The sequence below is a fragment of the Anguilla anguilla genome, chromosome 7 (assembly GCF_013347855.1).
Source record: "Anguilla anguilla isolate fAngAng1 chromosome 7, fAngAng1.pri, whole genome shotgun sequence".
Classification (NCBI taxonomy): domain Eukaryota; kingdom Metazoa; phylum Chordata; class Actinopteri; order Anguilliformes; family Anguillidae; genus Anguilla; species Anguilla anguilla.
In genome coordinates, this window is record NC_049207.1 from 53,242,455 (window position 1) to 53,376,072 (window position 133,618).

At 46.0% G+C, this 133,618-nt stretch overlaps 11 protein-coding genes across 31 annotated transcripts; 8 read left to right on the plus strand and 3 right to left on the minus strand.

Annotated features, from left to right (window-relative positions):
- Positions 1–2,401: 2,401 nt before the first annotated feature.
- pdlim3b (PDZ and LIM domain 3b) lies at positions 2,402–13,276 on the plus strand. Of its 2 annotated transcripts, XM_035424394.1 has the most exons (8): positions 2,402–2,596; positions 6,640–6,791; positions 7,241–7,328; positions 8,641–8,708; positions 9,420–9,635; positions 10,247–10,383; positions 10,721–10,832; positions 12,072–13,276. In XM_035424394.1, the coding sequence occupies exons 1-8, from the start codon at positions 2,504–2,506 to the stop codon at positions 12,259–12,261; spliced, it is 1,056 nt and encodes a 351-aa protein (XP_035280285.1). In that variant the 5' UTR covers positions 2,402–2,503; the 3' UTR covers positions 12,262–13,276. The 2 variants fall into 2 exon arrangements, with proteins under 2 accessions (XP_035280285.1, XP_035280286.1); XM_035424395.1 differs by lacking the exons at positions 8,641–8,708; positions 9,420–9,635 and adding an exon at positions 8,168–8,355.
- Positions 13,277–15,178: 1,902 nt separating this feature from the next.
- On the minus strand, positions 15,179–19,516 carry c7h4orf47 (chromosome 7 C4orf47 homolog). Of its 2 annotated transcripts, none has more exons than XM_035425811.1 (8): positions 19,315–19,516; positions 18,774–18,934; positions 18,280–18,499; positions 17,491–17,628; positions 17,321–17,396; positions 17,037–17,216; positions 16,331–16,503; positions 15,179–16,022 (listed from the first exon to the last, which is right to left on the minus strand). In XM_035425811.1, the coding sequence occupies exons 2-8, from the start codon at positions 18,868–18,870 to the stop codon at positions 15,971–15,973; spliced, it is 936 nt and encodes a 311-aa protein (XP_035281702.1). In that variant the 5' UTR covers positions 18,871–18,934; positions 19,315–19,516; the 3' UTR covers positions 15,179–15,970. The 2 variants fall into 2 exon arrangements, with proteins under 2 accessions (XP_035281702.1, XP_035281701.1); XM_035425810.1 differs by lacking the exon at positions 19,315–19,516 and adding an exon at positions 19,070–19,218.
- Positions 19,517–20,167: 651 nt separating this feature from the next.
- lrp2bp (LRP2 binding protein) lies at positions 20,168–26,148 on the plus strand. Of its 3 annotated transcripts, none has more exons than XM_035425812.1 (9): positions 20,168–20,255; positions 20,393–20,508; positions 21,152–21,288; positions 21,944–22,057; positions 22,490–22,632; positions 22,982–23,087; positions 23,537–23,760; positions 25,004–25,175; positions 25,640–26,148. In XM_035425812.1, the coding sequence occupies exons 2-9, from the start codon at positions 20,406–20,408 to the stop codon at positions 25,703–25,705; spliced, it is 1,065 nt and encodes a 354-aa protein (XP_035281703.1). In that variant the 5' UTR covers positions 20,168–20,255; positions 20,393–20,405; the 3' UTR covers positions 25,706–26,148. The 3 variants fall into 3 exon arrangements, with proteins under 3 accessions (XP_035281703.1, XP_035281705.1, XP_035281706.1); XM_035425814.1 differs by having other exon boundaries at positions 21,179–21,288; XM_035425815.1 differs by having other exon boundaries at positions 21,182–21,288.
- A 2-nt stretch (positions 26,149–26,150) lies between these two features.
- snx25 (sorting nexin 25) lies at positions 26,151–65,008 on the minus strand. Of its 3 annotated transcripts, XM_035425803.1 has the most exons (20): positions 64,774–64,993; positions 64,039–64,138; positions 62,282–62,366; positions 53,468–53,684; positions 50,744–50,916; positions 48,126–48,312; positions 42,132–42,202; positions 39,309–39,502; positions 37,978–38,109; positions 37,456–37,722; positions 37,068–37,226; positions 36,415–36,546; positions 34,830–34,970; positions 34,394–34,507; positions 31,901–32,062; positions 31,313–31,430; positions 30,162–30,228; positions 28,621–28,802; positions 27,393–27,493; positions 26,151–26,875 (listed from the first exon to the last, which is right to left on the minus strand). In XM_035425803.1, exons 2-20 carry the CDS (start codon positions 64,078–64,080, stop codon positions 26,810–26,812), a joined length of 2,610 nt encoding a protein of 869 aa, XP_035281694.1. In that variant the 5' UTR covers positions 64,081–64,138; positions 64,774–64,993; the 3' UTR covers positions 26,151–26,809. The 3 variants fall into 3 exon arrangements, with proteins under 3 accessions (XP_035281694.1, XP_035281693.1, XP_035281696.1); XM_035425802.1 differs by having other exon boundaries at positions 64,039–65,008; XM_035425805.1 differs by lacking the exon at positions 64,039–64,138 and having other exon boundaries at positions 64,774–64,989.
- Positions 65,009–65,418: 410 nt separating this feature from the next.
- cfap97 (cilia and flagella associated protein 97) lies at positions 65,419–70,841 on the plus strand. Of its 4 annotated transcripts, none has more exons than XM_035425807.1 (5): positions 65,419–65,553; positions 67,209–68,072; positions 68,862–69,124; positions 69,705–69,852; positions 70,054–70,841. In XM_035425807.1, exons 2-5 carry the CDS (start codon positions 67,241–67,243, stop codon positions 70,155–70,157), a joined length of 1,347 nt encoding a protein of 448 aa, XP_035281698.1. In that variant the 5' UTR covers positions 65,419–65,553; positions 67,209–67,240; the 3' UTR covers positions 70,158–70,841. The 4 variants fall into 4 exon arrangements, with proteins under 4 accessions (XP_035281698.1, XP_035281697.1, XP_035281699.1 ...); XM_035425806.1 differs by lacking the exon at positions 65,419–65,553 and adding an exon at positions 65,978–66,248; XM_035425808.1 differs by lacking the exon at positions 65,419–65,553 and adding an exon at positions 66,314–66,598.
- A 346-nt stretch (positions 70,842–71,187) lies between these two features.
- LOC118231405 (E3 ubiquitin-protein ligase TRIM39-like) lies at positions 71,188–75,784 on the minus strand. Of its 2 annotated transcripts, none has more exons than XM_035425171.1 (8): positions 75,610–75,784; positions 74,967–75,056; positions 74,115–74,698; positions 73,460–73,555; positions 72,849–73,082; positions 72,613–72,760; positions 72,393–72,419; positions 71,188–72,297 (listed from the first exon to the last, which is right to left on the minus strand). In XM_035425171.1, exons 3-8 carry the CDS (start codon positions 74,694–74,696, stop codon positions 71,741–71,743), a joined length of 1,644 nt encoding a protein of 547 aa, XP_035281062.1. In that variant the 5' UTR covers positions 74,697–74,698; positions 74,967–75,056; positions 75,610–75,784; the 3' UTR covers positions 71,188–71,740. The 2 variants fall into 2 exon arrangements, with proteins under 2 accessions (XP_035281062.1, XP_035281060.1); XM_035425169.1 differs by lacking the exon at positions 75,610–75,784 and adding an exon at positions 75,309–75,427.
- A 4,419-nt stretch (positions 75,785–80,203) lies between these two features.
- Positions 80,204–101,800, plus strand: LOC118231809 (long-chain-fatty-acid--CoA ligase 1-like). Of its 4 annotated transcripts, none has more exons than XM_035426070.1 (22): positions 80,204–80,332; positions 89,365–89,580; positions 90,905–91,019; positions 91,388–91,452; positions 92,020–92,121; positions 92,602–92,701; positions 93,138–93,313; positions 93,461–93,493; positions 93,880–93,931; positions 94,162–94,235; positions 95,206–95,283; positions 95,355–95,432; positions 95,822–95,956; positions 96,088–96,222; positions 96,688–96,783; positions 97,443–97,515; positions 98,031–98,119; positions 98,483–98,599; positions 98,858–99,001; positions 99,308–99,409; positions 99,613–99,684; positions 99,980–101,800. In XM_035426070.1, the coding sequence occupies exons 1-22, from the start codon at positions 80,300–80,302 to the stop codon at positions 100,118–100,120; spliced, it is 2,226 nt and encodes a 741-aa protein (XP_035281961.1). In that variant the 5' UTR covers positions 80,204–80,299; the 3' UTR covers positions 100,121–101,800. The 4 variants fall into 4 exon arrangements, with proteins under 4 accessions (XP_035281961.1, XP_035281964.1, XP_035281963.1 ...); XM_035426071.1 differs by lacking the exon at positions 80,204–80,332 and adding an exon at positions 81,783–81,992; XM_035426073.1 differs by lacking the exon at positions 95,355–95,432.
- Positions 101,801–102,213: 413 nt separating this feature from the next.
- Positions 102,214–108,482, plus strand: cenpu (centromere protein U). Of its 5 annotated transcripts, none has more exons than XM_035424567.1 (15): positions 102,214–102,306; positions 102,910–102,940; positions 103,234–103,288; positions 103,529–103,649; positions 103,966–104,215; positions 104,330–104,450; positions 104,733–104,873; positions 105,053–105,199; positions 105,387–105,501; positions 105,730–105,838; positions 106,002–106,080; positions 106,229–106,276; positions 106,631–106,692; positions 107,178–107,334; positions 107,578–108,482. In XM_035424567.1, exons 2-15 carry the CDS (start codon positions 102,936–102,938, stop codon positions 107,698–107,700), a joined length of 1,533 nt encoding a protein of 510 aa, XP_035280458.1. In that variant the 5' UTR covers positions 102,214–102,306; positions 102,910–102,935; the 3' UTR covers positions 107,701–108,482. The 5 variants fall into 5 exon arrangements, with proteins under 5 accessions (XP_035280458.1, XP_035280460.1, XP_035280456.1 ...); XM_035424569.1 differs by lacking the exon at positions 102,214–102,306 and adding an exon at positions 102,395–102,419; XM_035424565.1 differs by lacking the exon at positions 102,214–102,306 and adding an exon at positions 102,483–102,559.
- A 424-nt stretch (positions 108,483–108,906) lies between these two features.
- On the plus strand, positions 108,907–112,454 carry LOC118231090 (caspase-3-like). The gene is made up of 6 exons (XM_035424571.1): positions 108,907–108,997; positions 109,792–109,916; positions 110,161–110,289; positions 110,580–110,758; positions 111,410–111,518; positions 111,973–112,454. Coding segments are annotated over exons 1-6 (774 nt in total). The 5' UTR covers positions 108,907–108,995; the 3' UTR covers positions 112,203–112,454.
- A 747-nt stretch (positions 112,455–113,201) lies between these two features.
- Positions 113,202–116,956, plus strand: LOC118231433 (caspase-3-like). The gene is made up of 6 exons (XM_035425232.1): positions 113,202–113,806; positions 114,656–114,744; positions 115,343–115,471; positions 115,567–115,742; positions 116,141–116,261; positions 116,375–116,956. Exons 1-6 carry the CDS (start codon positions 113,772–113,774, stop codon positions 116,599–116,601), a joined length of 777 nt encoding a protein of 258 aa, XP_035281123.1. The 5' UTR covers positions 113,202–113,771; the 3' UTR covers positions 116,602–116,956.
- Positions 116,957–117,939: 983 nt separating this feature from the next.
- Positions 117,940–129,871, plus strand: irf2 (interferon regulatory factor 2). 4 transcript variants are annotated; one of them, XM_035427444.1, is made up of 9 exons: positions 117,940–118,230; positions 121,151–121,243; positions 123,009–123,108; positions 123,544–123,720; positions 124,471–124,505; positions 124,921–125,002; positions 126,812–126,976; positions 127,736–127,779; positions 128,302–129,871. In XM_035427444.1, the coding sequence occupies exons 2-9, from the start codon at positions 121,157–121,159 to the stop codon at positions 128,596–128,598; spliced, it is 987 nt and encodes a 328-aa protein (XP_035283335.1). In that variant the 5' UTR covers positions 117,940–118,230; positions 121,151–121,156; the 3' UTR covers positions 128,599–129,871. The 4 variants fall into 4 exon arrangements, with proteins under 4 accessions (XP_035283335.1, XP_035283334.1, XP_035283337.1 ...); XM_035427443.1 differs by lacking the exon at positions 117,940–118,230 and adding an exon at positions 118,236–118,361; XM_035427446.1 differs by lacking the exon at positions 117,940–118,230 and adding an exon at positions 118,236–118,361 and having other exon boundaries at positions 128,336–128,497.
- Positions 129,872–133,618: the final 3,747 nt, after the last annotated feature.

Here is a 133,618-nt window from a genome sequence, read left to right on the forward strand (position 1 = left end):
AAAAAAAAAAACTCCCAGTGGGGGGAGAAAACCCTCAAACGGTGGTGAGAAAAAACTCCCCAATGGGAAGAAATCTCAAGAGGAACCCGGCTATAGAGGGGGAGCCCATCCTCCACTGGCCAGCCTGGTGTAAAATAGCAGCAGATGGAATGTAGCAGAAATGCTACGAGGGATCTGATGTGAAGTCTACCTTTGACACAGACGCCATTTTGTGGACCTACAGTGTCTCACACACAGTGTCTCACATGCAGGAGCCTGCCGTTTTCACGTAGACTGAACACAGACTGCGTGCGGCTTCGCTGTGAGGTCTCCACTGCTCTCTGTGGGCTCGGTCCGAATGGCCCAGCAGCCCACAGCCATCCCTCACCACCTGGAGCTCTTTTCGTGATAAACTATCTGACTATCCGAAGCAATGCGGTGACAGTCTCTCTATCAACGTTTTCTATGTTTGGGTTTTTTTTTGTTTTTTTTGCGGAATTGTATGTCTAATAAATACTGCCTGATATACTGCTATTTCATTTTGTTTTACTCTTCTTTAATCGCAACAGTCCTTTCCTGGAGTATTTATTCTGACCTCAAAACAAAATTTTTTCTTGTGGCTAGAGCAAGTAAGGGAATAATAATGGTAAGGCCAGCCTCTACCACTTCTAGGTCCTGTATATCCCAAACAATACTTTAATCCATTTGCGGATAAAGTTGTGTCACCCCTTGAATTAAATTCTAAACTGTAGTAAATAGTTATGATGGCCTATTCTAAACATTTTTTATTTATTATTTTCTGAATCCAGCCCTACGGAACAGTGTGGACGGTCCCTTCCACATATCACTGTTGTGTGCAGAGCAACAGTAACCACGGTGATATCCAACCTCTGCAGAGCTCGGTGACGGTGTATCTCCTCTGTCTGTACTATAAACAGCCGCACAGGGTCTTCTGCCTGTCCCACACAGAACCATGGCAACCTAGTAAATAAACCTAGGCCCTGGCTAAGGTCAGCTTTGTCTCGCTCAGGAAGAAGCTTATCACGTGCATTGATGAACACTCATGTTAAAAGCAAGGAAGAATCAAAGCCCTTTTCATCGTAAAAAAAAAAAAGCTCATGAAAACGTTTGTTTTGAGGCAAGGTGCTCCAAGGCAGAATTAACTGGAATTATCTTTCAGTATATTGTTCACATGTGTGTGTTGCTTGATGTTAGAAAACTTGACTTGTTTTGTGGCAGATTGATGTACAGTAGGGAGTGGAAACCAGGAAGGATAACAGCTCTTCACCAGTTGGCAAGGCCAGGCTTTTTTCAGCTGCTAAAAAAGACCCGGGCTCATTCCAAATCAATAGGTCAGGAATGCTCCTGCACAAACTCAGTTGCCCGATCGAGCCTTAACTTCAAACCAAATAAGGGCAGGAGTTTCATCAAACTCTGCAGCGCAGCCCGAGCGAGGGATCTTAAGAGGGAGAGAAGGATCCAGCGCTAAGGAGATGACTGGAGCGCGCTAGCGGATGAGCGATGACAGGAAACAAAGGGATCTTTCTCCTCCGCCGCGCATCCCGCTAATGACGTCTCGTTAGCGCCCGCGCTAACGCTAGCGCTAGCTTCCCGCGTGTGATGCGGGTAGCGTATCCGCCGTGCCGCGCGGCTACCGTGAGAGACGGCAGGCTAACGCTCTGTTGTGGCTAAGCTGCCCGGGGGGGCAACTACGGTCGGGGACGTGACATACCCCAGGAGGGTCAGCCCCAAAACAGTGTGACTTCAGAACTGTTCAGGTACGACGAGACATTGTGCACAAGCTCCGTTGTGTTTTGGGAAGAGGAGCCAGGAGTTTCTGACGTGTTCCTCCCCCCGCCCCCCCCCCCCCCTTTCTGAATGTGAGCCAAGTCTTTCACACGCATCACACGAGAAGTAGTGGTTTAAAAACAAAAGGGCCTGTCTGTGCAGCAAACAAGACAAATTAGTTCTAAAAACGCACCCAGCTGAGATTTCAAACCACTTGGTTTACATTCTTTACACAAGGGGATTATAAACAAAAATCCCCCCCCCCCTCCCCCTCCCCCTCCCCCTCCCCCTCCCCCCCAGCCTAGCTCCACTGCTGTTGTGACAGTCTGCACTGGAGTGTTAGGTGCAGGTCTGTTATCAGCCCACGGAACTCCAGCACTGGTCCTGTCAATCATCCTGTGGGTGTGGCCTGGATCTGCTGATTGACAGCGGGACTGGGTTTTTACTAGGAAGGTGATCACAGGTGTCTGGCCAAGTGGATATGGAACGGTCCAGAGGGTCCCGGGCAGAGCACTGGCTTGTGCTGCCTCAGGTCCCCAGTCTGTCCGATGACCTCACTCAGGGAGGGGGGAGGGGAGGGGGGGGGGGGGGGGCGGGGCTGCAGGCGGGCTGGCTTAAAGGGCCCTCCTCTGGGCAGAAGCTGCTGTGGAAGAGTCATTGTGTCTGGGGAAAGGGAGGAATATATACCACCGAAGAGCCTTCACCACAGCGCCGGGGGGGGAAAAAAAGTCCCAGAATGCCGCAGAACATAGTCCTGCAGGGACCGGGGCCTTGGGGATTTCGGCTCGTCGGGGGCAAGGACTTCAACCAGCCTCTCACGATCTCCAGGGTGGGTGACTACAGTTTCTCTGTGCTTGGTGCAGCGGGTGACAGAAGCAGGGCACTTTGTGGAAGTGTTTTTCGAGTATGGAACGGTTGTGCTCTGTGCTTTATAGTGTCTTGAGTATTTATGATGATTTTATAGTGTCTTGAGTATTGATGGTCCTCCGATAAGAAGTTGTTTTCACTGAGAATGAGCACAGTAACATTTCATCTGAGAACAATAGACATTGGTGGAGAATGCACATTGAACAGATAAAGCTCAAAGGCTGTCTGATCATGTGTACATTTTATAGTGACCAGATTTCCCCAAGTGTTTTTTAACATGTAAAGGAAGTGGCGCCTTGACAAATGGTTCGGTTTGGCTTATTTCCTAGTCCCATGTCTACATGAAAATCGCTGCCAACCCTTTGCTTTCGTTGGCAATCGTATGAATTAATTTTTATCCATTCACAGTGACATTTTCACGCCCGAGAGGCATATCTGTGAATGTGCTCTTTAGAATGGCAGGCAGCACAGTCATTCTACTTTTGGGAGAAAGTTTGAATAGGTGGGAGGAAATATTCCATAAGACATATATAGAGGCAATAATTTTATTCTAGGGCAGGCTAATCATAGTATTTATTAACCCTAGACATTCCGATGTTCAAAAATGAAATTGAATTAGATCAAAATGCCATTTTATTATTGTTCAGTTTATATTTATTTCCTGCTTATCAGAATCATTATTGGCTGTATTATTTATTATTTGTATTTTCAATGTATTTATATACCGTGAACTATGAGATCATTAAACATCGTTACAATAGTCATTGCCAAATTTATCACCCGGAGGTATGCGGACAGGGCTACCCTGTCATGGTAGTGGTCATTGTTGTCTTATTGAGTGTGTGGTGATACCCTTACAGGAATGCACCAGCGATGGACGTGGGGGTGTTCTGAAGCTGAGGATTAGCTTTAAATAGCGGTCTGCATCATAAACAATCGAAAACAAACGCGGTCACACACTCATTTTAAAACGAGAGAGACGTGGGGAGCACGTTGCACTCCATTCAGTCACAGGAATAGAAGTGGCGCAAGAGCAGAGGGGTCAATTTCATTTTACTTCAGTCAATCCAGGAAATGAATTGAAATTCAATTCATTAGTTGAAAATGAGCACATTGAGCATTAAGGGAATTTGTCAATTTGTGAATTTAATTTAATTCCATGAATGGACTGAACTGAAATGGCAAGTGTTGTTCCTCCCTCATTCATTCACATGAAGGGATGTTCCCTGTGCGTGAAGAATTACTTGAATTAAATTTTTTAAATCAGAGGTAAACATGGCACATTGCAGGCCCAGCCAGTTACCCCTCACCCATGTTTCCCTCATATCTCTGCTGATTTCTGAATATGGGGTCGATCTCTATCTCGCGTGGACAAATATAGGCGTTTGTAACGCCCATTATTAAAAGCGCTGAGATTTCTGGATGTGTGGAATCGCTCGGGCATCTAAAGTGAAGCTCTGCGGGATATTTACACCTGTCGGGCCAGCAGATGTCTGCACCCCCCTCCCCCCTTGCCCCCCCAGGCCAGAGCAGCTGGGGCAGGCCTGGCATTGCGGGGGAGGTGGATTTCGGGGAAACACGCCCTTCAGCCTAAAAAAAGGAACCAGTACTCCCCATGGTATAAACGCAGGCTATCTGGAGGTAGGAAGCAGGGAGAAGGAGTACATCATGGGTAAAGAGGACCCAGTCTAGTCCAGAGAGGTCTGAACATAGTCGATATCATTAAAAACCCAGAATGCTCCCTTTAGAAGGTGTTTGTATGGACTAGCAGGGCCATCGCAACCCCTGATACGTCCAATTAAATCTGGTCAGGAGCGATTCGCTTTAATGCGAACATGCCGTGTGATTTGGTGATTCAGTCCAGTGAGGTTGTTGCACTTTCCTGCCTTTTGGTTTTTGAGTTACCTAGTCAGGGAAGCTACCTGTATGATTCCTCTATCATCAACAGGAATTTCAAATGAAACAATAACGATACGGTAGGGCGGGCAGGCCTGACATGTGGCGTTTAAAATTACCCATAATAACACGGAGGAATGATGAAGGCTAGGCTGGGTTTCTTCAAAATGGCTGTCATTAGCTGCAGAGGAACAGAGGGGCGATCCTAGGCCGTGCGAGGGGGCCTCCACTCCGGAGGGGAGAACTCAGGGCAGCTCTGGGGAGCAAGCGGTCAGTCGATCCAGAGCAGCCTCGGCGGCAACCACTCCCGTTCGCTTAATGTCCCCCCGAAAAACTCCCTTCATAGCTTATTTATAGGCCCATGACTTCACAACAACTCGAAATAACGATACTTGGGGGAGCCATGCTAGACCTTTAAATTCAACCACTGCTGTAACACAATATTGGTATTGACAGTGGTGCCCTTTTGAATGACTGCGCCCCCCACTTGCGTTTGGGGTGGGGAAATCAAGCACCCGGTTCGATACCAAAGGTCAATGGGTGCATGAGGGGTCGGTATTCGTTCTAATTACATGTAGTCAAGCCAGTAGTCTAATTACATCACATTTTGCAGCAGTTTGCTGGTACACAAATTCAAATTTGTGTAGTGGATGTAGTAGTTAATTACTTTTTTTGTGATTTTGAGATGAACTACAGCAACGATCAACTACTTCTGCCCCCGACACTGTGTGCCTTCACGCTGTGTTTGTTTTGGTGTCGCTGGAGAGCCAGAGAGCCCCATAACGTGGTGACTGTCAGCCTTCAAATTCGGCGGGGCTTCCACGTTAGCATGGCGCTCACCGGCTCCTTCACCGCCGTCCTCTCCGAATCTGACCTGCCGCTACCTCTGCTCCAGGACAATGGCGCTCTGTTCACCCGCTAATGTAATGTAATGTGTGTGTGTGTGTGAGAGAGACCCGTCCTGGGAAACAGGTCCACCTTTATTGTGTTTTAATCTGGTGGGATGGGGAGGGGGGGGGATGTGGGGGGGGGGGTTATTTAATTCCTAATTACCTTTATGGGAGTCTCACCGAATGATGTCATAGGTCTGTTGTGAGTAAAAAATAGTGTATGGGGCTAATAAGCAAAAGCCATGAATGGGGACTTGCTTGGCATTAATACTGCATGAAAGAGTAGTAGTGGTTGTAGCAGTAGTATAAGAAGTACTGGTAATGTATCTGTAGTAGTAGTGTGGTAGTAGTAGTGATAGTAGTTGTAGTAATGCTACTCTTTTGAACGTACACAATTTTAAAGAACTTCAGGATCAACCAGTTAGATTTTCGAAATATGAGGATATGCAGTAATTGTTAATGTCCTCTTAAACCGTGTACGGTGTAGTATGCTCCCTTAATCCAACTGAATGTAGAACAAAAGAGCAGGAAAAAAAAAACCTGAGCAATAAAAATAACTGTTAGGTGACCTAACCGCAAATAAATCAGACAGAGAAGACAGAAAAGCGAGCGTGTGCTGCGTGAGCGGGCCTAGCGGGGAGGCACTACGGGGGAGCAGGTGGCGTCGATCCACGCGCACGGTGATGCGATGAGATAAGGAGCTGGAGGGATAGAGGGATGAATACCTCGGGAATGAGACAGTGAGAGGAATAGAAACGAAGGATGAGGTCAGACTCTGGTAGCGGGAAGGGGGGGGGGGGGGGTGGGGGGGTGTACCGGGGGCGGGGTGTGGGGGGTGGCAGCTGGGGCGCCGCTGTGATCCAAAACACATCACATACCTGAGCAATTAGATCAGAGGACTGCCAATAAACGATGTGCGTCCCTGCTCTGCAGTGTGACACCGCAGTAACGACAGCCCCGTCCAAACTCCGCAGCTATTTATAGCGCAATAATGTAAAACACAGGGCCTTCCCCTCCCCCACAAAATCACTTTCGTTTGTAGAAGATGAACATCTTATCATGTGATATTTTCATGGGATCTCATGCTTTAGCCTTTAGCTGCGTGTAGGCTACAGTACATCCCACAGAGGCGTAACGCATACTGGAAAAACCGATGCGTTACGTATAGTAGCTTGCCTTCAGACGATGTGTTCATTAAAGCGACGGCGATCGTCCGCAGATCACGCCGGGCAGCAAGGCGTCGCTGGTGAACCTCTGTCCCGGCGACATCATCCTGGCGATCGACGGGGAGGCGGCCGAGGGAATGACGCACGGCGAGGCGCAGAACAAGATCAAGGACTCCAGCAGCCAGCTCACCCTCAAGATCGAGAGGTACGGGGCGAAACGCCAGAGCACTAACAACCCCCAAAAAAAGTAGTGCCTTCAGCAAGAACACAGGATTAACAAGGGATATCGAACGATGGTCAGACATCGGAGGTTTGCAGATTATACCATTTGTGATGATGATGATGTACTCGTAGCGTGGTTGTCAGGATTACAACTTGTTAGACCTCGGCAGATCTGTAACAAATGTACGAAACTTGGCCCGGGGAGCTTGATACACGTTCCTGGTCTTTGATTCACGTCCCTCGTGAAATAAAGACAGAGGATCCTGGCATTGGATGCTTGTTCTGTTCTATGTAAGTTGTGGCTGTACGGAGGCCACCATGGGAACGAAACGGGAAGAGCCATGTTGCCCTTTTTGCCATTCGAACTGTACTTATTATTCCATCAGGGATGAGCGTGCTCTATCAGTATTGAATATCACTGTTCTGTTGCAGACCGGAAACCAAACTGTGGTCGCCCCAGGTTGCAGAAGAAGGCAAACCCAGCAACCCCTTCAAAATCAATCTGGAGGCAGAGCAGCAAGTAAGTCCCAGGGAACTTTTAAGAACTACAGTTATTTTTAGCATTTTGTTTAAAACTGCTGTTCGAGGCCAAGTTCCAGATAAAATAACCCATAAAAGGAGATCAGAACTGAACAGCTTGTTTATCCTTTTACATTGGACAACTTAAGCATTGAAACTAGAGTGTCAGAACGTCAGTAGTTCTGTTCTTCCAGAAGAATATGTCTCTTACATGTGCAAAATCCTTCAAGGCTCTTCAAATTTGAATGTCCATACAATGCACATTAGTTTTAGGCTGGATCCTGTTGATGAATTAGGTAGATGGGGAAAAGCCAATATTTCTCCAGACTCAGAAGTACAATAGCTCAATCTGATGTGAGCTACCAAGACTTGCGTGACTAAGACTTGTGAACAACAAGTCTGACATATATTTGCCTTCCAGCTGATTCCATGTTCAGAAACATTTGTTAATAATTTTGTTTTGCGTGACTACCACTCCCCAAAGGAGGACCTCTGAGTTCAGCTTCTTAACTGATAGGCTAAATAATCCTTCCACACATTCTGGAATCATGGATACTCAAATCTGGACCTTGAATCCAAATCCGGTCCTGGTTTTCTTTTCCCCCAGGTAATTAACTGAACCATTAAGTGCTACTAATTGGCCAGACTGCCATCTCACTTTTGACTCCCAGGTAAAGGGAGGGTTGGAAAACCAGCAGTTCCTGGACCTCGAAAGGCCGTGATTTGAGTAGCAGGGCTATATATGGAGACCACATGCTTGGCACCCCACCTGAACACCTTTGTTCTCAGAGACACACTGAGCACGAAAGTCTGTCTTTCTGTTCCGGCTCCACGATGCAGGAGGTTAAGCCAATCGGCACGGGGCATAACAGGAAAGCCCAGCCGTTTGTCGCCGCCGCCAACCTCGACGACCACAGGCAGGTGGTGAGCGCGACCTACAACACCCCCATAGGCCTCTACTCCGCAGGCAACATCCAGGACGCCATGGAGGGGCAGATCCGGGGCCTCGTCCATGACAAGCCCGAGGGGTGAGTGGCGGGCTTGGCTCCTCCTCCTCCCCCTGTCCGGCCGCCGCCACGGCAACCCACGTCCTCCTCCTCCTCCTCTTTCAGTGTCGTCCATCCCCTGTTCTCTCTCACCCTTTCAGCCTTTTTTTTTTCGAACGCAGGCAAAAAAAAAAAAACAACAAACCCCAACCATCAACCTCCGCGCGACTACTCGCCTTCCGCTCCTCCGCTCCTCCGCTTCCTCTGTCCTCTAATCTCTCCGTCTCCTTGACTAACCCCTGCCTCACCTCTTTTGTGTCTTTGCAGGATCTCGGCTACTTCGAACACAAGTTTAATGTCAGGCCAAAGCCCTTCACTCTGGCAGGCCAAAGCAGGTTATTAGATACAGAAACTCCTCGCATGCGCTAACCTCTGAGTCTGTGATTCACCCTTTGTTTGTACAGATACTAATTTTGTGCATGACTAAATATTAATTTAGAATTACACCAGGAATTATATATTTTAAAATGTGCTTATCTTTTTCATTCGATGTGGAGTAGACCAGGGGTTTCTTTCCCTGGTTCCCATTGGGCTATAGTCCAGGAAATATCCCAACCTGAGAACATAAGTCATTGGCAACCTTATTTAAACCAATTTACTCAGCCTTCTCAGTTCGTAATTATTGGGTCAAAATATCAACATTGGATACTCCTGATTTGGGGAAATTCCATCTTCCCATTCAGTCTGAAATCATGAGTATCGCTGTACATTGAAACGTGTCAAACTAACAAGGCATGTACAAGGCATACACTACACTATATAGAAAGATCTGGAATGCTTAATATTGTGCCTAATGTAATGTTTTATAATAGTGAAGCCCGGATAACTGTGGCTCTCTCACTTTTCTCTTTCTATGCATTAAACATGTCTGCTGCTCCAGGAGGCCTCATCCCTCATCTCTAACTTCTTTTCCCGCTCTCTCATTGTCTGTTTCTTCACGGTCATTCCTTGTCCCATTCCCCCCGTGTATATTTGTGGTGTCGTCTGGTCAAACCCCCTGCTTTTGGTGCTTGCGGCATTGCTATCACACGATGCGGCCTAAAAAGCACCTGCAAGCCTCAGGCCCCGGTGGTGAAAGCTCCCCAGGCGCCAGGCACCATTCCCCCCCCCGACTCACAGCCGGCCCCTAGCGCCTGCCCCGGGGAGGCCTGGGTCCCCAGTGCTCAGTATAACTCGCCCGTAAGGCTGTACTCGGAGGGCAATGTCGCGAACGCACAGCAGCAGGCTCAGATGTCCGCTGTTAACCAAGAGCTCCCACACAGGTAACACCCCAGCGACTGGCATGGCGCTGCCATCCTAACCAATTTAAAAACCAATTTTAAAATTTCCATCCTCCACTGCTTCAGCTTTCTAGCCGTTTAAAATGGGTAGATACAAGAAAATTTCCTGATGAAACCAAAAGTCTTCAGAGTATACATGAAAACATTTAGGAAATGTTATCTCCTCTCCGTGTCAACTTGAGACAGAACAATCTCCCTGATAACCTTCCAGGGCCCGATTCAGTCAGAAACTACATTTGCAATAATTTCCCGTGCTAGTCACACGGCCGTGATGAATCTAAAAACCATGCCATTTTCTACACCCGACTTAGAATAATGTGCAAACATAGCCTTAAGCCCTTGCAGCAAGTAAAACAAAACACAGCTGGCTTTTTGAATTGCTTCGAACTACAGGACACAGCTGCTTCGTGCACATCCGTTCGGTACGTTTGCACCATAGCACACAGGTGGAAGGATTCCTCACACAAAAGCTCACTTCACGTGCGGCAGCCATGAGTACCTTTTCGTAGCGTAGCGGTAGTTTGGGTCACGTGTCACGTGTCACGTGGAGGCTGTGTGAGAGCGGCGGCTCACGCTGGCGTCTGTCCCGACAGCGGCGGCGACACGGGCACCCTGGCCTCCATCGAGGAGTCCCACGTGTACAAGATGCTCCAGGACAACCCGGAGGCCCCACACGAACCCAGACAGTCTGGCTCCTTCAAGGCCCTGCAGGAGTACGTGGAGAGTGACGGTGAGCTCCGACGTTACATTACAGTACATTACATGTGTGCACCTTTAGACAGGATATTTTGAGACCTTAGAATTATAGGCTTTAATATGCAGATAGCATATACTTTTAAATCAAGCTGGAATTTTCTTGTCCCATATGAAAACATTTTTTTTTGTATTGCATCTATGTTCATTTTAACATATTTTTTTTAGAAACCTACAAGGTGTTTTTAGGTGTTTGATCCATTGTTTACCAAAAATGCACAACCCAGAGTGGATGAACCTAATAATTCTAAACCCTAAATTAGTTTTATGACAGCGCCATGATCCTCTCTCTTTTTTTTCTCTTTTTTCCGCAGGAACTCGGCCCATAGTCACCCGAAGCGTGAAAGCCCCGGTGACTAAAACTCCAGCGGCCGGCACCACTCTGCAGAAACTGCCCCTGTGCGACAAGTGTGGGAAAGGCATTGTGTGAGTACTGCCGGGGGCCCTAAAAGTATCGCTGGGGGGCCTATGAGTGCTTCCAGGGGGCCTACAAGTATCGCTGGGGGGCCTACGAGTGCTGCCGGGGGGGCTACAAGTATTGCTGGGGGGACTACGAGTACCACTGGGGGCCCTATTAGTGCTGCCAGGGGACCTACAAGTATTGTTGGGGGGACTACGAGTGCTGCCAGGGGCCCTACAAGTATCCCTGGGGGCCCTAAAGGACCACTGGGGCCCTATGAGTGCCACCAGGGGCCCTACAAATGCTGCGGGGGGGCCTTGGCTTCGAAGTACAGTCTCCCAGTCTCAGCACCCCAGTTCTTAGCAGCAGGCCTGTTTTTCAGGGGTTTACTGTAAACACTGCACACATTAATACACCTCTGCATGTACCGCAAGCACACAGCAACGTTCAGTAACCCGACACCCCGGATGTCTCCGGCAATGAATCAGGGGGGCATTAGGAATGGCAGCCTCTCCCTTCTGATCTTCCGTTTTGATCTCTGTGGAATGAAAAAGTGAGATTTCCATCCGATAGGAAGTAAGGGGATACCTGCCTGCGACACTTTTGATGTGGCGAGGCATGCCTGTGCCTCGGTGAAGCTCCGAGGCCTTTGAAAGGGGGGGGGGGGGGGGCGGGGCGTGTGGTTTTACTGGAGCATAAATCTGCTCCTTCCGGGCATGGGGGGGGTTCTGAAAGCCACACCCGGGCCCTCGCGGCAGGGGGCTGAAAGGCAAGCTCGCCCCCCCCCGCTAGCGCCCTCTTCAAAAGCGGAAGAGCGTTGCGTCATTGCGGAATGTCGTGTGATGCGCTCGACCCACCTGCTCTGAAATTACGCAGCACAGCCGCCGCACTCTGCCCACACATCTCTGAGACAAACGGGCATCCCAACCCAGCCCACACGTCCACAATCTCCAATGGGCCTCTGAATACCAAATATGAATACTACTACATTTTAAATATTAAATATGACCTTGTGTAATGAGGGTCAACAGGTCACAGAGCACATTTGAAGCCGAGCTTCACAGGGGAGGGGCGATTTAAAGATGGAGGAGGGGCAGGATGACAGCTGATTGTTTCATCTTCTGTGCTGCTTGTCATCCATCTTGTAGGGAAGGGAGTGTCTAAAACTCAGTGTAGAAGGTCTCTGAAGAACTACTGGGGTGACTCATTGAGGGTGACGAACCTGTCCCCACTGTTTTTTGGGGGTTTTTTTTGTTTTTTTGCAGGGGGACGGTGGTGAAGGCGCGGGACAAGTTCCGCCACCCCGGCTGTTTCGTCTGCTCCGACTGCGACATGAACCTCAAGCAGAAGGGCTACTTTTTCGTGGAGGGACAGCTGTACTGCGAAAACCACGCCCGCGCCAGGACAAGACCCCCCGAGGGACACGACATGGTCACCGTCTACCCCACCGCCTAAAACGACACGCACGGGGAAGGGGGGCTTACCGTGCACCCCTCAAACTGACAGGCCAGACGACCCCTTTCATCCTGTCAGAAATTATATCTTTCACATAAAACTGTGAGTTTGAGCATTAAAAAAAAACACAGGTGCGTGTATGATGGGTTGCAGGTTGCTTTCTCTTTTCGTGCTAAAGGAAAGTTGTGCGTACGCGATTTCATGCCAGTACTTTTAAAGTAGGGGGGAGGTTACGGTCACAGTGAGGAGAGCGACACTGCTCGCAAGTATGACTTGTGATACGGCAGTTTGCGTCACAAAGTTACACCAGGATAATTTTACTAAGACGGTAATTAGCTTTTTCAGAAAGCATTACAGACTCAGAGGCATTTTTACTAAGTAACCTCATGGGTAAATGAGAAAGGAGGTTAAATTCATTTTGAGTGGCATTATGCTGTAAACCATCGTGATTTTCTGCAGTTAAAACGTTCTGTTATCATCAACAGAATATTGAGGGAAATTACTGCTTAATATTATTGTATTATATGCTGGGTTTATCACAGGGCTGAACTTGAATATCTTCATCAAGCAACACGCAGTAAAATATTTGTCTTGCTAGCCGAGGTGTTTTGGCTCAGTGGAAAATATTTTATAATGGATGGCTATTTTTTTTTTTGTAGACAGCACGACATTGTCCATTTAGGATGAAATTTAAAATAAGATTTTTTTTTAACTAAAAAAAAAAACTTTCTGTAGAGTGTAATTTTCCCTTTGTGATTTATATATCTTGGATTATGCAAACTTGTGATTCACTTCCTTCAAAAGCACAAAAAAGTTGACTATAGCAATTGCAGAGCTATTTTTAATAATACCAAATAAAACAAGAGTTACAGCTGCCAGACTGATCTTATTGTTTAACATTATTTATTATTTTAACAGTGCTGTCTTTAAATATTATTTTAATCCTTAAACTGTCTACAAGGTCAAACTGCAATGATGTAATATCTGCTGTTTCTGTAATAAAGCTTGCTTTTTGCCAAAAAATTTAAGACAACTTTTTTCCTTGCGTTATATTATAACCCATTTTGTCTTTGCATAACAATAATGACTCATTACAGAATGACCTAATGATACATATGTGGCTCTTTTTATTGGGAGATGAGAAAATAATTACCTTTGAGGATTTTAAATGCCTCCCCTGTCAGCAACACAATTCACACTGAAGATACTGAGAGCTTTATCTTTGCCCCACAGATGGTCATGATACAGCTCTGAGCGCTTAAGTAATCGTAAACTTCAGAATATCGGTTTAATGCAGGGGTGTCTAGTCTTACCAAACAATTGCTGGTGTGAGTGCAGCTTTTTGTTTCAGCCGTCTGATTCCACTTATCAACGTCTCGACTGAAGACCAATTAGTTGAACCAGGTGTTGTAGTGCTGGACTTAAACAAAGATACACTTCATTGAACCAGATGGGGGTCATTAGCTCTCTGCATTTAACTCGTCCTTAGGAGCAGTGGGCCACCACAGTGCAGTCACCAGGGCCAAATAAGTATCAACATCAAGGACAGTCTAAGCCCTTAGACCCGATCCATGTAGAACAAGATGACATTACAGACAAATTGAAATTCAAATGACAAAAACACCCACATTAATGGCCTATAACGTATAGTGGAATATAGTGTTTAATAATTTTGTGAATTGTAAAATGCACTACTACAGGTTTAGTTTCTGCGTCTGTGAGCCACCAAGTGTCACCTGGTGCCAAATAAAACAGAGCATTTAACAAATAATACATATTCGTCTTCAAAATCTCCAATGAATGTACTTCTTAAGGCATTATAAGGAGAGAAATTAACTTCGTCGAGTCTACATACTGACACCAGGTGTGAACCCTTACAAAAATGAGCCGTGCCCTTTTTAGCAGCCAAAGGCTATAACTGCCCCAGCCTCGTAGCCCATAAAGAGTGCACCATTACAGTGAAAGATAACTGCCCACAACTGCAGCCTACTTTCCATATCCTCCCCTGCACGTCGGATGCTCTCGTTTTGAGCGGATGCCAGATTTCTTCCTCCTCAAAAAACATGGCCGGATCCCGTGTCAAAGGGAGTCCAAGATGTCTGCGGTTAGTTTGTCAATAGGGCAAAGGGTGACTCTATTTGTGACGGACGACCTTGGCAACGCCCATTAATAATTGAAGCCCATTAAAGATTAATGGGACTGGCACACGGTCATCAAGCTGATCTTGGGTTGGGCTTTCGCAGCCCCTGAGGGTGCTACAATACTGTATAGAGGGCTAACGGCTAGAAGAGTCAGACTGCTAATCGTCTTAGCAATAGCAGTGCTCTTAAGAAGCCACAGCTGCAGTTGAACAGAACTAAAACAAGATAACCGCCATTGCTGTTCATAAAGGCATCTCTCCCAGGCGGACAAACGAGATGCAGGCGAGATGCCTCAAGAAAGCATTTGAAGGTCCCTTTTAGGCACAGTTCATTTTGTCAAAGTGCTAAAATTCACACTTCAGCCAATTCAACTTCAAATCCGAATAATGGTTTTATAATGATACATGAATGCGTTCTGAGTTGTGTAGTTGCTGAACTATATTACATTTGTAAATGCATCTGTTGCATGGTTACACTGACTTTACATTTTATTGTATGGGACAGTAAGACAGCAGAGTACTTAGTTACCCACACACACACACACACACGCACACACACGCCTGCACTCACACACACACACACACACACACGTACGCACACACGCATGTACTCACACACACGCGCGCACGTACGCACACACACGCATGCACTCACACACACGCACGTGCACTCACACACGCACACAAACACGCACACACACTCATGCGCACCCACATGCGCACACACACACACACAGCACAGATTGCATAGTACATACAGCATAGCAATACAGTACATATTGTGCTAGTTTGTTTATTTCCAGCCTGCACTGTAAGTAGGTAGCCACCATTAATCAATAATCTGAATAATTCATTATTTTTCCTTACTGCACACAGTGGTGTTCTTCTTTCTCAAAAAAGCTTTTCTCAAAAATGTCCCATGCAGAATTTCAAACACAAACACATTGCTTGTATGTATACCACAACAAAGTGTAACAAAAAGGAGGAGTGCATTGAAACAAAGAACATTTTAGTTCTCTAGCATTGTTCACAATATTTTCAAGTTACATTGTGGATTCAATGTATTTGCTTTGAATAAATGAAAGATTTTATAAGTAACATCCTGAACTGATGATATAATATTGACAAGCTTTCAAAAGTTAAGGTAAAATTAAGTGCATATGCCAAATGTTTAGCTATGTGTGGCACAAATCTGATGTAAATACTTCAATGTTGACTCACTTCCCACTGGTTTTAAGAACTGCATTTTTCAAAAGAGGTGTCATCTCATAATCACTTCTCTTTACTAAAAATAGCCACATTGAAGAGGCATTATTTTCATTTATCAGTGTTTCATAAGTTTCATTAATGAGATGACAGTATTTTTCAATTGAAGACATCCTTACTCTATCTATCTAAAGCCACATCAGGTTTTCCATGTCCTTGGGAGCCCATGATATTTCAGGAACAAGTTCCCTGTGCAGAGAAGGGTGAGCTTGTGTGTTTGGCCACAGTGAGCTGAACAGAATTGCTCTGGGGGAAATGCAACGATGAACATGCCTGTGTCTGTTCTCCAGGCAAGTTTGGTTGTTAGTATGCCATCACAGATGGTGCCGCCGTGTAGTTTGCAGAATTGATCACTCTGAAATTCAAAAAGAACAAAGAAATCAGACAACGGGCTATTCACGCAACAGATGTCAACAGTACTTTTTTCATAAAAATTTCTAAACTGAAAATGTTCTTTAAAAAAAAAAAACAACAACAAAAAAATGGCTAGTGTGGTGCCAAGCAAGAAGGCAAGGTTGTAAAAATGGCTTTTCTTTTACCAGAGACATGACAATCTACACTGGATTCTCTTCACGTAAACTGAAAAAAAAAATTCACTGGATTTGTGGCATTGGACCACCTCCTAACTACGGGATGGTGCGGTTGCCGGGATACAGGTCTTACTTTCTGACATTCATGTTGAGGATGCTCGTCACGGGCATGCTCTTTGGCCCAGGAGACGGGTGGAATATCTTTCCATCCTTGCTGGTGCTGACGGACTTGGAGCGCCTGGGGACGTAGGGGTCTGCAGAATGGGAAGGGTACGTTCCGAAGGTCCCAGCCTTCATGCCCCCAATCTGGAATAAAGAGAACACAAGAGGCTTCAAGGGCGGCACGGTGACGCAGTGGGTAGCACTGTCGCACTACAAGAAGGTCCTGGGTTCGAATCCCAGGTTGGGCCCGGGCCATCCCCTTTCTGTGTGGAGTTTGCATGCTCTCCCCGTGACTGTGTGGGTTTTTGTCTCTGGGTACTCCAGGTTCCTCCCACAGTCCAAAGTCCACATGCAGGTAGGATAATCGGAGAATCTAAATTGCCTATAGGTGTGAGTGAATGGTGAGTGAATAGTGCGTGCGCCCTCCGATAGACTGGCGACCTGTCCAGGGTGTATTCCCGCCTCTCGCCCAATGCACGCTGGGATTGGCTCCAGCACCCCCCCCGCGACCCTGCCCAGAAATAAGCAGGTCCAGATAATGGGTGGAAGATGCTTCAAGCATAGCTAATTCCTTCATGGCTTAAACTTCGTTACAAACGATCACTAGGTCACTACAAAGGACATCCCAGAAACCAGCAGAGAGTGTAACCTTTGACCCATTCGCAGGAAGCGCTCACCTTTTTGCTGGGCGAGCTCGGTTTGAACGGAACCACATGGTCCTTCTTTCCCTCGGACTGCTTCACAGGAGGCAAGGCCTTCTCCAGCCTGTAAGGATTGTTGTCGAAACAGTCCTTGGGGTGGAGATTCAAACGAAAGGGCCCTCCTTTCATCCTGGTCCTGTCTGAGACTATCTCCTTCTGAAAAACAATGGTCCCCACCCGGTTAAAATCAATAGCGACCGCAAACGAACTGCGATATAGAGTGATAACTATGAGGGATTGTTCCAGAAACTCAAGCTTACCTTCATCATCTCTCTTGCTCTGTCATAGGGCTCTGAGGAGTATGAATCAATTTTCGACAGGGTAACATTCGGATATCTGACATTTAAAGAAAATAATGTAAACAAATGCTCTCAGTCAAAAATGAAAACGCAGCACACTGTAACAAAGAAAATAAGTACATATAACATACCCATATCCGCTTCCTTTTTTAGGGGGGCTAGTTAGGATATTTTTTCCAGGTGATGTGTAAGGTTTCTTTGGAAGCTTTAGTGTGCTCATGGCCTGCACAGGTCCACCCAGGGTCCCATAGTAGCTGCCAATGCCTGACCTTCAACACACAGAGTCAAGCAGCTGTAGCATATCTCAAGAGCTGGAAAGCTGCATAATATCATGCTTCTATTTTCTTATGCCTGTTCACTTTAACTAATAACAGAAAGCACTCCTATTTCTTGGCAGCCATAGGTGAGTCTCAAAAAGCCTGGAACTGTTAATAGGATTACAAAGTCTTGGCAGACGTCTTATTCAGGAGGATCGGATCATATCGCTGGAAACTTGTGGTAACACGGAAACTGTTCTAATAGTTCATTTTATGTTCCTTTATTCAAATACAACATCTAACCACACTGATATCATATTTCAAATGCACTATGTTGCCTTGTATGTGTGTGGCCATGCATTCATCTGTTCTCTGTGGATAAAAAAGCATTGGTTCAGATGACAGACTTGCATGCATGTCTGCCAAACTCACAGGCTGCACCATTGCCCATTATATCTGCATTGTTACTGAAACTGAATCCAGTTGCTCATTTCCACGTCAACAAAGGTTGCTACACGTCCAATATGATAATCACACGCACACGATGATCTCACAGACACATATCGAAAGTAACTTTCGCAACCTCACTAGCTGAACTCTCAGATAGGCCGGTTCCCACAAACGGCTGCGCGTTTTGTGAGAGGTCGCGGGGTACAGTCTTACGGTTTCTTTTCACCGTTGGTGGGCAGAAAGGCCTTCCCGATGTTCTTTTGGGCCTGTTGCATCCGGTACTGCCTGCGGAGCTTGATGGGGTCCGTGCTGGCCTCCTTCTCAAAGATCCTTTTGAACTGAGCGTCAAAGTAGCCCACCTGCAGTCCCGACTTCTTCTTCGGACTGCTGACAATCATCTGTTTGCTTTTATGAGCCGATTCATTGAAAGGTCCTTAAAAATACATTGTAAATAAAAATAGCTGTGAAATCTTCAGGTCATTTTCAAGTGTCTATGCTCAGAATATCATTTTAAAGGAGTCTTGATCTTTTAACCCTATAATGCACGTGTAGGCTATAGATTATGGTCATACTGGACTGTTCTATTTTTCTCTACTGGATGTTCTACAGATCACCCTCACACATTGAATCATTTATATTTGATTTACATATACAGATAACGTATACGGCTGTCTTCTCTTTGGCTATTTAATCATAAATGAACATACTGGAAGTATTCGTGGTGTACTTGTCCCCGATGGTGATGTAGCCCATCTCTTTAAATAGACCCACGCGGTCCATATCAGTCTTCCCTTCCGGAGGCATATTTATCAGACCGATGATACTACTGAACACGGAAACAAAAAGATTCTTAGCTCCGCTGGTATTTCTACAGAAAAAGAAAGCAGAAAAACAACGCTCAATTAATTCCTACATGCTTGCTTACCCTACTTCAAAAATTTGTTTTATTTATACTGTGAAATATGCTTGGGATAATATTTCACATAAAATGTTACATGTTTACCTCCTTGAATAAAATTGAAAATACACAACAGAAAAATACGAAGCATCTTCATTGCGCTTTAGTTTTATATAAATATTATATAAAAATAAAAGTTTCAATTGCAAAATGAACATTTATCTTTGTTTCATCTCCATCATTTTCATTGCTTTAAAAATGCAGAGATTACTTTGAGATTACTTTGCTTGAATTTGCTTAAATTACAGCCTAATTTCTAGACTGGAAACATTCTAAGTTAGTGTACTTACCAGCTACGTGCTGATAAGAGTAGGACCCATTCGGGAATTGTATACAGCGTGTTACCTTGGATTCCGGCATGGTGATCAGCTGACGTCAAAGGGGCGGTGGAAATGTAGTCGCACACGAAATCGTAGTGCAAAGCCCATTACTGTTTCTGACAGGAAAACAAAACATTTCAAAATGTACAGCCGAGATCGAACTTGGAAAGATACAAGTCTGAAATAGCGGGTTTTTTACATCAGCATAACGTAGGCTAACGTACTCCCTGTGAATCATAATAACGCTGTCTCGGATGTCGGTTCGTAGTGCATTGTGGAAGTTGTAGTTCTTAATGGTTTCTTTATTTTTGAGTGACAGTATTACTGTAGGCCTATGTAGGCTATTGTAATATTTTGGGTTGCTATGCTGCACATTCAAGCTCAGACCTTCAACTATATATCCTCAGCGAACAGACTATTGCAGCAAAAAGTTTTTTCAGCATTTGCTGTCATTTGCCGGATTCTCCTGCCAATAATTACAATTTATCTACAACGCTGCATGCAAGCCACATAATGCTAGCTTTATAGTATTTCTTACAATCTGGCGAGAGTACAGACATGCAGCACTCATTGAACTGGGACAGATTCAGATGCTTTTTCGTAGGGATGTGCGCATTAGACTAACTTATTTTCTGCCACCATTTTACTTAATTATATAAACAAGAGACAACAAAATACTATACAACCAAGGCAATGGACAAGGACAAATAAATTACCATTTGCGAATGTAGAATGATCAAATTTACGCCAGTGCGTACGATGCACGGTTGCCATTGTGTGAACGATTGTTTGTGGTTGTCATGGAAAAACTCACCAGGCAACGGCGGACGCGTTTGTGAGTGCAACGCTTGTGCAAGGGCATGACAGATTACCAAGGGATGTTCAACAGGCAAAAATTGTATTCATGAGAGGTAGCTATGAAAACTAAGAAATCTAACGTATACATTTTTATTTGGATTACATTGTCCTGCCAACACATTGAGACGACTGGATTTAGCGTGTCATACTCAAGTTCGTTGTCTCACGTTGTTTTGCCGTCCTTTTCTAGGTTCTGAAAAGGAATGGAATCGGATTTTGAAACCAATTCAAGAGAGAATCTTAAATCAGGACGGTTGATTAATGCCATCTCAAATGTCTACGGGGATGTAACACTCGGTGACACAGGTACAAAGCAACACATTTATCAAAATAGAAAGCTAACTTGGCACCTGAAAGTAAATATAACTGGATAACTACGGTAATGACTTCAGAAAGCAGTCATGTAGCCAGGTAACTTTGGGTCTATCACTATACCCTCTGTTCGTAATTTAGTGAGTTTGCGGACAGCTATAATTTAAGTGCGTAACTTTAGCCAATTCTCTGAATGGCCTGCAGATGTCCCTGTTCTGATACTTATGGAGGCGCTGGGTTTATGCGTCTTTTCTACGATATTTTGGGCTTGTGATCATAAGATTCCCCGACCCACTTTAGTTACGTATCCTAAGCAACGCGCAAGTGTTACAAGATCCTACATGTGACGAACCACATCATTCAAAGATTATTTAGAGATGATAACGTTAGAGTTGCTTATTAGATTATTGAAGCTGATACATGGGACTCATCATTACATTAAAATATACACACACAGCTCCTTCACAGTTATTTTATACGGCTTATGTTCAATAACTTCAGACACCTTTACTCTTAACATAGCAGCCACTCCGGAGTGCCGAGCTGTTCACGGATCATTTACAATTGAGAGTGGCACGCACGTGATCGAACAGGCCTGAAATTGACACTGACGAAGCAGATAATGTGTACTCGATAGTGATTATAAATACCGTTGATGCTGAAGCAGCGGACAGCGGCAGCTTGGTGGGGAAGGCGGAGATCTTCTTGAAGAGCAGGGCTGACCGCGGAGATGAGCAGGCCGTTTTTCTCCTGGGACAGCTCTACTACGAGGAGGTAAAAACTGCCGTTCCCTCGCCCCTGCTGCTTTTACTGGCCTAATTTGCAGATCTGAAGGACGGCGAGGTCACAAATACGCCGACGGAGCACTGTATACCAAGTCCCAAATCACATCAGTATACCAAACGCTGCCCAAAAACACTCTATTCATCCATCTGTATTCATGAGTGTATGGCCCAGGATACTAAAACAGGGGAAAAACTTTCTGGGTGTTTGATTAAATCTTTCTGGCATCAGTTTGATTCATTTATTATTCATGGCTGCCTAGGATACATGCCAGGAATCAGTAGCTGTGATAGATAGACAGATAGAAGTGGGGAAAAAATGTCAGAATGAACCACTATGTCACTAATATCAAGAAAACCAAGATTGTGATATTGTCTGACATGGCAACAAAGTGGTTAGACTTCTAAGCTGGTTAATCCCTGTCGCCACAAGAATCAATATCCAATGATGGCAGCTTCACGTAAATACAGTAATTTATAAAAGTTGTGCACTGCCAATACAGTGATATCAGCATATTTGCTTTATATGCCATTATGTGAAACCACTTGGCACCTTTCAGATTCAGTAACTTCATGCAAATGGTAGTGTTGCATTGGAATTCTCTCGAACACTGGCACATTTTTTTAACCTTCCTTTTCTGCTCCAGTGTCAGTACGCAAAAGCCGAAGAAATATTTGACAGCATTAAAGACACGGACTCCAAGGCCCTCTACCAGCTTGCAGTGATGTACTTTGATGGCCTGGGCACCAGTGTGGACCTGGTGAGTACTGTGCGTTCGGCCGTTTGCTTGTCACAGTTAATACATGCGCACAGAAGCCACGGGCTTCTCCCTCAGTACAAATACCAACCCCCCTCGCAGCTTACAACAAATCCCTTACATCTTCTCTGTCAAAACGACTCATTGGGGGAATGATGTTTTCCTGAAAATAAGCAACAGTGGATGTGAAATACAGGGAATAACCTGCAGCATGCATAAATTGTGACCTGGAGTGTACAAAAAAAAATGACAATGAGATAATAACCGTCTATCTGCAACATCTATGACACTATGGTGTCTTCACCTACCATAGAAACAAACTCTGTACACAGGCTTTTGAGATTATGGTTTTCGGTAATGAGATTTTCTTTGTCACGCTGTTTTGGGGCCGCAAATTAGATGACATTTGTCACGTCTTGTTTTTGGCCTGGACAGTCGAAGGCAGTGGAGTACATGAAGCGGGTTGCCAGTAGCAACGACCCTGAGGCGACCTCCGTGAAACAGTGCGCGCTGTTCAACCTCGGGGCGGCGTACCTGGAGGGGTACGGGGTCCGCCCCTCCCGGGAGGAGGCCGAGAGGTACGTACCTGTACCTGTACCCGTTCGGGGAAAACGTCGGCGGTGCTCCTCTTCGCAGTGCTGTGTGTAAACCACGGTGGAAATGCCAGCTCCCAGCTTAAGATGGAATCTCACGGCAACCGGCTTCTGCTCCAGCTGAATACCGTCTGGGATTTGGTGGATGGTCCCTTGTCTGTACCTAGCTGGCCCACCGGCTGGACATGGTCTTGCCAGCACGGCTGATATCTCAGCCATCTTGATGCCAGCTTGACCATCTCCCAAAAACGCTTTAAAACCAGGCTGGGGCCAAGCTGGAATTCCCTCCAATCGCACGCTTGCGTTTGTGTGACTCCGCCCACCTCCTCCCCAGGTATTGGCTCCTTGCTGCAGAGGACGGAAGCCCCAGTGGCAGCGTGAAAGCTCAGAGCTCCCTCGGCCTCTTCTACTCCCACCCGGACACGCCGGATCTCAAAAAGGTGCGTTTGCCGGTCAGCAAATTGTAAAGAACCTCTTTTTTTTGTTTGTTTGATAAAGACGTGGATTAATCCTGCCTGTATACAGCTGCGGTCAAGACACGGCACCTTTAAGCCTTGATGAAGATCATGAAGCCATGAACGTGATTTGTATTTTTAAATAATTTCCTACGAAACAGAACAAGAAAGGCTGTCTGGTGTAGGCTACCAATAAAAACGAACCTCTATATTTATTTAAATAGTCAAAGTCAAACCGAGGATGTTTGAAGAAAAATAAGCAACAAATCTTTACATTCTTAGGCTATTATTTATAATTTAAACATGTTCACACTAGCCTGCTATACAGCTTTTATGTTTTAATTTTTTAACAAGGCTGAACCTGATTTACATTTAAAAATAATAAGAGCGGTACGGTTTTGTTGGGCGGTACCGAGCGTTTTTTTTGGCTCCAGGCGTTCTTCTGGCACTCCGAGGCTTGTGGGAACGGCAGCCTGGAGTCGCAGGGCGCGCTGGGGGTCATGTACCTGTACGGGCTCGGCATTCAGAAGGACCACCAGTCCGCCCTGCTCTGCCTGAAGGAGGCGTCGGAGAGGGGCAACGTCTACGCCACGGGCCACCTGGTGGCCTTCTACTACAGCCGCAAACTCTACTCCAACGCCACGGCCCTCGCCAAGAGGTACAGCACCGGGCAGGCCCCAATCATCACGTGTTACCCGTCCCAGAATGCTACTGTGGCGTAGAGGAGGCTACAAACCTGCTCTCACCCCAGATGAATGAAATAGGACAGGAAGGAAATGCTGGGTTGGTTTTCAGTACATATTGACCTCGCTGGAAGTGTAATAATCACTGTGATGTCATACTGCAAAGCGTCGTCAACAACTCACACAATCTGCTCCTCACACACAGTTCAGTTCCCTAGTTGCCCACGGCGACGCCTCGGCAGCACCACACTAGCGCGTGCGGCGAAAAACAGCGGCACGCCAATCAAACGCGCCCAACCGCAGAGAGGGGGCGCTGGAGAGGAGGCTGTTCGCTCGGAACGCGACAGAAAAGGCCACGCCCAGGAAAACAGCGTTTAGAGCCCCCCCCCCCCCCCCCCCCACACCCCCCTGGTCCGGCCAACGGTTCCCACCCGCCGCAGCGTAAACACACGCTGTCCCTGCTAGTGAAGCGGCGTTGTGTGTGAAGCGCTGAGGGTACATGACACTCATTAACGGTTCAGACGCTAACACCGTCATAGCCGTCGTGTGTGCCGTGAGTCATCACGCATCCCCCCCCGTTAATGAGATTAATTAGCTGTGGCACGTTAATTGCTTTGCCGAGTGCCGGTTTTGGCGAGTCGTGTTTGGAAGTGACTCACTTTCTGTGATTACTGTGGTTATCTGGACATAATCGAGGCCTGAAACCTTCTATTGGATACATAATGCATGTGGAAGTTCTTTTTTTTTTTTTTTTTTTTTTTGTTCAGTGGAAATGGAAATTTAAATTTGGCTGAAACAGGGGGGCTGGTTACATATTTAGAAGCAGAGCAATTCCAGGAAAATGAGACGGCTATAAATATGCACGATCTGTTTTGAAAATATAGTGTAATAATAATATAATACTCACTCGGAGATAAATGCCTATGGATGCTGCACACGCACACACACACACACACACACACTGACATTGGTGTACATGCACATAATGTATGCATGAACTGCTCTCTCTCTCTAAAGACACTGGGCATAAATGGTTTCACACAGTGTTCATTTCAGAATATCAAACAGTGTTGCCACAAGTAAGGCGAACACGTTGTGCACCAAAAAGCCACACTGTCAGTGCTGATAGGGCGACACAACCATCAACTAATACCACAACGCAGCCAATCCCGGAGTCTTAGGACCTAGTGGACTCACAGAGTCTTATGTTGGAAACAGGATTTCCGAATACGGCCCGGAGGACATCGGTGCAATGGCGAGGAACATCGAGTGCCTGCCCGAGTACATCAGTAAGGGCATCGCCATGGCGATGTTCTACTACGCGCGCTGCCTGCAGCTGGGGAAGGGGGCCCAGCAGGACATGGAGGAGGCCAAGCGCTACTTCTCAAAGGTGAGCCCTCACACCCGTCACACACCTGGGACACACCTGTCCCACGCTACGAACCGCGCCGCCAACCCGGAAACGGCTACCTGCGACGAGCTCAGCTTCGCTGCTGTTAGCTGGGAGCAGCCTGGACTCAGTTTTACATCAGGTGTGCTATACAGGGTGCGTGGGGTTTGGGTGTTCGGACCAGAGAACTGCAGGTACTCTGCAAGTCAGTGGTATGAGGGTGGGCGGGGCTACGGTGGGCGGGGCTACAGGCAGACTCCACCAGCCTGAGTCGGCTTCATGTATTCGAAGCGCAACACATTCGACGGCCTTCACAATTGTGAGCACGCACGTCAAAAGGAATCCTGGGAGTAGCGGGGTCCAGTTCCGCGACCCCGCGCAGTCAGATTTCCGCGGCGCTGAGGGTAACTGAATCACACACGGGTGTAATCTCGCCTCTCACCTCTCGCTACGACTCCTCACAGGCGGCTCAGATCAACCACGAAGTGTGCAAGGAGCTACAGACGGACGTCACCTACGAGAGGATGTAGACGAGGACGCCGTCTTCGGGAAGATTTAAATGTATGACACGCTACATCTACATTTATTGTGCCATGTCATTCCTAAACTGAATGTAGCCTTACTCTGCCAAATGAGGTCAGGTTAATATGTGACAAAGACGATACCTTTTTAGGGTTATAGTTGTGTATATTATCTAAGCTACAATACCAATTTGAAAGCCTTTCATAATTTTTCTTGTATTAATGCTGCACTGTAAACTTGTGTACCTCTGTCCTGACCATATGCTGCAATGGTATGCTAACGACATATGAATAGTCCTATTTTAATGTACAGTATGAGGTGTCGGGTCTTTTTATTTTTATTTTTTGTATAAGCGTTGTGCTGATAAGATCTTTGTGATATAAACATTCCCTGATTGTACCATTTTATATTAATAAAAAATGTGTCCATAAATAAAAATGAACAAAATGGAGATACGCTTTGGCAATTTATTGCTTATAAATTCTCTAAACTATCTTTGGTAAAAATAAAAATCTATTCCTATTCAACAATAAAATAGTCACAATGACTTTACATGACGTATTGCACAATAAAGCCTTTTAATGGACACCAAAAAAAAAAAAAAAAGTTTAAGGAATGTTCAGAGGTCTGTGGACATCTTTCACTTACAACATTCATAATTCCACAACTATTCACAATAAATAAAGACCCACCCAGGCCCGAAAACAAAAAACTGGCACTCCGCAACAGACATTGGCAGTTAAATCTGTTTTCCAGCAAATGAACCAGAGGACCTTTCAAATGAAGTCGTAAGCCCATTGCCCCAGATTCTGAGAGTTACATCATCAAGTGCGTTCAGATAGTGGTGTATCCGTGGGGGGATGGGGGGGGGGGGGGTTAAAGAAACTCGCTGATTTCTCTATACAGTAAGACCACACCCAGGACCACATTCATCAGACATAGTCAGAGCAGGAGTGCTGATCTAGGATCGTTTTTGGCCGGATGAAGTCGGGGAGGTGTTGAGGGGAAAACCTGGATCCTGGAGCAGCACTCCTAATGCGATGAGCTGGATTGAGTTATACGGGCCCAGACTGTGCAGTGTCTGTCGGGAGAACGGACGTGGAACGGGCCGCTCAGGTCTGCTCCAGCTCTGCACCGAGTTCAGGACACAGCTCTCTGAGGAACATCTCCAGGAGGATCTGAAATGAAGCCGGGACAGAATGATGTGCTTTTTATATACGGCTCACAATGCCTTACATACTGTTCACAGGAACAGGAAGTCTGCTAATGACAGGGAAAGGATGACAAGAAAGCCCATTATAGACAAAAAAAGTATTTAAGTATTATCTTACAATATAATTGTGCTGGTGTTAAAGCAGAGAAATATATTGCCAGATCTTTTTTGATTGGTTAACAATGCCTAACGATTTATGGCAGTGGTTCCCAACCCTGTTCCAGGAGATCTGCCTTCCTGTAGGTTTTCATTTCTAACAAGGCACACTTACAACAGCTAGAGATCCTAATGAGCTGCTAAGGGTTGCTTAGGGTTGAAATGAAAACCTATAGGACAGTAGATCTTCAGGAACAGTGTTGGGAACCATTGGTGTATGACTATTCACATAATTCCTGGTGGCGTATCAATTTATATTGATGATTTAGTTTTATAACGACATTAGCGAGCCAGCTAACAAGACAGCATTAGCGATGCACACTCACATAGAGGAGATGCTTGTTGGCACTGACTTCCTGTAGAGCGTTGAACACCTTGATGATGCCGTATCGACCATTCTGGTGTCCAACGAGGTTCTGTAGTGCATCTGACAGAAGGACATGTGCCCATCTTAAACCTCCACATCTCCACACCAGGATTCAGAATGTGGAGCACATTTCAATGGAACACAGCATTAAAACACCGCTAAGGAAAGCCAGCTTTGACTGCCTTCATTATGTGTTTTCACACATCTTGGCTGTCCGCTCCATTATAGAAATGGAATATACTGAATATACAGTGAAATATATTAACAAGATGTTGTAACTGGACAGTCAGCATGGACCCACGCATCGTCAATAAAAACTTACCTGAATGTAGTGACAAATACATTTCACAGCAGTATAATATATTGCAATAGCTGAAAGATTTGAATGTTTGCCCATTTATCATGATTCAGATACTGCATTATATTTATACTGCTGTGAAATGTATCTGTGAATGCCTTCAGGAAGGTTCTCATTGACAATGCGTGGGTCCATGCTGACTGTACAGTATTGGAAGCAGTTGAAAGCATCGATGGAGGGGAACACGATGAGCAGCATACCTAATTACTCTCTCTTGTTGTGCTGTCAACCCCACTCCAATTTCCCCCCAATTAGTTCTGAGGGTAATTAGTTTTAATTAAAGCGGAAGGCCAACGGCGGAACGACGCGTCCGTCGTTCAACATTAAAACGGCTCCCGGCGCACCTCGTTCTCTCTCCCACGCAGGTCGTCGCTTCGCGGGATCGGCGAAGATCCGCGAAGCGCCGCGTTTTTAAATTCGGCACAGACAGCGAGGCGGGCGGACGGCGAGAGTGGAAGATCCAGGTGTGGACAGAGAGGGCGTTAGAAGAAGAAGATATACTTTTATTGAACCCCGTGGGGTAATTTGTCCTCTGCATTTGACCCATCCTAGTTACTTAGGAGCAGTGGGCAGCTGCCTCTCTTGTGCTGCGCCCGGGGACCAACTCCAGTTCTGAGGCCAGTGCCTTGGTCAAGGGTACCCGCAGGAACGCACCTAGCATGCATGTCTTTGAGTGTGGGAGGAAACCGGAGTACCCGGAGTAAACCCACGCGAACACGGGGAGAACACGCAAACTCCGCACAGAAAGGCCCCAAGCCGAGATTCGAACCCACGACCTTCTTGCTGCGAGGCGACAGTGCTAACCACTATGCCACCGTGTCCGCCGTACCTGGGACGTTGTCCAGCAGCTTCTGTTGCGCCCGCTCCTTGGTCTCCTGGCGCTCGGCCTCCGACCGCGCGGCGGCGGCCGGCGCCAGCTTCCCGCCGGGCCAGAAGGCGTCGCGGAAAACGTTGATGTAGTACACCAGCATCTGCTCGCTGAAGATCCAGTGCACCGTGTCCCGAATCTGCCTGAGGACGGGGAACAGGGCTCTGAGATGAGACCGCAACACAAGCGCAGTGCGGTGCAGAGGTGCAAAATCCAGGGTCAGAAAGTAAATTAGCAGCTCAACGAAATTCCTAGCTGTTGAATAAGGTGTGCTTTGTTAGAGTTGGAATGAATGCGTATTTTGTTCCAGTCACCTGGATTTGCCAATCAGCACTATTTTTCAGCCAGAAGGTAGAACTAATTAGTGAATTCAGCTGGCTGAGTTTATGGGTGGAAGAAACACCTGGCATGACTTCTGACCCCTGAACTGTGCAGCTCTGCTGCAGTGGATGCTCAATAGATGACATTATACATCAGGATAAAACTCCACATTAGTATTCCTGATGAAAAACAGATTCTGGTTACCCGCGCGCAAAATAAACACAGCCAGACAGAGCAGCGTCTGAGATCCTTTGCTCTGTTCGGCGACAAAGGTTGACAGGTCGCGTAACGAACAAGCGGTAGAAACGGAAGGAGCGTCACCGTGAAAACACGATTACTCCAAAGGCCGCAATAAGCTTTTAACATCCCAGAGCAAAATCCTTTGCAAAGAGGCCATCAGTAACTGTAAACAACGGGGCAAGCTATCATCATCCAGTGATAAATGCTAATCACAGGGCGGAGAAATTAGCGTGCGTCTGAGGCGTCGGAACAAGCCGTTACAGTGCCACAGTTCTTGCGGCAATGACCTCTGGTCGAGTCTCTTTTTCTCAAGACTCTGTTCCAGAGGGAGAAAGACGCCGTAGACCTTGGCGTGGTGCCCGGAGGCGACAACAATTAACATGCATCACGTAAACGAGACAGCGTTAAAAACAAAGAGCGCTGGAGCCATTTACGAACACGCTCTTTTCCATTCACACGGATTTGATTGATTGATTTGCGGCACTCGACATGGAAATTTCAGCACAGAAAACAGGGTCCCCAGCCAGGTTAAATAAAGGGGAAATGTACTAAAATAATGAACTGGATGTTCCCTCTTCATAATGGCTGAAGTCTTCATGAAGACTGCAACTAGAATCGATCAATCCAGGGATTCAATTTCAACTCGATTAAATTTTATTTGTATAGCGCCTTTTACAGAGCCCGGACCGTCACAAAGACGCTTTACAGAGTAGCAAGGGAAAAGACAGAGCAAAAAGAACAGACAGAGCAAACACCAGGCCTCAACCCTCAGATAGCAGGTACATAAGGTAAAAAACTTGCAGTGGGGAGAAAACCCTCAAACGGTGGCGAGAAAAAACTCCCCAATAGGACCCCAACCTGCACTGACGGAGGGCTTTGGCGTAGAAACTCAAAACAGCATCTTTACTCCAAACCACGCCCTCAGGGACGGTGATGCTTACTTGTTTATGGTCCGTCCGAACGTGACCTGGACTAGTGCAATCAGCGTCTTCCTCACCCACTTGAACACTGAGACGGAGGGACACAAAGAGGCACAAGTCAGTCAGTCAGTCAGTGGAATCCTCTCACGATGAATCCCATCTGCGGGTTTATTTCAATACAAAAAGCCTAAAAAACAGCTGATAGTGAAGCTACAAAAACACAGTACAAACATTTATAAAGTGAGCCAGTCTCTGCCTCAGGCAATTAGGCCTTCAGCACTCGAAAGCGCAGCCACTGCTCGATTTAATACATTTTCCTCTGTTGCCTTCCCAGTCTTTTACTGCAATAAAAGATTTATTTTATTTTCTTATCTTGCACTGCACACAGTTCGGCTGATGTAATTTGGCGAAGGGCAGCTTTTTTGACGGGGTGGATTTATCTAAACGCGAGCGGCTGGGAAACGCGCTGCCTCGTTGTCGTACACCATCTCCACCGGGTCGTTAGCACAGACATTAGCGCCAGGAGTCGCGCGTCACATGACCGCTCCCGGCAGGCAGGAAGTCAAACGGAGAGGATTAATCCTGTTACACTGGGGGGGGAGCCGGGGGAACAGGGGCTTACTACAGAGACATCAGAACATGGTGATAAAGCCCAGAGAAACGACCCAAATGAAACAAAAGAACAAAGGGGGGGGGCTTAATTGGGCCTTCCCTGTCCCCGCTGTCTGACGAACAAGGAAGACGTATTGATACACTCGCTAATCCAGCTCCCTTTCATTCACACGCTAAATAAATCTGGCAGCAAAATCGTTAAGCATACGTACAGTGATATAATATAGCTGCTAACACTGAGAGACAGTTTTCTGTTGGCAGTGTTTTTAGGTGGATTTTAGGTACATAGATTAAGTTGACCACTTCTACAAACAACATCTAGGCCTTGTGTTCATAAAGCATCTCAGATGTGCGATCATATTTGCCTTTTAGTTTGTAATGGAAAAGTTAGTATATGGACATGCCTAATCACTAGCCCTGAACCTGTACCGAGCTTTCTGTAGCTCCTGAACGCTACCAGGGACCTTTTCCACAAGTCGGAAAGGTCGCTGAAATGTGTTAATGAAACACAAGCAGGCCTGGTGAACACTGTGAGGACCCGTGCGGAGGCCTGTACTCACTGCCCCTCAGCTCGAAGATCTCCCCGATGAGCATGAAGCAGGGCTCGGCCAGGGCGTCCCTCTTCCCGTCCGCCTCCTCGCCATAGTCGGACAGGTCGCTGTCGTCCTCCCCCTCCTCCTGCGGTGGGCGGGGACAGAGAGCACAGAGGAGGAGTCCAGCTGTGCAGCTTAACGCACACGTTCTCCCACAATGCACCAGCACATCATACTGCTGCCTCCCTGGGTGTCTCTCTCTCACACACACACACACACACACACACACAAACAAACACATACACACAAACATGCACACCTCCAATACAGTATATACACACATACACGTACAGTACTTGCACTCGCACATGCACACGCACACCATCCACCTGCTCCAGGAAAGCTTGCTGTATGTTTTTGTCTCATACCGTTTGTGTGTAAACATGTTTGTATTCTGCGTGTGCACATTCTCTGTGTCTAAATGTTGGTATATGTATGCGCTCTCTCTGAAAGTGGGTGTTGTCTGACTGAGTGAACGCTTGTAGCAGTGTCAGTGTGTGTACTCTGTCTTTAAGATAGTCAGTGTTCCAGAGAGACCCATCTCCTGCTCCTCACCTCCTGGTGAGAGAAGAAGTCTCCGGGCAGCCTCTCCAGGAAGGAGGCCAGGGAGAAGGAGGACTTCTTCTGGATGTCCATGACCTTGAGGTGCTCGGGGGAGGGGCTGAGGAAGGCGTAGAGAGCCTCGCTTTGGCACATTCGATCGTCCTTCAGCATTTTCTGAAACGGGAGAAAAAAACGAGCGCTGACCAATCAGAGACCCGTACTGCCTTCCCACGATTCCACCTGCAGAGAACATCTTTCTGCCAACGTGCAGCCGAAGTGGCCTTCGGTCGAATGGCTTTCTCTTCAGTCTTGAGCCACAGAGATGTGCAGAGAGACAATATTCAGAATTCAATATTCATTTAGGAAATGAGTGTTCAGCCTGAGTGCAGCTTCTGGCACTAAACCTGGAATGGGCTACTGTGTATGCAGAATATGCACCGTACTTGGGTACTGTGCGTGTGAGTGTGTGTGTGTGTGGCTGTATGCTTGTGGCAGTGTGAGTCACTCTGCATGTGTGTGCGACTGTGTGTGTGTGTGTGAGTGTGTGTGTTTGTGTGTGTGTGTGGCTGTATGCTTGTGGTAGTGTGAGTCACTATGCGTGTGTGTGTGACTGTGTGTGTGTGTGTGTGTGTGTGGCTGTATGCTTGTGGCAGTGTGAGTCACTCTGCGTGTGTGTGTGACTGTGTGTGTGTGTGTGGCTGTATGCTTGTGGCAGTGTGAGTCACTCTGCGTGTGTGTGACTGTGTGTGTGCGTGTGGCTGTATGCTTGTGGCAGTGTGACTCACTCTGCGTGTGTGTGACTGTGTGTGCGTGTGTGCACGTGCGTCTGAAAGGAGGGGACGTGTGAGCGTGCACGTCGCCTCGGCAGCTGTTCTGGCAGGAGCGCGGCGGCAGTGACGGGCAGTGACAGGGAAAGGGGGCCGTGCTCTGCTGCAGGATTAGCACTCTCCTAACTGACAGCAGAGCGCCTGAGGACAGCCGGCAGTATCAGGAGCAGACATCATCCGCTCCCCACTGGCAGGCAGCCCAACGCCTTCGCCGTGAGCGGGTCTGCAGGCCAGCTGTGTGTCTGTACCTGGCTGGGTCAGTGGATCTGCAGGTTAGCTATGCGCCTGTGCCTGGCAGGGTCCCAGCTATGCGTCTGTGCCTGGCTGGGTCAGTGGATGTGCAGGCCAGCTATGCATCTGTGCCTGGCTGGGTCCCCGGTGGTCTGTGCTCTCTGGAGGGTTCGGCTAATCCCCTCCAGCCCTCATTACGGGCTGACAGGACTGGCCCGGGCCGCAGCCCAAACCGCCGGCAGCCACGGCCTCAGGCAGATGAAGGGGTGACCCCTAAACCGCGACGGTCCCCTCCGCTCAGCCCATAACAGGCCCGGGCCGTACCCCTGGCAGGTGCACATGCTCGATGGTGCCAGTGGTGCTAATCGAGCGCTTGGAAAAAGCTCCAGCCACCCGTCTCTGGTGGTCATGACAACCCCACCGGAAGAGACCCTACTCCTGTAAAATCTCGGCAGGCGTATCCAATGGTGCAAAAACTGTCAATCGGTTATCAGCTGATGGCTAGACATAAAGGCTAATTTAATATGAGAGGAAATTTCATCTGTGAAACCTGAAATCCTTTCTGAATGTGCTTTATTAATCCCCCCGTGGGGAAATATCCATAATTCATAATTTCAGGAGGCAGAGAAATGTTCAGCGGCAAGTCCCCGAGGACAGGCTCTCCACTGCAGGAGCTTTATTCTAATCAATACTCTTTTGCACACCTCCTTGTGTCTTCACACCTTTCATAAAGCTTCTTCAACAAATTTATTTATTTTTCACAATCCTCACATTTTCAGCCACATCTGTTCTCAGAGGTGTTGTTGGGGAGGATGTAAACCAGGCAAATTCTTATTAGGCTCTTTAATTAAGAACTCTTAATTCCACAGAGAAGATTTTTTAAAATTTATTTCTTTCTCCTTTTACACGACTGAACACATTACATTACATTACAGCATTTAGCAGACGCTCTTATCCAGAGCGACTTACATTGTATCCAATTATACAGCTGGATATATACTGGAGCAATGCAGGTTAAGTACCTTGCTCAAGGGTACAACGGCAGTGTCCTACCGGGGAATCGAACCGGCGACCTTTAGGTTACAAAACCAACTCCTTAGTCGTTCTGACTGAACACTCCCCCGATTTGTGGGCCGGGTTTGTCTGCTGTCGGTTGAGTCAAACTCAGTCACTCTGAGTGACATTTAAATAGGCCGCCCACAGTCGACGTCATTAAACTAATTGCTATGGACGCATATGTCATTAGTGTCTCAAAATACACCGTTGGATGAATCGACTCCTCAGGGTGAATCAGTACACTACACCACGTCAAGGTAAATTGGCTTTGGTTAACAACATGAAAGGCTTCATTTCAGCTATAAAATAATTAAACACAGAGCAGAGAAGCTGAATTAAGCATCTCCGCCATACCACTGATCACCATGATCATTATGGGTGAGTGTCTCACCTGTAGGAAGGTGTTGAGCTGGTTTTTGGACTTCTCCAGAAATTTCTGGTCCACGGACTTGAACGGCAGTTTGCTGATGGAGGGCAGCTGGACCTTTTTCAAGGAGGGGAAGCACTGCACAGACCAAAAAAAAGACAGACGGAGACAGAAAGAGGACCAAAAAAAAAAATAAGAGGGAGCACAGCTTCAAAGAACGTGGCAGGTAACACTCCTGTTTTCAATTAGTATTCACGGTAACATATGGTGAGCACGGTGACTCAGTCCCATCTCCATGGCGACACAACCTCTGGGCTGGCTTCGTTGTTACGGCGACTGATAAACGCCGGCGGCCTTTTGAAGCGGCAGCGCTCGAACGCTGATTAGAACAGTCCGGAAGCGGAGGTGGACGGGCTTTGCAGCCGCGGACCCGCGGGCGGTGCGCTGGCGAATCGCTTACCTCCGTCAGCTTCCTGTGCAGCGCCTGGAACTCGCTCAGCTTCCTGCTGACCGTCCAGCGGTTGCTGTCCGAATCGTCGCCCCCCAGCAGGGTCACGGTCACCGCGTAGCACGCCATCTGCTCCCCGTTCTCCTCGGCGGCCTGTGGAACGCAGTCACACTCAGCCCGCGCAGCGCCCCCCGCTAGCTCCCCGTTTCAGTCACATGACCCTCGTGAGCGGTGACTGCTTTTTGACAGGCAGGCAAATTAATGAGAAATCAAATTAAATTTATGTCCGTTTCTCCAGCCTGTCCAGCGGAGGTGGAAAGTCCAGGGGTCAGAAAGTAAAAGTCCTGCCGTGTGTCGCTTCCACCCACGAATTGGCTCACACATCACAGATGCCAATTCGTACTATAAAAAAAGAAAAATGGCACACATCTCTCTCTCTCTCTCTCTCTCTGTCTCATTGCACGCCAGGCCAGGGCTGCCCAACCCTGCTCCTGGAGATCTACCATCCTGTAGGGTCCGATTCAAACCTCAACAAAGCACACCTCATTCAACAGCTAGAGATCTCGTTGAGCTGTTAATTGGTAGAGTCAGGTGTGCCAAATTAGGGTTGGAGTGAAAACATACAGGATGGCAGATCTCCAGGAGTAGGGCTGGGCAGCCCAGCTCCAGATCCATCTCAGGATTTCCGGTTTTCCTCCGAGCCCTTCCTGAAGGCCGATGTTTTTCCTCTCGCCCTGAAACTAATTCCCTGCCCTCACACTGTGCCGCCAGACGGAAAAAGTGCGGAAGGAGTCATCTGTTCATTTCCTCCGCCTCTCACCGGTTTCACAGAGACGGGGCGTAAAAGGCCAATCGTGCCCGAGAGATTTAGAGAACTTCTCGTCTCATTAACATCTGCCACTGTGACAGAAGAAAGGTAATGATTCCAAAGAATCTGCTGGAGGGGAGGGTTTGAGTAGCATGTCACCCTCATCAAACATGATGGCCTTATGGTGACTGCCCTACTCAGAGCTAGACAAAATCCCCAACACAGCCTACTGAAGCCTACTGAAACCACAGCCTACTGAAGCCTACTGAAATCACAGCCTACTGAAACCACGGTCCCCGAGGGCCGAGTATTGCTCGTTTTCCACCCTCCCTTTACCTGGGAGTCAGGTGTAAATACAGTCTGGCCAAGCAGTTGCACCAATTGTTCAGTTGATTACCTGGGAGAAAATAAAACCAGGGCTGGATTTTTGGATTCGACAGACAGATTTGAGTATCCATGGTCCACAGCAGCGCTGCCCAACCCTGTTCCTGGAGATCTACCATCCTGTAGGTTTTCAATCCAACCCTGACAAAGCACAACTCGTTCAACTGTTAGAGATCTCACTGAGCTGCTCATCAGTAGAATCGGGTCAGCCAAATTAGGGTTGAAATGCAACCCTACAAGACGCTATATCTTCATGAACAGGGTTAAGCGGCTCTGGTCTACAGTGTAGCCCGCGGCTACACCGGCTCCCGTGGCGTTTAGCCTGCGATGAGGAGCGATGAGGAACGTTGACCCTCTCTCAGGACGGGGAAGCCCACGGGCCAAGGCCCTGGCGGACAGACCCACCTCCGTGCCGCTGATGGCGGCCCTCCAGACGCCCAGGTTCTCGCACCACCAGTCCGTGCGCGAGATGTGCTCCTGCAGATCGCTGTGCTCCCTCTCCATCGCCGCGATCTCCTCCTTCAGCTGGGACACGATCTGCAAGACGAGACGCGTGCGCTTTAAAAGCAGGGACTCCGCCTCCCGCTCGTAAACGTCGGAAAACATCAGGAAGCATCGGCTATCGGGATTTTCAGGAATCAGAGTGAAAGATCAAATCAGCGATGCCCAGTGACCTACGATATGCGACTGCTTAATGGTACCTTGTCAGTACATAGACAGTATTAATATTAAAAAGGTGCTTTACCTGAGGGTGAATGTTAATAGTGTCAGTAGGGTTTCAGTACACTACACACTTCCTGTACTGAATACAAAGAGGAGCTATGAAGGAATGGACAACAAGAAAAACAACCTTGGGGACGAATCTTAGAAAGACTTCTCCACTGAACTGCATGTTCACCCCAATGAAACAGGCCACACGAGAGACACGCAGACACAGAGGAACAGAGATGCACCATGTATGAAACACAAATACAAATATGCCATCAGCGATGTGTTCTGTATGCTAACAGCTAAAAGGGGGTCGGGGGGGGGGGGGGACACAGGGGCACAGACTGTACCTTTTTGTCAGGTTTGGGGGCGTTCTGTATGGAGCCCAGGGCGTTGCGCTTGTACTCCAGTTTGTCGTACAGCTGGTGCAGCTTGTTGGCGGCGTAGCTGGCCTGCTCGTTAATGGCTGTGCTTCCCTCGTCCAGAACCTCCTCCCTGCCCTCGACGGCCTGGCGCTCAGAGAGGGGGAGAGCGAATGAGATCACCCCATAGCTCTGCTGTGGTAAAGCCCAATGACTCTCCACAGACAGTATGCATCAATAATACCAAAGACCTGATTTTAAACAAGAGATCACCCCATAGCAATGCTGTGGCAAAGCCCAATGACTCTCAGGAGTCCGTACGCCAATGAGACCACAGTGCATTGTGGGTGTGCCGTCAGACCTCAGCCGGGCTCACCATCTCGTCCTTGTCCTCCCCGCTGGACTGCCGCAGCTCCTCCCGCTTCACGAGCCTCTCGTACAGGTCGCTCACCAAGAAGGACGGGTAGTAGCGCTCCTTCATGGTCTCGTACACCTCCGCCTGGATCTTCAGGAACACGTCCGTGCCCTTGTTCCCCACCAGGGTCTGCTGGATCTCCTTGTACAGGGCCTTCTCCACCGGGATCTCCCGGCTCTCCACAAAGAACTTCTGGTAGATCTCCCCCACCAGCTGGGGCACTTCGTTCTATGGAAGGAGATTCAACTTGAGAAGTTCACATGTGGTGCTCTGCCATCTCATTAAAAGACCAGCTACCCTTTGGCTCAAAACATCCTGCATTCGATTTTCAAAATTATTCATGTTCTCCAAGAGCACTAATGCTATAAAACAACAACAGAGCGTTCTGGTCGAGGTCCTGTGAGAATTCGTCTGATGTTTATTGATCAGGCACGCGGCGAGACACCCGAAGGCAGTTGGGAGAGGTCCTGACAGGGACCGTACCTTGTTAGCGCTCTTCAACATGTCCACCAGCTCCCAGAAGCTGAGCAGGGCCCTCTTGTCCACCCGCTCCATATAGATACGGAAATGCCCTCGGAAGGTGGAGTTCGACATAATCTCCTCAAATTGAATGATCTGCAGGGGGCAGAAAACAGGAGCTAGAAAAGGGGCGATCGCCAAAGATGACCCAAATCCAGCTGTGTCGCTGTGCTCAAACTAAACGCCGCCCTCGGATGTGCAAGTAAGATAACAGATCTCTTCTGGCAAGCGGTTGACAAAATCCATCTAGTGCATTAAAAAAAAGTATGGAGGAATTGATAGGCATGCCAGCACAGTTGAAATATCCCTACGGACATGAATATGGATTTTTCTTACATTCACATTATCCTTTAAATGACCGTGGAGGCATCTAAAGTACACAGATACATTCAGCGGCACTTGAAGGCAGAAGTGTCTAGTCCTAGTCAGAGAAGTTTTCCTCTTGGCTCGTAAAAAAGGGCCACGTCATTAGGCCAGGTTCATTAGTTTGATTCGGTGTAGGAGACTATTTGGCTGTGTGGATCTGAGGAGACGACGGAACTAAGAAATCAGAGGACATGGTGGGCGGGGGGTCGAACAGGGGGGGTTGGGGGGGGGGGGGGTCGGGAGATGTACAGAACAGGACGAGCGGGCCCTGAAAATGTCACCAGCTCCGCGGGGAATCCATCCATCGATAGAAAGCGAAACCTCAGAACCTCAAGTCCTCGCCGCACGCCGCCCCAGATCTAATAAAAAAATGGGTCAATGGGCCAACTTAATATGGAAAGTATGGCGATGTCTGCTTACGGTAAAGGAGGCCGAAACACTCGGGCAATTAGAGTAATGGCTTGTAAATGTAATAAAGCAGACAGGCCCGGCAGGGAGAGGTCCGTGAGCTCTCACAGACAGGACTGCGGTGCAGTGCGGGTTCCTCTCCTGCGAAACGGGAGGGGCGGTCGGAAGGGGAGGGTGCAGCGGCTTCGATACAGCGAAGGGTTTCCCAAATCTGCTGGCTCATTAGAGCAAATGGAGCCTGGTAAAGTGGACTTTCAATGGACGTGTGCCTATCTGGACAGATTAAGGAACAAATTGGGAGACCTCTTCCTATATTTGGGCCTCTTAAGTTCCTTATGCCTTCTTTAACTACACAAAATGAATAAGAAATGAGCAATGAAAAGAAAAAAAACACACAGAGAGGTCTCTGAAGCTTCATCGTGTCCATATACCCTCTCTCTCTCTTGCTCGGAATCCCCAGCATGTCTAATACAGAGACGCCAAATCTGAAGCCAGAACACGTTTAACACAGAGACCCTCACCCTCTGGCTCTGAGGGTCCTCCCCCTCCACCTCTGTGGCCCCCTCCTCCTGCTGCTCGTATTTGGGGCCCCCCAGCTGCCGGATCCTCTTCTCGCACTGCTTCTTGGCCACGGTCAGCTGGTTGATGTAGCGCTTCATGTTGCGCGCGCGCAGCAGGTCCGCCTTCATGGCCGCCGTCTCCTTCCCTTTGCCCTCTGTGGACAACACAGGGAGGGGGGGATTAACCACCACTGTGCAAACTAAGCTAAGGGTCATTCAGAACAACCCTGGATCCAAATTAAGCTTAGAGTCATTCAGCACAACCCCCTGCCCAAACTAAGCTTAGAGTCATTCAGCACAACCCCCTGCCCAAACTAAGCTTAGAGTCATTCAGAACAACCCCCTGCCCAAACTAAGCTTAGAGTCATTTAAAACAACCCTGGATACAAACTAAGCTTAAAGTCTTTCTGCACAACCACCCTTCCCAAATGAAGCTTAGAGACGTTCTGCACAACCACGGGTCCATCGAAAAAATAAAACGGCATATTGCGCAGCCTTTGAGGCTGTGGTGCCTGATTCATTTAAATTTTCTTTAAAGGATCTGGGCTTTAAAAAAAAGGTAGCTTTTTTCAGTCTGGCAGTCCTACTGCTTTGATGTTGATGAAACTCACATTTATCTGTAGCATCTCATTTTTCATCTTAAAATTCACCAGTAATGAGTAAGCCATTTCACCCCACAGTTCAGTCTGTACAGGGGTGAACAGGATGATGCAACATTAAGGCCAATTAACATTCAATTAAGGCAGCTCTGAATATAAAACCCTGCTCGAGACCAAAGTGGTTTTTTATAGAAAACTGAAATGAAAAGCCTCAATCAAGCCTAAAACTATGCGGCATGAATAGCAATTTACTATTTATTCTTTCATTTATTTTAGTAATTTTCTCATCTTGATAGCATCCATTTTAAAGGGCAACTTCTGAAGAACGGACACCGACCGCTGCGAGCTTTTGGTTCTTTTTTACGGTTCAGCCGAGGCACCATCGTGCGTTTCGTCTGCAAGATAAAAAGATCGGAAGGAGGCAGGAACGTTGGCGGGCGAGCCGACCGGCCGCGACATCGACTTTTTCTCCGTGATAGAAAAACGCCGCTCCGGCGGCCCGTCCTGGGGATTTATGGGATTGTTTTTGATCCCTTGTTATGAGACACGGGGTGGGGTGGGGGGGGGGGGGGGGGGGCAGATGAATGAAGCGCTCGCTCTGGTTCAGGGGAATGGGAGTGAAACTCGCCCCCCCCCCGCCACCCGCCACCCCCCCCGACAGCAACACTTCAGCCTGCCATCCATCATTCCTCTTCACAGAGTGATTGAAAGAAATAAAGGAAAGAATAAAAGTTTGGGGAGGAGAGAGAGCATCATACCACCTCTCACACTGCAGTAGGCGAGCTGTGTGAAAGCCGGGTAGCCATGATAACTCTGAGGCACAGAAACAGTAAAGCTTTTATTGGAAAATGTTTCAAGGCCCCAGACTCACTGACGGGAGGGGACGCAACGTTTAGTCTGTTGTCTGAGGAAGGATTTAGACCAGAGTTTATATCTTGGAAATGTTTCACATAAAACACCAGCAGCGCAATTTTTGAATGTTTGTTTTTCTTTCTAAATATTAAGTCATTGATCTAGAACTCCACTGCTTTCAGTTACCAGTAGCGGTTGTTACATCGGCATTAGAATGTTCAGTCAAGAACATTCTAATCACATGTTTGCAACCTTGCACCTTAAAGGGTTAAAAGCCATCGCTGCAGCGCAATGGGAAGGATGTTCCTCGCTGTCTGACTCAGGTAAGGGGTTATTAGACTCTGCTGTGCAGTAAACGGCTGATTGGATGGCTCTCTGATGGAGGCGCCGATGACTCAGGGCTGCAGCCTGTGTTGTCTGAGCTATGATGTCACGAAGAGCCATACTGGGAAAGCCTCCTACACAAAGGAACACGGCTTCTGTCTAAAATAACCCAGTCTACAACACGGACTACATCTGTTATATTTCGTTTTTAATTAAAGCGGGTAGATTTTAGACCCTGGGGCAGAGGTGTTACACTTAAATAATGAGTAGCGTCCAGGCGTTTAGTGTTCCATTAGTGGCTAGGTGTTAAATGGACCTTACATTTTTTCATAGTTTTACACTAAACTCTACAAATCACTGCTGTGCTTTTCCCCGACCTTAATATCTTTTTTTTTTTTACCGTGCATTAGGTTCACTGGACCTCGGCAGGAAGAAACCAGCCGATATGAGACGAGAAGCACTCTCGTTCCAGAGCGCAGGCACGGATTCTGCAGGAGGATTTCCCACCTGAACCGTGCGCCGCAGAACGACAGCCACAGCTACAGCAGTTCAGGCCCCTGTCGGTCACGCTAGCCAGACCACGGAGCGGCTCGCGGTATGAATATTAAAAAACGCTGAGCGCTCATTGCGGCTCCTGCCCGTCTGCGTGAGCTCTGGTCTCCAGTGGGACTCAGAGGCCTGGTTGCGCGTGTAGCAGCGAGCCAGAGGCCTCGCCTCACAGGCACAGCGAAATCACCGCATGACTGATGAGGTCCAGGAAAGGCAGAGGGAGCCAGACACCCACAGATCGAAAAAAAAAGGAGAAAGGCCACCCCTTCATGACGGGACGGCGAACGGCTCAGTTTTCACTCTGCTCTTCCCGCATTGTGTCTCCAGAAGCTCTTGAAGAACCAGGTAAATTTGGCTCCAGATGACTGCTGTCTGTGGACTGTTATGTAGGCTAAAGGAGTGAAGCTAAAGTGGGTGGGACGTGTAGAGGCCGAGCTGGGCTGGGCTGGGCTGGGCTGACCTTTCTGCTTCTTCAGCTGAGGGAGACTGCTGATGGTGGTCGCCTGGATGATCTCCACCACTATCTGGTACCTGTGGGAAAAAAACATAACATTACAACAATTCAGCTGCTGCCCTAATCCACAGAAATTTACAACAGAGGACAACATAAAGGCATTGATGTGCATTGCAAAGTGACCAGACCCAGCTAACAACATTCCCAGACCAGCATAATATGCAATTATCAATGCATGTAACTAACCGCAACAACCATCGCTAATAGCCATTGACATTGGCCTAAAGAGCTGCTAATCTCATCCACAGCACTGCACATACACTCCTGGTGATACACTGTCCTCTAAGCTTCACAAGCAAAGCCTTTTATAAAACAGAGAAACTAATAAACCAGTGTGACTGGAATACAGAACTGAACAATGAGCCTAGATTGACTAAAGAGCCTGCTCTCGTTATCAAATATTAAACATGCTTAAGATTTCACTGTATGAAGCCACAATAGGAGAGGAAAAGGGACTGCAGGTTTGGCATACTTCTACGGACTCCTTCCAAAGTCCTTCTACAGCTACACAATTTCTAAAGCCAGTGTAGAGGCACTTTGGTCACGCAGGATCGAATTGTTTCCTAAGGAGGAAAAGTAAATGAAAACCTCAAAACAATGTCTAATCTCTGGTCTCAGCGCTATGCATTTTTAATGCTCTCTGAGCGCTATGTACTTGAGCAGTCTCTCAGTTCGCCATGCACAAATAATAAAGAGAAAAGGGTAATGGATTTAGCCAGCTGAATGCTCAGACGTCAAATAAGATAACCCAAGAAATCTAATCCTGAGACGTGCTAAATATTCAATACGGAACACAAATCTAAATGTCACTTAAAAGTTCAGGAACAAGGACCAGTCAGTTACCGATGGAACACATAAGGACCGAATCGTTTAACCGTCACACTGCCGCTCGCGGTTCTGCGCAAAGGCGCAACTCATCGGCGTGCTGCGCCTAAGCAGACCATCGCAACGAAAGCATATTCTCTGGAGCAGCTTTGCATGCGCCCGGTTTTTGAGGGCACGTGAATTTTGTAACTGGACTGTCGCGTGTGTAAAATCTTGATGGTTGTATTTAACCAATATTAACTCGCTGAGATGGAGACTAACGGTATTTGGGTGCGGACTCATTTACTGGATCACCAACCGAACGTAACAAGCAGCACGTGCACGCGCAACACAAGGGAAAGCTATACTTAAAAAGACCAGCAGGGGGAGCTCAGACTAACGAATAATACACTAGTAGCGGAATCATGTCCAATACATTACAGCTTGGGTACTGCTCTGCCCTTGTCAATGGAACTGCTCAGTGTAAGCGACATGTGTAAGAGACTGTAGGGGTGGATGGGTAGGGACTACTGTGGAGGATTTAGTGCAGTGGCCAACTTTGCTGCCCTGGAATAAAGAGTTATCACCAACCATCGATCAGGAACAGAGGTGTAAAGTCCAGGGGTCGGAAGGTAAAAAAAACCTGCCATGTGTGTCTTCCACCCGTGAACCCAGCTGGCTGAATTCACTAATTAGATCTACCTCCCAGCTGAAGAATTATGCCAATTAGCAAAATCCAGGCGACTGGAACAAAATACTGGGGGGAGGACTTTTACTTTCTGAACCTGGATTTTCTTTTCCACCTCTGATCAGAAACTATTCATCTTGTCACTCACGGAAAAGGGGGAGGTGTCAGTGGTATTCAAATGCAGCTGGATTCCTTTTTATTTTTCCTCCACGAGGTTCAAAGCAGGCTGTGCTCAGGATGCGCCTTGCACATGCCTGCGAGCCTGATGAGCTATTTATTACACTGCAGGAAAAGAGGGCAACCGTTGCCATGAGAACACATTCCATTCTATTACGACAACCATAATGGACTAAAGTCACCCTAATTTAAAGAGCGTATTATTCAAGACGTTCGATTTGATTACAGTGTGTTGTGCATTTAAAAAATGTAAAAAAATAAAAAAAAAATATTATTTGTGCAGCTTACATACGTTCACAGTCCAGCCGATTTCATATCCTGACGAGCATTGCACAGTTCTTTTTTTGGCTCTAGCACACATGAAGTGTCTCATTTTGTCTGTTGCCATTGGTAATCCTTCAGAAGCTTGGTGTTGCCATGGAAATGATGGGAGACATATCTATTGTGATACAAGTTGAATAAGGGCCAGACATGTTTGTTTCAGTCTGTGATTTACTGATACATGCAGTTCTTTTTCTGTTTCTTTGCCTGAGCTGCCAGATCGGTAAAATATGTGTGACAAAATTGCAATTGGAAAAATCTTGCAAGCTCAATTCTTCCACAGACAAAAGCGGAGGCCATAAATTATATGATTAAATTACCAATGCTTCATCATTCCAGTTTGTGGCTTAATGGATATGCAGCCCTGATTATTTTTTTATTGTTTGTTTATTTATTTGCTTCCTGCTTCAGGGCCATTAGTCCTAATTATTTAAGTTCCTTCAGCATTCCTCCTGGTGTAGCATGAATCAGAGCAGCAGCCTGAATTCAGCTCATAACACACACACACACACACAACACACACACACACACACACATACACACACACAACATACACACACACACAACACACACACACACACACACATACACACACACAACATACACACACACACACACACACACACACACAACACACACACAACACACACACACACATACACACACACACACACAACACACATACACACACACAACACACACACAACACACACACACACACACACACACACACACACACACACACACACACACACCCAACACACACACACACACACACCCAACACACACACACACACACACACACACACACACACACACACAACACACACACACACACACACACACACACCCAACACACACACACACACACACACACACACCCAACACACACACCCAACACACACACACACACACACACACACACAACACACACACACACACACACACACACACACACCCAACACACACACACACACACACACACACCCAACACACACACACACACACACACACACACACACACACACACACACACACACACCCAACACACACACACACACACACACACACACACACACACACACACACACACACACACACACACACACACACACACACACACAGTTCCTCATTTCCTTCAGCACTTCAAACACTGCACAGTTAGGCATTTCAGTGGCCTAATTGCGTACATTTCGGCAACATGCAGCAGAAAATGGAACACTGCTGGTCACACGGGGGCCAATCCGCTGCCTCCGTAATAGCTTGTAGCTTGTTAGCGCAAGGCTAGGGACCCAACCTAACCGGTCCGTTTATACTCTTGTTTTTTCTTTTCTTTTTCGGAACAAACGAAAACGCTAAGTGACGGGAACCAAAAGGACCGTTTTCTCCGTGCGGTGAAATGCCAAACACTCAGCAAAGGTCTCTCTCGGCAGTTTCATGGAGACAGCGATTTAATCTGGAGACTTGCTTCAGCGGGAAAAGGACAGCACAATCGCAAAAGCTGCCTGCTGTATCACACAGCTATTTAAAAGTCTGAATAAACCCCAACAGTCCCTCAGAGTTCCTCCTTATTTCCACAGTGTGTGGGTCGCACCGCCAATCTAGTGTGGAAAGAACCCAGGAATGCAGTGCATTGCCAACTGACTTTATTCTTTAGCAACACATTCCCTGGCTGCCATTTCCAGTGCAAACCCAACAAAAGCTTCCGCTGGAGAATTTACTCAGCGAAACAGAAACACAGAATGTATCATTCAGCAAATGCGCTGCATGGAAAATTATTCATGTTTCTATGAACTACCCCCAGAAATTACAGCGTGTTCTAAAATCCTTTCCTTGTTATCCTATTACACTGTACATAAACAGAACATCCGCAATATCCCCATTATTTGCACAATTCATGTTCCAGATTTATCAGATTAAAAATAGACTCTCCCCGTTGTATAAAATAACTCCTTTCAGGAACACAGCAGACATGCGATCTGAAAGATATGGCCAGAGTCAGTCTTTAGGGTCACAAGAACAGTCTCTGATTTATGGCTTTTTAACTCCGTATAAATCAACAGAGCCACAATGACCTTGTAACGGTTTTTTCTCTGGTAGTGTATGTATAACTATTGTACACGTTGCCCTGTGGAGTTACCGGCCAAAGTCTGCACTGGCACGGTCCGGACTCGATTACACACACAAATGTGTACCTGCACACAAATTTGTACACACGCAATCACTCACATGCGCACAAACGCAGCACAACGACACCCTTTAAAAGACTCAGTATAAAAACAAGAGAAGCTAATCATAAATCCTGCCAGAGGCACTTCAGTGAGCACCCAGTACGCTAACTGATGAGCCATATCAGCCAACCAAATGAATGCTTCTCTCAGCCTGGCTCTAAGTCACAGGCTGCAACGAGGTCATGTGACCTTCAGGCAGTATCCCAAGCCGATGGGGGTGTGGGTGGTGGGTGGGGGGGGGGGGGGGGGAGTGACTCAGCAAGTCCAGCCGAGCCAGCTCTCGACCTGCCTATCAATCAAAGCCCGCCAACACGCGCAGGATGCCAGACACCCGCTGACCCGCTGAGGCGCGGATCAGAGGTGCCTGTGAGGAGGGGGGTGGGGGTGGGGGGGCGATCGAACACACAGACGAGTCATCCAGCTGATTCACAGACTCAAAGCCCAGACTTCAGGCAGCGCGAGTCCCAGAGGTCCCAGAGTCACCGAGCAGCTCCGTTATTATTCAGCGCTGACCTATTCTTCAGAAAGAGGGAGAACGCAGGGCCACGGCCCCAGCTGCAGAGCAAAGCAGAGCACAGAGGACTTCTTTTTAACGTTTCCAGTCACGCAGAACGGCGGGCGAAGGCAGGAGCCCCTCGATAAGAGCATCACGGCCACCTTGCGGCAGCTGGGCTTCCTTTGGGGGGGGGGGGCGGGCTTTCTGAACCAATACTGCACGCAGCCCGCCACTTACACAAGAGACGTGCTGGAGACGCGGGTTTCCAAAGACACGTCTGGAGAGGGCTGTCTGCTGGTGTGAACCCCCCAACCCCCTCCTCCCACCCTCCACCCCCCCAAACCGCCCCCCCCACCCGTTCGCCACGGAGCAGCAGACGTGCTGCACTGCACGGGGTAACGAATGACGGTGGCTTGACGCACATTTCCAAAACCCTTCTTCATGGAGCCCCGGGCTCATTCATATTCCATTACATTATTCCGCTCGAGAGCCGGTTCCTGCCCCCCCCCCCCCCGCCCCCCCGTTCTCTCAGAGCAAAAACAGCACCGCCGTCATAAAAAAAAAGTGCCTGTTCCTGACAGCCGCCATAGAACATGTCCTTGTGTGCTTCGGCGAGACGCAAGAGAAGGACATTAGATGAGGCAGAAAACCGCTTGGGATGCCGAGACTACCCTCTGTCACGTTACGTGAATGTGAGAAGAACGGCAGGTTCGACTGATGGTACTGACGATCGCCCCCGGCGACAAAATCCTTTTATATCGCTCCGGGGTTCGGCACGGAAAACACACAGACGAGGAACCAGGAAGCACGCTGCTCGCCCTGTCCCGTCACTAGAGCCAATGGGAGCCCGGGACACATACTCATGAAATATTGCTGATCTGGGACTAGTTTTGTCTTCTAGCTCATAACGGACAAGGTTCGGCTGTGTACCAGGGAAAACTGATCCTAGGTCACCGCTAGGGTTTTACGAATATGGCCCCAGGACCTGTAACCAAGCATCTCGGGGGGGGGGGGGAGAGTTGATGTAAGGCTAGTGGAGTGTGGGCGTGGCTCGGCGGCAGTGGAGGGGGAGGGGCTAGTGGAGTGTGGGCGTGGCTGGGCGGCGGCTGTGGAGGGGGAGGGGCTAGCGGAGTGTTGGCATGGCTGGGTGGCGGCGGAAGGGGAGGGGCTAGCGGAGTGTGGGCGGGGCTGAGAGGCGGCTGCGGCGTGATGGGCGGTCTCACCTCAGCTGCTTGAGGAAGTGCACGTCGGCGCTGCCGCTGATGAGCTTGATGAACTCCTCGTAGGACGGCGCGTAGGTGTAGGCCTTCCGGTGGTGCTCGCTCACCTGCTCGCGGTGCTCCAGCTGGGCCAGCAGCGTGCGGTTGATGTAGTCGGGGTCGCTGAGCACCTCCACCAGGGGCTTCAGCACTGCGGGGAACAGAGGCTTCTGTTTACAGACCCGCTCACAGCACTGAGCGCGCACACACACACAAGCGCGCATACACGCGCACACACACACCCACGAGCACACATGCACATGCGCAAACACACACGTATTCACACACAAACTTACACACTCACGCACACACAAACATCCTCACATGTACACTAACGCACACACACATGCACAAACACACACTGCCCATAAAATTGCTCTCTCACTTTTATAAGATGACATAATGCTTTTATGTGGCCTTAGAATCAATGAGGCAATAATGGAGGGTGGTTGATATAAGTGGGACAGCAGGTCCTTTGGAGAAAAGAAATGATTTTAACGACTAAAATGTATGTGCAGTACATGATGTATATTTGTGATACAACGTGTATTATAGATATATATATGCATCTTTTTTAATTAACTGCGTATTTGAGTGATAATAAAGAGCCCACACAAACCATAAGATGGAGAGGAACCATGAGCTACCAGTGAGATTAAACCCTGATCTTAAGAGTGTTGTTCCCTGAAGAGCATCTCTTCCGTCTTTATTTCCTTTCATTGTGGAAACTACAGCTGGCCATAGCTGTGCGATATCCCCACACAAACTCTTACCAACTGTCATTATACGTGATAAGAATTGCAACACTTATTCAAGTAGCACGCGGGTTCGCATTTGCAGTTCTAAGCAACGTGCAGTTCGCTAAGGCTAAAGCGCTCCGCTTTGAATCTCGACAGAGTTCACAGAGTCAGAGTGACTCGGTTTTGCCGGCGACTTGGGAGACTGAACGCTGACCGTCCGTTTCCTCAGGCGCCACGACTCATTAAAAAAGAGATGGGGATTCGCAATCGCCCGGCAGATAATGTGCGCAAATTGGAAATGAGCGAGCTAATTAAGCCCAGTGTCCAGCGGGGGCCCGGGGGGGAGTAGCGGAGTTTAATAGACTCCCCGACTCCCACGCGCGGCTCTGCAGCCTAAGCGCGCTCGGAGGCTAACGCTCGGGGGCTAACACTCGAGGGCTAACGCTCGGAGCCTAGCGCTCGAAGGCTAGCATTCGGGGGCTAACGCTTGGCGGCTAACACTCGAGGGCTAACACTCGGAGGCTAGCACTCGGGGGCTAATGCTTGGCGGCTAACACTCGAGGGCTAACAGTCGGAGGCTAGCACCCGGGGGCTAACGCTCGGCGGCTAATGCGCGCGGTAAACAAAGGAGAGCCACTAGGCTCTGCGGCCTAAGCGCTCTCAGGGATAATGCTCGGAAGATAACGCTCGGAGGCTAACGCGCGTGGTAAACAAAGGAAAGCCGCTCCGAACGCGGGGCTCAACGGACGCCTTCCGCGGATTACGTTACAGAGCCCGATAAAAGCCGCCGTAAATCTCGATCGAAGCGCAGAGGCCCCAGGCCCCCCGGGGGTCCCAGCTCTGCCCGAGGCGGGGGTTTTAAAGCCAAACGGCTCGTCTCCACGCACAGAATCTACAAACGAGGAGAAAAAACCTGTGGTTCAAGGTTCAAACAGGCCAAACAGAATGCTTTCAAACACAGATATTCAAACCTCTTGATGTGCAGTCATAACCACAACACAACAGTGAGATTATTCATCTACCAAACGAAAGGGCCAGATGGTGGATTTGCTGCAACTGGTTACCTGGATGGGAGAGGTTGCTAAGTAACAACAGCAATAAAGATTTTGTTAAGGGCCGTTAATGAGGAGATTTTTCTTCTCACCTAATTCCCGTCTGGCAGATAAACAAGTCCTGTGTGCACACCCCCGCCCCCCCCCGCCCGTTAATCCATCTACGTTTCCGCTCACACGTGTGGGGGTGCAGACTCCAGCGGTTCGGATGGTCCATCCATCTCTCACACACTCACTCCACCCTCACCTCCATCACTGAACATTATTACCTCAGCACCCCCATGGACTGTGTGCAATGCCCGGTAGCAAAGCCTTCAGAGCCCAGACACTACACTACGTGTGGTTCAGGCCTGCTCCTGTGGGGGTCTAGGCCGGGGTTGCCTGTGGAGCGTACTGCAACAATTGCTTTTTTGAAATGCGCTATATAAATAAATTTTGATTTGATATGGTTTGATTCCCAAATAACCAAAAACTCACTTTAAAATGCACCAAGGCATGATCAACAAACGTTGCTGATGAAGACCCTAGCAGGGGACAAAACACTCATCACGCAGCGGCACACTTAAGAAATAAGCCCTGGGATAGTTTGGAGGTACTAATGTAGTGAGTGGGCTCTGCTGCTCTTCATCACGTTCTGCACCCGTGTCGCTGGTTTGGGCGTAGCCATATCGGGACACACCCAAACCAGCGCGTACTGCAGCGGTTGGGGTTGGTAGGCGACAGAGGGGAGGGCCCAGGGAAGGGCACCGATTGGCCCCAGGCGGTTTGGGTGGGGGGGGGTCGAGCGCACCTTGGGTGGCGATGATCTCCACCAGCACCGCACGCAGGCTGTGGGAGCGGGCATCGCGGGGGGGCAGCAGGCAGAGCGCCAGCAGGCGGGCGCAGCTGCGCAGGAAGCGAAGCTCCGCCTCCGCGCTGCGCAGGCACGGGTGCAGGGGGAAGGGCCGGGGCGGGTCCTCCTGTCTGCGGGAGGAAACAGAGAGGGGTGGGGGGACCAGACAGGGGGGAGGGGAGGGGCCAGGGGATGGACCATGCAGTGAGAGAGGGGGAGGGGACAGGCAGGGAGGAGGAGGGGCCAGGAGAGGGAGGGGCCAGGCAGTGAGGGGGAGGGTAGATGGAGGAAGGGGGAGGGGCCAGACAGGGAGTGGAAATTAGGGTGAGGGAAGAGCCAGGGGAAGGACAGTGGAGATCCATAGGTAGACAGCAGGGTATGGGAGGGGCCAGGGGAGTGGCCAGACAGGGAGAAGGCAGGGCCAGAGGAGAGAGCAAGCATTACTCACAAATTGAATCCACAGAACAGGACAGGTAAAAGCCAAAAACTCTACTCTGGAGCCTGGAAGCAAACTTTCTATTTTGGCAGGGGAGCAATTCCTAAAAAAGTACCGAGTCAGCACTGTGAGAAGCAAACAATTTCTGCAAAGTCAAACATTTCTATTCTGTTTCGCTTGTCATAGATCCTGCCTGTGCTCTGTCTGGAATGTTCTTCTTGAAAAGAGACATACCTCTCGTGAAAATAGCAAGAGACGAAAGTCACGCTGAGTGGCTAAACTAATTTACTGGAATGTGTAAATGTATGAAATGTACGCGTGACACGTGAGAGCAACGTTTCACTGACAGCGTGAGCCGAGCAGTAGAGTTAGGTGGACAGACTGTCATGCCCACACTTCACTAAAATTACTTCACCGAACTAAACTGTACCCTGATCCTTTCCTTCATCGATCAACTGTTCAGCAAACTATTGATTTTCTGTTTGTGTTTGCAAAGCTAATTGCTCCAGCTTTTGCAAAACGATGACATCTGGATTTCAGAGAAAAGCTGCACAGCGCGGTCTGTCTATACCGCTCAACACATTACTGAGAGGCCTCTGCAAAGATTAAAAAATTTTTTTTTTTTTTTTTTTTTTTAAAGAGACAAATAACAGGTAGAAAGGCCATCTCCTTGGAGGATGTCTCTCTCACGGTGCAGATGAATCTGAATGGAATCATTAACCTCTCCAAGATGATGGATGTCCACGCACCGACAGTCTTCGAACCTGAAGAGTCTTGCAGGGGAATGGCATTCAGCAAAAGAGGCACTGATCATTCAGGCCCTCGTTCTACCGGCTAAGAGTGGGCGATTGCTACAGGGCAATCCAGAGGTGACTGGGGCGGCATCCCATATGAACACACAATGAAAGATGAAACTACAAACAAGCGAAAGCAAACGGCCATAGTCTCCACCTCTGCACCAAACGTATCCAGATATTCATAAACCCAAATTCACTACCAATGTCCCAAGTGGGTACTAATCCCTGCAGCTTTAAAACAGATGCACTTTTAGTTTTTTTTAGCCGTTAATACTTAAAGTCCTAAAACGTTACCAATAAAAGAACAGCACTTCCCTGCGGCCAGAATTAACAGAAAAATCTCAGTTGCTGAAAGTAATTTGCTTCTTATTCACAGCACGCTCTTCCAAATAAATTCCACATACAAATGAACTTGCTCTCTAATAAGACTACTGTGTGCTGCTCCACAGAAAAGCATCTTCAGCCACTTACAAACCTAATATCTATCATGTCATCTGTGACTGGCTCATTATTAGTAAGCCAAACATCATTACTGGTGTCAATCGCAATTTAATAATAATTTTAAGGATAAACAGGCCCTGCACCAAGCTATATATCAAAATCATCAAATTCCTGTGGCCTAGGTTCTGTCTTCTGTCCTTTCTTTGATTGAAAATTATTCAGTAGGGGACACTTCCAGTGTAAATGGAAGGTCACTCACAGAATCACGCCCGCTGTTTGGGTGGCGAGATTCCAAATGAAATACCACGGTCAAAAACAGCCTGAAGTTGCCACGGGTGACCGAACAGAAATTTACATTTGGAGCTCTACCCATAATTCTGCTCAGCTGCCAAAGTGCTGTATGCATTTTCACTTCAGCGATAGAAATGTGTGCAGAATGCCAAAAACAGTAATGTGAAATTAAAATATTTTCATTTGAAAAACAAACGCGCACATACACACACACACACACACACAAATCCTTTTTCACCAGGAAATGAACTCGCAAAAATGATCAGGCTAATTGAATTATTCTGCATATAATACTCAATTACAAGAACACGAGTGTTAAGAGCTTCTGGATTCAGCATTACAGGGTTTGAAATGGATGGCCAGATTTATGTCACCTTTGCTTACGAATTATAACAGCCCATTTACAAAATAAATACACGTACACTGTAAAACTAGGCAGAACCACACTGACTCAGCACCTTCCATGGAAATCATTTCTCTGGGTGGCTTTAAAAACTGATGTTGATGGAGGACCACCTGTTATCTCCTAACCAGACATCTGCTGTGTTAAAACAACCCACCCACCCACCCCTCACCCCACCCCACCCATGCTGGCTCAAACCTGGCATTGGCAGCCTTGAGGTTGCAGAAGTGCGTGTGCAGGGTCTTGACGATGTCGTTACAGACTACATTAACCACCCCCCAACCCGCCCGCCCCCCACCCATGCTGGCTCAAACCTGGTGTTGGCAGCTTTGAGGTTGCAGAAGTGCGTGTGCAGAGTCTTGACGATGTCGTTGCAGACTACATTAACCACGTCCACGGCAGCCAGGCGGCTCCTCAGCTGCCTGACCATCTCCCAGAAGTCCTCAGACAGCATCTGGTACAGCTGGCCTTCGTCCCGGCTCAGGGGCATGTACCAGGGACGGACATAGTCCCTGTAGCTGTAGTCAAATACTGAGGGGGGGGGGGGGGGAGAGGGGGAGAGAATGAGAGAGAGAGGGTGAGAGGGAGGGGGGAGAGACAGGGCGACAGAGAGGGAGAGAGAGAGGGGGAGAGGGGGGGAGAGAGCAAGAGAGAAAGAGAAAGAGAGAGAAAGAGATGGAGAGGGGGGACAAGATGAAGGACATCAGCAGAACATACGTAAACATGACCGGGATTAAAACCCTGTGAGTTATTCATACAGAAGACAGCGTGTTGAGCTGGGTAGTGGTTGCCATGCCCACTGTATGTGCCCCTGGCTGCAGGAATCACACCCTCATTTGATTTCACGCCCTCAAGTCACACTTTGGAAGAGGTGACCTCCCACGGTGCAAACATAATTTCCTCTCAGAAAGCCATATCACAGCGATTCACCTCCAATATCATGTCTCCATTTCCATCTCCTTGTTTCTCCTTCACACACCATCCTTACTCTCGCATTAGGCCTTCTGTTAAAGTCGGAGAAGGAGGTGAAATGAAGGCCAATTACGTGCCGGCTTTCAGCTTGCTTTCGCATCACGGTCTGATAAATTACCCAAGTGCACAGAGAAGCGCTGCAGCCGAGCGGTAATTGGGCCTAAAAAGGGGCCCACAGTTAGGATGCCCGGTTTTTAATGAATGCAGAATAATTAACCACAGCAGCGCCCTCAGAAGATCTGCAGAGGCCAGGCCAGGCCAAGCTCTTTAAAATAAGAATGTAGCCTCCTTCATAGCACTCCTCCAGTGTATTAACAACTCAAAGTATCACTTGATTCATTAGCTATAATTGTTCAGTTCAATCAATCAGCTGTAGTCTGTGCCAATGCCAAATCTGAAATTGCTCAAAAACTGCGCTAACATTTCTATTTGAATATATAGCTATAATCCATGCCAACTGTCATTTTTTATTGATGTATGTAGGTGCATATTTACAAATTATCAAGGGGTGATACTGGCTTTATGAATGGGTTTGCTGAGAAGCAGTACACTTTTACTTTATAAACTTGTGAAAACAAATGTGCGTGCTATTTGTGCATGTCAGTAGAATGTTCAGAACTCTGAGCCAATCAGAACCACTGTTGCTAGGCAATATGTCTTCTGTCCAATCAGGCTAGAACAGCTATTTGCAGTTATTTCAGCAGAGTGATGCGATACATTCACAATATTATGTGCATGAGATGTGATTTGTAATGGCATGTACATATAGCTACATGACAAAGAAAATGAAGTTGAACAGGAAATGGATCAGATACAGTTTATTGCCTTCATAAAAATAACGAAAATAAATGTACTCTGGATATGAAATGCACTGAAGCTGCTGTAAATATTCCTTCCAGCATTTCTCCCTGGCCTCTCACCAGACGATGAAACGCCTGTCACTGCCACAGCACTGGATAAGTGGTGTGAACGCTTCCCTGGCGAAAGTTTCAATCAAATGTCAAGAAGGGTTGCCAGGTGACAGAAGGCCTGGGGTCCAGGAAAAAGCTTCCAGACGAACAGCTCCAGCAGAGACACTCTGTCATGTCATTGGTCTGCCCCCCCACCCCAAACTTAAAATAGACCTGATGAGCTTTAATAAATTGCATCACGGCCCTGCATTACGGTGTGAGGAGGAAGGTCCACGTTCACATTGTTGCTCAGCACCGTCTTCTCCTGAGATTCTGCTCCTTAGAGCTGCCTTCATCGTCGCGACGATGACTCATGCCCGGTGTAGAAACGGCCGTTCCCCCCCAGTCTCGGCCATGGCAATTTGTACAGCGCCCGGGAGCAGTGCTTCCGCGGTGCAAGGGGAACTAATTCAGACACAGACAGGCATCCTCCACCCACAGCTCTGCCAACTCATTACAGCCCCCTTTCCCCCGTACGGCTCACTTTCTGCACAGCTATGTCCCTCAAGGGGGGGGGGGGGGCTCGGGGCCTGGGGTGTTTGGAATTAATTAATACAGGGAATGAGAGGCTGAACCCGAGCTATGAGTCATGTTACATCCTTTCGAGAGCCAGCGTCTGAGCCCGTTTCGCTGGTCACCGCGGTGGGGAAACGAAGGTGGACACGCACACTGGGACGTGACCGCTGGTTTCACACACATCGACTGCATGCTAGGACCTCACATTTCTCCATCACCCACGAACACATCTTCAGTCTTACGACAAGAACACTTTGTACTCCTTAGATACGCAGGAAACGGCAACAGGTTCCAGCCAGAATCATAGGAACATAGATCCATAACAGGCTGTGATTCAGACTACATTCAAGCTAATCGCTTGAAGAAATACAAAAAAAAAAAAAAACAACTTTGTATTGAATGGAAATCGGTGGAATTTCAAGAGAAAACATTGATAACGCTTGGCTGTGTGATAGTAAATATTACATGGAGAAAGTGCATTTTCAATACATTATTAAAGAACGGTGCACCATGGGAGAAGAATACTGAGCACGGAACTCCACCAATCGTCCTTCTTTGCAACTCCGCTCCTGTGTGTTCCAATATGTATGACATCACAGTAGCTTCACTGAGGAGCTGCAGCAGTGCACAATGACGAAGCAAACGAGCCAAGCGGCAGCTGACCTCAGACGGCCAATCAAATGTCAAATGTAAAGGGAAACGCCAAATCACAGGCCAGATTTCAGTTATCAGTCCGTGTGATGTGTCTGGGACCCACAATCCAATTAACGGCGTGTCAGCGCACTACAGAAACTCCCTCGCCGCTAAACTCCAAACTAATGTGGACCTTTCCGATGACCCCTGTGGAACAGGGAGATAAACACGGAAGGAAAAAAATAAAATCTAAATAATGACATTACCTCAGTGGGTAAACCGATTATGCATTCATATCTGGAGGGGTGCAGCTGCAATATGTTAGGCAGGCAGCTGCAGGGGGAGCCACACGAGGAAATTAAAAATTTCATCTTATTTTAGACTTGACAGGGAGACCTTCGTTTAATTTGGCATTTTCTCATGGCGGGTGAGGAAGGTCACACAATTGTGCTTTCACATTAATTTCGCACGCTGACCCCTGGGGTGCTTTTCAGACAAGAACGTCCACAGGGTTTTGGGAGAAAACCCAGAGGCTGTGGTAAGACTGACGTGTAAGGGTATGGGGGGTGTAGGGGTGCGGGTGGGGGGGGTGTGGATGAGTCAGCATGGGACTGTAGCCTGCGGCTCCCACCGGGGAGTGGGGGGGGCGGGGGGGGGGGCCCGTGCTCTTCAAAGCCTTTCCCCATGCCGTTCTCATGTCATACTCGGTGTGCATGCGCTGTAACCCCGCTGTGCATCGTGCGGAGCCATGTTCGGATCAGGAAAATAATGCCGGTATGTGTTCCCTGCCTGGCGGACGGCGGTGATGACATCACTGCATCAGCTGATCCTCAGCACTCTGCTTCCCTCAGGCCCTGAACTTTACACACACACACACACACACACCCAGAACGGTTTTCTACACGGCAAGTGAGGACCGAAACCGGCCTCAATCGAAAGCGTTGCGCACCATTATCTCCGAACGGACAGAAAATCGCTTATTTCATCAGGAAATCTTCAATAATTCCATTGACTGCCGAATAAAAAATAATTAATTAGTTACATAAAAGCAGAGCAGAAGAAAAAAAAAGTCTAATTAGCCAAACATTTTTCTACCGGAAAACAACTGGCAAACTCATCACACTCTATAGACCCCAGGTGGACAAAAAAGTGAAATAAGTTTTTTAATTTGTGGAAACTTGAAAGTCAGCCAGTGTAAGTAAGCCTACAGAGATGTTCTTATTGACATAGATTCTCTGCTACACTGCTGAAGGCTGACAAAAAGCCCACTGTTACTTGTGTGTGGAGAATGAAGTCAAGATCCAAAACAGCCCAATTATCAGCTTGAGTGTAGTGAGCAGTCACATATGTCTGAGCTCCAAAACAAACAGTAAACAACACATAAACAAGTCCATAGTGTGGAAGACACAGACGGGGTCAACGCCCGTAAATTGGCTCATTAAGATAACCAACTACCTACTTTCTTCCCAAAATACACAACAATCCAACACAGGGGAGGGGAAAGTAATGGAGATTAATGAAAATTTACAAGAAAAACATGGCTTCCTCCCAACAACACTGTTTTAGTTATTAACTCAAAACCCACAGTACCAAAAGGACAACTTTTGCTACAGAAAATCGACACAATCAAGAGTTCCTCAAAAGCCCCCCAACTCCCATTTACAGTAACTACATACTGTAGCTTCTTCATATTTCACTCCTTATTAAAGGAAAAATCCAGGCTAAAACATTTATATTGTTAGAAAATGTGTAGCACAATGTGAAGTTCATTCCAGGGTTTATATTATATGATACTTGTAATATATTTTACTTTATGGCCAATTCCAATTTTTCAGTTGCTACCCTGTCAGGCTTCTTCTGAGTCAGCTCCAGTTCGTTATTTTCCTACATTACCCAGAACAACTTTAGCCACCCCCTTAGTGACAGCGTTAGCTAAAAGCTAAGTTGGAGATAGAGGGCCACACCACAATTCCCCATGAAGCCATTCTATTGCATTCTGGACTATTGAGGAAGCTAGCAAAATCTGTTGCACTGGAAACACAGACATTGCACTTTTTCACCTCAATGGGTTTTCTTAATTAAGCATACCCTATCAGGCATTCATGAGATGTACAGAATCACCTACCCAGCACCCAGCAGCCATTAGTCTAACACTGCATTTTTATTGGTCAATCTGGAGCCTGTGGAGGAACTGTCGCATGCAAGCACCGACATTTCAATTAAACCAAAGTCTATTGTTTTCTGAGCTGATTTAACTGAAATAAAGACTGCTTTTATCTGTGTTCTCTAAAACGCAGAGCCTATTATTATGCTGATCAGCCCAGCATTTAAAACCATATCTCAAGTGAGGGACAAGGTCACATCTGTGATGCAGACAGGGAAAGGGATGGCTTGTCAAAATGGTTCCAACTGCACTGAAAAGTCTCAATAGCTCAGCCAGCTTGTGTTCGTCTTTTACAAGGCTTTACAAGTCCAGGCTCTACTACAGACTGTCAGCAAGTGGGATCAAGGTGAGTTTACCATATGCAATTAGATTTATCTCAAAAGCACAATTTTACACCACAGCTTAAATTCCACCAAAATACAAGACCTGCCTCTCTTTTGCCAACCGGAAATCTTTAGAAAACTTACCTGGCAAAATAAAAGACTTGTTCTAAATGCAGGGGTCTGCAAAGTTACACATTTTAAGAAAGACTTCTGCGTGGAGAAAACGGAAGAGAAGAGAAAGAGAAGAATGATTTTACACCATTCGATGGCTGACAGCAGGTGCTGTGCTCTATACAAGCAGTCATTGGTCCGTGCTGTAATGAACTGCGCCCAATCAGGAAGAGGGAAAAAGCCAGCATGACCTCCACAGAGGCCACGCCCTTCTGCCTTGCTTCCACATAAACACACAAAGCAGAGTCAGTGGAGATGTCACTCTTCCACATCTTCGAAATGCACTGTGACAGGCAGACCCCAGGGAGTGCCCACGCTGTGTCGACAGGGCCCCTCAGACCCCCACTGAGCCGTCTGTACAGATGCCTGACAGGTCATTACCATAAAACACCTGCCCATCTAAGCCCTGCATCTCTGCGTCAAATTCAGACACACTTCTCCCTCTCTTCCTACCAAATCTCTGCAATTTATAGCATATATATGCAATATAATTCAACAAAAAAACACACCGTTCACAAATTGCGTTAGCAAATCGGAAATATGAACTGAGAATTTGTACCAAACCGCAATGAAATTGTAATTACACCTTATCAGTGACTTACCTCTTTATATCACCGATGCCAAAAGGCCAACATTAAAATGAAATGAGTCACACTTTCCAGTGATTAAAAAAAAGAAATGCTATCAAAATGAGACAAAGAAGCATGCCTTGGCACTACTGCTAAAGAACACAATGTGGGAAAATCAACAGTGTTTCACATAAAGAAGGGTGAGGAAAAACAAATTAAGAAGCACACAAAAGAGGCCAACAATTGCAAGCCACCGTAAAAGTAGTTGCCAAAAAAACATGCCTGAACATTCTTATGAGATCCTGCTAATGAGATCTTAATTACCATTGGTTAACTGCTCAAGATGAGTCCTAAACAAAGCCCCACTCAAATATCGTGGCCAAAAGTCGATTTTGTGCCAGCTTATTTTGTGCTCATACTGTGTTCAAATTGAGCCTAGATTCAATAAGATTTGGCACTGAATTTCCCTACCAAATAAGGCAAGTCTTAATTTTCGTTTTTTTACCTGACAAGTTCAGTCAACACCAGAATTAGCCAAACTTGTGCATGTTTGTGTAAAAAAGAATAACATTTGCATTTATTTTAAAGTAAATATTGTTGATGAATGTTGACTGAATCGAGCCCTCTATTTCACAACACTGTCACAGCTGACATCGCTAAAGCCGGGCACCCACCGCACGCGTATCGGCCGCGAGCGCACTACGCGCGTATTACGCGCGTAACTGAAGCGTAGTTGAAGTACTGTTATTACAATGGCAGCGGGCGACGTCGTCTCCACCAGATGCGAACGCGTCGCGTACCGGCTGCGAAGCTCGCGCGACACAAGCGAACTGAAGCGTAGTTTTTCGCTTCAGTTCTATTTTTTCGGCTTGTCGCGCGTCACGGTGGCCTGTTTATACACAGAAATATGCTCTAAAATGCTAGGTATACATGCTCTGATTTATATTTCATCCTTATATTACTGGGGGTGTGTCCCTAGTTACCTCCCAGATATTTTATAAGCAGCAAAAAAAAAAAAAAATACAAGCCTTTTCGTTTTGTAAAAATAAATAAATAAATAACTGGAACCTGGGGAAAAGGCAAACTTAGTTTCGCTGTCTTATTTTGCGGAGGGGGTGGGGTAAATTTGAAAATACACCACAGATAATCGTAGCCTATTGAATGACGTAGAAGTGAATGCACCGAGCAGCGGTTTGTTAGCTCGAATGTTGGAAGGTAGTTTTTAACCAACCATTGCTCAGCCTATTTGACTTCTCCGATGTCTTCGTTCGCCGTGCTTTCAAAAAGGGCTTGTTAATAAAAATCAGATAATCCACAGAGCTTTAAAAAAATCAGATTATTTAGTGGTCTTGCCGATGAAAATGCACCTATTTTATAAATGAAGTTGTAAGCAAGCCTTTTTTGCACTTGTACTTCAAAGCTTCCGGTGTTCATGACGTTGTGGTGTTCATATCCCTTCAAGTTTAAACTGTTATCTTTTTGACGATGAACTGATTTTACTAAATATGATCATATAAATGTTTTGACGTGAATAACAAGACGACACGGGAATTCCCAATGGTTGATTATGGATTATTATTATTATTATTATTATTATGATCATTACATATTCTTCACAAAGTTGGCACGCTTGTTAACCAAGCAAATAAATTAATACCGTTGTTAGATTGTTATGCAGGCTAAAAAATATTAAGAAATATTACCAAATTAACAGAATGAAAAAGGTCTCTCACCAAGTATTCACTTAACCCATAATCAAAAGTCCTGAACAAACGTGAAATACACGATGTAAGCCCACTGCAGACTGCGAGAGCTACTGGGAATATATAGCTTTTACGCAAGCCTTTGCGCGACACAAACGGAACCAGTGGAGACACCCTACGCGTCGCGTCGTGCTGCTTCGCCCTGCTGTTTACGCGACGCTTACGCGACGCGTGCGGTGGGTGCCCGGCGTAAGAGACTGGAGAAAATGGAGCAGCGTTTCTTCAGAGCAATAGGAGCCTACCTGCCACTCAGAGAACAGCAATCACTTATCCGCACCAAGCTCTCGCGGTAAAAAAAAAAAATAAAATAAATAAATAAAATAAAAAAGACCGCTAAAATTCACACCCCAGCTCCCGCGGACGCCTCATCCCGACTTTGCGCCTCAGAAATTCTCCAGACCATTAGCGCCGCGTGAGCACACAACCGCGGGTTCAGGCGACAGCGCCGTGTGCTCGCGGATAAGACTCTTTTTTATTTGTTTTTCAATAATGCGCCACGCTTGAGTGACTGTGTAGAAGCACCCCCGCTGTTATAAAACTGAAATCCCCCAGTGCCCTGTTGTTATGGGAAACTCGACAAAAAAAATATGAGCAGTCTTCCACAGAGAGCTTAATGTTCAGTCACAACCTCAATATTAACATCCCCCCACAGCAACCAAATGACAGGATATGTTGTCCAATCATCTCAAATGGCTGTTTCTGAGTGACATTAAAATCTCAAGCCAAACTGTAGGTAATTGCACAGTGTGAATGATATAGGCAATGTAATCTGATTAAGAGTTTTGGCCACAGAAAGAACCAGTGTCTACCAGGGCTGCAGTGCCTACTCCTTGGTGATGCATTTCAGCACTTGGGTGATTAAATTAGGTCACTGGTTGGCAAAGGAGTCCACCGGCGTCCTGTCCAACCCCCCCGCCTTGGCCACCGTTTGAAACGAAACCTGCAGACGCCGCGGTGCTCCAGTCAGGGTGTTCGATCGACCCCCCCCCCCCCCCCCCCCCCCCCCGCCGAAGAAGTGCGTTGAGGAAAGTAAATGGCGAAATCCCCGCTCCAGAGGGGAGACTCACCTTCTTTGAGGGCTTTGTCCACGTTGTGAGACACCAGCACTCTTCTGACAGACAGGGACTCTGGCGGCGAGCCTGGATACCGGCCCTGCAGGGGAGAACAACCCACACCTCGCTGAGGGGGACACGTCACGCTCCCCCAGTGACAGGAAGAGAAGAAAATAACAGCGCAAGTGTCACCTAAGAAATGTGAAAGTGGGGACTAGCTCTTTTTTTTTTTAAATGCACTTATTTGACAGGGACACTACACAGTAAATATGTTGCACCAGATTTAGCTAAAAGCTCATTTCCCTGGTGTCCCTGGGCAGTAGGTAGGTTACAGCATTAAAAGCAAACACAAATCATACAAATTATAAATACCAAAGTGTCTGTGCTTGGACCATCACAGAATCAACAATTCATAAATTAATTTCAGAAACATAAATTCACAGGTTACAGCATTAAGGACAGGTGAAAAATCATAGACAGCAACACAACACAAATTGCAAACACCAAAGTCACGGTGCCTAAATCATCACAGAATCACAAACTCCCTTCAAGCCCCACAGCCCACCTTTAGCCCTCCAAACCGACAAAAAACAGCTACACGTCATGGCTACAAGGCTGATCATCAAATAAACAGGCTTAAGAGTGAATCAGTGTTTTCACCCTAAATAAACAGTTAAGTGTATAAAGAAAGTTTCCAAACAACAGAAAGTCCACAGTACTGGAGTTTAACACCTGTGGTCAAGACCAAGGCTGCATGGATGAGCATCTGAGGCTGCAACATAGCACCCGCTGAGCAGTCAACTCGACTCACTGGAGGAGCCCAGGAGCAGAAGCAGTTATCTTCTTCTCAACTCTGACCAGCGTGAGGCCATACACAGGAAACAGGCAGGTACACAGCAGGCATGGGACCAGAAACCTGCCTGCTAAAAACCTGCGCATTAAAGCCCAACACCTCTTACACTGCTGAAGGTAACGCTCTCTTCAGACCTGTGGGAGGTCTGTAACTGAAAGGAAGAAGTCACTGGCCGAATCTCAGGGTTCATTCAACACACATAAGGTTATGAATGCTCTATCGAACAGAAAGTTCACCCTGAATGGTTTTCTACTTGCTACATTTTTGCAGTACGCTTGATCAGATGTCTTGTGTCTGGGGAACATTAGCTAGGCTAGATTGGTGGTGGGGTAATATATAACACTGAATTCACACTGGCCTTATTGCCTTATACACACATTAAGAACCATAATCCAGCACATCAATATGCGCTTCACCTGCTATGATGTGCACATGACAGAATTGATAACTGTAACGAGTTCCGACAAACGAAAGGTGACGTGCATCGGCTGCGTTCGAGGAACGAGTCCATGTTCTGCTTGTTTATCATAGAATAGCAAGGTGGTCTTCCTCGAGTCCCAGTTAGAAAAAACACAACTGTCAACTACGATAACTTCTTTCTACCTAAGAGGAAGTTGCATTATGAATAAACACAGATTACTCTTGAATTTGTGATAAACGTTTTGCTTCAGCTCTATTTAACCATTCGAGTCTCAAATAAATAAACCACGAAATCAATGGATTTTTATAACAGGTTCAACTCAGTTTAACATGCAATATACACGAGAAAATATGGCATTAGTCTATGTCTAATTTGGCGAAAGGAACAAAAATAAAGCGTGCATCTGTACAATACTTTTATGATAACTTGCAGGAAAATAAAGCTGCGATTCCAGCGATAATCGAAAGGAGCTAACTGGCAGCTGACTTCCGTACTTACCATCAGCTTATTTAATAAGTCCGACAAGTGCGTTGACCTCATCTTCAAAGTGTCAAATCTGCTGCTTTTTGGGGGGCTTTTCTTCACCAAGAGCCCAACGCTTCCCAATGAAAAACAGAGCAATGGGAATGACACGTAGATAAAAAGCTTGAGAAAAAAGGATGTTACTGTGAATTCCCCATTCCCAAACTGGAAGAGTACCGCGGCTGCTATTCCGATGGTGACGGCGTGTAAAAACCAAGATGAAGACCGGTTGGAAACGGCGCTAGACATGGGGACATTGACGGTGATGCTCTGAGTCCTGCTGCCATCAAGATGCATTCTGCTGGGATTGACATTTCCTCAATACCGACTAGACAGACTTTACCCTTCTTGCCTTTCACTGATCTCCACTCAGAACAATGCAATGTCCCATTAGCTAGCAAACTAGCTAGGTAGTTTTCTAAGAACACGTCGACAGCGACGTGTGGTGAAATTGACGACCGTGCAAAAATAATGTCATTGTTACAGTTACTGCGAGCTATCTAGCTACTTGGCTGCAGCAAGCTAACTACTGAAATTGCTGATCAAAGCATGTGGCATGCTAGCTAACTTACAAACCGCATTATTCCGATGTCTAGGTCTGCAGCGCCTAAATCTCGGCAACTGAACAAACGGAAATTACCTAGCTAGCTTTCTTATTATCAGCAGACAGCTGATAATAATAACAGGACGCTAGCCAGTCCGTTAGCTTACCAGATTGTCTTTTTCAATTCATTGTATCTTTCGGTATGCGGTTCACACCACCGTTTTCTCCAATTAAAAACATAACGAATCAAGCGCACTCGCGGTTAAGACCTCTGTTGTTCCTCCGATCATGTGCTTCTTCTCCATTTCTCAATCGCAATCATTCCGAAAGGGAAGAAATCTGTGCGCAAGCGAAAGTGTTGTGCAATCGCCGCGAAGAGAAACCGCACAATTCACATCAGGGGTTACTGTCAAGACCACTATATAGATAAGTGCATCTTGTCAATTAACGTCGTTAGTTGTATGTTTACTAACTTTGCGACGATAGATACTCAGCAAACTCACGTCCGAATTTCTGAACCACTCCGAATGAACCCTGTTACCGTAACCAGCTGTGTTGGCAAGGTAGCGAACCCATACCTGCTTTTTCAATGAATGAAATGTGTGCCTGACTGGGACAGTCCTTGAAATGAATCGAATAAAACCAACATTATTGGTTTATTTTACAGCTAAACTTTGCAAAACTGTTTGTTTTGAAGCTACATAGATAACAACAACAATTATTATTATTAGGAGGAAATTAAAAGCAATCATTATAAACCATGTGTTCGGACTTTCTTATTAAAATTTAGGGATGACTACTCTGATGCATCGCTCTGATCTGTTCGGACATTCCACAGTGTAGATGCATTAAAACAAAATGAAGACTCCCACTTTTCGTGCAATGTCCATTTGGAACATCAAGAAAGCAGATTTAAGGAAGCGTTGGTGCTGGTGTCTTACAAAAAGGTCAGCTATACATTTTGTACTTGATCAATGATTTAAGTAACTTTACCTTAAAATCGATTCTAACATTCAGAAGGAACTAATGTAATGATGCATTGGCGTGATGTGTGCCGGTTAGGAGTGAAAATTGACGGACGATGAGCATAGTATTTCGAGCGAACCAAAAATGAACGTGAATACAATAGTAATCACCGCTATAGCAGGCATCCAATTAAATATAAAATGAGAATTCGTTACTGAAAATACAGGAATAGAAACTAGATAGAATAGGATGCAATCGTTGGTTAGAAGAAAATGCTTGGAAAAATATAAAAAATATAACTCCACCGAAACGAAAATAAAAAACAAATAACCAAGGCTATGATTAATATGGTTATACCCCCATCTGCTGGAAAGTCTGCGAGTGGTATTTTGTAGCTGGTCGCGTGGGTGTCCGGAAGTGACGTTGCCTAGTTACAGTAGTTTTTCCGCATATATTTTTATTAAGCTAAGTAGTAGGCTTGTCTTTGGTAACTTGAATACCTATCTGTCTGATCTAAATATTTGTATAGATAACAATTTGTGCACATTCGTGTGCTGTTTCAGTATCACTAAAAGTAAAAGTCAAATGTCTGAATCCGTAGTTAGCTTGAAGTTAACGTGCTAAGGTCAGCTGTCTGGCAGGGTATTCGGCTTAGACACTGGTGAACGCCTGCCTGGTAAGATTCACAGATGGTCTTATTAGATGTCGCTAGTCTAATAAGGTTGTCTTGTGCAACGTAATGTTAGTTTTACACTACCTTGTGTCTGAAGCATGAAAGGCAACGTAACTTTAGTGCTAAATGTGTGGGTGTTTGGTGTTTTACTAGGTGTTAACAGTAGTCAAACCATCGTCACGCTACAAAATAGCAAACGATACAGTAGCTACGGTTGCAACTACCTAGCTAACGGTACTGAACCGAGACTAACGGGATAATACGAGCTATGCTAGCTAAATGGATTAGCTAGCCAACAATATGCAGGCAATTCGTTGAGAAACCGAGGTGTGGTGATCGTACCGCTACTACAAGTAGGAGCAAATTTAAGTCTAATCCTAACCTGTACGCGTGATAAACTGAAACAGTGCGTCGTTGTCCATGCGGAGCTGTAGTTTTGATTTGATTTGATCTGATCAAACACAGGCTGTGTTTAGCGACATTAAACCTTAGTGACGTTTGACTAATTGCCCAACTTTATCAATCTGGAGGTTCAATTATTTGCTTAGGTTAGCTAGGTGGTTAACTCAAGTTTATTGGATTTCCTTTAAACTGACGCCCATTCCTTTTTGTATCTAACGTTAGCCAGCAAACGTTAGCTGTATTACATAAAGCCCTTGGTGTTTTCGTGACGTCCCCCGTGGTTGCGTGCTGTGTTCTTACATATTCTCTGATTAGTGCGTAGGCGTTGCTGGCTAAGGCTCTCAGCCTAAGATGTTTTAATATTAGCCAACAAATGTTTATCCATTGCCACCATAGTGTCCTTAGGTGGTTAGATAACGTTAGATAGTTACGATATTTAACGTCAGCATGTCTATCACTAGCTAAATAATTTTATTATGATTATTATTTTTATTAATAATAATATTTTAGCAAAAAGGTGTTTTGAAATTTTAACTTGACAATTGTCATTTCGCTTTGCAGCTTTCTCGGGGTGGAAAAATAGTCTGGCGGAGATGTATAGCCCTAAGGAGCTTGAAGGAGAAGTAGATCATTCTTTCTTTGACAGTGATTGTGAGGAACACGGAAAAGAAGACAGGGGAGATAGCACGGCTGTCAGTGGTGGGAACTCCGAAGGCCACGAGCAGATGGAGCCTGCAGTGTCAGGAGAGGGAAACTCCCCTCTGCCGAAAGAAGACAAGGGTAACGGCTCCGTGGACGAGAACCGTAGCCGACCATCAAGCGCCTCTTCACTCCTTTCTTTTGAAGAGAAATCTGAAGCAGACGGCGAGCTGGACAAGAATCCCAGCACCCATTTTCAGATCACCGCCAAAATCCCCACCGGCCTTTCGGCTGAGGAGAACGGGAAGGACAACCATGAGGATGACGACGAAGACGGTTACAAAAGGAGCGAAGAAGACACCGAAGAGGAGTCGGATCAGAAACCAACCAAGAGTAAAGCTGCAACCCACTGCCTATCGAAGAAGTCCAGCGGGAAGTTTAGGAGCGGAAAACACAGCCCCGTTTCCTCGTCTAAATCGGACAGTTCATATAGCAGCACAGAGGACAGCTCCGCTTCCGAGGCATCTCCCCAGCGGATCCCTGCGTGCTCCCCTCCGTACCGAGCCAAACTGGGCGCGCTCGCGCGCAGAGAAAAGCTCAGGCTCCCTCCGGAGGAATCGGAGGACACGGTGACGGATGTGACCCCGCTGTCCACCCCGGACATAAGCCCCGTCCAGTCCTTTGAGCTCGCACTGAGAAAGGACGGCGAGAGGGAGCGAGTGATCGTCAGGCAGCAGAATGTTCTCGGCGGACTTGCCGCAGATGACGTGGGCTCTATCTCAGAAGGTGAGAAAAGAGAGGCGGGGCGCGGGCCACGAGTCGTGTGAGGCAATAGAATGAGCGATCGGGACTGCGAGTTTTTAATTATGACGTTGTAGGTCGCTGTCTGTGACACAACTGTACACTCCCTCACGTTACTAAATACCTTTGATTTCATGTCTACTTGGAAGCCCTACAACATCCTATCTCATGACAGGTAAGTTAATTTTTTGGAGAGTGAACTTTAAACTGAGTCCTTCCATCAGTTTTACATTGGGTAAGAAGCCATAACCTGTGTGAAAAGCTTCTCAGTTAGTACTCAGATCACAGGAAGAACTGTAGGTTTTGGGGTTCACTGTCAATGATTTGATCTTCTAACTGGAATTCCTTCCTGTTAAAATAGGCCTAATGGTTACATAACAACAAGTATGACATAACAGGCTCTCACTTTCCACTGTGGCATTCCCTAATTACCCATCCCTGATCTCCACCCAGCTATGCAGCAGTGTTTTTTTGGTACAATGTTACTGGAAAGTGACAATGCTTGTAGCTGATGGCTTTACATTTAAGTGAGCAGCATTGTACTTTTAGAAGCAGAAGTGTGTGTGACTCGCTGTTATAAAATCATTTGTGCATTGCACATTCTGCATAAGATATGGATCCTGCATTTTTCACTGCATTCCTTTTCTTTGTATATTCACAATATCCATATGCTGTGTGGAGACACATAAAAGGCTATTTTATCACTGCTGTACTGTAAGTGTGCATGTGGTACAATCCCAGTCGCACTGACCCGCATTCTGTCCTCCCCTGAAGCTTTTATGAAAGTGAACAAGCGGCTGGAGAGTGAGCTGGTGATAGAGAGTTCCGGAAGGAGGCCGCGTAAGAACTACTCGTTCAGCAACGACGACGTGGTGCGCATCGACCGGGAGAACCAGCGGCTCCTGCGGGAGCTCACCCGCCGCAGCCCCCGGCCCAAGAGCGGCGCCACGAAGAAGCCCGGCAGCCCGCCGGTGCGGCCGTGCCACAGCGCCCTCAACAGGCAGCGCGAGCAGCAGCGCATCGAGCGCGAGAACATGGTGAGGCCGTCCAGCCGCCAGTCATAGACCGGACCCGAGTTTTTTAACAAAATTTTTTTTTTAAATATGCTAATATTGACAAATATGTTTTTCACGTGATTTAAATTAATATGGAATTCAGTCATTTTGATGTACCCTACCCTTTTAAAAATACTTGTAGTTCCCAAATGTTGCGGTATTGCGATGAGTTCGGAAGCCAGCAGGGGGCGCCCTTGTTGCTCTGCCAACCCTGTCAGACACACCCCCTACTGAGTAATATAACACATTCAGCCTGTTAGTTTGCAAGCTGCCTGTGGCAGTCCCTAACCCCAGAACCGATATATCTGTTTAAATAAACCTGCCATTGAGCATGATAAGTGTAGAACACCTGTGGCAGCCATGTGAGGCAGTAAATGCAAAATAAAACAAAGGGCCTGGACGTTTCTAATCTTTCGCTCGCGCGTTTGCATAGCGCCATAGAGAAAGCCTTAATGTGGAAAAGCCATGCGATTGTGGTCCACGTGTCTGTTACTGCGTTCATATTGTGAAATAAACCGTACAACCGGGCTGCGTTTTTTATGACACAAGCGGTTTCTTCCAGGCTTTCCTGAAGAGGCTGGAGACGGCCAAGGCCACCCCTGGCATGAAGAGGTCCGAGCAGCTGTCCGACTACCAGCGCCAGACCAGGTACCTGGGAGCTGCTTCCCCTTCCAAATCCGAGCGCTCCCCCTCCAGCAGGAGCTCAGCAGGTACGTTCCCCTCTACCCACAATGCACTGGGCGCACTTTCGAAGCTGTATCAGATCATCTCCTCTGTGTGTGAAAGGATTCTGACTTGGGTTTTCCAAAATTAACCCATGGAGAAGACCCTCTGGTTTTTTAGCAGAAAAACAAGGGGGAAAAAATCTACATGTAAACAAATGTTAGGCTGTGTCTCTTTGCGTTTCACAGGTAAGAGCAGCAGGCTTTCCAGTGCCTCCAGTGTGCACAGAGCAAGACCAGCATCCAGCGTGTCCACTGCCGTTTCCAAGACCAGCAGGACTGCCTGGCCTTGAGGGTGTGTATGTGCACGCTTGTGTGCGTGCGTGCGTGCGTTTGTGCACGTGCGCGTGCGTGCTTGTCTGTGTGTGTGTGCACGCTTGTGTGTGTGTGTGTGTGTGTGTGTGTGTATGAGGCAAGATCCATGTGCTGACTCGTGTACAGTTTTGGGGTACATTCAAACTGCAGCTGTTCCTCAGTCCTCATCCTGGAGGGTGGTAGGGTCTGTAGAGCCTCATTGCCCCCTGCGACCCACTGACCGCGCCCTTTACAGAATGAGAGTAACTATTCGCCCTCTACAGAGGACAGTGAGAGGGCGTGACTACAGCATTCCAGGCCCAGAATCAGGGACCCTCCTGAAGCCATGTATATTGTGAGGTCAATACGGTGCTTCTGTAATGTGGATTGAACAGTGTCTTTAAGAAATTGCTTAGGCATTGAAAGCTGAACTTATTAAGCTGAGTGGCAGGTGTTCCAACGTGCTGCTGAAGTAATTGCTGCATTTTTTGTTGCATCAATAAGCCAGTGAAACCTGTCAATGTTGCTGTCTCATGGACTATATACTTTGGATCTTATTTACGTCAGAACATTGAGAGATTTACATTTATTTAAAGATTAAAATATTTATATATACATATATATTTGATATTGTGGCTCGTGCATTGCTATGTTTGCCAATAAAGCTTCTTGTTACAAAACTCTGTTGTGTGCTGAAAGAACAGTGCAGTAGCTGTGTGAGTGGGAGAGCTGGCATTTCTCGCCTGCCAGTATCGCCGCTGAGACACGCTATCAGCTCTGAACATTATCGGATGCATGAAACTGTTTCCTCTTTGAAGGGTTTTTAGGGAAGGCCTGGTTTTCTCTTTGAGGACACAGGTGCCATGTTTTCTGTTGTTGCTAACCTATCAGCATTAGTGATATATTATCTCCAAATTTGAAGCCCTCTCCATGACCTGCCTGGGTACCAACCCTCTCATTTTCTCAATCAGAGTAAAGTTGTTTTAAAATCACAAAAGTCTGAAAAAAGCATAAGAAGTCAGTTTTTTGTTATTTTTTTAAGGTGGGTTTATTAATTATATAAATATCTTGTGCAGCAGTCGGAAACAATTGAAATAACATGTAGAACTATAGCAACAGTAACAGGTGCTGGAAGGTTTAAGTTAAAACCTGCTTTTCCCAGACGTTGAAAAGCAAGCGCAATTACCTTTGCCGCAAGGGCCACCAGCCACAATAAATCATCTGTAGCAGGTACAACGCATAAATTTCCATTCTCTCCTTTGACATTTTTGCGGTCCAAAACAGAATGCCCTAAAATACATATGCATTAACCCAAACACCCTAGCAGTTATAACACATTTATAATATCTTTATAATGAGTCTTTGTTTTATCCCATTTTATTATATTAATATGGAAGTAGCTATGGTATATATATATTTCCAATGAATGCAGTAGAACCATTGCAAAGCAATGTAAATTCAGACTTAAGTTCTCGAACACGGAGCCCTCAAAATTGTTTGGTATATGCCATTTTCATACCAAAACTTCTTAAAACATGCTCCACCACTTCATTTCCATGCCCCCCTCCATGCCACACTCTTATCAGTCAGCGGTACCGATCTCAATCCCAATCGGGGAGATGACCAGCGGGGTGGAGTTGCGTGCCCTGTCACTCAGATAGGGGCTGAGAAAGGGGTAGAGCGTTCCGCTGAAGGTCCCGTGGAAAGTGTACACGTGGGACCTGGCGTCCACGTTGTAGAAGGAGATCTGGCCCGCCTCGTAGTCCACATACACGCCCACGGTCCGCAGCCTCGCCGGCGGGGCCAGGGTGAAGGAGCGGTTGGCGCAGGCGCTGTACTCCGTCCCGTCTCTGAGGCACATGGTCCAGTAGCCTTCCTCCGGGCTCACCTCGATGTCCCCCTTCCTGTTGGCGGACTGGCTCGCCACGCCCAGGTCCCAGTCCGTCTTGTCCCCCACCTGCACCTCCCAGTAGCGCCTCCCGGAGGAGAAGCCTTCTTTCCCCAGCACGCAGGCGCAGTCGCTGAACCTCTCCGGGCCGTCTGGGACGTCCTGTTCCCCGTCCCCCTCTCTCACCTGCTTCCCGTCCTCGGACACAATCAGCCAGCGGTTCGCCGTTTTCGGATCCAGAGTGACGTCAACTGCGGAGCGAGTAGAACAGCAAGCCATCAAAACGATGCCGATGTCAGAGTAAGGACAGGTGTGGAAGAGTAGGCGTGGCCTACTAGATACTTACCTGCGCTCTGCTGTACTTTTCTCAGCTCTGTAAGGCAGGAAACCAAGATAGGAAGATGTGAAACAAACGTACACAAAATCATATCATAAAATCAAAAGGATGTATTCAAGTTTAGCACTTGAGAGAAGGTTAACAAATTCAGTGTTTATGACAGCATCATTTTGCATGAGAATATATATCTGAACGGAATATTGAATGTTGAATATCACACAGTACTTACCACTTTCAGACAAGTTCTGCAGTAATTTTTTAAGCGTTTTCTCAATTTGTGACATGGCTGTCCTTGTGGTGTCCACACACAGATCAGCGTGGACAGCGATGTCTGACCAGTCCTTCATGTGTGGCAGGGCGCTCAGCGACGAGAAACCCTACAACGGGAAAAGAGGCTAGCCGTTAGCGTGTGCGAACGCACTGCAGCCTGCCTGTGCAGTGCTCTTAGTAGCAGCGCATGCTCGCCTGCAGGAAGTGGATGCAGTCCTTGGTGTGTAGGAGCTGATCCAGGTCAGCGTTCCTGCTCTTCAGGTCGCAGATTTCGCGATTCAGATCGCCGACGAGGCCCTCGGCGCGTCTGCACGCGGCCCTCTGCTGCTCCTCGATCGCCTCGGTCAGCCGCGACCGGACGGCGGCGACGGAGCTCATCAGCTCGCCGATGACCTGCGCGCCGGCGGCGGCCTCTCTCTCCACACTCGCCTGGCGGTCAGGGAACTCTCATCAGTCTCAAAAAACTGCACCCTCAAAAAAAGGGTGTGTTAGGACCCACTGCACTCACCACACTCTTTATGCTACCACTTTTTTGTTAGGGTCAACGCATTTTAGTGTCAAACACCCTACGTTTGTTTTACAAATATACAATTTGTGCATGTTTTACAAAGTCACTTTTCTAAAAACACAGTCTGTGCTGAAAGTAACGCAAAATGTTTTCTTTACTTATACATACAGGTGTGTTTATTGCATGTTGCTGAATAAGTAAAGCCTTGTGATGTCAATGCCTGATGCAGTTTATTAACTGGTGACTTAAAGTTGACAAAACTAAGTCATTGCATTTTAAGACTTGAGTTAGTACTCACTTTACTGAGCTCAACAGACTGCCCAATCTCCTCCACTTTCCTCACTCTCTCATGGATCATATGATGCACCTCTGTCACAGATTTCCTCAGCAGAGTCTATGGACAAACCAGGGAATGTCATCACTCCAGAATAGTTCCCATTCAGATGATTCTGGGATTGTCTCTGCCTACAGTATCTCACACAATGATTTGGTTACTGCCTTTAGGCACCTTAACATGGTGATTCAGCAATTATATTTGAATACCTCACATAGTGATTTGGAATTTGTTTCTCTGGACCAGACATGTAAATTTGTAAAATAAGAAGTCATTTTTAAGAGAGCTATAAACTGACTGACATTACATTACAGGCATTTAGCAGACGCTCTTATCCAGAGCGACTTACACAACTTTTTTTTTTTTTACATAGCATCTTACATTGTATCCATTTATACAGCTGGATATATACTGAAGCAATGCAGGTTAAGTACCTTGCTCAAGGGTACAACGGCAGTGTCCTTACCTGGGAATCGAACCTGCGACCTTTTGGTTATAAGCCCAGTTCCTTACCCACTGTGCTACACTCCGTCCTACTGACCTATTGTACTAATACCTGTGTGCAGCACAGTGCGGTACGGAAAAACAACATTTTCCACAAAGGTGCTAGGCGGCTCACCTTAAACTCTTGGACCGCGTCCTCCACGGAGACGACAGTGTGCCCCCTGTGGTCGGGCTTGGCGCACTGCACGCAGACGCACGTCCGCTCGCTCTTGCAGAACAGGTCCAGGGGCCTCTGGTGCTTGGGGCACATCCGGTCCTCCAGGTTGGGCAGGGGGTCCACCAGCAGGTGCTTGGAGAAGCGGGCGCTGTGAGCCGCCAGGTGCCCCTCGCAGTACGACGCCAGGCACACCAGGCAGGAGCGCGCGGCCCGGAGCCTGGGACCCGTGCAGACGTCGCAGGCCACCTGCCCCGGCTTGGCGCACGGCTGCTCGGGCCCGCTCGCCCCGCCCTTCTTCTTCTTCTTCTTGAAAAACTCGGCGAATTCGGAAAGGCTCCGGTTGATTCGAAGCTTCGGCCTTTCCTGGAAAGACTCCTTGCAGAGGGGACACAGGCAGAGGTCGGTGCTGTCCCAGTACCCCCCTATGCAGGCCTGGCAGAAGCTGTGGCCGCACGGGAGGGACACCGGGTTGGAGAAGACGTCCAGGCATATGGAGCATTCAAACTGCACCTCCGACATGAGATCGCTGTCCAGACTCATCTCTGTAACAAAACGGCAATTAAAAAAGACCTTTACCACACACAAGACACAAGTGTGCGGACCAAAAACCTTATTATTATTATTTAAAAATACATTTCCTTAAACTTTCAACTTACTTGAAAGTAAGCATTGTTATTATTTGCATTGTTCAAAACAAATAATTTCATTATTTCAAAACCCTGGTTCCTAAGAATTGCACTAGTTTTTGTTGTCACTGACCATGTAATGTATCGATTTACAGCAACCGTTTCCACTATTCACTAGTCTCACCTGACTTCTTGACTTGGTTGTTGATTTTAAGGTGAAAAAACTAAACCAGCGAACGTTGTGGCTTCCAGGACTAAGGTTGGTCAGCTTTGCCTTAAGGGAAAAATAAAGTGTAAATGCCCCAGCAGTACACATTATTATCCTTCTACACACACACACACCTACACACACACACACACATGCACTCTCACATACAGACACACACACAGAGAACCTGAAAGTTCAGAGACATTTGCACATGTTGAATATGACTTGAAAGCTATAAAATTTGCATGTAACTGGAACACTCCTACTTGTAGGCACACACACATATCATACTTGTAATTTTTATTTTGTTAAACTTACTTTGAAGCCGTGCAGAAGCTTGGTTTTTCAACAGTCTCTATAAACAATATACCAGCTCAATATTTACAACAGTAGCATCCAGCCTCGTGCTATTCAATCCACTTTGGTTCATCTGTGACTGTTTTTTGCCCACTATGCAATGGTAACACACCAGTTCCTGTATCAAGTTCCTGTTCAAATAAAGGAACAGCCTCATAGACTGTTCCTGTTCTGTGTTGAAGCTCCAGAAGACAAAAGAAAAAGCTGTCCTTGCTCTCAATTTACTCATAAAAAAAGCTCTCTTTACTCATTCTTTACTCACCTGAGCTTCTCTATGGACTCTGCCCTCCCATTTCAGTAGATGTATCCTGAATCCTACAGCTCCACCGTGAAGCAGGGACACCCTCGCCAGCACCACGTTACCAGTTACTAGCTGATTACCAGTGTAGAGAGCACAACTCCTATACACTGTGGTGGGCTCTCCCTCCCTCTCTAATGGTGTACTGTATGCCTGGGACTTCTCCTCCTCTGCTCTTGAAGAAACAGAATTACCATTTAATCTGCAAAGCTGTCATTCTGCCCATCTCCTCCTTGCTGTGTCAGTCCTTTACTGGGCACTCTTTCACTCTGTGAGATAGAGAGAGATAGAGAGAGAGGAGGGGGGGGGGGGGTACTCTAGTCATGGGATGTGAACTAGGCTCCTGAGTCCACACATAGCTGGAAAGACCTGTTATTGCCCCCAGGATGTCTCCCTTTGTGCTGGGCTCATAACAATTATGGAAATAATTACAGCATCAGAACTGTGAAAGAAGGCTCTCTTAGCAACACTAATATGACTGACTTAGGTCATGTGTGGACAGTGCACCAACATTACTCCTTATTTATATACATATGCTTGTTATATATACATTTTCATCAACAACATCCTTTTCCCTGATCACCCAAACCACAATTTGTCTAGCTAGCAGATACTTTCATGGCTATTAAAGTATGCTTAAGACTGATTAATAGACCCCCTTGCATTCAGATTTTGGCAACAGAATGTTGGAAAGACAGCTGTTTGACCACGCAAAGCAGCATATCGGGCAAATTATCTTCATAAACTCACACTACCAACCGGAGAAAATATTCCAGATCCTTACTGTATAACCGACTGGGGTGTGGCTGGATGACGTTTACTGGGGCACGACGAGTAGCAATGTTCTAACATGAGATGGGTTCATAGAATACTGGATTAATGGGACCAAGTGTGAGAATACCAGAAACAGACCATGAGCCAACGGTGGCCTTGTCAGTTCATTACAGGCATTTAGCAGACGCTCTTATCCAGAGCGACTTACACAACTTTTTACAATATAACATAACATTTTATTGATGTTTTTTCAGGAAAGCCATGCTACTGCCACTTCTTACAGCCAATAGTGAGTTATCTTGCTAGGTATGCAGCTCATAAACTTGTGAGCTGTTGCAAATACCAGAAGAAAAGTAAAACAGGAAAAAGCAGAGGCAGTTATGGTAGGAACAGAATACAAACTTAAACTCTTGGATTCCCGTGTTTATGGCATTTTATGGAAAAGCAGCTGGTGAGGGGAAATTGTGAAGTATTCTACTATCAATCGAAGAAACTATACACCACATATACTCAAATTCTGACCCTCACAAAAAGGAGTATTGTTGTTTTATTTTCTTTTTTTTTTTTTTTTCTTCTACCTGATTGTTTGTTGATTGATTGATGTCACGGCTTGGTCAGAGATTCCAATCACTTGCCCCAGGTCTAAATCAGTCCCTGGTTACAGTGGAAGAATGCAAACAGCAGTATTACTCGCCTCAAGGGCTAAAATTTGAGTATCCCTGTCCTAGATCTTGGGGCCACATATACATATACAGTATACACAAATAACATCAAGGGCACATACAAATAGGTAGGGGCGATTCCAGAATTTTTTTAATGAGGTGGCACAGGGGGGACCAAGAACCATCTGGGGGGGGGGGGGGGGCATCAGAAAATTCTATCATAAATAAATACAGCGTTGAAAATTGGCTTAGAAAACATTGGGCACAATTTTCAGGCTCTTGTGCAGTTCCCTGTGCCCTAATACAGGTGGTATTACATGAATCAGGCAGCGATTGACAGCGCTCTGATCCAATGGCGTTGGGCATTGTCAAATTGACAGTACTCTAGCCCAATGGCATTGGTGGGGCACCAGAGGGGGCCAATCATATTTCAGGGGGGAGCGGTGCCACCCCGTGCCACCCCTTTAGACACGCCCCTGCAAATAGGTCAGACTAGTGCCGCCTGAAGAACTTCTGTTCGAGGTAATGTTGGAAAGATATTCCTCATACTGTTTAGCCTTTCCGTTATGTCATTTCCATCACGTCACTCACTGGCTGAATGTCAGTTATGGCTGAAGTTTGCCTAAAATGGCTGTGTTATGGTGTAACCAAGGGCAGCAACGCTGCTCCCTCACCATCCGTGTCCTCTGGGCGTGTATTTTTCACAGAATGGACTTCTAGCCTTCCGCCCCTGGTACATGCTTGAACTACACTGGCAAAACATTGCACTATTTACATTACGATCAGTTTATGAAATGCTGACAGGCAACATTATCAAAAAAATAATAATAATAATTCTGCATGAAATGCAGGGAATTCATTTTCCACCGAGTGCAAGTTTTCACAATGCCACATCATTCCATGACAGCAGATGTGATTGTTTAGTGAATCACAAAGCTAATAGACAACTAGAATGTACTGAACTTGATATTATTTTTTCCATTGATTTTGGATTGTAGTCCTAGACATGGATAATATTTTTATCATACAGTATGTTGTACCATATGACAAGATGACAAGTGAAACACTACAAGTCCGACCCATAGACAGTAAACAGTAAAGTAAAAATGGTCCGACCACTAGATGGTAATATTGTCATAGTTCAGCAACGGCTCTGAATCATAGACTGTATAAACATTGTCACTACAAATCCGACCACTAGATAGTGATATTTTCATAGTTCAGCAGCGTCCTGAATATATGAGACCATAACTTGAGAAGTATAACAGGTTACGCATCACAGGATCTATAGTTTGAAACAGACAATAAGTAAATTGTACCAGATATAATATGCTGTTGGCTCTGATGCAGAAATTACTTTCTGCGCATTACAGGCAAGTTAAGTCTTTATCCTTTGAGCTGAAACATGAATCAAGAACCATATAGACACATCAACCAATATCACAGGCATACACACTAATATGTTCAGTGTTAAACTCAACTACTATTGGACACATAGATACTTTGTCATGGTTCAATTAACACTGGACTTTTTACTGTATACATTTAAATGTACACTGCAGTGCATTTAAATATAAACAATGGAGGCTGTGTCACAACTGAACTTAAATCGCTCATGACCTAATTCATACGTAATAAGTAACCTACCAGCATATAAATCTCCTTTGGCAGAACACAGTGAATTGAATACCATTTTGTGTGATCTGTAAAGATAGGGAAAAAAAGGTTTGGCAATCTGATTCATAGAAATATATTGAAACTGCATTTGGGTTCAGTCAGGAGTGCTAACTCCTAAACAACATTGTGACACAATGGTAGTAATAGCGAAAATAGCTACAAGGCAAAAACTCAGTCATTTGATATATGAACACAATAGGCTTTAGAATATCATTTCGCTGTGGCTATATCGCCATGCCTAGATTATGTAATGAATTATTAAGTACTGATGAAAAGGAAATGATATTATTGTATATATTTCTGGAGATAATATTTCTGGAGAGGATATATAACTAGAGAAAAAATAAATATATTGTGTAATAATGCTTTTTTGGAATATTTTAAAAATGTAAGCTAATGTTCAAAATGAAATGGCAATAGTTTAGGCATTGATTTCTTCAATCCCAAAAGCATCATTTGTCCAGCTACCTTGTCTTTGCTTTGGGCTAGAGGTAATATTTCTAAACTTACACAACAAAAATATGTACGTAGTGCATAGTACAGTCAAATTAACCAACAAACATCTATAAAATCATGAACAATATTTAGTGCTAATTTTATGTATTTATTTAATATATTTATGCATATTTAGTGTTACAAAACACTGTGGATGGGCTGTCATTCAAAATATTTTTACTGTAATTATTTATACTTCAAAATGATAGCACAGACATTAGGAAAACATGTTTTTAAACATACATACGTTTAAAAAGTTGAAAAACCTGAATCAACAATTAGGCTGTATTTTTCCATCTCAATCGGTTTTCATTGTGTGTCGTCTTCAGTTGCATCGCTTCTTCTCAGATTATATCATACCACACACATAATCACGAATCTCAAAATAATTTATAATTATATAAAATTAGTTTTGCGTGAATACGTCTTACAACACTAAAATTCACGATTTTATTTCATGTACTCTTCTAACTTTTAGTGATTCAGCTATAGGCTAATGTAGGGTTTTCCACCTACAAATATCAGAGGACGCACATTAATTAGAAAACATATAGAAGATCATAAACATGTGTCCACTTACAACAGTGATATTGAGTGTGCGTGTGTGTGAGTGCATGTGTGTGTGTTCACGCGTGTCTATTTCTCTTGTATACTTGTCGAGGAACAGTACTCAGGGTGACCTTCAGAACACGACAACCCCTTATCACGTGTGGTTTTAGCTCAATGTATGGAAATCAATTTATATAATATCTATTGTCATGACAAAAACGTGTTATAGTTATTCACATATAACCATATTGAATGGGTCGCACACATAATATATGTGTATCACCTTACGATCGCAGTGTTAGAACTATGTGCACAATACATGTCCAAAATGTATGTATAAAGGTCACACATGTTCGCCAATGTAAATGAGAACAAATTTAAACCAATGGTAAGTCTCGTTACAGGATTACAAGTTAAAACACATTTTACAGCGTTTACGATTGGATAAGACACCGGCACACCAACAGAAAAGACCCTGTTGTCCCCCTGAGAACCGCATGGTCTTTCGGAGCTGCAGTGTTCTTGAACAGGTGGGTAATACACGAGCACCAACGTTACCAACTCGCAAATGCTTATTTATAATGCATGTTTCAATACATATATTCCGTAAACTATATGGTTGTCTTTTGGATTTTAGTGCAATTGAATGTTTGCGATTGAGATTTCTACATAACCAATGAGACCGAGTGAATGAACTCGCCAACTTCGTTCTAATACTATTAGCCCTAACGTACTATTTCGCCCTTATTGTTGAAAGCTAAGCCGTATTACCGTTTCATTAATTATCTCTTAATTAACATTCATTAATGTTTTCTAACAGTTCGTTAATGAAATATTCATATATTACAAATGACCTGTTTGTTTACAAATTTGCTTTCTTCATAAGAATACATCATCTGTTGTTATGTGATTAAATGTAGCTATTTAGCTATCTCAGATTATCTGATCTGTTTAACTGTGGGGAAGGTGTCTCTTTTGGGTCTATGTGAGACAGTCGTCTCTTTCCTAGAAGAGAACAATTCGAGTGTGATGTTGCTGTATATTCAAAGTTATTACAGTAAGGACGGCGTTGTGTCTTCACCTACCAGCGAAATCTTGCTTTCTAGCTATATCGACCGTTATCTATTGTTGCTATCACTTCCTGCAATGACTTTTAATATTGTAGAGATTCAACTTTTGTAAATTTTAATATTGTTCAAATTCAGTTTTGTAAATGTTGTTCATGCGCGCTCACGTGTTTTCTGATCCTCGGTAAAGAACATAGGCCTACGTCTATGCAAGTGTCCGTCTGGCGTTTAATTGTATATATTTTTTCAATGCAATACTAGTACAGATATTCATCACGAAAATAATACATTTTACATGCATAATAATAAATCGGTGGGCTACATCGTCTCAGTTTTACAGGAGTATGAATGCGATTAATGCATAATAGAACTTATTCTTATTGGAGTAGACGAGGCCAGAGTGGTCTGAAAACTGCATTAGACCTTCGACCCAGTGGTGTGTGCTTCGTGTCTATCTCCGTTGCTGCTTGCATGCTTGCTTGCTTGCTTGTTCATTCCGTGAACCATATCAGCCGTAGGCTATTCATAAATATCTGGCTCTACGCCGGTCTGTTTTTTTACGCGCGTGCCAGTGTACATTGTGAATGGGTGCACGTTTGGAATGGGTAATGAAGTGTTGGTAATCAAAGATAAAAGGTTTGAGATTAGTCTCTGGTCCTCCTGTTTATCTCTTCTTCTTCTTCTTCTTCTTCTTAAAACAGAACTTTGTGCAGTGAATGGCAAATTGTTCTTTATTGCAAGAGTTGAGGGAAATGCATCATTGACACAGCGTTGCTAGAGAAATCCTCTGGGGTTTTCTCTACCTCGATTAGTGCAGCCCACATGGGGCACAGTTGCTCTTCAGGGAAAAGGTGGCTTGTTCTCATTGGTGTTCGGCCGCACCACCCTGTTATCACCTGGCAATGGTATTCCTCCTAACACAGTCTCCCTGTGCAAAAGTACAAAAAATTCTGGAAACCTTCTGGCTCAACCATAGGCTGGGAGTGGCGTTTTACTGCTATAACTGTGCCCTTCTGCTAAAAAAAAAAAAGAGAACTAATTTAAAATTCTTCCTTAAGCCAAAGCAGAAGACATTTGGAAGCCATTAAATAGCCAAGCTCATGACATTCAGTTCCATGAAAACGTAAGTTTGCCTTGCACACAGAACTAGGTGAACGTGAGTATGTTTTCTTTGACTTGTGAAATTGACCGCAGTGTTTTTACTGAAAGGATGCTGCAGCATTGAGTAGGGATGCAGGCTCAATTCCCAGGTAGGACACCGCCATTGCACCTTTCAGCAAGGTACTTAACCTGCATTGCTTCAGTATATATCCAGCAGTATAAATTGATGCAATGTAAACGCTATGTAAAAAGTTGTGTAAGTTGCTCTCGATAAGTGTCTGCTAAATGCTTGTAATGTAATGTCTTTTAGGAACCTAATGGCCAGTTGTAGTGACCTTTGTCATTTTGACAAATTAATTTGTATTTCGAACTGGACTAGATATTCCAGTTAGTGTTTGAATATTACTACTTGATTAGCCAAGTCGACCTGTGGCTTCAAAATGATCTTTAAACCACTGGTGAGACTGTTGCAGGTGTCCTGTTGCGTCCATTTATTCTGTCCGATAAAAAGTTGTGCAAGTCGCTCTGGGTAAGAGCGTCTGCAAAATGCCTGTCATGTAATGTAATGTACGCTGGAACAGGGTAGCTCGCGGGCACTTCCCCAGTTTCGTCAACTCTGGGGCGAACTCGCTGAGTAAGATGCCTGTCTGCGGCTCAGCCTTGACTTTTGCATTTCATGCACATGGGAAAAGGGGAAATGAGACAGAAACGCCACTAGCAGCTAGCGGTCAATGAGATGTGTGAACTCCATTAGCTGACATCACACATAAAGGAGAGGTACCCCTCCAAAACAGGTCCTTAATGAGGTATTTATCGCTCTTCATACTGGCAGTAGGCCAGGAGGACATGGTTTGTTAAAATGACCGGCATTTTTTTTCCATAGTGTCTTTCACAGTAGGCATGGTCTTCTCTGGGCAGGCGGGTGACACAGAGTGAGGAACATCGTCGCGCTACGAACACATCATTTAGGGAAGCTCACGTCTAGCCCTGCTAGATTTACAGTGAGCTTTTTTGCAGCGTTAGCTTTAGCATCTCTCGTACGCTAACCACTATTGTGACCAGTGAAATCAGCGGAAATATCGCTTTTGCCAGACATAGCTGCCTGTTGCCCATGCAATAACCGTTTGTAAATCTGACCTCAAGTGCCAGGAGAAGGGGCAGGAGAACTGTCCCAGTAAAAACGCTAGATAGCTGTCGAGAGGCCTTTTTTCCGTTGTTGTGTCCGGCACGTGTAGGTGAACCAGCAGTAGTCTCAACCGACTCGGACGTGGGCCAGCTCACTCCGTGACCTGTGGGGGGGGGGAGGGGGGGGTGAGGGTGAGGGGAGAGAGGGGCACGGTGACACGGGCGAACCCATCGTGCGGCAGGAGGCCCCGCCCCCTTAGCAACAGCCGACGGCCAACTCCCATGTTTGGGTTACTGCAGGGCAGGCCCCCCGGGGGCTGTGTGTTTACAGCTGACTCACTCCTCTGTGTTCTGCGGGGGCATAGCTGCTCAGCTGATCCGGCACACCGGATAGCGGCTCAACAGCACAGGGCAATTAGCCCTTTGAGGCGTGAGGTCACAAATGTGCGATCACAGTGTTCTTATCCTGATGTAACGGTCACTGTTGACAACCGAAGGCAGTGGAGTTCTAGAACGCTGACTTAGAATGTTGAAGAAAAAAATTTCCACAAAACCTGCTCTTGAGTCATCTTGAGCCAGCTCTAACATTTGCCCATTTGAGCTAATTGGACATTCATACTCACTGTGGAAAATAGAGTAAGATTCAGTGTGAGTGGCTGAATTCTGTGAATCACCCTGGAGCAGAGGTGACCTTTCCTCTAGTTTACAGGCGGCTGCAGTAGGGTCATGTGATCATTCTGTCTATGCCCTTTGCACCGGTCACCTGGTTTTTTTCCCCTGTCACCCCTCAAGGTCAGCTCAAGAGCCTTGAAATTGCTGGCCAGTCAGTGGGAAGCTACGCTTCCCAGATCTCTATTCTCACAACGGTGACGTAGCAGTAGCAACGGTAGCACGCACTGTGATGTCACTGGCCTGTGCGCTTTCAGCTGGACTTCCTGTACCGATCAGTACTAGAGTCATGTCGTGTGGTTAGATTCCAGTGGAGTCTTATCATCATTTAGGTTAATTTTCGGATTTTTTCCAAAGGATCCAAACCAAAATGACCCAAAGAAACTGTGTTGCAGACGACCCGCAGTGTTGAAAAGAGGCATCTTTGAAGGTGTTATTGGCTTGAGAAGCGCATGCATACGGTCTGCAGGATGCATGTAATAAGCTGTGGGTTATCGATTTTACGTAATGATCGTCTCTCTGTAGGCGAAAGGTCAGATTTAGTGCCTCTCCCCTCTAATGATCATGTACAACAACAGACAGCTGTTATCACCTACGATGGTGATACATCTGAAAGGCTGTTTGAAGTGAACTGAGTGACAGAAGCACGGTGTTGAAATTCTCCAGAGGCTGTAGATGGGCTGCTGCATGATCGAGGCTAATGAATCTCGCCTCCTTTATAAGCAGAACTCACCAGAACCAGTGTGAGAGGAGCAACGACATAGCAGTATGTCACGGGCCAGTTATCACGTGCAAATGTTCCATTCCACGTGTGTGTGTTTGTGTGTGTGTGTGTGTGTGTGTTTGCCTGTGAGTGTGTTAGTGTCTGTGTGTGTGTGCGCGTGTGCATGCGCGCATGGAATTTACCCGTTCTGAAGTTTCTAGTACAATCCTTTAGCTCTTATACTCAGAGTGTGAAGCAGTACTGTTCTGCTAAATACCTAAACACCCTGACAAAGGCTGTATGTGGAAACTCGCTGGCTGATCCAGGACGTTATGCTAGAGCTGGATAGAGGGCAAGCCTAAGAACCCCCATTCTGAGTCCTGTCCCAGGTACCTCCCATCAAAGGTAAACGCATTCATTCATTCACCATTTATTATTATGCATGTAAAATGTATTATTTTCGCTAGTTTTGTGCTGGTAGCCATCTTTCTGGTGTAACGCCATTATGCAACGCTGCTGCCAGCTACATAATGGAGCAGTGCAGTGCACTCCAGGCCCACAGCGTGGGTGTTCCCATCATGCATTTCTGCTGTATTCATGAGCTGCTTCCTGTGCTGTTGCGCCCGCTGGCTCACAAAATGGACATTTCCCATTTTATACCTTTCGATTATGAGTAAGAAAATGTAGGCTAAATAAGAGTGAAGAGGTGTAAGTTACTCCTCTGAAGGTTTTTCTATCCCAGCAGAGCACGGGAGAGTAGCTGGGGTGGGCTGGGGGGGGGGGTGCCTGCCATGTAAAATGGCTACGTCAGTGCAGTGTGCTCTGTAGTGTAAAAGCACAGCGCAGAGTGAGCTTGCAGTGTCTGCGGGTCTGTGCTTCTGGCTCCTGGCCAAGCAACTGACAGCACCTGCTCCATAAACATGTCTGTGTGTCAGAGACGACAGCTGGATAGCAACCCCACCACCTCTCCCCCCATTCCTTGGTCTGTAGGTTTGTACCGCATTGTGTTTAATATAGCTGTTCACACTGTGGCGCCCCCCGCCCCCCTCTTCGACCCGGTCTGCCTAGCTGCCCTGACATGGGTTCGAGCCGGCCTCCTGTGTTCCCTCTCACCATTGGCTTGTATTTCTGGTAGCTTAAGTGGTTGCGAGGGAGGGGGAGGGGGAGGGGGAGGGAGAGGGGGTGGTGACGGCGGGGGTGGTCGAGTTACCTTTCACCTGGAAGCCGACGGGGGGGCATGAAAGCTGGCCCTGTGATTGGCGTGTCCTTTCTAAGACCTCAGCTGATCATGGGGGGAGGACCGCGTAATTGGGCAACCCGGACAAGGGTCAGCACAGCCACACGCGGGCCAGCACTGAGGCATTATGGGAAGTGTGGGGACAGAGAGAGCGGGCCAGCACATCACTGCCTTTAACATTGGCCCAGATATCAGGAACGGACGCCTGCAGACGCTTGTGTGGATAATCTGCAGGTTGATGGACGTCAGTCTGCAGATATTGTGTGCTATACATAAAGCTTGTTTACTAGCAGACTTCAGTCAGGTTCTCAGGGAATTCTGCCTGAAAACTTTGGACCAGAGTTGTAAGTTACTCCTCTGAAGGTTTTTCTATCCCAGCAGAGCACGGGAGAGTAGCTGGGGGGGGGGGTTGCTTGCCGTGTAAAATGGCTACGTCAGTGCAGTGTGCTCTGTAGTGTAAAAGCACAGCGCAGAGTGAGCTTGCAGTGTCTGCGGGTCTGTGCTTCTGGCTCCTGGCCAAGCAACTGACAGCGCCTGCTCCATAAACGTGTCTGTGTGTCAGAGACGACAGCTGGATAGCAACCCCACCACCTCTCCCCCCATTCCTTGGTCTATACGTTTGTACCGCATTGTGTTTAATATAGCTGTTCACACTGTGGTGCCCCTCCAGTCCAATCTTACAGGGGTTGTACGTCAACCTTAACTTTATCACTGCTGTTTTACCTGTCATCTAACTGGAAAGTCAAGTTGCAGTGGTCCTCAGACTTTTATAGACACGCTGGATCCACCCCCCGGTCTAGCTGAACAGTGTTCAGTCTGCAGAGTTGGTGTGCAGCAGCCCGGCAGCCTGACTTCTCTTGTGAGGTTGTGAGGTAAAGCTATTTATATTTTTGGGCTTTTGATTTGTGAGAACCCCTGCAAGGCACTCTGGGACAGTGAGAGGCAGGCTGGAGGTGTGGCCAAGGCCAGCTTGACATTAGAGTGCTACCGTGGTCTAGTGGCGTCTTCACTACAGCGGGACTTGGTTAGACTACTCCCGTAAGGAGAGGAGAGTTTTTGAGTGGTAAATGATTCTTAAAGGAAAAGCTCAGCTTGTTTGCTCGGAGGTTTCAGTCCTCGACTGAACATGGGAAATTGTGTGAGAGATCTTCTGGCTCTGTGATTACAGTTTGTGAAGCCCCTTAATGGAAAGGAGTGGGCCTACCTTATAGCTCTTTCCTTTAGGGTCCTGTAGTTTTAATGTAGCCTTGTTTCTTAGGTTTATCCAGATGATAGGCTATAAGCTAGAGTCTTGTTCTATTTTCGTGTATTTTTCCGACAAGGACAACATCACGTGCCCATCATATTTCTTTATGGTTTTACTGTTTTGTAAAAATATGATTCAACCTTCTATACCAAAAAAAAAAAAAAAACGAAACAAAAATAGACGGGACTCATAACACGTCCTTGCAATTATTAACCATTGTTTTGTGATCTTGTAGAAGACGAGGTTGTACAAAGGTAGTCTACTAACAGGTGTTGATGTGCTTAGTGCTGGAATAATTAACCACGAGCTGCAAATAGATAATATGCACCGAAACGTACTTTGATTAGGCTATGTGTCAATGATGTGAACACTCCGTCCCTTTCAAAGTCCACGTACCAATAAGCGTCCAGATCTGTTTCTGACAAGCCGAGAGAAGCCTCCTCCTGCTCAGAATGGAGTCTGATCTTTTTTTTTTGTCGTTCTGTCGGTAACATGCTTACTTAACTGGGTGATTTGGTAAAGCGATTTTGAAAAATCAACATTATGAAATGCTGGACGAAGGTGACCTGTGTGGATCTTTTACGAAACTTTTACAAGACTGTGGAATTTCCACACGTCACCTTTGACTTGTGTATCCAGCAGGGTCCGAGTGTAATTCTTTTTTAGTGACCAGCATTTACGAGCTGAGGAACCAACCTGTTCTGAGCGTGCACATGATCTACGCCGGGAATTACAACCAAACAGTAGTAGGAAATGAAGTATATGCTATAAATTGACAATCCGGTAACTGTCGAAAGGCATCATATTGAAATCACAAGCACCAGCATTGCCACTTACAAAAATACGAGGATGTATTCTGTGCATGTTGTGAGTGTACAGGCCAAGGTGTGAAAGAGATTATTACACTCAGTAGACATGATTATTATTGTTATTCATGCTTGTTCGGTAACCTGCTTGAGCCATGGAGACTGGAAGTTCTTTACAGCGTAGGACTTAATAAACAGCTTTTCCGGTAGCTGTAAAGGTGAGGGTTACATGGCAGGGCAGCCTGTCCTGCCAGAGCTCAGGTCAGTTCACCTGATGCGCGCCTCACTGTTTGCGGACACCTTGTCCAGAACTACAAGTGCGGCTAGCCGGGTTGGTTGATAGACGCCAGCTCTCTAGAATAATGCGTAGTTCTCTTGTGTCAAAAATGCAGTCATGACAGGTCAGGGCAGCCATTTGGATTCCAATCCAGGTACAGCACCTGCGCTGCCTAAGGACACAGTACAAACATACACACATACATACCTACACACATACATAAAATTCCAGCCAGTGGCATCTTCTTTCCAGCAGGACTTTCACACCTTTTCTAGGCCAGCAGCCTCCAAATGAGAGAATGTCTTTTACTACTTTACTACATTAAAATGGGACATGTTTGACATATTATAGAAGAAGTGTTGTCGTGGTGACCAGTATAGGACATGTGGTTACTTCTGCGGTGCTGAATTTGACTGCTCTGTGTTAAATGTCTAAGATATGGTTAAGATGTTGAACACGCACACACACACACACACACACACACACACACACGTAAAGCATCTCGCAGCCTGCCCAAACCCCTCTCTTGACCAACCACTGGCTCCCACACCACAGCTTAGTGCCTCTGCCCGATAGCACACTAGTGAAGGTAGTTAAAGTCTTCCTCAGACTTGTGGTGGTAGTTCTCTGGTGGTTGCGTGTGAATCCGTTGTGCTCCCCGAGAAGGATTTTCATCAGCCAGTAATTTGGGTTTGACGCGAGGTGCAGGAACAGGTGTATCAGACTATCAGCATTACACGGTGGGAGATGTTGGAGTGGCGCCATGGGGAGGAGCACAGTAGGGTAAATTACAGTGTAGGCTTAAACTCTTACTGAATGAACATGGCCCTTTCAGGAGCAGAATGTGATATGTGGTTTTTCCTGATCGCAGTGGAAAGTGGACTGACGTTACAGATCTGGGTCTGTGTGGAATGTGCTCCCGTTTCTGAGAGCAAAAAAATGTCAGCACACCTTTCTGATCAGGTGTATGTTTTTAAAAAAAATTTTTATTGGTATCTGTAGTGTCGTGTGCATCAAAGTTTAATCGCTGACCTTTGTTTAATGGAAAATAATGCACAGTGAGAGCGACGACCAGAATTATTTCCGTTATAAAAGCTTGTTTGTTTGAAAGTCTTCTTCAGTAACAGAAGTCTTCTGTCTGTTATTGCGCACTAACGTTTGCTCAGTGCCGCCTTGGTGGGTGTCAGCTCGGATAACGCACCGCTTCCGAGACACATCGTTACCGGAAGACCTTTTTTTTTGGAGCAGCGTGTAGCATTCTAGCGGGCCCTCTGAAGACGTGGTGCTCACCGTAACGCCCCCCCCCCGCCCCCCCCCTCCTCTCTGTGCAGATACCGAACCGACGGCCCGCGATGCAGGCGCAGGAGCTCCTGAGACAGCTGCGCGTCCCCGAGCTGGCGGACGTGCGGGATTACCTCCGCAGCCTGTCGGCCAACGCGCTGGCGGGCATGGGCACCGTCGCCGCCCTCTGCACCTACTGGTACCTGTGCCGGCCCAAGGCCCTGAAGCCGCGATGCGACCTGAGCATGCAGTCCGTGGAGATCCAGGTGAGGGAGCGGGACGGGGGGTCAGGGTGGGGGGTCCGCTTCGGATGTCGAGCCTGGATCGCTGCTTATGGTCTGCTATTTATACTCCTGGAGTCTGTTTGTGTGTGTGTGTGTGTGTGCGTGTTTGTGTGTGTGTGTGTGTGTGTGTTTGTGTGTGTGTGTATGTGTGATGCACTGGAGGACTGTTAGGCCTGTGAGCAGAGTCCGAAGTTTTTCTTTTATTCTTTTATGTTTAAAAAACTTTTGAACTGCTTTTGTGCCCTTTTTCGCTCGGCCTTGGACTGAAACCAGCCGCAGCCATCGTCGCCCCGCCACAGCGCTGGTGTGGAGTGCAGTCCTGTGACTGGAGAGCGCACTTCAGGCATTAGCTTCACCTTGCCGTCCTATTTATTCTGCATTTCAGGTTCAGCCAGTTCTGGTCACCTGCCTGGCCTGCAGCACCTGCTGCGCTAGCTAGCGTAGCTCTGACTGTGGCTCCTCTGCTATGCTAGCTAGCGTAGCTCTGACTGTGGCTCCTCTGCTATGCTAGCTAGCGTAGCTCTGACTGTGGCTCCTCTGCTATGCTAGCTAGCGTAGCTCTGTCTGTGGCTCCTCTGCTACACTAGCTAGCGTAGCTCTGACTGTGGCTCCCCTGCGATGCTGTGCGTTAGCTCTGTGTATTAGCTCCTGGGGTCACCCATTTGGCTGCTCTCCACAGCAATGTCAGCAGAACAAAGGAAGCACAAATATTTCTTTTGTGCAGGTCCACTCTACGTAAGCAGTGGGGGTTTCTTCACCTTTTATCCCGGTTTTGTAACGCCTATTGCAGCACAACACAAATAAAGCGAAATTCTAAGCCCTACTTTCTTTCGCTCTCGTAATTCTTTTCCGGAAACTTTTTGCCACGTTGAATGTCATATCAGAAAACGAGTGGAGAGAGAGAGCGAGAGAGAGAGAGAGAGAGAGAGAGACGACTTTGGCTCAGGCCAGGAAACAGAACTGTGGAGCCGGCTTCTAGGGCTTATCATTTAAAGAGAGACTCTGTGTTAAATGCTCCCAAACAAGCTCTGCTTTTTGTGTGAACCGCTGTCGCTGTCTGTCAGACCCCATGCAGGGACTTTGGTTTGGTGTCCCTGTACACTCTCTGAAATAAATTTGAGGATCAAATTTCCAAAATGTAAAAAAAAAAGTTTAAAATGAATTATTAAACCCATAGCTATGGGTACAATTTCTTATGCCTGTATCGCCCCAGTGAAGGACGTTGTCCTCTCTGGGCACTTTTTGGTGAGTTTCTGTGTCAGTTTACCATAGAGCTCACCTGTCCTGTCTCCCACCGTTCCCTCAGGGCGGGGAATTTGCGCGCAGGTCAGTGCTGTTGGAAGGCGACGAGCACCTTACGAACATCTACAGCGACGCCACCACCTTGTACGAGATCTTCCGCCGGGGCTTGCGCGTGTCCGGTGAGTGTGCTTCTTAAAACGAGAAGCTTTTATTTCGTTATTTTCTTACATATCCTGAAAGCAGCAGAGAGCTCATTCGGCCCACTGCAGGATGGTTTCGTACCGGTCGTGTGGAATCCATGTTTATTTTATATCGGACGTGGTATTTCACACCTGAAGTGTATATCTGTAGAATGGAAAAGCCTCCAGTTGACCTCCAGCTCATGTTAGGAAGTGACACGAAAGGAAATTTGAAAGTAGTAAAGCTTATGACTTAATTAACACTTTAAACAGAAGAGAGAAAAAAAAACATTACATGGATTTTTTAAAAATGATGTATAAAAGTTGTAAAACTGATCGCAGCGTTTTCCTGTATTTTCGATTTTCAGATAACGGGCCTTGCCTGGGATCCAGGAAACCGAGCGGGCCGTACGTCTGGCTGACCTATCAGGAGGTGATGAGTCACAGAGAGTCAGTTTGAGCTCTCTTCTCCCGCTCACAGCTTTCTACATCTGCCAGGGGGATAAGAGTGTGTGTGTTTGTGTGTGTGTGTGTGTGTGTAATTACATGTAGGATCTTCAGACTTCTGAGCCAGCGCATTGACCTCGCATTAAAAGAAGCAGCCGTCTGAAACTAGACCCTTTTCCAGATGGCGAGGCTGTTACTATGTGTGTGGTATAGCTGAGCTCCTGTGGAGGATGTGGGAAGTTGTGTCTGAACAGAGAGGTTAGAGCAGGGCTGCCCAGCCCTGTTCCTGGAGATCTACCGTCCTGTAGGTTTTCATTTCGTCCCTCACAAAGCACACCTCATTCTACTACTTATCAGCTGAACGAGATCCTCTGGCTGTTGAATGAGGAGTGCTTTATTAGGGTCAGACTGAAACCCAACAGGACGGTAGATCTCCGGGAACAGGGTTGGGCGGCCCTGGTTAAGGCAGGCCCAATGCACTGGGTGAGAGGTCAGTGTTGTGCCCGGTGTGCCAGGCTAATGTCTGACGGTCTGCCTGGCTCCTGCCCTGTAGGTGGCGGACCGGGCCGAGTTCCTGGGCTCAGCTTTACTGCACAGGGGCCACAGTCACGCCGGCGACAAGTTCATCGGCATCTTTTCACAAAACAGACCAGAGGTAAGAAGAGGGTTGGGTACAGAAACCCGGTACCACTGTGGGACCGGCTCCAGTATGACCGGTACCCTACCGGACCCAATCGCAACGCAGATTTCAGTGCCGCACACCTTCACTAGCTGATGTTACATTCGCTCTGACGACTCAGTCAGTGGTGGCAGGTAGCGTTAGCAAGCTAGCTAACCTTAAAACAGAAAATGGCAAAAGTGAAATGGTATAAAGTCTAATTATTTGCCTTGCTTTAAGAAACTGTATTTGCATATTAATGTCATAATTACTGTTGGAAGGTTCTTTTATTACATGTTTTTTTTCAGCCAGGAATGCCCAGAATGCTTGGGAAGTTCTGAGAAAGCGCACTGTTAGCTTGGCCGTTAAAATTGAGCCCAAAAAAAGGATCAGGGGTTACGACTTTAGAAAACCGACTCAGCGTTCAGGGGAGCAGTGGTGATCTGACTGTGTCACGTGACCTGCTATCCCCCGCAGTGGACCATCGCTGAGCTGGCCTGCTACACGTACTCCCTCGTGTCCGTGCCCCTCTATGACACGCTGGGCGTCGAGGCCATCGGCTACATCATCGACAAAGGTGGGCGAGCGGCTGCTACCGCATTAACCTGTGTCAGAACAGAAGTGAGGTGAAGTAACAGCCCTCCAGTTGCACTTCCCATTTCTGTTTTGACTGTGTATTCAAAAACATGGAACCATATACAAATATCACTCAAAATAGCCTCTCCTGGGTTCATGTGGGGTGAGTATTTTGGCTGGTTTGCGTCATTACTTCATTGAGTCCATAATGGGTGATGTTTATCCTGTTAACTACACTTCCCTCTCTTGTAAATGACACTGGAGCCAAAATCCCCCTGTTGTATCAGCTTATAATGTACCATTATATGAACGTACAGTAGATGAGTGGTCCATGTCTGTGCCTTACTTGGTCCCCTCTGCCTGTCTGTCCGTCCGTCCGTCCATCCGTCTGTCTGTCTGTCTGCCTGTCTGTGGGTCTGTGGGTCCGTGCCTTGCAGCCGCCATCTCCACGGTGGTGTGTGACGTCCCGGACAAGGCCCGGCTCATCCTGGACAGCATGGCGGACAGGGAGCACACCGTCAGGACCATCATCCTGATGGAGGACTTCAACGCCGCCCTGGTGGCCAGAGGCAAGGAGTACGGCATCGAGATCATCAGTCTGAAAGCAGCAGAGGTGAACACAGCCGTGTTTTTAACGTTAACCGAAGGGCAGCATCCAGACTTTTCTTTGGAAGAGAGTTTTACGGTTAACCGAACCACAGCCTCTGTGGTTCTCCACATAAGAGCATTTCTCATTCTTCGTATCCGCACTCTTTTCCAGGACGTCGGCAAGGCCAACCTCAGAACTCCAGTGGTGAGTGTGTTCAGTCTGCTGGCTTTGGTGTTGAGTGTGGGTTAGTGTGGTGATGGTTATGGTGTTGAGTGTGGGTTAGTGTGGTGAAGGTTATGATGTGGAATGTTGGTTAGTGTGGAGAGGGTTGTGGTGTTTAGTGTGGGTTAGTGTGTAGAGGTTATCGTGTTGAGTGTGGGTTAGTGTGGTGAGGGTTATGGTGTTGAGTGCAGTGTGTTGAGTGTAAAGGGTAAAGGTGTTGGGTGCAGTGTGTAGAGGGTTATGGTGTTGAGTCCAGCGTGTAGAGGGTTATAGTATTGAACGTAGTGTGTTGAGGGCAAAAGGTGGCGAGTGTGTGTTTGTGTGGGGGGGGGAGTTCCCTGCTCTCATGCCTGTGTGTTTCCCTGTAGACGCCCAAGCCCGAAGACCTGGCTGTCATCTGCTTCACGAGCGGCACCACAGGTAGAGAGATCACGGCGAGGATACTCGATATGTCAGCCTCAGGCGCTTGCGTGCGTGCGTGGGATGGCACACCTGTGCAGCGTGGTCCCTGAATCCCTACCTTTCCGTAACGGGACACTTTGCACCTGGAGAAAAGGTGGCTTTTTCGCCGCGCGGCTTGCCTAAAGCCCGGCCCGGATTCTGGATTCTGGAAGGTGTTGTTCCTCTGTTCTTCTTCTCTTGTCTCTCAGGTAACCCTAAGGGCGCCATGCTCACGCACAGGAACATCGTCTCCAACAGCTCAGCGTTCATTAAGATAACGGAGGTAAACGGTGCGATGAGAACGGGGGGACGTGCTCGACGCAGGGCGCGTGGTAGAAGCTGGTAGAATTCGTAAATGGCTTTTCCCAACATTTTTAATCTTTCCAGCCGTTACAGCCAAATACAGTTCTGTTGCACTTACATCCATCTGAGTTTCACTTATGAATGCCGAATGGTAATGGTATAATGTTTAAAGGCTGGTCCTGTGTGTATTTCTGTGTATATTTCTGTAATGTGTCTGTAAATATGTAGGGCTGTGCGATATACCACAGCGGTAATTATCGAATGCAGTAACAGCCTTTGCCACCATGTGGCGTATTTATCTTTCCTTTTTTTCTTTAATCATCCCTGATGCGCTCATAAACAACCACACTTCAGAGGCACGGTGAAATTCTTCTGGAAAAAACGTAATCACTGTTATCTATTTAGGGTGACCATAACACAGCCAGTCAGCAGCCAGGGCTTGCAGCGTCCATGTGATCGATTAAAACACATCACATGGTCACATGGAAGCTTTATGACCTTGCTGCTGATTGGCTGTATTATCAACACCCAATAGATAAATTGTTTTATTCTGGAAGCATTTCACACGGCCTCATTAGTTTGGTTGTTTATGACGGCATCAGGTGTAATTGAAAACAGAAAGAGGAAAAGAGATATAATGCACCACACGTTGGCGATGACCGTTATTGCATTCGGTGATTGTCGTTGTGGTGTACGGCCCAGCCCTGTAAACATGCACGTATGTGTGTGTGTGCGTGTGTTGAGTGGAAGATGCCGCCCGCTTGCTGCATTCTTTCATGCAACCTTCGCTTCGCTTGTGAATCTCCTCTGTGTTCCATGCCACCGCACTCCTTCACTGATCCCGCTCTCCCTCCCTCTCTCTCTCTCTCGCTCCTCCTCCGCTGTCGCTCTTTCTCTCTCTCTCTCTCTCCGCTCCCTCCATCCCCCCCTCCTCTTTTCTCTGTGCGTAGGAGTTGCGGCTTCCCTGCGTAGAGGACGTGCTCATCTCCTTCTTGCCTCTGGCGCACATGTTTGAGCGAGTGGTGGAGGTAGGCTCCCCGGGCCTGTGGCTGAGGCCCCCCCCCCCCCCTCTGTGTGTGACCTTGTCTCTATCTTCCAGGGCTTTTCCTCCATTTACAGCAGCGACACGCACATTTCCTACCTGCCCCTCGCCCATATGTTTGAGAGGATGGTGCAGGTATGTGTGCTTTTGTGTGTGTGACGTCACGTCAGCCACCTGCCTCACACACTCCATGGAAATGTCACTTCCTGTACTGCTGCCAGTGTCAGGCAATATCGGACCGCCACTTGCACTACGGAAGGCAGCGGCGTCCGTGGTCACTGACTGGAGGACGCTTGGTTGTGTCCCAGAGCTAAACTGGTATCCTCAGTGTTCGTCAGTCTGCGTGTTCTGTGTTTCTCCTTGGTGCTTTGGTCAGTTCAGTCAGCGGCCTTGGCTAAAGATCTTGTGTTTTATCGGAAGTTACGGTGCGCGCTGTCAGAAGAGGACAGAGCGGAGCTGTGCGTGTGAGCGTGGCGTTGGCGTGGTGAGGGGGCGGCGACGTAACCGGTGAACTTTGCCCTCAGGCGATCATCTTGTGCCACGGAGCCCGAATCGGCTTCTTCCAGGGAGACATCCGCCTGCTGATGGACGACCTGAAGGAGCTGCAGCCCACCATCTTCCCCGTGGTCCCACGCCTGCTCAACCGCATGTTCGACAAGGTGAGCGCGTCGCCCGCCGGCGTCCGCGTCCCGTCGCCCGCGGGTCACGCGCCGCGATGCATGCTGGGGATTTGACGCCTCTGTCCTCCACTTCCCCCGCCGCGGCGCATAACGGTTGCCGTTGTCCCCAGATTTTCGGGCAGGCCAACACCCCCCTGAAGCGGTGGGTGCTGCAGTTCGCCTCCAGGAGGAAAGAGGCGGAGATGAGGAGCGGCATCGTGAGGAGGGACAGCCTGTGGGACAAGCTCATCTTTAAGAAAGTTCAGGTATCTGCTGCACTGTAGCGCTAATGCGCTGTTCTCCATAGCTACTGCAGCGTTTCTTCAGCCCTTTGAAGAGCAGGTTTTCTGGAACGTTTAATGTGAGAAGTCAGTGTTCTAGAACTCCACTGCTTTCAGTCACTAGTAGTGATTGTGACATCAGCATCAGAATGCTCAGATAAGAACATTCTAATTGCATATTTGTGACATCACACCTCAGAGGGTTAATGAGCTCTTCTGTACCTGCTGTTCTTTTGCACTGCTGTGTCCACTGCTCTCACCCAAGCCTGCTGCAGGCTAGAGCTACAGGTTGCCATAGTCAAATCAAATGGGCTTCATCGCCTTGAACAGAACGCCACAGCTAAATATGTGGATGGACCCGAGATGCGTGTATTGATTTCCTCTTGGTTGTTGAAAATGTTCCTGACGGATTGGCGCCGTCTCTCTCTCTCTCTCTCTCGCCCCCTGCAGGCCAGTCTGGGAGGCCGCGTGCGCCTGATGGTGACCGGGGCGGCCCCCGTGTCCCCGGCTGTGCTGACGTTTCTCCGCGCGGCCCTGGGGTGCCAGGTGAGCGCGGCGAGCAGAGAATTCCCACAATCATCTGGCAGCGGGGTCACACGGCGTCCTCTCAGATGGCGTTGTTTTGCGTGAAGTTGTTGTTCTTTAGAAGGACTGGATGTTCTTTCTGGTAATGCAATGCTGTGGGAATCATGGTATCGTTTGATGGGTTAATTGGCTGTTACCAAGTCACCATTGTTTCCGACGTCTAATAAGGAGGAGGTGTGCTCTCCTGAATGAGCCTACAGGTGCTTTCTTTCCTGTTGTTGCCGCATGAAATCCCCTCTTTTTTTCGTTCTAGTGGTTTCAAATGATTTCAAAACGCATTTCTGGGTAAATAAAACAGGCATTAGGTCTCCACTGAGCGTGCAGTTGTTTGAAATGTCAAATCAGCTTCATTGTGGAGGTCAAGGTAATCTCAGATAAGGATTCCTATTATCAGTCCAATAAAGGGAGTGGGTAATGATTAACAGAATGCCTGCATTGCAACTGTCCTGTCTTTCAGGGGAGAATTCTCCATGTACTTGTATGCGTCAGACTTGGTTTATTTCTTCTATTTCAGTCCCCACCAAGGTCATTGTGTTTTCCCCTTGTTGGGGTTCATCCCCTAACACCTGGCCCTGTTTCTGTAGACGCTGACCACTGTCCGTATGTCTGTTTTCCGGTAGTTTTACGAGGGGTACGGACAGACGGAATGCACTGCTGGCTGCACCTTATCCATGCCCGGGGACTGGACTGCAGGTAAACACAAGCCAGCGCCCGGTGTGTTTCCTAAAAAAACAAAAGAAATCCGCCTAACTGACCTTCTGTCAGAGGAACAGGGTCACCTGTCATCCACAGATGATTAAAACCGCTCAGGATTTGGGACTGGTGGATTGCCACCATATTTCTTGAGCGGCTGCTTTTGGCGGTGGCTAACAGGTGGCTTCAGAGAGATAGACTCCAGTGATTATTGCATCTGTGACATCAGTTGTCAGTCAGGAAGTTGTTTTTTTTTAATACTGTTTTTTGTTATCTGCTACCTCAGTGTCCCAATTTTGTGGGACATGTTTGTCATGTTTTCTATATTTAGCCACATGAGCTAAAGACATGTCATTTTGAGGCAGGATTTTTGTTACGGACAAGGTTTTAGGAATTTGAGTGTTTTCACACACACTGCTGTGCAGCGTAGGCGAAACGAGGCGTAGAAAGCGAAGAGGGCGGGGTTTTTGGAACGTGCGCCCGTCCCGTAGAATGACCCCGCTCTTCTCTCTCAGGTCACGTGGGAGCTCCGCTGCCCTGCAATTCCGTGAAGCTGGTGGACGTGGCCGAGATGAACTACTACGCAATCAACGGAGAGGGAGAGGTGCGGTACTGTCCCTGCATTTGGGTAGAGCTTCACCTGGCAGATACACCTGGGAAATACTTTATTTAAGTGGTATTAATTATTCAGCACACGTTCATGGATGCATTTCAGAACACCCGCATTTTCACTGCTTAAGTTGTTTTTCTTTATTGCAAACTACAGCCTCTTGTTGCATGGGTATGTACTCTTTTTCTGTTTTCTTTTGCCATTGTGGGACACATTTGTGGACTGTAATGTGCAACAGGCCTTCAGATGGAAAGTAGCCATTGATAAATATGGTGGGATTCATGAAACGTGTTATAAATTGGTGCATTGTCCCTGACAATAAAACTGAGTAAAATAACGGCTCTGCCCGCCTTTCAGGTGTGTGTGAAAGGACCAAACGTGTTCCAGGGCTACTTGAAGGACCCAGAGAAAACCGAGGAGACCATCGACAAGGACGGGTGGGTCCACACCGGGGACATCGGCAAGTGGCTAGAGGTGAGCCTGCCCTCTCTGCTTCCCTCGCCATTAACATATGCTGTTTTCCTGTTCTAACCCTTTATGGTGTGACATCACAGATATGTGATTAGAATGTTCTTAACTAAACATTCTAATGCTGATCTCACAGTAACTACTGGTAACTGAAAGTAGTGGAGTTTTAAAAAAAAATTGCAAATGGCCTACTCTTCAGGGGGTTTTTAAATGATATTGCTTTGTGGTAACGCATTCTTTCTCTGATTGTGTGTAAATCCGCAGAACGGCACTCTGAAAATAGTGGACAGGAAGAAGCACATATTCAAGCTGGCTCAGGGAGAGTACATCGCGCCGGAGAAGATCGAGAACATCTACATCCGCAGCGACCCTGTGGCTCAGGCCTTCGTCCACGGCGACAGTCTGCAGGTCAGCCTGTGTGTGTGGTGTTCGTTCTGGAGCTACGAGTTAACTGTGGGGTATCGGCACAGGAAATAAACAGAAGTGAACAGAGTGTATGTGTGTATGAGGAAACAGGTTAAAAAACATCCCAACGGATATATTTCTCGAGTACATTTCATGGGTAGTAAAGGCATCAGTAATTATCTGAGTCTCGGTGAGGAATTCTTTCAAAGAAACAGCCATAGAAAATTGTTGTGAGACTGAATCAGCAGATTTCTGTAGTAATACTGGAGAAGTGATGTCTGATTCAGTTTTGCTTCTCTCACCCTACAGGCATGTCTGGTGGCTATCATCGTCCCCGATCCTGACTTCTGCCCTGGATGGGCCAAGAAGAAAGGACTAGAGGGCTCCTATGAAGAGCTGTGTAAAAACCAGGTATAGAAAGGGAATTCTGGAGTTCTGTCTTTTTATGTTGATTCTCTGATCAGTAGGGACTTGTAGCCCCCTGTACACGTCTGTTGATTGGCTTTTGTGGTGCATGTTGTGGAGCAGTCAGGAGGTCTTCCGAACAAGGACCGGACCGTTTGCAGTGATATTAGTACGTTTAGTACGTAACTACAAACTTTTTGTCCGCGCAGGAACTGAAGAAGGCCATCTTGGCGGACATCTTGAAACTGGGCAAAGATGCAGGCCTGAAGTCTTTTGAGCAGGTGAGGTGTTCATTCATATAGTAGTGCACCTGTAGCTTTAACCACATGGTACAGGCTGTCAGTAGTGTGTCACACACACAGACTCAAAGGGGATATTATTATTAGTATTGTATTTTATTTATTGACTTTTCTCCGGGTGAATATTATTTCTGAGCCTTTCAGTAGTGTCTCGATCCGGGCACTTGTCAGTTGGCCTATTTACAGTGTGTGTGATTGTGTTTGAGTGACCATAGTTTTTATGATTTTGTATCTGAAACGAGCCGTCGCTGAGCCTCACTCCCCCGTCCCCCCGCAGGTGAAGGACATCGCTCTTCACCCCGAGATGTTCTCCGTGCAGAACGGGCTGCTGACGCCGACCATGAAGGCCAAGAGGGCCGACCTGCGGAACTACTTCCGGCCGCAGATCGACGAGCTGTACGCCAGGATCAACGCGTAGCCGTGGCGACCGAGAAGAAAAATCAGCCCGCGCGCTGAACTTCAGGGAGAGGAAAAAAAAAAAAAAAAAAGCCAGATAATCGGACAACGCCATGCCTTTAATACCGAATGTAGCGAGGTGGAGATGAAGTTCACACTCAGTCTAAACTGTTACCGTAGGAACAAACAGGTGGAGAGGATCAAATGGGGGGGGGGATCGCTGCCACATGAGCCCAGGTGTGTCAGTAGATACCTTACCTCATCATGACCGTACCTCTCAGCTCAGCTAGAGCTGCTGTTTCACTCACCCATACGCGTTAATGTAGCCGTACAATTCTGCAGGCTCCTGTCTGTACAAGCACAGTCTTATTCCAAAACGCAGAAGGAATTTAGCATCATCCTGTTATTTATTTGGGGTTTTATTTTTTTTTCTTTTGGAAGAAGTGAAAGGAACCATACAGTGAGAGAAATGGTGAATTGTACTTCTTTTTACGACGACAACTCTTCTGTGGTTTTCAATTAGAAGTGTGTACAAAGTTTCAGTAATAATTTTTCAAATTCATGAATACTATGTAATGTCAAGAGCGGGTTTTAAATTATGCAATTATGCAATTAAGCATCTCGTTTCTCGTGGTTCGAACTCCACAATTTTCTGCGGATAAAGGGAATTTTTTGTACAGGACTGCACTGTTTGTACTGTGATGTTTGATGAAATAGGAATGTTAGCATAACATAACATAATGACGAGGACAGGCCATTCAGCCCAACAATGCTCGCTATTTTAATGTTAATTATAGAACTCTTAATAGACTGAATAATTTGAATTGTGGGTTTGTTGGTGTGTGGCTCTTATCAGAGTTTTATTTAATTAAATGTTGTAATCTAATGTGAACCACTTAGGGTGCCAACGCAGAGTTGGTGAAGCCGCTATATTGCAGAACTCTTGTCACACAAAATCACTAACAACAGACATAAAAGGATACATGGCACTCTTTCACAAAATCTCTTGCGTATTCTGGTTGTCTGTAATGTTGTTCTGCTGTCTCAGGATTTGCTACCAGACCTCAGTAGAGTGTCTGTTAGGAATGGACCCCTGTTTTCTATGTGTCAAAGGTCAGTAACCATGGTGATATGGGTGGGTACCCCTGTGCCTCTTTTGAAAGCCATACAGAAACATCACTTATCGGCTGTAGCTATTGAACAGAGGGTATAGTAAGTTCAAGGAAAGGCTAAAGTGGCACAGAATTGCAGTTGTGCTACCACAAGGTGAGTTGACATGTACGCTGGGAATGGCTTATTTTAAATGTTCAAATTTCCGTTTTTCTTTGTCTTCAGTTGTTCTGAAAAGTGAGGCTCTTGATGAAATAGTGGCTGAGTTTGTTGCTTTCAAATGAATCTCAGTGAATCAGAGCTGCACCAGCGTGAGTGGACTATGGCAAAAACCAGATGTAGATCTGTATCTTTTTTTAAAGTCATTTATTATGAAAATATACACTATGTGGAATGAATTAGCAGAAATAAGTTTTTTGGGGAAAATGTCATGTATGAAATGAAGAAAGAAATTATAATTGTTAAAAAATGTAAACAGTCAACGAAGGTTGCACTGAATGTTGGGTGACTAATGGTGCATGTTAAGCTGTTTTCTATGTGCTAAGCCAGTGTGGCAACGTTTATGAGACTGTAATAAAGATTTTAAATTAAACGGTGACTGAAATAAATTGTCTTCATTTGAAATTATGGTTTTCAAGATCGTGTCTCTGCGTTTTATAGAGATGAGATGCATATGTTTCCTAAAAGCAGCATTATCAAATAAACACTGCTCTTTGGTCTTTGCCTCTCAAAACCTTTGCAGATAAGTGGTTACATACATTATCAGACAACATTTTTTATATACTGAATTACTTCAAACTTTGTTTACTAATTGATGTTCCCTGAACCCAGCCATTGTAGTACATGTTATCTTGCTGTCAACATAATGACGTTATGGCCATATTTTTGTCATTGACAAATATACCGTTGACCACTTCCATTGTGGTTCATTTTAACAGTATATATGATTGAATCACAGATCACGTTTACTTTTATTTCATCTAAGAATAATGTACCAACGTTAATCGCAAAATAGTGATTGGCCATCCATCCAGACCACTAGGTGGCAGAAATACCAACTCCAGTCTTTCCAAATGGAATAGTCCAACGCGTCATGAGGTGAATATTGAAATCTCTTTTTTTACGTTTTCCAGTATAACTTTTCTGCCCCTAAAATTACTGTGAAAACAGTTTCCTTTTTGGTGTGTTTTGTATCACTGTTACATATATAGGTGAGATTTGGCGTTTATGTCAATATCAAGACAATAATTAAACCAGATCACCCCGGATTTTTTAACAGTACCGATTGTGCAGTCCCTGTCAAACTGAATTGTATTCGCGGGAAAAATATAAACAGCAAACAAGATACGTGGTATGAATTAGTGTTTGAATTATCTAACTAGCTATATACAACCTAATTGCTGTTAAGGTAGTTAACTAACTATGCGCAATGAATCTATTCGCTGTTTGCCTGGGTGAATTGGGTTTGAATTAATCTAGTTTCTTCATTCTGGCGAGGTAATTTAGCTAGTAGCTAACATGTTGTGGAAATACAGATTGCAATGTAACACGCAGTTTAGCTAGCGGACTTAACACTTAAGCTTCTCTTAACGTTTGCCAGAGAGACTAGCTGAATATCAGTCTGTTTAATGTTAGTGAACCGGGCTATCTCGTTTGCTAACCATCAGAATGTATGTACCGTTTCTTTCCTGTTTTTCGCAGTTTGCAACCAGCTGACATCTGACAGAATGAGGTAACTTGCGACATTTCTGTGTTCAAATTAGGCTACTTGCTAGTTAATAATGGGCGTTTCTCCGTTTGATGTACTAGTTCAGCAGATTTAGCCAGTTACTGTAACGTTACCTGATTTTTTTTTTTTTTTTTTTGAGGATTGAAATTAACATTGTTTATTTTAAGTGTATGCTGACTGAAAGAATCTAAACTAGCAACAACCAGGAAATCAATGCAACTGAACGTTATCATTGCTTTCTACATCGTAATCTCAAGTTAAAATCAACCCTTTCCTATTTTTTTGTTTTGAATAAGTTCGAAGAAGAGCAGAATGGGAAAGATGCTGGACAGTGTTCAGAAGGAAATTTTGGTACGTTACTTTATTTCATATGTGTAGCTAACGGCAGTTTACGTTGAACGTTGCTCTTTATGATTGCTTATGTGATGTTACATAGTGTGATGGGCTATGCAGATGAAGTTGATTTGTCGTCACTCGTTTTCACTCCGATATACCTGCGCAACTGTGCATGAAATAGGTGTATTCCTCATATGTTTAAACCACAAAAGCCTTTTTGTACCCGACCATCGATTCATTTTTGGTCTGTTCTAGAATTCTGGAGCGAAGAAGCCCCGGAAGCCGAAAGGACTGGCGGTCTTGCCCATATCTCCCTTGGACGTGTCCTCCATCGAGAAAGCCAGCTCCTTTGAAGATGAAGAAGTTCTCAGTTTTGGTGAGTTTATTTGCCTTAATTTCACTTTCATGTAGAGTAAACTTTTTACATTTGACATGGTCGGTGGGTACACATGCATTTAATCTGTGGAGTGCCGTCAACTGAAACTCGACTTTAGTCCATTTCTATAATTTGAAGGTTTTTTTTGAGTGTTTTCAGTGTTCTAGAGCTCCACTGCTTTCAGTTAGTAGTAGTGATTTTTCTAAGTCAACATTAGAATGTTCTCTAGGGAACATTCTAATCGGGTACTCTAGTTGTGATCTCGCACCTTAAAGGGTAAAGATGTTTCTCAGCGAACCCCTGACACCCACCGTAGGTAACCCGCTGCACAGCACAGCTCTGGAGGATGACTTCAGCCCTAACCAGGGTCAAAAGGTCGCGCCGGAGAAGAAGGGAGCAGAAGGGGGCGGGGCTAGCCGTGCCGAAACGCCGCGGAGGGTCCGCAGATTGGACGAGGGGCAGACCCCGGGAAGGGCCCGTGCCCCGCCGCCAACGACGAACTCCGCCCCAAAGGGGGGCCAGCCACGCGCCCGGCGAAAGAGCCTGGGGGTGAAGTCGAGCAGCAGGTTTGGCATTACTGCATTACCCCCCCCCCCCTCCTTGCATAACCAGAGCTCCACCGCGAATGCGGCTGCCCCCACACACCCGTCCTCTCGCGTGACTGTCTGTACCTTTCTCAGGGCTCTGCAGAGGGTTTCGGAGGGGCCCGAATCGGGCGAGGCGACTGGCAGACGGAGACCGTCGTCCTCCTCGGGCGAGCTGATTCCACCTGTCTCTGGAGAAGAGAGCGCAGATGACTCGGTACGGTCTCCACCTCTCTCTGTTCCACCTGTTAACCGCACGCTAGTTAAAACGAGCTCTTTAGCTGGTTATGCTTGGTGAAAGCTGCATGCTAGCTGCTCTGTGTTTTGGTGCTTGGTAATGTCGGTCTGGTTGTGTCTGCTGCAGTAGGTAGTCTGTGAAGCGGCTCAGTCGGTTGGACCCCTTGGTTATGTGCTTCAGGTTGGCTGCAGTTGTGGTTTTTTTCTGAATGGGGACGTCTCTCACTGTCGTGTGTGTGTGTGTGTGTGTGTCATGCTCCAGGACTCCGCCTCCTCAGGCTCTGCCGCACAGGAGCCGCCTCCCAAACGGACCAAGGGGGTCAGAGGTCAGGCAGCTCCTGCACTGCCTAAAAAGAAGCGATCGATTCAGCCCGGCGGCTCCGCCTCGTCCCTTGGGCAGGAGGTATGGGCTTTGGGAACCCTCTGTTTGGGAACCCTCCGTCTGACATCACTGGTTTAGACGTCTCTGTAGTCTTCATGGACGGTTATGAAATTTAGTGAAGTATGACAATTTTGGTAATGCAGTTATACGGTGTGAGTAATGTTGTGTCAGTAACACTGTGAGTGACTGTGTGCCCTCAGATGGGTCGCTCGCGGAGCTCGGGCAGCGGGCCCAGAGAGAGCAGCACAGCGGGGGAGCAGCCAGCGAGCGCCAGAGCAGCCGCCGTACGCCGCAGGCGACGCTCCTCCCTGTCTTTTGAGGACCTGTCCGAGGAGGACCCCAGCTGGGTAAGATCGGGCGTGCTCACTTTCTCACACACACAAAAATAATTTTTTTAATCCTTTTTGGAGGCGATTCATTCAGCTCAGTCCTCAAGCTGAGCCTGATTGGCTCTTCTCTGAGTGCTGTATCAGAGTAGCAGTGCCACTGGGCAGATTTTTCCTTCAGAAGCACAATCAGAACCTCTGTCCTCAGCACAATCAGCCAGACAGGAAGTCATCCGGGCCGCACGCGGGGGAGCGGAGGGAGCCGCCTGGGGGCAGGCCCAACCCGGGGCCCCAGAAGAGGAAGTCCTCCTCTGGATCCTCAGGTACCATGTGAGCGGTCATGTGGTGTGATCATTATGACATCACCGTGGAATAACTGACCTTCAAAAGTCGTGAATGGGGGACGTGTTGGTTTGTGAATATTATGGTCTGCCTGGATAGGGCTGCCTTTTGAGGACGTGTTTAACGGGTAGGTACTCCGGCGTGGAGATTGTTCTCGGGTTCCAGATCTGGTGAGCCGTGAAGAAGACTGTGATGGTTGTGTTTCCCAGGTGACGCTGGCCCGTCCAATAAGAACAAACGGCGGGAAAGAGATGTCAGGACTCCCATTGATCTCGACGTGGTATTGGACGCTTTCCTGGATTTCGTGTCGCACTACAAGTGAGTATACATCATTAGTTCGGTGCGGTACAAACACCGCTGAGCTAACGGTAAAGCTAGCCGGCGTGTTGACTCACTTTTTCTGCCATATCTCCATTATCCGCGGACTAAGGAATAACGGTTGATTTCTCCGGTTTTGGACCACCCTTTGTTTCGCGTTCAGGGAGACCGTTGGCTCAGGCCCAGTCGAACAGGCTATAGATGCCGTCTCAGACATGTTTGAGGATCAGCTCACAGAACTGGTGAGTAGCAGCGGTTAACTGGGAGCGAAGCTAAATGTACATGTGGTCCGATGTCCATGTTTATGATCTGAGCTGGTTATTTTGTGGTATAATAAAGGACTTCCTGTTATGGGTGGTAACTGTTTTTCTGAAACAAATCTTGTTTTAGATAACCAACACAAAGGAGTTGAACAGCTTGAGAAGGGAAAATGTCAAGGTAAAAATTTCGCCATGCTTGAATTTTTTTGTTGAAATTCCTTTGGATAATACGTTTTGGTTTTAATTTCACTGAGGTGTAACCAAACGACAATTTCCCCATAAATGTACATTTTGGTTGTGTTGGCTTTTGAATTGTTGCAACAGCCATCTTTAGTTTAAAATATAATTATTAAACCTGTGGTTGTACAGCTTTATCCAAAGAAACCCTCATTTTAAAAAATTTCAGATTTTCTTTGCTATTGAGACTCATCACTGGCTCTCTATTTGACCTACTATGACTTTATTATTCTATGACTTTATTATTCTAACCAAATAAATTTATAATTCCGTTTTATATTTTATTTCAACTCAGGTCAATGGCACCATTAACAAGAAACGCAGCAGACTACTCGAGATCAAAAGTGAATTGATAACGTAAGTTTTGGGAACATATGTGGGAAAAGTTATTGATAGACAGCCCTGGAAATATATTTTTTTTAAATCCAAACTATAAATGAAGAATTAGATTTGCCAGATTTGAACGTGGTGTAATGAAGTGGAATTAATGTGTTCATGGCTATGAATAACTGTTACATGATGAGTATTGTACCTTGTCGGACCTGTGTTTTGTAGTTCCGATGACCTTCGGTATGCACTTACTGTACTTACTGTCACTTTGGATAAAAGCGTCTGCCAGATAAAATGTAATGCAATGAACCCCAGGGAGGAGACAGAGCTGAGAGTGAGGGTGAGGTCTTTTCTGGGTAACTCCCCTGTGAACTCCAGGAAGGAGACAGAGCTGAGTGTGAGGGTGAGGTCTTTCCTGGGTAACTCCCCTGTGAACCCCCAGGAAGGAGACAGAGCTGAGTGTGAGGGTGAGGGTGAGGTCTTTCCTGGGTAACTCCCCTGTGAACCCCCAGGAAGGAGACAGAGCTGAGGAACCTGCAGAAGGAGCAGGTGCGGCTGCAGGAGAGGCTGACCGACCTGCGGAAGGGAACCACCTTCCTGTCTGCCCTGAAGGACCTGCACAGGAAATACCGGGCTCACTGTCAGAGATACCCCGCCCAGGAGGAAGTGGTGAGGGGGGGAGGGCAAGAGGGAGCTCTGCCACAGCCAGTTAATTTAATCCAAAACACAGAAGCACATGTACAGCAGCTTAAAACTATTATTTATGTATTTATTTATATTTTAATGGACAGGTGTTCAGTTCGAAGCTTGGATGAATGAGAGTCCAGCTGGCCTACAGCAGGATGTGAGGATGTAGACATGGTGCAGTTGCATTGTTGTTCCTCAGTGTGGCGCTGTGTCTCCTTCCCTCAGTATGGCCCCTCCAGCGCGCCGGCTCTACTGCTGGAGGCCCGCGGGGTTCTGGGAGCCGAGCGCCAGCTGAAGAGCATCAACGAGAGCCTGCAGAAGGCCCTGGACCTGGCCAATCGGCATTGAGCTCTCCAGTGGATCCACCTCTCGGGCCAATCGGCATTGAGCTCTCTAGCAAATCCCTTTCTGGGGCCAATCGGCATTGAGCTTTCCAGCAGATCCACCTCTCCGGCCAGTCGGCATTGAGCTCTCTAGCAGGTCCACCTCTGGTGCCAATTGGCATTGAGCTCATCGCCAGATCCATCTCTGGGACCAATCAGCATTGAACTCTCCGGCAGATCCACCCCTCTGGCCAATCGCAGTTGTGCTGCCCAGCCTCTCCTGATCGACCTCTCAGGACACTTGATGTCATTAAATAGGAAGGAGAGAGATTTTTAATTCAAGTAAAATTTGTAAAGCCGTGGAAGTAGTGGAGGTGTCAGTGTAAATAAAATGTATGCAGAATACTTATTGAAATTAAAAAGTATAAGGTCATGTATGCATACATTAAGTTCTTAGCCCACAGATCATGTGTGCTTCATATGTTGTGTAGGTCCCCAGAATCTTAACACGTGTCTTTCACTTCAGAGCTTTCCTAAATTAGCATGAATGCTGGGTGTAATCCCGAGGGTATCATAAAAACATTACCGCAACGTGGTATAATAGGATTGTGTTATTTAGAATTTGCCCTTTTATTACGTTATGATAACTTTGGAACAGGATGCACTATGGGTAAAAAGAAACGTCCATCATTAACTATTCTGTTGTGTTTATGGGGACCCATGTAGTTTATGTACTATTGTCTTAAGTACATATTTATAATTGCTCATAATTCAGGAATGCACAATAATAAAAAATACTAAAAAACATTTTGGGTCTACAACAATAATTTTATATATGGAATTTCCCCTCCAATTAACTGTTGAGTTAACTTGTTGCGTGTGTGTACGTGAGAGAGATTATAAACAGACGGTTCATAAGTGCGCAAACAATGACTAAAGAGGTTATTATTTTATGTGGCGCAACCTGCCAAACTTCGTGTCCCCTCTTCCTTCTAATGAACAGTCAAAAGGAAAGTTACCGGTGTCAACGAGTTGTTCACGAAAGCCAATGCTCCGCACTTCTTGGCTGCAGGGCATGGAGAATTACGTCACGGTATAGATAGAGATCTACCTTGGCGATACATCTGCGCAGCCTGGATTTGACTGTAGTCATTGAAACTTTCAATTCGGAGATGAAACAGAAAGTGGTAGTCCACCGACCTACGGGTACCTACCTGCCATCGGTCTTGACGAAGTCAGAAAGTAATATATAGCCGCCCTAGCAAGGTAGCTGCCAAAAATTATAGTGTCTGGATTTATATAGTGAAATCGAGGAGGTCAATGTAAGTTAACACGTTCGTTTCTCTTACACCTTATGAACGGACTTTTTGCTGTGGTGTACCGCTATAACGCGACTCGGGTCATAGCAATTTGAACTGAATTGAACGCATTTTCCGGTGACACTATTAACGAAGTCTAGGGCTAGTTTTGGAAATTTTTGACGCTGAACATAGGGTGTCAATCGATGCGATAGGCGAGCATAATGTTCAACAACCACAATGGACTGTTGACTATAGAGGTTTTGAAATGTTTCCTCTTCCCGAAGGGGCCAGATTATGTCAGAATTGACTATGTATGCTTTTAAGATAAAAGTCCCATGTTCAACACACTGTGCTACATTGCACACAGCTGTATAAAAAGAAATATTAAAGTGATCAAATTCGGAACGAGGGGAATCAATATTCTAGGTCATTATTCGGTGTAAATAATTTCCCCCTTTAAGCTTATTAACACAATGCAGGGTTGGCTCGTTAGTAGGCTATTAGTAGCGGTACTTTGTTGAAGTGGCATGGTACGTTCTTTACTAGCATGGTAAACCTGAGTAAAACGCAGTGGTTTGCTGAAAAAAAATGTGCAACTTCGTGTAGATGTATTTTTGGTACGGTCGATAATTTGATAAAAAGCCCGTCGATAATTTGCACGGTGTGTTTCTGGCTTCTGTCTTAAAGAAGGGAAGAAATGTGTTCCATGTCATGGTAGAACACCTTTCACCGACTGATGCTACCGTCGTGGTGTTCTATTGCCTCATTTCCTGTTTTTAAAGATACTAATGCGGCTTTGCACCTTTCTCCTCCAGGGCGCAGGTGGAACCAACACGGGGGAAGAGAGAGTCTGATTCTGACAGGTACAGATACAACATGAACTACGCCAGAATCGGGCAGTGTGTCATCATCAACAACAAAAGATTTGACAAAGAGACAGGTAACATTTATGTAGATGGTCTGTGTATCTGCCATGTGATAAACAAACAAAACTGTTTTTAACGTGCAAGTATATGATTCTAGTATATGTTTCAGAAAAGAGTTTTAATTATGGAGGTATTAGCGAAAGTATCTATATCATTTGCTAATGTGTCAATAAATATATGCTGGAATTCCAATTGTTCTGCTGATTGACCATGGACAAGTCACATCTCTCTTCTGTATTATTATTTTTTTCTCACAAGGATTGAGCTTCCGCAATGGCACAGACATAGATGAACGCCTTGCGAAGGAAACATTCAAGGGGCTGGGTTATGACATTAAAATCTTCAACGACCTGACAGTAGCGAAGATAGTAGAGGAGCTGACTAAAGGTACGTTGGGATCAACCTTCACTTTCCTAGTTCACGCTCTCTTTCAAAATGTTTCCATGGCGATGCACCAGATACTGGCACACTTCAACTTAATCACGTCATGTAATTGCCTATAGTTGCCCAATAAAGAAAAATAATAAAAGAAGACCACGGCTGCTGTTTGAGATGAAAAACTTGGCCAACAGCAGTCAACCTTTAAGGACCTCAGGCTAATAGGAAAAAGTGATTGATAGCATCAACACTGTGTATTGCCATTAACTGATGCCATTAACGCTGCGCGTTGTGCTCAGTATCGAAGGAGGACCACAGCCAATCGGCCTCTTTTGTGTGCGTGCTCCTGAGCCACGGGGAGGAAGAGAACATGCTGTATGGGACCGATGGTCCCGTGGAGCTCCCGAAACTGACCGGCCTCTTCAGAGGAGACCGCTGCGCTACCCTGGTGGGAAAACCCAAACTGTTCTTTATCCAGGTACCGTCCCGCAACCGTCTCCCTGCCTACGTCTTTTCCCCAAATTTGTAGGTTTGTTCTCTCAGTGTGTGTGTGTGAATTACCTCAGTCTGAAGAGTCAGTTTTCAGCTGCGCCTCTGAGAACTTTCTCTCTCGGCTTGCACAAAGTGGAGTGGGAGGAAGGGGGAAGCCCTTTCGTACGCGGCATTTTGAAATGCACTCCACAGTGCTCATTTAACCCTGCGGGGGTCACTGGAGAGCAAAGAAACACAGACCCTTGACCGACTGAACCCTCCCATACCCTGGGCAATGCAACTGCCAATTACGCATCGCCCTTAAGGGCTTCCGGCCATAGACTGAGACAGAGACTGAGACTGTGCACCAGTGTGGTTCTTTAAATGAACCAGTAGCTGGACTGAGTTGAGTAATGTGTAAGCAGAGTCAGATATCTATATATATATATATATATATATATATGTGTGTGTGTGTGCGTATGCTAGTGTAGTGGTTAGGTGGGATGACACTCAGTCCTGGAAGAGTGTTAAGTAGACAGTGTATCAGACCTGGAAGGGTGTTAAGTAGACAGTGTATCAGACCTGGAAGAGTGTTGAGTAGGCAGTGCACTGCAAACGACGTGCGCGCTTTTTGAACTTTTCCCCGTGCGTGAGGCAGGCGTGCCGTGGGACTGATCTGGATGACGGAGTCATAGAGACGGACAGCGGATCACCCGTGAAGATCCCGGTTGAGGCGGATTTCCTCTACGCCTACTCCACCGCTCCAGGTACCACCCCCCCCCCCCCAATCTCCGTTGAAACTATGGTTACTAAAATAACTTTGTTTAAAAATAACTTGGAAGTATCCATCCCTTTCTAGAATTTGCAGCATCTTCACATACGTATTTACTTCCATTCACATCCCCATGCAATGTTGAGTCATCTTGTAATGTCTACTTGCTTGAATCCTAGCCAGCCTGGACGACCAATGCATCTGACAATCAGTCAGCTATGTTGACCCCTATGGTCTCACATTGCACTTCATCCGAAATAAATAATTTTACAACAGTCTTGGCATTTGTTTTTCTCTAAAGAATTATGTGAAATATACGTTAATATTTTAAATGTATATTTTTTTTAAACTATAGATTTTATAAAATATACTGTCATCCATTTGTGCATTGATGTTCCTGATTGGTTTTCACTGTTCTGTCGTTGATTTCTGATGGTTCTCTGCCCCAGGGTACTATGCCTGGAGGAACACTGAAAAAGGCTCCTGGTTCATCCAGTCCCTGTGTCACATGCTGGCCAAGTATGGGAAACAGCTGGAAATAATGCAGATTATGACCCGTGTGAACAACATGGTGGCACGGGAATTTCAGTCATTCAACCTACAACCAGAGCTTGATGCCAAGAAGCAGATTCCCTCCATCGTCTCTATGCTCACCAAAGAGCTGTATTTCTCACACTAACGCTAACTAAATCTCTGTGATTCTTTATCATGTAATGATTTTAATCATTTAGTCTTTAATGCTTTTTGCTGAAAAGTGCACCTGTTTTTAAATCTTTATCCATTGTTTATGATTGTGATTTGTCTTGTTCCATTAGCAAGCATCGGAAATTAGCATATGCTATAAATGCTGTGATACATTGCATTGGATATTGTTTGTCAGTAAGCTATGTTTAAATGTATCTTTCCCGATCAAATAAACATTAAATAAATAAATAAATAAATAAATAAATAAATTTGTCTTGTCATTGTGATTGTTACTGTGTGTATGCTACATGTGAATTCGCCCCCTTGAAAAAGAGATGTTAATTTCAATTAGGTTCAATTAGGTTTCCGATTTGACAGCAACGCTAAGCACACAAGTTGCGGTCCTCAAAGGATAAATTAATTGGAACTTTGACCTTGTTTGAACCTGATCTTTCGTAGTGCGTCCAATCACATCCGTGCCAACATTTTGGGATAAACCCAAGATTTTCGGCCTCATAAAGCGGATTCAGAATTTAGCCTTACAACGCAGACAACCGGCTCCTACCACCGCTTGTTACAGTTTTCCGAACCTACCGGTGTTCTGGATGGATGACGTCAAATTTTGCGGCGCTCGATTCTTTTCGTGTCGTCACCGCCTTACTTGACGTTGAACGCAGCGTTTGATTCTTGTGAAAGCGGCTTTATAGTCAACATTTGTTTGGGTTTTTTTATTTATATTTATTATTGTTAATTATGTATTTGGAGTCTGATTCTCTAGAAAACATGGTGACAAATTCAGAGCTGTGTTGAAAAGAGACTGTTTCATCTAGGTAATGATTAACTTCGAACTAATCTGTTTCTTGTCATTACTGACAGGCGGAAATAATAGAATGAGTGTATTATGAAAATACATATAAACCTATTTTTATACAGTCTATGGTATAAACACTAATTTCCTCTGCACACCTTATCTTAGTGACAACACTGTTCTTGTGAAAGTCTGCAAAAAATGACAGTTCAATAATATTGCAAAAGACACAGCAATACAAATAAATTCATGTAGCATATCAAATAGCCTGCTTTAACCTGCTTATAGTGTAGATTGAAGATATCGGCTGTGGTACCATTATTTTGGCTGTTAACACTTGTTGTGGTTTATATTACAAATCATGAAACTGAACAGCTCCATGCTTATATTGCATTAAAGTAATTTAGCACTTTTACAAATAATCTTACAATGCAGGAGAAACATCAGTGCACCTGATGGCTGAAAACCTTGTGTTTGATTACTGAACAGTGGAGTGATATGAAGACATTTGCCTAACACGACATTGGGGGCCTGTAACCACACGGTTGCAGTTAATGTTTAATTGAGTTGCAAATATCCCCACAAAGTGCAACTGGGCAATAAAGACACGTCTGGAGAAAAGGAGGTGTGTCTTTAGCTCGCTTACATCATCACTTTAAAACTGAAAGAGGAAAAATAAAATCAAGAACCCATTCACATGTTTCAGTTATTCCTCAAAGCTCTTTTTTTCTGTGAAAGACTGAAGAGAGAGAACTAATGGATTCTGCATCGCAGATCACAGGAGAGAAAAGGCAAGTATGTTATGTGTGACTCATGTTGTCTGTATTTGGTAATCTCCAGCGTTCTCAATGGTACAGTATAAATACAAATGACTGTCAATAATGAGAAGATAAAGGTTATGTGGTATATGAAGATAATATCTATTTTGAATTGTGCTATTTTGAATAGTACAATATTGCACTAATCATTTATTCTCATGATCTATTTAGTTATGCTAGGATGAGTCTGTTTTTATTGAAATCACTATAAATCAATGTACTACATATTTTGTTTAATCATTAATAAGTATATATTATGCTATAATTATCATTGGTTTTTTTAAGTGCAATGTAATACAAGTTTTTGTTTGTAATTATGAATTGATGGGGGAAATTACAATGTACAGAGGAGAAATGTTGACACATATTTCTGTTTCTGTTTTAAGTCTAAATGTTGCATCCTTTGCAAATCAGAAATGAACCCAAAATAATTTATCATCTTAATTAATTTAACATCTTTTGGTAGATGCACGTTGGGATATTGTTATCAAACCTTAAATATGTGAAAGTACAATGATTGGCTATATATTGCCAATATGCCATTAGCAAAATGGGCTCAAAATTGTGGAATTTTTGAATCAGAAAAATCAGTTCCTTTTTTTCTGATTCATCACATGCTGCATGTCACAATGTATGCATTGAATGAAAGGCTCACCTGACCTGTCAGTTCTTTGCTTCTACAATTCTAAAACTCTTTTTACAGGCCTGTCGAATATGGCAGTTTGGTATCCAGAAACAAGCAAATGTATAAGAACGATACATATTTGACGTGTGTGAAACTTAATATTGAATTATTTTATTATTAATTATTAATATTATTAGCTTTCAGGAAAGTCCCTGCCTTTTCCAGTACCGCAGGGATTATGCTCATGTGGGTAAATGCCTCATCATCAACAACGAAGACTTTACTGGTGAGTGTCGTCAAAATTAAAACTGTGCATTACTACAGTGGACAAAAGCTCCTTTCATTTGATATTCAGAGCCATCAGTTCAGACAGCTGTTTGTGTAGTAGTGTATGGTTGTGACAGTTTGATTTTGACCGTAAATGCATAAACATTTTATTCTATGGAGACATTTGTAGGGTGGTACAATATACCTAGACAGTAGATTTGAGTATGAAATCAATAAACAACTTTATTAGTTTTGTATGGATCTATGCATAATGTGAATGAATGCTAACTGTATTTTAGCATAGATGTACATCTTAAATTACAGTACTATTATTTCAGAGAGGAAACTCACTGATAGTGGTTCTGTAAGTCAGTGACTCTTAAACATTTTGGGTCAGAACCCACAATGGGTCACGGGAGTCAGTGAGGTGGGAATGAGTCTACATACAGTACATCCCCCTGGGCTGTGCTAGTATGCATATTTCATGGGTCCCTGAAAGGTACTAAAGTTGTAATTTGGGTCCCGGTACTAAAAAGTACTTCCAATTTGGGTCACAATATTAAATAGTTTAATAACCAGCGCTGTAAGGATCCACTTCCTGTCTCTCACCTCTGAAGATATGCCTCAACGGAACGGTACGGAGGTGGACAGGAAGTTGCTGCGGCGGACGTTCGAATCCCTCAAGTTCACCGTGCAGGAGGAGAATAACCTGTCCGTTGGCGACATGCTGAGGGTCCTACGGGAAGGTGAAGGTTTCCCAGTGTTTTTTGGGAGAATTTTGTACGCCTACGGCTGACGCGGCTGCGTTCTCACTGCCTTGCTATCTTCCCCTGGGCCCCAGTGTCTGAGGAAGACCACGGAGACAGGGCGTGCTTCGTCTGCGTGCTGCTCAGCCACGGGGCGGACGGGACCATTTTCGGAACGGACGGGCAGGTTCCTCTCCGGGCCCTGACCTCTCTCCTCACCGCGAAGAGATGCCCGACCCTGAAGGGGAAGCCCAAATTATTCTTCGTCCAGGTAGAGAATGGCAGCTCTCGCCTTTACCAAACACGCACTACGGTTTCAGACTGGGCGGGGCATCAGGGATTTTGGGCCTGAGTGAAAAGATTTCATCATGGGTCCCACTACCCCAGAAAATTCTATGTTCTATTATTTTTTTGAGGGCCCCTGTCAGTCAGAACCTTTAGAATTGTTCTTACAACCCCTTGCCAAAATGTGCCCCTGTACAAACTAATTTCAGTTAAGCAGATTTTGAATGTAACTGACTCATTAGAGTTCTGTTGAGTTCCATCCTTGTTGTGCTCTAGCCTCGGAAGCACCGTTAACACAAAATAATACACGGATTCTTCACGCAACGGGCGCCAGCAAATCCATCCATTAGGTGACAGTTAGCCAACCGCTCGTGCTCTTTGCAGGCTTGCAGGGGACATGACTACGATCCTGGAGTTGAAGTGGACTCAGCGGAGGGTGAACAGTCCTCGGAAATGTCAGAGATTTTGGAGGGAGATTTCCTGTGCAGCTTTTCTACAGTTCCAGGTAACCGCCCAGACTGTACAAATGTGAAATAAGAAAACTACCAAGGCTTTAAAAAAGAACTTCAACACACTGAAGATGGCTACAATGCTCTCACTGCATTTTTAATTTTGCAGGTTATTTTTCGTGGAGGAACACAGGAACTGGCTCGATTTACATCAGATATCTGTGTGAGATGCTGAGTCAGAACAGAGGCCTGGAAATAACAAAGATCCTGACCAGGGTCAACCACAGGGTGGCGCTAGATTTTGAGTCAAACACCTTCAACTGGCAAACCAGTGGGAAAAAACAAATGCCCTGTATTATGTCCACACTTACAAAAGAGCTCTTCCTCAATGTTTAACAGCAATCTCAAAAGTGTCTGAGATTTTACACACTTTTGTCACCAAATGAATAAAGTACGATACGTACAATGTACAACAAACAATGATAAAAAATTAGAAATTATATTGAAATTAGAAATTAATTAATAGACAAATTTTAATTGCTGATTTTAAACGTAATTCGTGACCTCTGCTTTGTTCTTTAATTTATGTTACACTACTATCTGATTCCCTGTTTGATGTTTGTGACTTGATGTTCAGTAACTTGTGTTTTATGTTAGGTCCCTATTGAAAAGGAGATTTTTTTATCTCAATGGAGTACTCCCATTTAAGTAAATAAATAAATAAAATATAAAAATATTTTTTAAAATGTAATGATTTGAAGTTATTATATTTTTGTCTACAGCAATACCTTGGTTTTCTTGTAAGCTTTCAAACTGAATGTGAGTAAAGCTTTATTGACCTGACAGTGGATGCCACTGCAGTCTCTAACATGAAACATAAAAAACACTGACACATTGCAAAGTAATATGCAAATTACGACTGACCTGCAAGTAAATTTAGGTTTTCAAGTTCGCCTGCCACTGAGCAGCGTGCGACCAAATGACACACGTAGAGTACAGAAACAACCACGAAAGCACAGTGCGGACATGCGGCTGGACACTGGGAGGGGCCTTTCCGCTGGAGTGATATTTAGTCACACGAATGTCAATGAGTACGTGGTTTGTATGAGCTCAGGACCATAGTGCCCCTGGGAGGGCATCACTGCTTCAAATCCAGTCACGTTCAGACCTCTGAGCAGACGGGGGTTAACGGAACTCTCTCACTAATAAGCCCCCGTTTCTTGTCTACAGGAGTTAGGACTCCTAGTGTGTATTTACAAAGAGACAGACACTCTTTGGGAACCTACAGAGACGGAGAATCACTGGTGAATTAAGTGTTTAACTATTCTTGATACATCAGTATTATTGATAAAATTCTCGTAGCATCTCATGGTAAAATATTCTTCAGAGGAAGGCTTTATGGGATTAGACAGCTGTTTGTGTATTTACATGACACTGTTTAGTCACGAAAAAAGCAGGTGGTTTAAGTCGTTAATTTTAATTGATGGGACTGTGTTGCAGGTGTATGCAATGTGTGGCTTAGATGTACGCTGAAAACAGCTTGGAATGGTTGGTATTGCAAAAACAATTGTTAATGCAAAAACACTTCGGTAGAGGAATTTCCCTGTAGCTAAAGTGCGTTTGCGGAGTTATTACATGAAGACATACGCGCTGAGTGACAATTCCGCAGTTACCCTGATAAAGCAGAACCCCTCGGTCGCGTTTTAAGTCACTGCGAAGCGAAAACGAAATTTCGGTTTCCGACAATACGCAGAAATGAAGACCAATAATATACCACAGAAGCCTTCCTACGCTCACACGTTTGCACTACGCCCTCTAGGCATGAACTGAAGCGAAACAAGCGCGTTGGGAGGGGATTTCCAGATCACCGTTTCCTTTACTTGTTTTGCTTTCGGTCTGGACACCGAACGAGACGGAAGTTAAAAATCTCCGTTTTATAACCACGGGCCACAAACTTAACTGTTGATTTGAAGTCTGTGAGAACATTCGCCGCGTTTGTACAGGGCACATTTTGCCTTATCACAGGTAAGATCATTCCCTCTTCGGATAGGGAAGAATTTGTCTATTATGTTTTGACCGACAGGAAGCTTCATCGAAAAAGGATCGTCTATAATCCCCGCGAAAGGATGGAAGTGGAAGTCAAACGCAAGGCAGAGGTTTGATTTCACTTTTGGATTGCTTCAACTCACTAGAATGGAAGCGAGCTGTAAACTGTCTAGGACGGTGTTTGTCTACCGATAGTCAACTCGCAGCTGTCAGTTAGTCGATGTAACTTTGGCCATGACGAATTTGGTTATTGCCCACGATGTAAGCTATTGCAACAGTCTAAAAAAAACAATATGAATTGAATAAGAACCCAGAACCAGCGGTAATAATTCATGCAAAAGTCTAAATATGGATATATGTTCCTGTGATTATGAGAACAATTGTCATGCTCAGAAACGTCACATGGGATGGGATAAGAACGAATAAGTGTTGGTACGTTACTGGATACTTATTTGTGATTTATATTGATTCAAATTGTTCTAATGTTGTCTTTTCTGCATTTGTAATATCTGAAGAATAAGTCGTGCTTTTTTGGAGATTGTAGCCTAGTTGGTTACGCGTTTGCACATTTAATTCTAGAACAAGGGATGGCGCATTAAGTGCTGTACAGAGACTTATGAACGTCGGTGTAATCTGTCTGAGTTGAATGTGTTTGACAAGCAATCTTTTTATTCCTTCGAAAAATATTTCTCTTTTCTTTTTCTGTAACTCTAGCGTATATCAAGGTTACACCAGCAAAACCAACAAGGTTCCGTAGTCAGCGACCAGTCAAAACGGCTTTTGACAAGGTCAGGGCTGTTTGTAGCTAGTGTAGGCTACGTAAGTGAAATTCGGAGATACTCTTCCTCTCTGCTTTTGAACAGTTGGGGCTGATTCGGTTTTCAATACGGTCACCTGTCCGTGTGTTGTGCAGGTATGCTGAAGTTGAACTAAAAAGCCCTTCATGTTTTAAAACATTGTATAAACTTAAGGGTAACAACTGCGTAGTCTAGAACAACACAGTTGTAGAAGCAATCGTGGAGTTGTAGATACCGCGCGTGTCCAAGGTACAATGCGTTGTTGTGTTCGTTCAACCATCACTGTTTATAGTTTTCGTAATTTCACGGGTAAGCCTGCCTATTAGTGCATACATACTGTAAATTCAAAGTACATATGTTAGTGAAATCTTTCATTCATCTTTGGCTTAGAGTGACAGTGTACAATCCTTACCGCCCTACCGAGGAACTTGCCCACGTGACAGCGTTACTGAAGCTCAACATGAGAGTTGAAATTAGTAGGCTATCCTCTGAAAAGCGCGTTTCAGTACAGTAAATAAAAATACGTTAGGAACTAACAGTCAACTTGGAGAGAAGCACACGGAGCCTTGCTCTTTAAGTCTAGAGGCTTCTTCACCAGTTCTGGGAGGGCGCGTACCTAGAGGCTCTGCTAATTGCCATGCCAAAGAGCTTAGGGTGTGCTGACTGTCGGTGATCAGAGGTTCACATGCATTGCCCTTTCCAGAATACAGCCAAATAGGTGAACAGTGTTGTTCCATTCCCCCCATTCCAAGTTGATATATATATATTTCATATCCGCAAAGTAGGTCCTATGGTACAATTTCAGATTTGGGGGGGGGGGGGGGGGTTGTCCAAAACTAAGGAAATCCTTTTTAGTCATTACAGTGCTTTGACATCAGTGTACTGATTGTGAACTACTTATTAATGTATGTACTGTAAGCGTATACTGTGTATTCAGTTTGATTGTGGAGGAAGGAAAAACTATTATTGAGGCACCATTTCTAAGCACAAGAATATCTATAAAAAACAGTAGAATGTATCGTAGGGTATACACATGTACTGTATCGGTACTTATAATACATACAATAAATACAAATGCCCATGCAAACAGCAGGAATGAAAGATATTTAGACTGGAATTTTTTAAACTTCAGGTTTCATAAAAATCTAACTACTTTTTGCTTTTGATAATCTGATCTGAATCAAATCAGTCAAAATAAGTATATTATGGTTACTCTGAAGAAGGCAGGTATAGGCCTGTATATTTAGTGCAAAATTAAAATACACAATGGTATTTCTCTACCACAGTCCAGTCCAGCCTTATTGTCTGGAAGACTGTGGACCTTTTTATTACGTTTTATTATGTTTATCACCAGGTGAATATTAACCACGGGCGGCGCAGAGGACAGATAGCAGTTAGAAGGATTTATTATTATAGTGGCAGATATGTCTGTACATTGTTGTCAGGTGGGTGGGGGGGGGGGTGATGTTTTTGAATGTGCTTGCATGCAGCAGTATGAGGACTTGAGACACAGGTACAGGCACCGGACCTCTGTACTTTGAGCCATTGGAGGTTGTAGTTCTGAGCTGAAAGTGTAGGGGCGTGTGTGCCTTGTACAGGTGTCACCTGCTCTCGCTGGGCTTTCTGCGAAACCCGCTAACTGCCCTCCACCACATCCGAACACGCTGCGACAAACGTTCACACCTTCACATCTCTGTAACGCGTTCTTGCCAAACCAACACTCTGGACAGCAGTGAAAATGGCGAAAAAAAACAGTCAAATGTCACTTTACTAGGCCGCGGGAGTGCCAACTTAAATGAGCTGCGTCAAAAGTGATGGTCACACAACCCTGTCTTTTTAAGACTTGCTGCTTAAAAAATGAATTCACACATGAAAACAAAAGAGAAAAGCGATTTCTTATTCAACCAGCACATTGAAAAAAAGTTACAAACCTGTGTCTCTCTGATGAATAGAATCTGTTTTTTTTTTCTGTTGGCACCCGGGTAAGATGTGTACTTGTGCCTGGGTCTCCGGGCCCTCGGATGTGGTTGAGTGCTGGGGGCAGGCTCTGTACTGCACAGTGAGTGGAGGATACATGCAAATGCTTCTGTCCCTGCCGTCAGGTGGCCATGCCGGTGGAGAGAATGCGCATGAGGCCGTGGCTGGAGGAGCAGATAAACTCGGACAAAATACCGGGACTGAAATGGGTCAACAGAGTGAGTACAGAATGAACTGAACTTTCCTTCTTTAAAAAAAATAAATAAATAAAAATGTAGCGTTCACCAGTGAGCTTGCTGAAATGCTTTAACATCAGGTGGAATGCCAGGACCGAAATGGGCCAACAGGCTGAGTACAGAATGAACTGAACTTTCTTCCTTTAATAAATTATTATTTTTTTAAATGTGGCGTTCAGCAGTGAGCCTCACCGAAACGCTTTCAGGTCATGTGAGCTGTTTTGGTATCTGCCTCCTCTTTGATGCTGTTCGGGGGAGTCTCGCTGTGGAACTGCGTTTAACAGGCTGAGAAGGTCTGGGGGACCGCTTTGTTTGCGACACTGTTGGAATGACAGACACACACGAATGAGTTCCTTCAATGTGCAAACATCATCGTGAGTCACTCACATAAATATTTTTGGAAGGCACACACCAGCAGGTTCATGCAAATGTTTACAGCTTTCCTCCTCTGCATTAATAGCTGAAATTCTTTTTTCAAAACGCCTGTTGAAATTGAAAGAGCATTTCGCAACTTATGTTAGGAAATAAAATATCTCTGAAGCTCCTAAAAAGACTTAAATTTTGTTTTGTTATGTTTGTGTCTGTTGATCCTCATGTCAGATCTCATATTACTGAGAGGACATTTTTTATGATATGTAAAGGATATATAAATATGAAAATTATAATGTCTTTCTATGTTGTACAATTCCCACCCCAGTCTTATGCATGCTTAACTTTACCACCAACTGTCCTCTAAATAGATAACTAGATTAATTGTATATTCAGTAATTCTCTGTAAATGTACAGCCGCTACTGTACATTTACAGTAGTGGCTTGCTCCTGTATTACTGTGTGATTCCACCAGGAAACAGTGAGATGCTTTCCGCTTTTCAAGTATCAGAAACGTCCACCATGTTTGTAACCCTCACCCGATCTGCTCTTCAGTCCTGCAGAGTAATTTTGGCAGCCGGGAACACTGTAGCATCTAAATACGGCCCTTCTATATCTGCTCGGCAATTTAACATAGCGGGACTCCTCTCCGTAAAACTCCCTTTTGCGCACACATTGCATCATTGCAGGGCGGTTGACCGTCGCCTCAGAATAAAATAAAAACGAGGGAAGAAACCGAAAGCGTTTTGTGTACTCAGGAATTACGTTAACAGCCAAACATTTGCAGAGGGATTACCGGCACGCAAGCTGGTGTTCTCTTACGTTTCCTAGGTGACGCAGCTGTGTCCTGTTTGCATTTGAAATTGAGGAGGGTGAAGACGGGGCTGCTGGGTAGCTCATTCGGCTAAAGTACGGTGTTTCAGTGGCGCCGATCCTGACCTTGCCAGTGTACGCCACCGGGGTGGGGGAGCAGAGCCGCCCAGGGGTGGAGGGGTTTCAGACGGCTTGCAATGCAGAGTGGGCCCTCTGTTTGTGCAGGGGGCTTGCAGTCCGACTGCGCAGGTGTGCTGCTCCAGTGCAGCGGCTACAGGGGCTTGCATTCCGACTGCGCAGGTGCGCTGCTCCAGTGCAGCGGCTGCAGGGGCTTGCAGTCCGACTGCGCAGGTGCGCTGCTCCAGTGCAGCGGCTGCAGGGGCTTGCAGTCCGACTGCGCAGGTGCGCTGCTCCAGTGCAGCGGCTGCAGGGGCTTGCAGTCCGACTGCGCAGGTGCGCTGCTCCAGTGCAGCGGCTGCAGGGGCTTGCAGTCTGACTGCGCAGGTGTGCTGCAGGTCAGGAGCCTCCGTGGGTCAGGTGACCCGGCGTGTGTTTTCTCCCGCAGGAGAAGAGAATATTCCAGATTCCCTGGATGCACGCGGCACGCCACGGCTGGGACGTGGAGAAGGACGCGCCCCTGTTCCGGAACTGGGCGATTCACACAGGTATGGCCTCACGGGTCACACCCACAGAGGGGTTTTTTTAGGGAACGCCAACATTTGTGATGAACGATAGTGGCAGTAATAACAGACCTACAAAACGGCCACAGACTGTTAGAAGAACAGAATTGCAACGGCAGTAGATAGTATATGGTTAATAGTGAAACCAAGCTGTCATAGTTTATGCTTTTTGCCTTTAAAGATAAGGATTCTGCCATAAATGTTTTGTTCTGTTTCAGTGGTCTCATTTAACTGGTAGTGCTCTGGCTAAGTTTGAGAGACTGAGAGGAAGGCTTCACTGCAAACTTTATGGCTTATTTTTTGCACAAATTTGCATTATTATTATTATTATTATTATTATTATTATATATTTTTGACATCATCTTAAATCAGTGCAACTTCTTTTCTGTTCTTCGCCCCTCTTCCCCGCGTGTCCTTCAGGAAAGCACCAGCCGGGCGTGGACAAGCCCGACCCGAAAACCTGGAAGGCCAATTTCCGCTGCGCGATGAACTCCCTGCCCGACATCGAGGAGGTGAAGGACAAGAGCATCAAGAAGGGGACCAACGCCTTCAGGGTCTACAGGATGCTGCTGCCGTCCGAGAGGCCCACTAAGAGAGGTGAGGTGCAGATGAGTTTCGGCCTCTGCGCGCACTTCTGGGGCCGGTTCTCCTGGTTCCCTTCTGTGGATCTGTGAGCGAGCGAGCGGACGAGCGAGCTTTCGCTCTCATTTCAAATGGTAAATGGTAAATGGACTGCATTTATATAGCGCTTTTATCCAACGTGCTTTACAATTGATGCCTTGCATTCACCAGAGCAGTTAGGGGTTAGGGGTTAGGTGTCTTGCTCAAGGACAGTTCGACATGCCCAGGGCAGGGGATCGAACCGGCAACCCTCCGACTGCCAGACAAGCGCTCTTACCTCCTGAGCTATGTCGCCCCATTTCAAGACAACGCAACAGCGCTCTCTTTCAGCTCGGCACGCGCTGAACCTTGGCAAGTGCCCGGCGCCAAGATTTTCATTTCCAACACAAACAACAATTTCAGTTTCTATAGAAATACAGGGGATTACACGAGTGGATGATTACACAAGTAAATGCAGGAAGACTTGATTAAATGATTCTACATCAAGACATGATCACAGATTCCAGTTTTGCTTTTCTCGTTTATGACCTCTTGGCAATGGCATATGTCATTTCTTTTGCACAGGTTAAATAAATAAGTGCTGGCTCAACCATGCGAACAATTAAGCATTACATTACATTTGCATTAAGCATTAAGCCAGATTTTTCTTCTTTTGCACTGAAAACAACACAGCAACAGAGAGGGAATGATTACCGTACTTAGAGTCTGTGCTTTCTCCATTTTCAGGCAAGAAGAGGGGTGAAAGGGAAGATAAAATAAAGGTAATGATACATATGTATTCTGGGTATATAGATTGTGCAGTTCATGCACAGAGGTCCATTTAAGTGATTACAGTGCTTAGATTGCTCTGCATTTGACTGATGAACCCTTCGTTCTAAATAAAATTTAGAATGTTTGCATGTAGTGCGTTAGATTATTATGGGTTACTTCCATAAATCCAGAGTCTCAAGCAATCTACTGTATGTTCTGTATGTCATAGCCGTTTGGCAGCCTTGGTATCTTGAAGGTTTTACAAACACCGAATTAAACGTGATCTATAGACCAGGTCAGAAGGCGACTCCGTTACTCTGTCTAAGACCGAGCAGGAGAGCTGGAGCCAGTCAGCAGGTGAAAATCCAGGTTTCCTCCTCGCTGAGATGAAGCCTCTTTGGTAAAAATGGACTCTCGCCCTCTCAGGTGGGGCCCAGGTCTCCCTCGCGGAGGAGTGATAAGAAGGTGGCGAAAGCGGAGAGCTCGGTGGACAGCACGGTGCTGACGGGTAAGGGCTGTGCCCCGCGCGGGCGTCTCGCCTGGCTTTCCGATGCCCATGCGGACCGCGGGCATAAGCCTGCCACAGAGACGAGGTGCCCGCAGGCGACGGGCTGCAGCCTGCCTGCACACAGATGGATGAAACAGTTGAACCCTTTAATGTGTGACGTCGCAAATGTGGGATTGGAATGTTCTTCAGTGAACATTCTGATGCTGGTGTCACTATCACTTCTGGTGACTGAAAGCATTGGAGTTCTAGAACACTGACTTACAGTTTTGCAGAAAACAAAATGTTCCAAAAAACCTGCCCTTCAAAGGGTTGATATTCTGCTCGCTCAAGCAGTTACATTGTGTCAGAAAAGGGAAAAACCACATTTTGATAACATCAGGGTTTTTTTTGTTTGTTTTGTTTTTTTTAAACCAAGGCAGGTGGGGGGCAAAATTGCACAAAAAATATTCTGAGTACACTCACATATTCACGGAATCAGCCTCTCATTGTTGACTTCAGGATAAATTCCGGTGACTCACAGTGCGCGTTGTTTGCATTGTGTAGTGCCATTGAGTGACAGGGGATGGGCGGGTCTACAAGCACGCACAGATTATTTCACTGTACCTCAGTGAAGGGCCTGTCAGCAGTGGAAACGGTGCAGTGTCTGCCACAAGGTGCTCCGCTTGTGGGCTGTGCTGCGGCTGCCTTTGCTTTTGAGAAAGCAGTTACACGAGGCCAACGTTCGTATGAAGCTGGCAGTGTTACTGCATGCCTTTTATGTAAGGAAGTGCAACAGAGATGTGTGTGTGTGTGTGTGTACATTAACTAGAATGTTATTTTATTTCACATAAAACCTTTACATAAAATTATTCAAAATAAAATAATTGTAACAAATAAAAAATTAAATGAGAAATCACTCCACTCCACACCCCACACTGCTGGTTTATTTTTACTTCTATGAAAGTATGAAAGGTCCAAACAGCTTGAAGGACTAATTGTTTTTCCACCTGCTCTGGCCATGCTCTTCCATGCCAAATTTAAACTGCTGATGTTTTTTTTTTTCTTCTTAATATCATAGACAAGAATAGACTAATCAAACTGTGTGAAGTGTTCACGCTGACATTTGATTGGCTGTGCTTTACTGTTGCTAGTGGGTTTAGCCTTTATTACACAGTTCTGTGGAGAGCAGCACACAGTTTCAAGCCCAAAACACTCAAGGGAATGTCATTGTAGCTAATCTCGATGCAGACGGCTATTGTTCAAATGCAGTTGCATCATAACTGTGCTAGAAAATACACTGTTGAACCCCAGCAACAAACACGTATCACCCCCTCAAGTTGTTAACCACACATTTATCAGTTGCGCATTTATTAGCCACATTTTAGTGCCGTTTTAGTGAAACAGAGGGAATATTTGTTGTACGTCGCTCTGGATAAGAGCGTCTGCCAAATGCCCGTAATGTAAAAAATGTAATGTAATATCCAGCTTACCTGAAACCTTAGACAAGCAGGTAGTACTGTTTCCTTACGGACACACAAAAATAGAACAGATTTATTCCAAAATAAATATAGGCATTCACAGATATTTTAAAAAATGCGATCAATGTTTTTGAATCGGTAAACGCACTTTCACATTCTTGTGTGAGCCCCTATCGCCACGGAAACACTTGACTGTGACTTTTCTGGATGGCCGTTACATGCTGAGTACTACTGCTGTGTGTTTTCAGTGTGATTGAACATCCAAGATTATATTTTAAAGCGAGGGTTATGTTTTGTTCTGGCAGCTGCTCGATTTTTTGACGGTGTTTCCCCCTCTCCGCGTCGTCCTCAGGCACCCATCGCCTAGCAACCCGCGGCTCCGCCGTGGACCACCTGATCGTCGGGGGCGACCTGCCGGACGTGTGCCAGACCATCGAGGTGACGACGGAGAGCGAGGACCAGTCCGTCAGCTCCAGCCACGCCTACCCGCTCCAGATCTCCCCCATCTCCTCCTGCGGTGGGTACGCCACGCCCCTTAGAGACCGTTGGCGCGGTGCGCCCCAGGCAATGTTCCGCTTCCTCGTAGGAACGTCGAACTGAAAAAGTTCCCGGGGAATTACCCTGTCTTCAGCTCGGGGTCTGTCCCGGGCGGCTGATGCTGTGAGGGTGTGGCAGTGCAAGTCATGCCTGTCCCTTTGGGTGTGGCGCACATACCGTGAAATAAACGAGAGCAAAAGAGAAGAGAGGAACAGAAATAATCCATTCAGAAATAATTTAGTGCTCTTTAAAAACTGATCCGTTTTTTTTTTGTGTTTCTCACAGTAATAATAATTACCCGCAGTGATTATGCTCTAATGTATGTATGAATTATTCAGATTACAACCCTGGGATTATAGAGAAAAGTGCATGCTGGGCAACGTAGTGCTTTCTTGAATGAGTATCCATTCATCGTGAATACATTACTAATTTTTCACTGAGAACCTTATGCAAGGAGGGAAGTGCTCTTTCAGTCATATTCTGACCAAGCCCTTGCTTGACAGGCCAAGATTTCAAAGTTACTGTCCTAAATTTGTTGTAGATCAGTCTCAGATTTGCACAAGATCGGAACTTTCACCATTGAACTCGTTACATCTGTTGGATTGCATTCCTCTCTTCCCCTGGAACAGAACGCCAAACACCAAACCATCTCATTTTTCCACTCAGACCTGTTTGTCAGGAAATGATTGGGGTTGCCAGTTTCATTCGTTTTTTTTGTCTTTCTGCTTTCATCCCACAGACAGTGACACAGATAGCGTTCACAGCGAGAAGGACAGTAAGGAGGTGCGTACCGGTGAACGTACCGCAGTCGCGTCTTCTGTGCTGCTTTGCTGCTTCCAGTAATCGAGCCAGTCCAGTTAAACATTTACGAAGAGCCGAACGTCCATTTGAAAGGCTGAGCGTGTGTTCAGGAATCAACCGGGTGCTCAGTACGAGCATTTTGCACTCAGAGGAAAGTTTGTTTGTTTAAATGTTAAAATACTGTGCCTTGTCTGGATGGGAGCCCCTTTACTCTCTCAGAATAAATGAGCATTTTATTTTGCGGTGCTTTACTTTTTCTGTCTTTGTGAAGGGTCTTGATTTTTGTTTTGAGTCCCAGAATTCTGCTCTGCCCTAGCACCATGTTATGGCTGCCTGTCAATCCCATAGTTAGCAAGAGCTTAGACAGGTTGGCCAGTAGGTGTTCCAAATTTCCAAGATGGCTGTCCAGCATAAGCTGCTTTCTTGGGATGCACATATGAGTGAACATGACAGTCAGTCAGTCTTGGCTACACTGACCCCTCCCACTCTGTGTTTGATTGACAGGGCCTTCATGAGCTGTGGAATCTGTGCCCGGCAGATGGGAAGGACTCTGTGCTGAAGCTGCCCGGCATGGCCACCTTCGTCACGGCGGGGAAGACCAACTTCAGGGTGACCAACAGCCGGGAGGAGAGCCCGCTCATCGCCTACAACACCACGCCGTGGGACATCCCGTCCGTCCTTCCCCCCGCCCTTCCCGCCGTCCTTCCCGGCGCTTCCAGCCACACCCCCTCCCCCGAAACCCGCGCCAGCGTCATCATGAAGACCTCTGACATCTCCAAGTCTGGCGTCAAAACGTGCTGATACAGGGCCAGGATTTTTTTTTCTCCAAAGACTTACTTCTCTGGGACCAGGCCTCTAGGTAGGTGTGGCTGAACTACACATACCTGCTTGGGGTGGAACACACCTGGCCTAGCCTGGGTCTGAGGAGAGGTGCCATCCTCTGGAAATGGCAGCAAGACAAGTGATCCCACTCGCCACTGCTGCCCCCTAGTGGATGGGAGGCATTAGCCTTGTGGATGGTAACTAGTTCTTAGCAAACTGTGGCACATCTCAGTCTCACTTGTAGGGTGGAGAAAAACCATTCTACTGTCCTTGGTGTGAGTGTGTAAATAGTGGGTCATCTGCATAATTTCTAGAATCTTCCTCACCTTACTGAAAGTATCTATTCTGTATGTGGTTATCTGTGGCACGTCTGGATCCTTTGGTTATGGTTTAAGTAATTTCTGAGGATATGTATGGTTGACCATCATATGGGGCAACATCTTTTTACCACACCTCTGTCCAAAGTCATGACATTGGAGAGAGTGATACAATGCACTCACTGTACCATGTGTAGAGACACTGGGCCTCATTCACGAAACATGCGTACGATCACATTTGATTCTAAACTGCATGTAAGAACATTTCCAGGAATATGTCGGCATTCATAATTCTTTTCTTCTTTGTGTTTGTTCCTGGCTGTTTCCTCATGCTAATCACATGAACAGGATTGCACATAACATTTACGAACAGTCAGCATTCATCATCTCATATACACCTGGGATGTGCACAAAAACGAAGGTCTGAATTGGTTTTTTCGTAGTTACATTTTTAAGAGCAAAAGTAAGAGTAATTTAAGAAAAGTTTTGTGAATGAGGCCCATTGGCTTGAAACATTTTCTTAAATGTATTTTCATATAAAGGGAATATTTTATCCAAGGTTTGCTTTTTTACTGAGAATAAGGAATTTAGTGATTTCTGTGACACTGTTGAATTCACATGACACATGTTTATGATTTTAATCATGTGTTGTAAATGTTTTGAGGCCTCCGATAGCACTGTATGTATGAATATGTACATGAACATGTATGTGCTTGTGTACAGTATGTGCTTATATGTGTTTGTGTATGATTATATGTTCATATATAATGCAGACACATATTAATAAATGTATTATGTTTCCATGCACATACATAAGCAGCTATTAATCCTGTGGATCATTAAATATACAAATCTTAATTAAGATTTTTATTCTAATTTGCGTCTTGTTTCTGTAAAATTGTACACAGAAATAAATTTGAGACATTTGTTTTGAATGTTTTTCTATGTTGGTGTCTTTATATTAGAATGCATAAAAGCTTTCACATCTTACAGTTGGAATATCTTTGTCAGAAATGGTCCTGTTCACTCTCTTGGGCCAGGGAGTGCTACAACATGAAAAGGAAAATACAAAGCCAGTGTAAACAAGCTCACCCGGACTTTAACCTGTAGTGGCACTGTGATTGGCTGTCGGGCGAATGTTGTAATTTGTTTTTCCAGTAGGTCAAGGGCTGCGAATGTTTCGCAACAGAGTGCTTTCCAAGACAAGTTTAAATAGACTTCACAACCCACACATAACCCACATCTATGAAGTTAATTTCCCATCAGCCCCTCTGTTAAATATTTTGCTGAACTTTTGAATACTGCTTCCCTGTTGAATGTCACTGTAGCATAACGAGCAGAAAAATTGTGCTTGTAACTCCAAAGTTGTAGATTCATCTCCCGGGTGGGGTCTTGCTATTGTATATTTGATCAGAGTACTTAACCTGAGCTGTGTTAGTAAGTATCCAACTGTACTAATGGACTGCATATATAAGAATGTAAGATGTGTAATTCATTGTGGATAGTGGTATTCCCTAGGCCCTTGTTACTACAATAACAGCCCTTGAGGTCCAAGAACTGCTGGTTTCCCACCATTGCTTTACCTGGGAGTCAGGTGTGACTGCAGTCTGGCCAATCAGTAGCATTGATTGTTCAGTTAATCACCTGGGGGAAAGCAAAATTCATCGATGGCTGGAAAAAAAATGTCGTTGATGATTCATAGACTGCAAACTGGTTCTGACCGAAAGTTCTGATTTTACCTTGACATTTTCGTGTTCTATCTGTACCGTAAACAGGCACATGAAATTAGCAGCCGCAGACAGTCTCACTTGTTTACCTGATTCCAATATGGACTAACGCAGTGGTTCTCAACTCGGGCCAGAAAGGGCCGGTGTGGGTGCAGGCGTTTGTTCCAACCAAGCAGTTGCACACCTGATTCTACTAATCAACCTTTGGAGTCTTTACTAAGGACCTTGATTAGTAGAATCAGGTGTGTAACTGCTTGGTTGGAACAAAAGCCTGCACCCACACCGGCCCTTTCTGGCCCGAGTTGAGAACCACTGGACTAACAAGTTGGGTTTAGATCTGAAGCCAGCCGTTAGGTGACCTCACATGCAACAGAGATGTCAACTCAATGTGATAACCCTGGTTAATTTAAGGAGAGGCCACAAGATGGACGCCAACATCAGGGCTACTCTAGTGGCCCCACGAGAAACACACTTCAGCCATGGATACATGTACCACTGCAGCGCACACTCGGCGAGAACTATGAATACCAAAGTGAGTCGTAGTAAGTACACTTTTAAACTGCATGTGATGCAGTTTTGAGGCATAGAGTTTATAGTGGATAATTTTTTTTTTGTTAATGCTATTGCTTTGTCAGTTTCATTAAATGAATAACATCTCCAGTAATTTAGTGAGATGGTTTGTCAGCAGGTATAGATCTGTCTGATAAGTTTTGACTACATGTTTTGCATGTGTGCTATATTCCCTTGGCAGACAGGAGAGATCAGATTTAGTTCTTTTTTTTTTGTTTTGTTTTGTTTCATATCCTTTCTAACCTGATTGGAAGTCTCTTTATATTTGCATAGAACAATCCATTTGGTGTCAGTATAGTGTGCTTGGCTGCACTACACCTTACTGTTCAGGTTTATAATGAAGCTGAGGGCATGTTGGGACAAAGTCTGAATGGTCTAAACAGCAAACTTTTTATAACCCAAAGTGACTCGCCCTCTTCTTGACATAAGGGGTGTGCACAGCTCTCTCTAGCTTTTTTAATGTAACCTTTACACCAGTGGTTCTAAACCCTGTTCCTGGGGATCTACAGTCCTGTAGGTTTTCATTTCAACCCTGATTTGGCGCACCCGATTCCACTAATTAGCCGCTCACCGAAACCTATAGCTGTTGAACGAGGCGCGTGCTATGTTAGGGTTGTTAAAAAACCTACAGGGTGGTAGATCTCCAGGAGCAGCGTTCGGAACCGTTGCTTTACACAAATACTTTTCTCAGACAGACACAAGCTGCAGGAATGCCAGATCATTCCCGTCCAAAGTGTAATTTCCTGGCAGGTTGGGGCATTCCCTCCGCGCCTGCTCTCCAGCACTTTATCAAAGAAGTGCTACTGGCAGGGGTGAAGAGAGAAGCAGCAAGGCCTGTACCGTGTAATGCGATAGCAGCTGGCCTCCGTGCGGCAGTTGGCCCGTCTTTTGGTTTCGGTTGCTGTTGTCGATCACTGGATTTCCTCTCACTTTTGAACCCGCCTCTAACGGAGCAGAAGTGTTGCCTTGCCAACAGAGCGGAAGGGAAGCAATGAGCAACGCCAAAGCAAAGAAAGTCAAGCCCTGTTCATTCCATTTTTGTTGTTGTTGTGCAAACGGAACAAGCGTGTGGAGCGCAAACCGCACAAATTGAGGTTGTGCATTCCTGTTATGAAGGCAGAACATTCCTTTGTTCCTTTTATGGATAATAAGGAAACGTTCCTGTTAAGAGTGTTTACACTTAACGCGTCTGAACTTAATTGCTAAATTAATTATGGTACGTGAGTGTGTGTGTCTGCGTGTGTGGTTAGGGTTAGTAATGCAAAATGAACAAGTCTTTGTTCTTGAGTGACAACACAGTCAAACAAAAAATTTCCACAGTGTAATTCTCCTTCATCTGCTTTTCAGTCTGCACTAACAACAACAACAATAGTAATAATAGAAGTTAATTAATGAATGAATTTATTTATTTATTTATTTACTGGGGTTGTTGCCTTGACGCCTTCTAACCGAAAGGTCGCAGGTTCGATTCCCGGGTAAGGACACTGCTGTTGTACCCTTGAGCAAGGTACTTAACCTGCATTGCTTCAGTATATATCCAGCTGTATAAATGGATACAATGTAAAATGCTATGTAAAAAGTTGTGTAAGTCGCTCTGGATAAGAGCGTCTGCTAAATGCCTGTAATGTAATATAATGTAATATATTCACATTCAGATTGTAATTAATTTCGGGTAATCTCACTGACGAAGTCTGCGTCAAAGCCATATGACTGTATGGACAGAGCTGTCGTCAGTTAGGCTATGTGTCCCGAGCTGACTGTGGAATCTGCATGAAAGTCATGCAGACTTGCACAGATGAGCCACATTGCGGGGTTCCATGAATTGTAGAATTTGGCCTGCTCTGGGTGCTCCGGACTTCACGGGAACACGTCTGTGAAGTCCGCTAGTCTGGACATTTGGATTCAGCTTCTCACGTGTTCGTGGACGTTTTTATTTTTTGCTCTCGCTCAAACTGAAGTAACTTACTTGCTGGCTAAAGTTCGGAAGCCATCCTGTGTGTGTGTATGTGCACGCGCGCGTGGCGCTGGATTGCTGTACCATTTGGACTGTGGCATTTTTAGATGTTTTAAAATGTTTTTTTTTTTTTCAAAACAAAAGAAAACAAAAGATCTTTCTGAACACCCCACAACACGAAGGACATATTCAACCTCCAAGCAAACATTTACCCAACTCAGGCATTAAAGCTCTATTATCGGCCATTATCTTCATATATGGACACCATTCATCCGCAACCCTGATGTGAACAGTGGAAGTTGTCTGAATATGATTACATAGGATCAACATTTCCCCATGCGGACAGGTGGCGTGGTTAGGGCGCCATCTGCAGGCGGTGCATGAGCGGTTCAGTGGGCACAAAACCGCAGGTACGAGCGATTAGAGGATAA

Coding starts and splice junctions, on each gene's coding strand:
- pdlim3b (XM_035424394.1), top strand. CDS start 2,504: ATGCCGCAGAACATAGTCCTGCAGGGACCGGGGCCTTGGGGATTTCGG. Junction 2,597..6,639: donor AGCCTCTCACGATCTCCAGG/GTGGGTGACTAC, acceptor GATCGTCCGCAG/ATCACGCCGGGCAGCAAGGC. Junction 10,384..10,720: donor GGAGTACGTGGAGAGTGACG/GTGAGCTCCGAC, acceptor TTTTTTCCGCAG/GAACTCGGCCCATAGTCACC.
- c7h4orf47 (XM_035425810.1), bottom strand. CDS start 19,182: ATGTTCATTTTGCAATTGAAACTTTTATTTTTATATAATATTTATATA. Junction 18,500..18,773: donor GTACACCACGAATACTTCCA/GTATGTTCATTT, acceptor TGTATTTTTAAG/GACCTTTCAATGAATCGGCT. Junction 17,629..18,279: donor ACCAACGGTGAAAAGAAACC/GTAAGACTGTAC, acceptor TGTGTGTTGAAG/GTCAGGCATTGGCAGCTACT.
- lrp2bp (XM_035425812.1), top strand. CDS start 20,406: ATGGAATCGGATTTTGAAACCAATTCAAGAGAGAATCTTAAATCAGGA. Junction 21,289..21,943: donor GACAGCTCTACTACGAGGAG/GTAAAAACTGCC, acceptor TTTCTGCTCCAG/TGTCAGTACGCAAAAGCCGA. Junction 23,088..23,536: donor ACACGCCGGATCTCAAAAAG/GTGCGTTTGCCG, acceptor TTTTGGCTCCAG/GCGTTCTTCTGGCACTCCGA.
- snx25 (XM_035425802.1), bottom strand. CDS start 64,359: ATGCATCTTGATGGCAGCAGGACTCAGAGCATCACCGTCAATGTCCCC. Junction 42,203..48,125: donor CACTTCCTCAAGCAGCTGAG/GTGAGACCGCCC, acceptor TTTTTCCCACAG/GTACCAGATAGTGGTGGAGA. Junction 37,227..37,455: donor GGGAGGACAAGGACGAGATG/GTGAGCCCGGCT, acceptor TCTGAGCGCCAG/GCCGTCGAGGGCAGGGAGGA.
- cfap97 (XM_035425807.1), top strand. CDS start 67,241: ATGTATAGCCCTAAGGAGCTTGAAGGAGAAGTAGATCATTCTTTCTTT. Junction 68,073..68,861: donor CGTGGGCTCTATCTCAGAAG/GTGAGAAAAGAG, acceptor CCTCCCCTGAAG/CTTTTATGAAAGTGAACAAG. Junction 69,125..69,704: donor GCATCGAGCGCGAGAACATG/GTGAGGCCGTCC, acceptor GGTTTCTTCCAG/GCTTTCCTGAAGAGGCTGGA.
- LOC118231405 (XM_035425171.1), bottom strand. CDS start 74,696: ATGAGTCTGGACAGCGATCTCATGTCGGAGGTGCAGTTTGAATGCTCC. Junction 73,556..74,114: donor ACGCGGTCCAAGAGTTTAAG/GTGAGCCGCCTA, acceptor GTTTGTCCATAG/ACTCTGCTGAGGAAATCTGT. Junction 72,420..72,612: donor GCAGAACTTGTCTGAAAGTG/GTAAGTACTGTG, acceptor CCTGCCTTACAG/AGCTGAGAAAAGTACAGCAG.
- LOC118231809 (XM_035426070.1), top strand. CDS start 80,300: ATGGTCTTTCGGAGCTGCAGTGTTCTTGAACAG. Junction 80,333..89,364: donor GCTGCAGTGTTCTTGAACAG/GTGGGTAATACA, acceptor CTCTCTGTGCAG/ATACCGAACCGACGGCCCGC. Junction 98,120..98,482: donor CAATCAACGGAGAGGGAGAG/GTGCGGTACTGT, acceptor CCCGCCTTTCAG/GTGTGTGTGAAAGGACCAAA.
- cenpu (XM_035424567.1), top strand. Junction 104,216..104,329: donor GGGGTGAAGTCGAGCAGCAG/GTTTGGCATTAC, acceptor TACCTTTCTCAG/GGCTCTGCAGAGGGTTTCGG. Junction 105,502..105,729: donor GTCCTCCTCTGGATCCTCAG/GTACCATGTGAG, acceptor TGTGTTTCCCAG/GTGACGCTGGCCCGTCCAAT.
- LOC118231090 (XM_035424571.1), top strand. Junction 110,759..111,409: donor CCAAACTGTTCTTTATCCAG/GTACCGTCCCGC, acceptor TGCGTGAGGCAG/GCGTGCCGTGGGACTGATCT. Junction 111,519..111,972: donor CGCCTACTCCACCGCTCCAG/GTACCACCCCCC, acceptor TCTCTGCCCCAG/GGTACTATGCCTGGAGGAAC.
- LOC118231433 (XM_035425232.1), top strand. CDS start 113,772: ATGGATTCTGCATCGCAGATCACAGGAGAGAAAAG. Junction 113,807..114,655: donor CAGATCACAGGAGAGAAAAG/GCAAGTATGTTA, acceptor TAATATTATTAG/CTTTCAGGAAAGTCCCTGCC. Junction 114,745..115,342: donor CAACAACGAAGACTTTACTG/GTGAGTGTCGTC, acceptor TCACCTCTGAAG/ATATGCCTCAACGGAACGGT.
- irf2 (XM_035427443.1), top strand. CDS start 118,332: ATGGAAGTGGAAGTCAAACGCAAGGCAGAG. Junction 124,506..124,920: donor AAAGGGAAGATAAAATAAAG/GTAATGATACAT, acceptor TCGCCCTCTCAG/GTGGGGCCCAGGTCTCCCTC. Junction 125,003..126,811: donor GGACAGCACGGTGCTGACGG/GTAAGGGCTGTG, acceptor CGTCGTCCTCAG/GCACCCATCGCCTAGCAACC.